We start from the raw sequence: 118851 nt of genomic DNA, 5'->3' as shown, positions 1-118851 counted from the left end.
AAAAAATCACGTTTGTAGATTTGTGTCTTTTACTCTGCAAGAACAGTTGCATTCATAGACAGTGACGATATTTGCCATGAAAATTTAACTACACGATCCACAGTACATGTCACGGAAAGCCCATGAAATTTGATCTGCAAAAATGCAAAGGAACCCTGAGAGGACTAGAAAAGACACCCATTCTTCTTTGTTCAAAAACCACACTTTTTTTTTCTCCTTTCTTTGCTCAAAAAGTGGCTGTTGGGCTTGACACATCCATACAGTATTACCCTGTATTTCATCACTAGTTAAGAAGCTCAGCCTCTTAGTTTCATCCAGTCCTCTCCTTCATAACCTAAGCATCACAGTATTTTAATCTTATTAGGCAAGATAGTTAAATCTATTTCAATTTACAGATCAGGAGTGCGACCCCACACCGCACAGCCTCTCCTTTACACTGCCTGTCACACCTGACAAAAAGGAGGTAGTTGTTTAAGGCACTTAAATGAAAAATGTGTCAACAAGAAAAGTTGTCACACTCAGTATGGTTTTCTAATTGGGAGAGACAGGTGCAGCTGAAACAAAGTGACACCAAAGGCTGTTAATTTAGCTTCCTCCAATCCTGTTTCCTTCAGGTGCCATTTTCCCCGCTCAAAATATAGAAACAGCTGTTCTTTGTTGTTCCAGCAAATCTATTACATGTTGTCTACGGATATAGATACTCATTTTTGAGGCGCTCACCTGCTTTCAGTGGCAACCCTGAAAGCTCACTTACAAATCTACATTTTGTTTAGTCAGCCTTGAAAAACGGTTGAACATCTCACTTAAACATTCGCGGTATTCTATTTCCCAGTGTAGGTGGAGACACACAAATATTCACCCTGGCTCAAAAACAAGTCTGATTAACTGTTTTCAGACACTTGTGTTAAGTCAAAGGGGTAAATCTTACTCATTTTCATTCTATTGGAGGAATGAATACAAGGCAATGAAAGTATCCTTGTACCTCTATCCGCTTTAAGTGTCTATATGCGCTTGTCTCAATGGGAATGTTGAAAGAAATTCAGATGCTCTGTGTGCACTTAGTGTAGGAGGTACATACAGCACCATACTCAATCTGACATTATTATTGAATGTAAATTGTGCTCCCATGAGCTCCTCATTAAAATGTCTCACAGGCGTGTGTCATAAGTTGTTATAGTCTCAGTTTAAGATGATCTCAACTTTTTAGCCACCGCTCATCGTAAGTGCTCTCAAAGTGATGTTGAAGTTAAATTAGCACCACTTATCTCTCTCAGAAATGAGGAAAGATGTGAAATTCCAGTCAGGCCATCAATCTACATTATAAGCGAGGCACTATGAAAGTAGCAAGATTATCCATAGTATTCCACACAAGGCTAATTTGAATATTAACAGGGTGTTTGATGTAAAAACAGGCGACGGGTGAATAAGGGGCAGACTGATTTCTATAGATGCAACTGCAGATAACAATCCTGACCTTAGAGAGTAAAGAAAATAGACCTCAGTGCTATAGCAAGTGCGCAGGAAAAAGTAGCCTACAAGAAAATACAGCACAATACACTGGAGTGAGCGAGAGAGAGAGACTGATTCAAGGTTGCAGTAAAGTAAAATATTCATTCAAATGAGGTAAAGAGTGGAGCAGCATAAGAATAACCTGTCTTTAAAGATTAACATAACCCTTGGAGGTGTTATTGTATCCCCGTAACCAAGTCAAGACTTCAACAGGAGCAGAACAGCTCTCCCTCTCTGTGAGTTACTGCATTAAGTCCCTCAAATTTAGTAGCACAATCATGAGCCTCCCGTTCACTCTCCGGAGTAGAAGAATCGCTTTGCATTTTAAAAAGGTCAAACACTCAGATCTCTGCCAGGAGGAACCGAGGGAAGAAATAATGTCTCTCTGCAGAAATACGCAGTCGCACATTACTGATCCTCTCAAATACCCAGTGTACAGTGGACGGATTAGAAATGTGTGTATGTGTATGTGTGTGTATCTGTGTGTGTTGACTGTCATCCTCTAACAACTCGGTGTACAAACAAAAGCAAATCATAATATCAAACGATAGTGTGGTGAATAATGTAATACTCCATGGTGCTGCATTGATTTTGTACAGCCAGATTGTTATGCTAATGGGCGGAAAAGTATAGTCAAAGTCCAGTGCATAAGTCATGGGCAGACTTCTTTGCAGACAAATAAAGCCTTTGCATAAATACTTTCTGTTGGTATGGAAAGCTGCTTTATTGTGTGGCCTACTGTAAATACTACAGAAGTTAAGCTTATAATTAGCAAACACAGCCTTTTGTCGGATTAAGCCTGGAAGAGTAATTCTGATTTCATTTGCGAAAATGACAACAAAATGAGGATGATAGATCATACATACATCATGTTGGACTAATGTATTTGGGGTACCACTGTTTCATCTTACATGTCACTTGACATCATCCTGTAAATAACGCATCATTACCTTGGTCGTTCATCATTACATCTTGGCATATTGGTTTGGCATTAGCTGAACACTGTATCTCTCCACAGCCGCTGTGTTACAGGTTGTATTGACCTGGCGAAACGGATGCCCTCATCTGGAGGTCTTGTCTTAGTGACACAAGCTCATGGCAGGAAGAGCAGCGACTAACACAGCTCTCTCTGCCAAAACTGCCCCTCTTCTCCCCCCTCCTACCCTTTCTTTCAAACCCCACTCCTGCCACCACTAACATATGCTTCAGTCAGTGTCCCCTGTTAGTTGGTGTTGGTTTTTAAAGTGTTTGGGTTTCTTCCCAGTCGTGCCATTGTGGTGCAGACAAAATTACCACAGGGAAAGGCACTCTCAGGACCGGGCCAAGGGCCTGAGGCCTGGGCCCACACACAGGGAGCACATGTTGGAGAGGCAAGCAAGACACAGAATGGAGGGGATGTGGATGCTTTGTCTGCTACACGCAGTGATTTTCTCTTCAGTCTCACTCTCCCTGTGCAAACTTGCATTCCAGGACTCAGGGACAAGTGTTTGGCAGAAACTATGCAGGGACTAAAGAGACCAGGAAATACAAAGATGCTCACAGCCATCTGCACTGTGTTACACAGCCCGGCCTCCTGTGTGAAAGAATGGCAGGTCCATAAGCATTCGAGTGCTGAGAATGGACCCGAAAAGGAAAGAAGATAGATTGCATGTTTTAAACATGACATCAAGTCACAGCTGCAGTGGCTGCTGTACAAGTGGCATGCAGGAGAAGAATGACTGGAGAAAAGCTGCAGCTGAGCAGTGAACACTTAACACACTATCTATCTATCTATCTATCTATCTATCTATCTATCTATTTTTTTTGTTGTACTCAAAAGTGAAGAGGTTGAGTATTCCAAGACTTTCCCTCATAGGTTAAATAAATAACAGAAAACGAAAATAAAACACAATAAAATAAAATATGGAGTCAAACAGAGAAACCCACTTCCTCGAAAATTCCCGCTGTCCCATCACTATCACCATCAACTGCACGAAGTGTTCTGTTCGGTGTGTGTGTGTGTGTGTGTGTGTGTGTGTGTGTGTGTGTGTGTGTGTGTGTGAGCGAGTGAGCGCGCGCGCGCGTGTGAAGTGGGCAAAAGGCTCCGCCTCATTCAAAAAGCGAGAGAAAAAAAGGGAAAGCAAACTGATACACACCTCTCAATTCTTGCAGGAGGAAAAGAATAGGAGTGTTTATGAAGCGTGTAAGTAAACAGTAGGATTACCGGGCACACCGAGAGCTAAGGCTACTTTCTCTGTAATAATCGAGACCAGGCAGCGTTTCTCTGCGGCGGAGATTGTCCCGTTGCGTTTAGGATTAAGTTTTATGCCATCTAAAGGTGGATCATTATCTAAATCCAAGATAACAAGCGAATTTGAAATGCGTAGCCTGCGATGCTATTTTTGGAGCCCCAAAAGCCGACGTTTGAACTCTCAATAAACAACCACTCGAGGTAGGATTCAAGATTATTGCAAAAGGTGGTGAAAAATGTTTGAGTGTGTGCTCCACTGGGGTAGTTTCGAGAGCTAGACTCGCATCGCTGCTGTCCATGTGTCCCTGCGCCATCAGCAAGGAGGGACAAGGGAGGGTGGGAGTAGTGTTTTGAAGACATTAGCCATCAGACATTATACTCCAATTCACAGTGGTGTGGGAATAGCCTTTATCAAGCCCAGCCAATGAACTGGACAATTATAGGACATAATTATAATAATGAACATATTTAATTCCCAGTTAAGAGAAGCTTCAATTATGTGTATTTTTTTTTTTTTTTTGTGATGATAGGCTTCTTTTAAAAATTGATATAATGAAGAAATCATGGAGAGCAGTAACATGCACTTAGGGATTTAAAGGTTGATCAAAAAGTTTGGCCAAAGTGTGTGTGTATGTGTGTGTGTGTGTGTGTGCGCGCGCGCGCGTGCGTGCGCGTGTTTGTAGGTGGGCATGTGCAGAAGCAAACAAATCCACAATGCATTTGAATTGGAGGCTAACTCATATAGCCCACTAATTAACGAGTGCTTAATTAGTGAGCCAATCAAATATCCATATTAAGTCCACACTGAGGAGCAGCAGGACGGCCCCTTCCATTTCACAATTCTGACAGGCAGAGAGGGGGGATTTAATAAAATGAAAAAAAAAAAAAAAAAAAGACAAATCTTTACACTCTTGCTCCCCATCCTCCCCCCTCCCCTCTCTTCGTTTGGAGGCTCAAGTGGAAGAAAGCTCCAAGTCGTGGAGGAGTGCTCCATTGTCTGGCCAGTGAAGGGGTGGGGACTGAGGCTGTATGCAGATGTGCTGCTGGCAACGGACATCTGCTCTCCCCCCGTGGGAATTGTCACAACAGGCTGGGGAACTTAGTGTGGAGCCAGCCCACAGAGAAAAGGCCTTTGTTAATGATCCGCTGGCCGTGGCTCGTACCCTTTTTTCCTGGGGCCGAGCGTTTGAGCTGAAACTCCTCTCTTCTTTATTTGTCATCTCATAAAGTCCGCTGTCGATCGGCTCGTCAGGTATGATCAATTACCCTGATTGAGAGGTGGTTTAATTACCGTAATGGAGAGAGGAGTTTCTGGACAGCTGGTGATGCAGCTACTTGAATGTGGTTTGTCATTTATGACGTCAGCAGCTTGCCTTCCTGTGCTTTTTATTGACTGACTTTCCAACCTTTTCCAAACAGAAGAGGGAATCTCATGCTGTCCTTTTCGTGTGTTTTGCCTCTCCTCTCCATCCTGTACCTCCCAACACCACCGCCGCCTCCCCATCCGTAGCTCTCTCCCCACTTGCTGCCTTCAACTCCGTCAGGGGGGTTGAACTTCCTCTCACGTCTCTGTGGCCTTTATGTATTCAGATATGAAAGCTTGGCATTGCCCTCCCAAGGCAAACACATCACATGCAGAATCACAATGTACATGGCAGCTCCTATCAGGCCTTTTGATTTATCACCGAGGAGGAAAATGCCAAGAAAATGCAAAACCGCTGCTTTAATATTTATGACATCATGCTCACAGCTTGTGCTTGATGGTAGCTATCAGTGTTGTTGTCTGTGTGTGTGTGTGTGTGTGTGTGTTGTCTGTGTTTGTATTGGAAATCAGGAGTCTCTTTTGCCTCACCAGCTATTCCCTGGTGACTGGCGGAGTCAGTGTACTGTGATTATGAACATGATTTGTGTTTGTAGAGAGCACTGTTGTACGTGGCTGATCTACTGTACTGTGCACTTGTACAGGGATTCATTTGTGTGTGTGTGTGTGTGTGTGTGTGTGTGTGTGTGTTGTGGTGTGGCGTAACACAGAGGATGGCTGAGGAGCAAGCTGGGAAGCAAGTGCACCGATGCAGGAAGAGATGATGGCTTTTGAAAGCACAGGTGCAGTCTCTTTACTTTGCTCACCACCCGCTCCTCTGGCATGTGGCTGTGCTTGTGCAGACAGTCAACATGATGTAATGCTGTTTTGAGGTGTAGGAACATGAATAAGAAAAGGCATTTCACAATATGTACTTGTATTGCTGCCATAGCTTACTTTTTTGACAGTGAAAAACCTCAAGGGGCAGTTCCCACAATGTTATTTATTTATTTATTCTTTTTTTTTTTTTTTTTTTTTTTGGCACATTGTCCCATGATCCGCCAGACCTGTGTTCTGACACCATGCAAATAAGCCTTGTCTGATCATACTTCATCGTCCTGCAGGGCTTAATAAAGTATCTATCGATCCATCCATCCATCTATCTACATGTTCTCCAGTAAATAAAATATAAAATGGTGTTAATGGACAAGCTGTTTTCAAAGATACTTTCTAATTTGAACACACTTGTATCGTACATTGTCGACAAACATGCTTTCAGATATTATTTCATGAACAGGTGCCATCAAATTATTTTTATTAATATACCAGAAGTGTGGACATTTTTCTTGTCTTTGTTGAGGGAACATAGGATTTTGAGGCAACAGGAAGTTGGAAAAAATAACAATGAGGAAACACAGGGCTCTGTGAGCAGAGGATGGACCCCCATGAAACATGTCAGACTGGTTTGTTGACATGATTTGTTTGCACAAATAAAGTACCTGGAAGCACAAGGACGAAAAAAAAAAAGAAAAGAAAAAATAGGTAATGTTTGAATTGTGCATCTCCCATCCATTTGAAATCACAGAAAGCAAAGCAATTACAATTGGTTAATCATATTTTCAGAGCCTAATACTCCATTTAACACAGTAATTTGGACGCTGCTGAAATAGCTCTTGTGAATTCTACTGAGAATCCCCGTAATGGGCGAGCCACTAACGGCTTCTAAAAGTTCCCATAGGAGCCGGTCTGAGAGGATTTTACTATCCTGTGATTGTGCTATGCATTGTGGAGAGGAGGTAATGGGTGTGAAATTACACTGTGCCATCTGCAGAGGCCTAAAATGTACAGCCTAATGTCACTCAATCATCCCGCTTTTCAAAAATTACAGAGCAAGGACCATTTAGAATTTATATTGCAGCTCCTCTGATACGGCCATAATCCAATTCCTTCTTTGGGTGATTCTTGGTTTACTGCTCTTCCTTATTTGAAAGTTTTGATGAAACTATGGACATTTACACCATCAAATCATCTCTTTTTTTTAAATTCCAGTGCAATGGACCAATCTAATTTGAGGGTGAAACACACTGATTTTATTAGGGATGGAATAATTTCGGCAAGTCATTGGTATCGGCCAATATCGGCTTTAAAATAAAATATTGGCATCAGCCTGAAATGAAAATATATGCCATTAAGAAACACTGATATGTGAAACAGGTCAAATTTGCCCTGTTTGTGGCTGTTGTCAGGATTTTCTCAGAGAGAATCATCCAAGAGAGAATCTGTTTGAAAGAAAATATTGTATAAAAAACATATATGACATGGGTTATATAACCCTAAGTTGACATATTTTTCTTATTTTGCCCAGTAAATGTGTACATTTTGAAGAGCATTGTATTTTATGTCTGCATCTGCCAGTGGGCTGTCACAATAAGAGTAGGCATAACAATATGGTAATTTCACTACAGGAGAGACTTTATGTTCTCTGCAATGAGGTGGAAAAAAAAATATGTGCATATATCATATATGAGCATCATCCAATACCATGCATTCCTACATTTTATACTTCCATCAAATGACCATTGATGTAATGCTTTTACTAAGATCATAAGACATTAAAAATTGATCTTCACTGTATATTTTAGCATTGATGTCAAAAAGATTATGTATAGTTTCTACAGATATTTTTTTTTCCCCTGCTTTATTAGACAGGCACAGTGGAGACAGTAGGACAGGGCAGAGAGGGGACAACACGCAGCAGAGGGTCCAGGTTGCTGCAGCCAAGTTACCCTCAGTGGTACCTGGCATGAACTGTACACAGTGAGCCACCGGGGCGCCCTGCCTGTGAAGTTTTTCAAATACAAAACTGTGTTTTAGAGTTAATAGGCTATATTGCTGAAAGAATGGTTGCACATTAAATGTTTTTTTCAAGTAAATGTTGGTAAATGCCTGGCTGGGGCTGTCTCCAACAAAGACATTTTAAGTTGTACTGTGTGTACTGCCTAATTGCAGCTCTCAGCACTATTTCAACACCTGTTTTCTGGCTTGTAATGACAGGTTGTGTAGTGTCTCATTTGCTTTTGAGGCTAAGGTTTTTTTTTTTTTTTTTTTTTTTTTTTTTTTGTTTTTTTTTTTGCTGTGATTGTGAAGGAAGATAGTTTTGGGAGAGTGGATGTGGACTGCAGCAGACAGGAGCAGGTGTCTGATTCTCTTTACTGATAAGGCCTGTTTGCCCAGCGAGCCCAAAAGATACTGGCTGATGACTGAGTCACTGTTTCTCTGTGTGTGTGTGTGTGTGTGTGTGTGTGTGTGTGTGCATGCGCGCACCCACTCTTGTGTCTGCCACTAATATGATATTCTGTATATAAAAAGAAATGGATGCAGGCTCTGTTGTTTGCTCCTAAAGTGCAGCCTGAAGTAAATTTTCATTACTAGCTCCACATCTCACTGCTGTTTCAGTTTTGTTTGCTCTTGCCACATCGGAGTCCGAAGAGACTGATTGTCAGCATCACCGGTCCAACATAATATATTAACACAAGAGTCGTTCCCAGTTCAGCTGGCTTGGTGCATGATTGAGGCGTGCCAGAAAACCAGTAATTTATAGTCCGCTGCTCTGTTTTAAAAGAGACAATGAAACATAAAACTGCAGGATCCAATTTACATCCTGTTGCCCAATAATAAAAAATGAAATCCAAGGTGATTAGCTCACTAAGTTGCACTCTCGCTGGCATCAGATTTATGTTGGCTTGTGTTGGGTCTGACCACTATACTGCAACGTTCCCTCACGTAGGGTATTTTTTATTTATTTATTCATTTTTTTAACACTTTGCTCGGTGACACATTTATGTGCCTGTATGTGTGTGTCCAGGCATTTTTCATGTTTGCGTGTGTTTTTAAATGGTGAATCTCAGAGCTCATAGACAAAATCAAGGTAAGCTTTGATTTTCTTCTTTTTTACAGCTTACAGTACTTTAAATGATACGATTGTTAGACATATAGACAATATATATATTATCAAGGTAAATGAATGTCATGGCCGCCTCAATATGACCTTCCCTTCTAATTAACTGGCTCTGAAATCATACTTGAAATTTAATGTTTTTCTCCTTTTTTAATATTCCTACCTTTTTATTGTCACTGCTGTTATCGTTACTAGTACTAATTATTTTTATTATTGCTTTTTTTTTGGTTGTGGTTCTGTGTGTGTGTGTCCTTGTGCCTTGTGCCTTGTTTGTGTGGCCCGGGGGCGATGATTGGTGTTGTATTATCTGTGTCTCATCTGTACAATAACACTTTAATACTTTAAGTACAAAGAGGAAGTTAAAAAAAGAAAAAAAAAAGTGCCACTTATTCCTGTTGAAAGCTTAGCTCATTAATACTGTGATACTGGCCTACATTTGTCAGAATGTATAATTCACAAAAGCGTCTGCTAAATGACAATAATGACATAATTTAACGTAATCCAGAGCGTGTGACACAGTAACAGCATCGAAGCAGCAAAATTACAACACAGGGAGTGTGCAGTTGCTGCATAATTAGTCAGTGTCACCCACAGTTAAGTCAGTGGTCTTACTTTACATGTTGTGAATTTACATATTCTTATTCTCAGGCATAGAAACTCTCTAAATTATTTACCTCGTTATGTGATTGGGAGAGGGCTGTAGGCGGTGGTGGGGGTAACGGTGGAGGATGTTTACTGTTCTCTGTATTTATGACAGTGGGAGTTTGCTCACACCGCTGGGCTGTCTAATAGCCTCCCACCTGGTGTAAAGCCTCACACTGTGGAATCCCATCCTCCTGCCTAATGACTGGCCGTTTTGCTGCAAAGAAGGTCTAATTGCTCTCCACTGCATGCATGGACTTTAGGCCTAAGATGACTGGTGGATGGATGAACACTGCAAAAAAAAAAATCCTCATCTTAAAAAGTCATTCAAAGCTACATTAAGCATTTTTTTTTTTCACAGTGAAATGATCCCTAGCAGTATGAGAGTCATCACTGGGGGTGTTTATTCCATCATACAATTTACAGCCGTCCTGTTGTTATTTCCTAGTTTGAGCTTTCTAAATTTCTGTATCTGCACTCCAGTTCACCCCCTCGCTGTTTCAACTTAATTCAAATCTCTGAACTCACACATTCTGCGGATAAATGCATCCAACTTTCAGTGGCACTTGCACGATTGTGTGAGTGCCTCTGTTGCTGCAATCAGCACTATGGCGACAGAAACATTTCATTCAAAGTGGTTAATTTACCTTGGAAGTGTGCGGTGTCACCATATTTTCAGAGGTCAGAGACAAAATAATCCAAGTAATCCAACAAGCGCCTTGTCAGGCTGCAATGAATCCCTCATTTCCATCACATTTGCATTAACTTTTGGTTTTGTGCAACCGATCTACCATGAGCACTCAACTTCCTCTAGTGATCAGAGAGCAGTTGATTTTCAGTGTTAAAGTCTTGTCAAAACAAGTGGGGAAAAAATCGGCCTGGGAAATGAGAAAATCCCATTTGTTTCTCATGATAGTCAACTTGTTTTCAGCATTTTCTTGTATCAAATGTGCTTTCTGCTTTATTCTGCCTTGTATGTGTAAAAATGTATCAGGAACAAAGTGGGATTATCTCATCCCACCGGCAGATTTTTTCACTTGTTTTAAGAAAAAAAAAAAAAACACTGATTGTGCAGCTACATGACTTGTTGAGACAGATTGAGACAGTGAGGGGAGTGGTGTGGAGATGTGCAGATGAAGTGAGCTGTCTAGCATGTGAGGTGTGTGTGTGTATGGTGTGTGTGTGTGTGCGTGTGCGTGCTTTGCCAACAGAGGACGGAGTTGATCTTCTCCCCCTCCCCTCATCTCCTCCCCCTCTCTTGGTACAGTCAGCACTTTCAATACCTGCCATTAACTCTCATGCAAACTGTGGAGAATTAGCACTGAATAGCAGCATCCGACCGTCTGTACATGTGTGCACGTTTGCCCGGGCACGAGCACAGGCACGTGTGTGTGCTCCTGTCTGTGTGCATTTCTTCATGTGTGTCATATTTTGAGGAACTTTGCAGACACAAAGCACCATCTGCACGCAGCATGCTGTCCTGCCTGCCCACTCCTCTCCCTGGGCCAGGGAAGAGGCTCTCTCTGAGCATTGTTATGAAACCGGCTCTGCTGCTGCTGCTGCCGTCGCCGCTACGCTGACTGTTACTGCTGACAGCTAATAATGTCCTCCTGGACGGCTGTGTCTTGCCTGAGCCAGAGAGAAAAGACAGAACAGTGACTAAGGAAGAGAAGCAGGAAGCGAAAGACAGAACAGAGAGGGAGCGAGAGATAAAGACACCGGTGGGGTGCGCAGCTGTCTCCCACCGGCCGCGCGTTCAACTTTTTCCCGAAGAGGCCTACATGCACGCTGAAAGTGCAGTCGCATGTATTGTGTTTTATTTCCGCCTGTTTTTGTCTCTTCCTTCCTGCCCACTCTCTCCTGTCTCAGCGTCTCAGGGGCGAGGTGGCACGAGGATGAGGGGGGGAGGGGGGGCTCCATTGTGCCTCGGCAGAGACCCTATTCCTGTCCAGCTGACATAGACTTGTGTCAGGAGGATCCATCCTGCTGATGTTAGGGAACCAGCAAACTGAAAAGAGATGTCTAAAATGCTGAAGTGGGCCCTGGCCAGCGGAGAGATGGCTCTGTTTGTTTGCCATTCTGCTGAGCACCACTTCACAGAGAAAACTTTTCCCCCCCCGAATTTGCTGACGGAGAGAAAAGGAAAAGAGTTGGAGTTGGTGTTTTGGGAGGCACTCGTGGGCACACACAGCTCTGGCCATTGTGGGACTGTGACATTGACATTTGGACATAGTGCGGAGGAGAAAAGAGTTAAAAACGCGCTTTTTTTTCCCAACTGTCTGTTACAACACAAACTGCTTTGCCCCTGCTCACAATTCTCCGAGACAGCAGACATTGAACCTTCCAACCACATGAATATGCATGATAAGTCCGCTTTTCTTCTCTGCCCTCTGAGCTGTATTTTTTTTTCCACCCGGAGGACCTGTCGTGTTGTGTTTGATTGGCCCTGACATTTGAAAAGGTCCTTGAATAAAAAAAAAAAGTTGTTTATGACAACTGGAGAACTCTCCTTGCAGCAGAGTAAAAATGGCATTTTGAAAGGAGCACGGCTCCTGCATATTTAAATGCTAATGGCTCTGTGAATGCGCAGGCTAATAGGATGTTTCAATCTGAAGTAGTGCAGTGTGTGTACACTTTGGGTACGCAGTGTCTTAGCCATACTTCTAATAGCCATGTGCTCTGTGCAAAGTGCATTAGTTCTTTTTATTAACCCAGTATGTTGATTTGGACGTTGTTATAAATGATCAGATTCTTTGTTTTTGACAACAAGGAGATGGCCTCACACACACACACACATTAGCAGAAGGAATAGGCCTGTATCCAAGAAAGTCCGGAGGGAAATCTATTTTTAAATTCCTGGCATCTGTGGTATATTATTGTGACGGTTATGGTGCAGATAAAGTTTAACAGCTTGTTTTACTAGCTTGCTGTTGCTGTGTGGCAAGAGGAGGGCTGCTGACTTACACGGGGCCCCTGGGGTTCTGGCAGGGCAGCCCTGTAGCAAGGCATCAAGTCCTCCGTTTATTATGGACTGTGTGGTAGCAGTAGCCAGCCAGCAGTGCCGTGAACCCCCTCCTGGACTTTGACCTGCTCGTGGAGTATTTGCCCACAAACTCCTGCTTGCACTCTGGTTGTTACACTGTGCAGACGCAAGGCAACTGATGATGCCATTAGATCGGCGTTGGATTCGGGCCTGCTCTCTCATTTTTAGTTAAAACCCACTTGAAAAATTCGAATGCGCAAACTGCAGCAAAATAGTAAATCTGATCTTTATTATTTCATGCTGTAAGTGCACGCTTGCATCGCCTTAAAGCATTCTACATAGTGTGCATTTTGTGCGTGTAACAGCCTCTTTCCACACATAAATATTGGCGGGAGTCCAAACGGGGAATCTGGCAGAGGTCCATGGAGCCAATTGACTCCTAAACCACACTGTTGAGTGAGAGCCTGCACTTCCCGGTGATTTAACTGAGCAGCATACATCAGCTTGGTCACTGCTACAGAATATGCTATCAGCAAACACACTCACGTCCTTAAACAACTTCACACAACAGCGGTTATCTGTATTACTTATATATATATATAGGACATGAAACCATCATCAGTGACAGCTCACCCTGCTTCTCATCGCTTGTCTGCAGGGAAAAATGACATATTATCTGCTCGGCGCTTGCTGTGATGGAAGTGTTGACAAAGTGAGTGACGGGAGCAGAATAGTGAAGTCTTATCGCCCTAGCTGTCTCCATTATGAATATGGATATTACCGATGTTTTGGCACGCCCAAGGCTAATTCTTTGATTCGCGGCTGCTGAGGAGCACAGTGGGATGGTTGGCGTTTCAACTCATCAGCTTGTTCGCGCACAGAGATGTTTGATTTTCACCCGCGTGGAGATGTTTGATTCCTGATCCTGAACAAAAAGGATTTACGGTGGGTTAATGTTTCACCGAGCTCGAGTGGAGCCACCGACTCTCGCAAGTCCCTCCCACTCAGCCCTCTGCCAGTCCAAACCCTGAGAGGTGATGTGAGGTTAGAGATAGGTGTCCCCGGGGTTCTCACACAGCTCGAGCAAATGCTATTTTGAGGCATTATGCCCATAAAAGCCGCATGTTTTTATTCTCTATACCATGCAACTGGCATGCAGTGTATAGCATTTCACTGCAAAAACTCCATCCTAGCAAGTCATTTAGTGTCGTATTCGGTCTTAAAAATGTTGTTTTCCTCAAAAGAAAAACAGAAAAGAGAAAAATCTGCCGGTGGGATGAGATAATCCCACCTGTTTCCAATGCGAATCAACTTGTTTTGCAGAATTTTCTTGAATCACTTGTCATTTTCTTGATACTGGTGGGCTGATTTGCCGTATTCTGCATACTTATTTATACCAGAAAATTTACTGCAGCAAGTGCATTGGAAACAAGTGAGATTATCCCATCCCACTGGCAGATTTATCTTCCATTTCTTTCAGGAAAAACAAAATTGCGACACTGAACACCAGACTGAGTGACTTACTCAAATAGAGATGTTTCGCAGTTTACATAACTTCAACTGAACTGGATTTTTTGCCAAACAAACAGCATTGTATGTGATGCTTTTACTGATGTAGGTTCAGCTCCTTCTGACCTGATTAATGAGCACTAAATGTAACAATTAGAAACATAACGAGGCTGCGGGACATCAGCATGGCCTTGCCAGGGGTTTTGCTGAGGCGGTCTGTATACTAAACACTGCTGTACTGTCTCACTGTGTAAAAAGCAGCATGAAGAAAGGGATCCTGGCCTAGTAGACAAAGCCCATAATTGCCAATATGACACACGGGAATGAAGCAGCTATTAGCCTTAAAATTGATTTTAACTTGGGAAATACTTGACACGTATGCTCCAGCCACTTTGAAGTGCTGCTGTTAATGTTGCATTGCAGTGTCTTGTCTTGCTGCCCTGTTTTTCGTTATTCTCTTCCCTGGAAAGTGCCGTGATCCCGAGGGGAGAAAAAAAAAAAGTTTTCCTTTCGCTACTAGACGGTGTAAGGTGGTTTGAATCAAAATGATCAGTTTTCTTTTTCTTTTTCTTTTCAACCTTAGAAGGGAAGTTCCAGACTTGTGAAGTGTTGCACAGACCTCACAGCACATGGCGCCTTTGTTCCATTTTTCGCTTTTTTTTTTTCTTTCTTTCTTTTTTTGTATTCACCCACTAGTGTGTGTCTCTTTTCTCTCTTGGTTTTACCTCGTCCGTGACCTTTCTCTTTCTTTCTTTTTTCCTTTTTTTTTTTTATTTTTTTTTTATTTTTTTCATCTGCCGCTGAGCTAGTTTTCACTTATTTCTCTGTAAATATCAGTCGTACCTCCTAATCCATCATGTGCCCTTGTCTCTTTTTACCTCAGTCTCTCTTCATCCCTGAGTGTGTTGTTGCTCACAGGCTCACAGGTGTCTGAGGGGTGTATGTGCTGCCGTCCTGTGTCTCTTCTGTTTGGTATCCACTGAATACCAGCTGCTGTCCTTGGTCAGGGAAGCATGCCAGTGTAATTAACCTGCCTGATCTAAACACACATATGTATGCATGGAAGTGAGCGAGCACACACACATACCAGCACGTGGGCGGGGATACACACACGTGCACACGTGGTCATAAAGGGGTGCACACACATACAGACGCACACGTGGTGATAAATCGGTCGTAGTATAAGCGAGCTATTAATACGCTGAGGCGCCTGAAAAGAGACTCGTACCAAAAGTAGCCACACACACACACACACAGACACACACACACAGGTGTGGTGAAGAGACAAAACCTCCTGTCTGTGAATAGAGCTTCTTTCAGTTGGGTTCAAATCATAATGCTTTCTAAAGCAACACTTGCATGACGCTTTGCTGTTAACCTCTGTGTGCCATCACGACCACAAACATCACTCGCTCCCCGTCTCTCTCTCTCTCTCTCTCTTTTTATCTCTCTCTCTTTTTTTTTCTCTCTCTCACTCTCTCTCTCTCGTGTTGCTCCCCAGCCTTGAGCCTTTCATGCAGGGCAGTGTTTCTCATACTTACCCCCCCTCCGCCTACCCTCCCTCCCTGGAGGCTGCATACAGCCAGACGCCCACCTTGGCCCCAGATCCCAGCCGACACGTCTGTGTTTTTTGGTGTCCGTCTGTGTGTGTGTGTATGTGTGTGTGTGTGTGTGTGTGTGTGTGTGTGTGGGCAGCAGCATTCAGCGGTGTTCTCACAGCCCAGCTGAGCCTGACAGATGGAATCATTTCACACACAGACAGAAAGGCAGGATACAGGAAACCGGGGTGTGTTGAATAGTTCTGGCGCTGCCGTGGTTGGTATTAATCCAGGTCAGTGGTGTTCAGCTCATGGCTGGTCGGCCTCAAGGGCGAGCTTGGCCTTTCCTTAACCCCACTAACTCGTCTAACTGATTGTCTCCTTTCAGTCTGGTTTGGCGTCGAAGGCACGGTCTTGAAATGTTCCTATTTATGTTTGTGCAGTGTAGTATTGGGCACATTACAGACACACATCTGTAATGTACACACTCCCCTCAGAGTCACCGACGGGGCTCACTGACAATTCAAGGTGAAAGTCCGAGTTGCTGAGTTTCACCCAGATCAGGTGATAGTACTTCTCTAGGCTGGGCTTAAATGGCTGCAAATATTTGTCAGTTAACTCATTATTATTTTTTTCAGTTTCTTACTTTGCCTATAAAGTGAAAAAAAATGACAATTGACCATCAAAATTCACCACAGTCCAAAGAGATGTCTCAAAATTTGCTTAAAAAATGCAAAATCCTATAAATCTTGCCTTTGCAGTAGAGGAATATTTCTGGACAGTGCAGACAAGCACGGAAAAATTACCGCGGCACTCCGTCTTCAGATGGGAGAGAAAATACATACTTTCATTCTTGGAGCACGGCAGCAAGACGGACCAACGCGCTATCGACATTCGGTCTTCGTCAAGGTCTTCAAATTGCTCACTTCGTCTGACCAGCAGCCAGCAGATTCCGAAGTATGCACGTGTTAAATGGCATGAGATGGAGAAAAACAAGCAAACCTTAGCATTTAGGAAGCTGGAACCACCAAGTGTTTGGTCTTTTTTTTTTGGAAGTGAAACTGTCTTTACATATTTAAAGTGACATTTCTCAAAATTAAGTGAACAATCCTAAACTTTTTTCCAGGAGAAGCACAAGCAAACGCATATCAAAAATACACAAAGGTGACAGAATATGCATAGCGTTGACTAAACCGTGTGTTTGGTGTACAAATTTGCTATCTCTGTTTCACAATGAAGTAAAGTGTCTAACCAAACGCTCTCGCAAACGTCACTCATTAAATGCATCGTGACAGATCTTCGCTTTTTATTATTTCGCTGCAGCTTTAGCAGAAAATAGAGCTGTTTGCTTGGCTTGCCGGCAAAGTTGTTCTGATAGCTAGCTTTAATTTGCCAAGAACGCAGTCGGAGCCTGACATAACAGTAGTAACCCCATAATAAGTGAAGAGCGTGAAACAACAGAGTGGGCTGAAAACACGACTCTGGAAGCTTTATTATCGTGACGAATAAATTTCCCTGGAATGATTCAGGTCTTCTCTAACCTTTTTCAGTTTTTTTTTTTTTTTTTTTTTTTTTTTTATCCCCCCCTCTTTTATTACAGCGTGCGCTCTCATCATGAATTGGTTCTACAGTTTAATTTGCACTGTAATTGCTTTTACAGTTGTTGCATATGCATCACGTCCTCACAATAAGTTCTCGGTAATTGGTTGGAAAGGAAAAAGGATGGAGTTCAACAGTGAAAATGTGCGGCAGCTAACCTCCAGGCACAAAGATGCACAAGTGGATGAAATTGGACTAAACTATTCTGAGAGCGATCCGTGGCTGTTCGGTGTTTGCAGGGGTAGATTATCGTCTGCACCGGCCCCAGCGCTGGTCAGATGGTGATTGTGACATGGAAAGCGGCGTTTGTGGTTATCTGTCTTCCCTCTCCTTCGTGTCGTACCCTCGCATACCCTCACTTTGCTCTTTCGTCCCAGCAGCAGTCGTTTTATAATCTCTCCTCGTTAGTCATGCTCAGTGTTTCTTTGAGAATCCTAAATTTACTCCTGAAATGGGACTCTGGCATCCTCAGTCTTCAATCAGCCATTGGTTGAAGGAGTTTTTAAGAGTTTGGCCTTATTCCAGCACTTTCATTTCTTCATTACATTTTTTTTTTTTTTTTTTTTTTTTTTTGAAGTAAGGATTTTGAAGTGCCATCTCCCCGATGCATAATTATGCCATAGCCCTAAAATATAATTGCATTTTTGTCAGTAGTCTTAGCTCTTTCCTTGGGGTTTCTATCATGCTAAGGCTAATTGGTTTGAAACATTTCATTCTTCAGAGGTGTAAGGAATCAATGAGGATGAGGCTCGATATTATTGGGTTTATGGGAATAAACTGTTGGGAGTGATGGCTTTGCTGAATGAGGAGGTGCCGGTGTTTTTGCACAGGCTTTGTGTTTTTGTAAGCTGTTTGCAGAGGAATGAAGAGGTGATAAAGAGCTGAGAAAGACAAGGTGAGATGGCAAAAAAAAACATTGGCTGACAACAGTTTCACTCGGGCTGGGGGCGATAATATATCACTGGAACGACTACGCATCCTCTTTTTTTATTTATTTATTTAGTAAAGCTGGTGCTCATGATTGCTAGCAAAATTGCCCTGTGCTGGCGGAGCTATTGTTTGTCCCATTGAGGGAGCGGCGCTGCCCACCTCGGAGGCAGTGCCACCTTTGATGGTGCACACCACTCAAAGTTTGCTGCATTGAAATAAAACAAACAAACAAAAACAAACAGTCACATTTAAATTTGACCCCCATTTCAAAACACCTTCGATCAAATGCCAACTTTTGGTGGCACACAGTACAGCATGTGTTGGAGTGCAAAGATGGATGAGGAATCATTTTGTGGGTGACTCAGCTTCTAGAACTATAAGGAAGATTAACATGATATTCGTTTTAAATGGAAGATGACATATCAGAGACAGCCTGTTTTTTTGAGGCAAGTAGAAGAAATGATCTGGTGTCATTTTATGTTTTTATTTCAGAAGTAAAAGCTAGTTTTGTGATGACAAGTTGACAATCTCACCTAGACCCTACTTATTTTTCTGCCCTACTTACTGACTTCTCTGCTTACTTAATTGAACAGCAATTACACTGTGGGCATCCTTAATTTGCCTTCATTTTCATGCATGGCACTCATCTCAGATCATCCTTTTGCCTGGTGTCAAATTTGACAAAGTGACTAGTGAACACTTCAGGTGCAAGTAAGTTGTAAGTTTCTGTTTCTGGTGGATTCCACCAGGGCCAGAGGACTGGATTTTTTTTTTTTTTTTTTTTTTTTGAAGAATCAGATTTAATTGGCTCCAGGGAGGAATAGAAGTTGTGTCTGTGGCTGAAAAGGCTTTAGATCCCCTCCACTACAGCTGTGCTGTAATGCTGAGGCAAGGGAGAAGTGAGTTTTTTGTTTTTTTTTTTTCCCTCCCTCTTGGTCCCACGGTGCCCTTGAAGAGATTTTGGCCCATATCTCACCAGAGCTCAGTGCTCTTCCAGGCTGCAAGGTTAGCCTGCCTGCAGGTTTTACACAGAGAGGAAGGTGTGAGGTGACTCTGCACCCCGGGAAGATGTTGAATGTCAACAGGAACACACAGATGAAAACATCACGCACATGCCTTTTACCTGGTTGAACATTTTTGGAAGTTTCATGAATTGAGTGTTTTTTTTTTTTTAACATTTGATACATAGAAGAACATTGAAGACACAGAACAATAAATTAATTTGAAGGCTCTAGCCCTAAAGTGTAAAGAGAGGCAGGGAGGCAGCACACACAATTGTTCTTGCCTACTATAACTTAGCCTGTATGGAATCAGTGCAACAATAGAGAGAACCCTGTATTACTGAAAAATAGACAGTATAGCAACACAGCCTACGTGTGTTCAATGAATCAAGTCATTATTTGATTATCATTAACATTAATCAGTCTGGTTTTTAATGGCCATTAATCAATCATCCATCTTATCATTAACAACCTTAGTCAGCACCGTAGTTTTTGTGTTAAAAGTGTGTATGCATTAGGAGTTGGGCAGTGTAGTCAAATAGTTGACTAAGCTTTGCCCCCCTGCTAAACCTCACATAATAACAGGCTGTAGTTTATTCATCTCCTCTTAGCCAAAGTTACCTAATCCACCACTTTATAAAGGTTGTGGAAAGCTGCTTTAAATATTCCCTAATAAATTATCAAAAATGTGTTACAGTGCTGACGTGTGACCAAGGCTGCAAGTCTTTCTTCAGCACTGAAAATGCAGAAAAATCTTTTACATTTATTTACGTAAAACAAAGAGGAAAAAGGAAAGGTTAAGTATTAAGATGCCACGTCTTCATTCTTGTGTCTACTCACGGTACCTGTTTAAATAGAGGCTTTTCTTGAGCCCAACTATCGACCTTGAAGATAATGGACTTTTGCACATACCTGCAGTTATGTGTGTGTGTGGTCTTGCATATATATATATATATATATATATATATATATATATATATATATGTATGTGTGTGTGTGTGTGTGTGTGTGTGTGTGTATGCGTGTGTGTGTGTGTGTGTGTGTGTGTGTGTGTGTGTGTGTGTGTGTGTGTGTGTGTATTCTTGCATATATACACACACACACACACACACACACACACACACACACACACGCATACACACACACACACACTAATAAGAGAAATGCCAGCATAAGTTTTGGAGATGTGTCTTCACAATGCTTGTTATTTAATTCAAATATAGCCTCTCTATTGTTCCTCTTCCCTGCTCCGTGTTGTGTGGGGGTTTTGTGAAAAATAAATTGCCCATTATTCCAGTGGAGATTTTATGCCAGACTTTGTTTTAGGTTATTAGATGTAAGGAGCTGGAGAGGAGGAATGCAGGCCATGTCCAAAGCCTCAATGGGTTAGTCGTGCACAATAATGCCACCATTATGCATTTCCTGGGTGACTTAAACAAATAGGCATTATTACAAAATTGTGCATTAGCCCAAGTCAGCAGTTAGTACTGCTGCAGTCCCATTTCGTCTCGAGTTGAGAGAAGAGGAGAGAAAGATGGAGATTGGAGGAGGCATGGAGAGGGGAGGGGGGAGGAGGGAGAAAGATGGTTCACAAAAAAAGGCGATGTAGAGGAGAAAAGAGGAATCAAAAGGAAGCTATCTGCCAGAGGCTGACGGAACAATGAAAGCCAGGAGGGAGAGGGATGGACGGAGAGACGCAGATGGACAGACAGAATCACAGGGAGGATGAGAGGATGAGGATGACGAAGAGAGGCAGTAAGAGGAGAGCTGTAATTGTCAGTAGCCAGTGTACTTAGACAGTGGAAATATGGGCATAGGAGAAAGAGAGAGGCAGGCGGGGAGGAGGAAGGTGTAAATCAGCGGTCTGAGTGACAGCTTTACGCGGCCCTCAGAGCCCCAACTATCCGATTAATGAGAGAAGAGAAACCTTAACCGCCCTCCTCACTTTTCCAGTTTTTTTCTGCTATCTTGCACTTTCAGGACATACATCAATGACTTTTAAGTAGGTAGCTGATAGATTCCTGCTGTATATTTCTCTCTCAGTTTTAAAACCGTGTGTGTCTTGTGACTTGTGTAAAAATGTTTCCTGATGTGCAGCATTAGTGACACTTCAGCTATAATGAATACTGCCCATTCCAACTTTGTGTCCCACAAATAGGCCCCATCCCTGCAAAGCCAAGCCACTATTATTCTTACTTGTCATTGTCTGTATGCGAGCGTGTGCACATGAGTCTAACATGTAGAAACAAGGCTTGGATTCAAACAAGGATATAACGAGAGCAGGAGGCAGAAAGGAAACGTAAACCGGCACAGATTTGGAAATTGTAGCCGAAAGGAAGGAATGGGATATTCCTAAAGCTGTCCAAGTAAAATGGATTATTTCCAGATAGTCACAAGGTCGTCGGGTTTCCCTCCAACTAGACTTTACATTTAGAAACTAAAGATAAGTCTACTTTTGTGTGTGTGTGTGTGTGTGTGTGTGTGTGTGTGTGTGTGTAGTCATCAGGTTCACACGGTTCACCAAGGTCAAGGACTAGAAACTTTATGATCTTAAAAAGAGACTTTGTTCTCTGTGCAGAAAACATGGAAATTCCTGTGTTCAGTGAATGCCTCCTCAGATGTGTCCATCTAAAATATGTTATGAGAAAGTAGCTGTACTTCATCCTGTGCTTCCTCATGTTTAGCCAAAACTCCCAGCCAGGTTCCTTACTCTGCGGAGGATCCCTTGAGAAATGGTTTTAGTCGATAAAAGGCATCTCTCCCTTTCTCTCTCTCTCTCTCTCTCTTTTCTTTCTGTCTCTGTCTGTCTTGCACTATTACCACACCAAGTGAGAGCTCCTGGATTGTCCCGCTCGCACGTATTTTTCTTCACAAACGCACGGGAGAAGAACAAGTGAGATGAGATGCAACATGAGCGCGGGATAGAGAAAGATGGTCTCTAAAGGGAAGAGCTTGCTCTCTATTAAACTTCAGGGGACCGAGCAGCATTCATAATTACATGGATCGATGCAGCAGCTGCGACAAAACGGCGTATTGCTCACCGACAGCAGTCAGACGTTGGTGTGTGGCGTCTTACAGCAAAGCGTCCGCCTGCTTGACTGTTTGAGTCCGAGTGGAAATTGAGAGGCAGGCGGAGGTAGACGCCGCAGAGAGAGCTGTGGGAGGAGGAGGATTCAGTGCCGGGGTGCCACATGGGCTCTGAACTCCTGCTTTACATCGGGAGCCTACATCTGTGTCTCATTTCACAAGTGTTACCGAGCTCTTAACTGTGAGCACCTCTCCACACCTCTTAACTCCATGCTGATCATCCATGAACAACGCTCAGCCACGGAGACACCCTTTTGTGCCGCTGTCGCTTGCAGTGTTCTAGCAATAGCAGTGAATTCGCTGTTTAATAAAAGTATCTGAAGAGCCCTGTTCTTAAATGAAAGGTCCACCATTTGGGAAAGTTGGCAGCCGCTGCTATAAAATGCAAATTCATGGTGCAGTATTAGTGAAATTGTTCCCCTTTTTAAAGCTGCATGTGGAAATGTAACATTTTGACAGAGCTGGGACACATTTGAGGTTTTTGGAAGTTTGAAGGGCTTCATTATAAATCAAACCACAGAAAACCACACACTATTATGTAAAGAGAAAAAAGCTGAAAAACAAATTAAAAACAAAAAATGACTTGACAAATAACATATTCCAGTATTACGTTATTGTCAGTTCTCAAAAACAACATACTTTTCAACATACTTCTGCTGTATTAGTATATAATGACATCAGAGCACTGATCCAAACATTTTTCTCATATATATATGTAGATGTGTTATAAAAAAATAAATAAATAATAATTAAAAAAAAAAAAAAAACAGGTTAAATTCAGAAAATCAGGAGAAGGAAGAACAAAATAATCTCCAGATATGCCCAGACCCTTGATCATACAGTCACAACTGTGCACAAAAAATATTAAGTTGATAAGCCCAGTAGTGCAATATTAGTTGCAGACACACACACACACACACACACACACACACACACAAACACAGAAAAAGTTTGGATTGGGAAATATTGGGGGAAAAAAATAATAAAAATTCATATGCAGTGCTCAAGCACAAAAATCTACCTAATAAAAATGTTTTGCCTACTTGTGGATCCTGTTTGTGGGCCCTTGCACAAATATGACTAATGAATTACCACAAGAGGCTCTTGATCATAAAATGATAACTGTGCATAAAAAATATTAGGCTGATAGGCCCTGTTTTATGGGAGATTAGCTGCAGATAGACACACACACTTGGACACACACACACACACGATCAAATGCATGATCCCCTCCAGGCTGCCAACTGGTGGAGAAAAAAAGAAACAAAGTCCCAACCATTACCCTGAAATCATGTAATGTGATGTGAGTGAACTTCACACTCGATAAACTTAAGTTTCTTCTTCCTTATGGCTAAGAGAGGTGGAGCTGGTGGGAAAAATCTTTTGGCAGCAACATCAGACATGAGTCAACTCCAACTTTCCCTTAATAGAGCGCTTGCTTGCTGGTTGCTTACAAGACAGTTTTGTATTTCTCTCTTAAGTTTTGTTTTGTTTCTTCCTGTGCGCCAGAAATATCCAAATGCCTTTGGGGGCATTGATATTCAGTGTGCGTACATTTTTTCCCCCTCTTTTAATAACTTGGGATTATGTCCTTCATCTGTACCCAACTTGGGTTTGTATGTGCATAACGTTTTGCATCCTCTGCACCAGAAAGTTCCCCCACCAGTGAGAGATGTACCTATCACTGCTGTGGCCATTGAGGATTGTGATTTCAGGCATTGTGGCAGTCAGCAAGTTGCAGTCACAGGTGAGAGACCAGCGGTGCATGAAATGCCTGCAAGTGGAAAGTTATGATATGCACTTATGATGTATTTTGAGGTTTGAGCATGGTGTGGTGGCACATGGACATCCAGCCAGAGACATTTAATGACAAAATAGTGACATTTGTTAGGCTGGAGTTCACTGAGCTGAAGAAACTGTGAGCACTGCATGTCAGGACTTTTGTAGTTTGAGTGCTGAAATGACATCCTACATGCCATTTTTGAGTGGCCTGTTTTTTTGAGTCATACGATTATTCATTGTTATGAATATTTTTTTTGTCAGATTTCATTGCCTGCTCAGCCCGCTGAGGCAGATCTCTGGTAGCAATCAGTTTAGCAATCAGATCAGAGAGCAGTTAGAGGGGTCACGATCTGACTCGGTGACATTCACAGGCACTCATCATACAAACTGATCAGCGACAAAGAGATGGCAGTGTGTGTGTGTGTGTGTGTTGAGGTGAGCACCTGCCTCCCGGTGAGTGAGCCACGGCTAGACAGTCCCTGAGGTTGTGTCAGTCTGGTGTGTGTATCTGTGTGTGTGTGTGTGTGTATGTGTCATTTTCCTCTCTCTCTCTCTCTCCTCCTGTAGCTCTGAGCCTGTATTTTCTCTCAGGTCAATCCCCTTATTGTTTAGTTACATAACAGCACTTAGTAACTGTACTTCCTATCTAGCACTCCTCTGGCTGAGAGCCCTGCTGAAAGTTGCTGTTGACTTTTCAACCCGCTCAGTGGAGTCAACTTTTTATCCTTCCATATGGAGTGGATCTCCTTGTCGTACGGGTCATGTCAAGCCTCTGGAATTACTTTATGGAAATCGAGTCATGTATACCACAGCTTTTGGGTTGCCGGTGGAATTTAGTTTCTTTACTGCTGAGCTATAACATTTTCAGGCCAGCGGGGTTTTGCTGTTTCATCAGAGCAGTAGTGAGGGTAGAAATGATTGGATGTAATGTTGTGAGCTAGATGGAAAGTATTGACACAGCATAGTGTGGACTGGCCTTGTTCTGATCAGTGTTGCGAGTGGGAGTGGAGGGACTCCTCTTTCCTCCAACTGTCAAGCTCCATTTATAAATAAATGATTAACTGCAATAGCACAGGCGCTGGTTTCAGCCGCTCGTGTATATTAGTAGATGTATTTTCAGCTAAGCAGTGGCCTACAACGTTGCTTTCATTAAAGGAACAGTTCACCTAAAAATTAAAAGTTTTGTCATTAATATCTGCTCACCTCTGTGCCATTTGAAAGACAGGGCAAGCATCTTTCGGTGCAAGTTTCGGTGCTGTTCAAAAATGGCAAAAATGATGACAAAATTACAAAATACAGCTCATGCACCATGATTCGAGTGTAAAAGATATATATTTACACTGTTGTTTAGCGTAAAGCTTCACCATTACATTTGATACAGCAGCAAAACAGTGGATACTAACATGCATCCAAGCCTTGTGTGTCCAAATTCTGCGAGAATTCAAACACACATTTAAACTATTTTCAAAATATTGGAATTTATGCTGCTTTTATATCATATGGTAGGCTATACCGTGAGTATACCATATTCAGACTTTTAGATAGCATTCATGGCAATATGCAACTTGTAATGACAACAAGGAATCTTTGATGTACATGAAGGCTACATCCCTTTTTGGTATATGGACAAAGAAGACACTTCACCTTGGTTTCACTCAGCATAGGGATGAGTAGATAATGACAAAACTTTCATTTTTGGGTGACCTGTTCCTTTTAATATGTTAAGTATGTTCATGTTCAGGTAAATTCATTGAATGATGAAGCTGCAGACGTGGAGTTATCGTATGATTCTTGTCATCATATTGTCAATCTTTTGTCATCACTGTTTTATATCCAATATAAGCTTGAAAAGGATGTCCTTTTTGTAGGCACCTCTACAATAAATAGGCTTTAATCACTATACTATAGTCCTCAGTGATTATAACAAGTGTAAAGTCAGATTCATAAATATGACGAAAAATGACAGTGTCTGTAATTCTTAAAAGGTTAATGCCATATTTTTGTTCAACCCCTTACATTAAAGCTCAAAGTCTATGATTACTCCATCTCAAATCCACTGTGGTGGTGTACAAGGGCAAAATTCTGAATATTGTGTCACCGTGCAAATACTTATGGGCCTAACTGTATGTCAGATTGAAAGGATGAACCATAGTTTATTTTTCAAACATACATCAAAGTGGTCACTATTAGTCATGACCTATCCTCTCAGCACAGAGGCAAACAAGCGCCATGCGTATCTCCCAAAGTCTATTCATAGCCAAAGTGGCACGACCTCCCTGACTACTGTTTCCTGCTTTCCTTCTTGCTCAATTACTTCTCCTCTGACTCCCACATGTGGGTCTTGTTCTTTGGCTGAAAGGTTTACCTTGTGGAGGAGGGAAGCTGAAGCGGAGCTGATGGCGAGGGAGGCCGTAACGTGTTTCGCTTATAGAAAAGACATGGCAAATCTCTCAGTGTCAGAGAAAGAGGAAAACAAGGGCCGACAACATGTTTGGTGAAGTACAAAATTAGCACTTAGCTTTTCCTTTGAATATGCTGCAGTGGACCCCCACGCCTATAGAAAACTGCCTCAGCAGGCTAAATTTAAATACATGTTAACTCATCATTTAGCCATAGGGCTCGGTTTTAACATTTTTAAAGTGTAGCGCCTACTGGAGCTACTCCTAGATTGGGCCTCAGGTTAAAGAAACACTAGCTCCCATCAACGGGGATTCAGTGAAAATTTTCGGAGGTCCAGTGATTAACTTCCTCCCTAACAAAGGTCCAAGCCGTCATATCTGACTTTTCTTGTGATTTGTAGTCCTATATGGATGTAGTGTTGAGGGTCTATTCGGGAAATCGATCTGTGTATGTATAAATGTGATTAAGTACAATGAGTTTCCCTTCAAAATAAAATGCAGCTCACTTCAGCTCCTCACCTGAGCGAGACTGGCTCTTTATCCTGAGCATTTATCAGAAATCTACCCGTAACATGAAGCGCCTGTTGCAAAACTGAGGTAACAATAGGCATGGCTGAAACACGGCAGGTTTACTGGATGAAAAACAAAGCGAGCATTTTGAACAAATCTATCTTTAACACATCTTTGGCATTTTTCTTTTTCTCCTACGCTTGCATCTCTCTCTCACACACACTGAATGCGAGCGCTTCCTGCCGTACAGCTGATTGATTGACTGTCCGCGATGGTTGACTGATTTAAATAACTCACAGGGTTGGAGAAGACATGGAGATACAGAAGCCACAACAGACCACAACATCATAAAATGTTTCACGGTCCAGGCGGAACCGTCACAGGTCCACTCTTTGGTGACGCCTGCATAATGATACGTCCCTGTTTATACAAAGATTGGTCTGGATATTGAATGGGTGCCTAGAGAGATGATGGTGAGATGACACTGGCTTTATCAAGTCATAAATAGCACATCAGTCATGCGTTGGGTTATAAATGCTCGCCCGAGTCCTGGAAGACAGGAAAGGGTAGGAGGAGGATTACATCAAGACACTGTACGCCATCCTGTTAGATGATGTTCTTCTAGTAGTTTCCTCTCCCTCTCATCCCCCCTTGCGTCTTTATTTTGCTGATACAACCTCCTCCCATCTGCTGACTAACTGACCCACATTCCTCTGTGCGACTTGCTGCCCTTAGGGTGTGTGCGTTTGTGTGTGCGTGTGTGTGTGTGTTTGGTGTATGCCTACAGCGTGTGTCTATGTATTTGCGTATGCCTGCTCTTCATCTGTTGTGTGTGTGTGTGTGTGTGTGTGTGTGTGTGTGTTTCTCCGCGGGTGTGTGTGTGTATGTGCGCATGATTTCTGTCTCTGTCTATCTCTGTCCGCCTGCCTTTCCCCAAGAAAAAAAAAAAAAAACTGTGTCATCTCCCTCTGGCTTCAGAAGGGACCAATTAGAGGATTGCTCTTTAGGAGAGCGCGAGGCACCGAGCAACAGAGACGATTGGTGAAATGCCTCATTTACTCATTTACTGTGTGTTTGTCTGCTGTTGCTACATCCCATTCACTTTGGGGGCTTCCAGAAGTGACATTCCCCAGCAGAGTTACACGGTGCTTTCTGAGGCGAGGCGCCCTCTAGTGGAAGACACAAAAGTCTCCTTCTGGGATCAGATTTTGCAAGGCAAGTTTTGTGGGAGTCTGGCACAGAGGAAAGTAAACAGGGCTGCTGTGAGAGGAGAGAACAACCTTCTATTTATGGCGGTCAGCTTTTCAGTAATTCAGGAAAAAATATCTTAACACCGTGCTTTTTTTTTTTTTTTTTTTTTTTTTTAAGATGTTTTGTGGGACCAAGGGTGATGCCACTTTTCGAGCCTGTAAATGATCATTTTTAGAAACAAAAAAAAACCAAAAAAAAACACAAATTCACATGACCAAGAATAACGGATACACTGTTGAAAATGACCTATGCGTTCATGCCAGTACTAACTATGAGAATAATCCTCGCCCCTGTGTCTCTGCTTTTCTGAATCGCTATTTCAGGTGTGAAGTGTCAAGGCGGGCCCTGTAGGGCTTTCTGGATCCGCTGGCTAACTTCTTGTGGATTGGAGAATTCGACAGCGAGAATTTGAGGAGGATAGAAAATCAAGAGAGGAGAGACAGCACCTGAAGCTGCAACAGGATGGCTCTGGCCGACAAACACAAAGTGAAGCGCCAGCGGCTGGACAGGATCTGCGAGGGTGAGACAGTCTTTTCACTTTGGTTTGCTCCATTTTTTTATACCTCTGATTTAGTTTATTTTTTTTTATTTTGAGATGCCGTTTGTACATTTTGCACATCTCGTCTGTCGCTCCTGTGAATTAAGGGATGTTGCATGTGTGTGTGTTTCTCTCTTGCTGTGTTTAAGTGTGTGTTTAAGTCCCAGAAGCTTCTGCTTTTCCCCTGACCAAACAAACAAACAAACAAAAAAGAAGCTGTGCAAAGATGATTATGCGCTACAATGTTAGTATGTGGCCCGCTGCCTTTCTCCTACAGTAAGTCCGACCTCACTGTTGTGACAGGCAGATAGGAGGGATAAATCGGTCACGATGACACACACATTCACTCGGTGACACACATGCAGACGCATACACCGTCATGAATTGTTCACTCACACACTGGCACACAGCCCACCCCCAACTCACCCACCACACACACACACACACACACACACACAATATGTAAGCTGATTAATCACACACTATCCAGCGCCTTGTGTCGTAAGAATTGACTCAGTTCTGGAGGTGCCTACTAACCCCGTGCAGTTTCCAGCAAGGCTGTAGCTGCTGCAACCTCAGTGAAAGCCAGTGGGATAGTGGCCGTGCGTTTGTGTGCGTGTAAGTGTGTGTGCGTGAGTGTGTGTGAGAAAGGGAGCCTTGGGACCAGCCAAGGCTCCAAACTGCTGCTTTGAAAAGAGAGAGAGAGAAGGAGAACAAAGCTTGCTAAGGAGGGAATGGGGGTGACAGAGGAGGTTGGGAGTGGGCTGATGGTTGTATGAGAGACTCCAGTTTGATGTTTCCAGATTGCAGGAGAGATGAAGTAGGGAGTTTGTAATAAAGAGAAGCACTCCTCAGAGCCCTGGGATTGATTATAGTGGGACTGATGTGTGTGTGTGTGTGTGTGTGTGTGAGTGTGAATGAGTGAGAGAGAGAAACAGAGAGACAAAGGAAAGATTTTCTTTTCATTCGTTTTCTCACTCACTTTTTTTTTTTACTTTAACAGGAGCCACAGAATCAATCACTAGATGTTTGTGTGTGCAGTTGTGTGTGTGTGTGTGTGTGTGTGCGTGTGTGTTCAAATGCTTGCTCATGCATTGCTCATATTCCTACAACACATACACATAATACAAGTGGCCTCTTTTGTATTCTCCTTTTGTATGATGGAAACAAGAGAAACCACAGGATTTTCTTTATAACCTGCCATTATTTCATACTACAGCTCTTCACAGTTTATTAGCATTTTTCTTTGTTCATCTCAAAGGATACTCCAGTGAGATTAGGGATGGAACAGCATGTCTTTTTGAGGCTGACACCTGATATCTGATGTCTTCCTACGAATAACAGCTGATACTGATGTGCAGGTGCAAAACAGGTTGGGATTTTCAGACAGGCCTGTGTTCATTTTTGTAGTTAGTTGTATTCTGTTGCTAAATCTACTGTTTTATTGTTAAGTTACACACTCCTAGAAAAAAAGGTCACACAAGTGCCAGTTTCACAATCAGGCGAATATCGTCAGTAAAAAAAAAAAAATGGACTGATATTGATATTGCTTTTTAAGGCTGATATCAGCTGATAGCGATGTATCAGTTCATTCCTAACTGAGATTACAGAGACCTGTAGCTGATTCCTAAATGAAGTAGTAACAGTGTTTTCTCGTCTCCTTTTGTCCTCTAACCTGAGACTGACAGCTAAATGTGGCATCCCAAACCTCTTCAAACCGCTCACCCTGCTTGTTGGGGGAAAATATATCCCATCTGTTCTCTTTACACAAGCAGAATGGCTGCGTTCCCTCCAAGAAGACAGCACACTAAACATTATAAAAATGGTTTCCTCTGATCTGCGATGGCCTCAGCAGCTTCCACGTCTCCTCCACTTACAAACAATCAAGTCATCCTGCCCAAAGATGATAGGGGATTTTTTTTCTGGTAGAGTTAGTCACCACTGCTGCTCTTAAAAATGTGTAGAAGTGGGTGATTCATATCGAGGAAGTTAAAAGATCAGAGGGCGGTGAATCACGCCGTTTTCACGGCAGCACTAAATCTGCTCAACCATGTAAAAAAAATGGCATTTCAAAACCAGAGGCATGGAGTGTTCTGCTACATAATGTTGAAGCCACCCACTATTATCTATAAACGGAGCGATGGGGCCGAGGCGTGAAATAGAAATCAAAGTTCATAACATTTTGTATTAACAAAAGCAAGAATGTAAGAGAATAATTGTGATTGCGATGTGGTTGTGTGGTGCACTTGACACGAGAGAGAGAGAGAGAGATAGAGAGGTCTTCCCAATCTCCATTTATCTTCGGAGGGGAACTGTGTCAATCCAATACTTGCTCCACAGCGGAGTGCATTGATTACATCTTTACTCATCGTGATGAGTAGCTGACTGAGCCGTGCCTGTGGCCTAAATTGAAGTCGAAATGGTTGTCATTTCGAGTGCGCCTTGTTTACTTCCATTGAACGTAGTCACAGCCCTGGAATGTCGATTTTTTTTTTCTTTCTTTTTTTTTTTTTTTTTTTGTTAACTGGAACAGTAGCAGCATTTACCATTGGGGACATCTGACGCTCTGTGATTCACTTTCCTTTGTTTTCAAGTTGTGTTTTTGTGGTTTCACAATGAGACTCGTGAGGTCAAAGCCTCAATGATGTGCTTACAGTTGAAATGGTTGTTTGTGCCGCTCAACTTGATGTAATTGCTCACCATTTTGAATAGTTGCGTACAAATCACTGCATGTATTCCTCTACTCCAGGATTGTTTGGGTTAGAGATCAGCTTTCAGAATGTATAAGGTGCAAATGGTCCTTCTGTTGTGTGTTTGATAAAGGGCCAAAAAGTGTGTAACCGCAATAAGGGAACTGTGGCAAACATCTGTTACAGCATCAGTTCCCTTCTCTCTCTCTCTCCTTCCCTCTCTCACTCCTTCTGTCTGCTCCATCTGTGTACCCAGCATGCATTGGCTTGGGCAGCAGCAGAAGTCGTTGCCGCCGTCATTTAACCAGAGCTAACTGACTGATCTGGGCAGAGCTGGGATGTGAGCGGCGCTGCACCGTGAACTAGTTTGCAGCGACAGCCTGCTCCAAAGTGTTGATTTACAAGCTGTGAATCTGTGCTTGGACGCAAACACCACAAGGTGGGGTAGTGGAATTTGCCATCGTGATTCAGAGTGTTTTTAAATTAATATGTTCATATTTTTCCCGGATGCATCTGTTTGTCGTGTGCGGTGTTCCTGCGAAGGAGCGGAACAGGAGGAAAGTGGCACCGTAAATAATGTGCCCAGTCAAGCCAAGATAGAGTAAAATTTTGAGTGTAAATAATTCATTTTGCCACATTTAACTGACCCGTATTCCGGCAAAAACACTTCATATTAAAAGGGAAGAGCAAGCAAGGAGAGGCTGTGGAGGAGAGGGAGCGCCGAACTGATGTCATCCTCCCCGGTGGGGGTGGTGGGGGGGGAGGGGGCATTCGTATCTTAACTTTTCAGCGCAGACCAGAGGCCATGATGCGTCCACCTCTCCGCTTCCATCCCTCCCTCCGCAGCTTTCCCTCAGCCCTCCTCAGGCTCTGGCATCCAGCTCCGGTATGAAGTCATCGGAGCGGTCTCTTGGTCTGCCCCCCTCCACCCACCCACATCGCCCCCACCACCACCACACCGCCCTCTCCCACCCCCAACCCCCTCGGGTGTGTTCCAGGCTCCTCGCCAAAACCCACGACCCCTTTATAGGCTTTGTGGAGAAGCAGGGAGGGGCAGAGAATTGGGATGGAGGGGGTGAGAAAGGAAAAGAGCGCATAGAAGAAGAAGAAGGAAAAAAAAACGAGTATGAAGTGTTGCATTTGGAGAGATGGGACCGTCGAGCCTCGTGTGAAACTGTAATGTGTGTGTTTGCATGTGTTACTGACAGTATGCGTCTGCCTTTTGTGCACACTTTGAATGAAAACATAATTTCCTTTCCCTTGTTTTTTTTTTTGTACAGTTTGTCTGTTGCCCTGCGTTTTGCTTCTTCTTCTTTTTTTTTTTTTTTGAGCTGGCATAAGAGCATGTAGCTTAAGCCACAGTGGTTGCTGAATCTTGGAAATGGGTTCCTGGAAAAAATCAAATTTCACATGCGAAATATCATAATGACCTGTGGTGCGTCTGAATCGGAAAAGAGGCTGGAAAAGGAGGGGCTGGAAATGGGGCTTTTGCTGCTATGTTTACATTATTTCATCGTACACTACAAAGTTGGGAGTCATTTTTGCATGTCAATTCATAATACGCCACGAGCTTACTAATAATGTCATTGAGGGTGCTTGCTTTCAGTGCTGTCAGCCTCCGTTTTGCAATTCATTTAGTCCCTACGGAGATCTGTTCAGAAAAGAATAATCCTGTTGGAATCACGCAACAGCCAGCAATGTACATTATGTTTGTTTAGTGTACTCCACAGTGCACCTGACAGCCTTATTGTTTACAGTGCACAGGCATTGTAATTCTGTTTCCAGTTATCGCCTCCCTCCCTAAGCTCATGCATAAGTCAGTGTGTTTTTTTAAACATTCAAATCATGCCTTGAATACGTGACGCCTTTGACTATGGGAGGCTGTTGTGTTTTATTTATTTATTTATTTATTTAGTTGTTTATTTGTTTTATTTCTTCATTGATTTAAGTTTTGTGGCACCGTTCATTTTGAGTTAGCATGTTTATTCATGGATGCGTATCAGGCCAAGGCTGTGGCTTTAGTGGCTGTTTGCGTGTCTGAAGGGAAAAAGGACATTAACAAAGCGCTGTAGCCTCCGCTGTCACCGTTGCATGTCAGAAGACGAGCAGAACAGGATCAGTAGGCTCAGTGCGGATCCAGGGTCATGCATCGTGTATGCGTGTGTGTGAGAGAGAGCGTATGTGAATGGGTGGGTAGAGTGTGAGTGTGGGCAAATTCCACATGGGCTTATTGCATGTAAATCCTCCACCTCGAACACACTCAGCATTTGTAAATGCAAACACACACATGTTACGCAGCTCAAACATGCATGCATGCATGCACACACACACACGCTTGTTTCCATAAAGTAAGGATACACCAACTGCATTTTTCTTGGCCGGTCCTGTCGATTTTTCTTGAAGAGTTTGAAAGTGCACACACATTTTTTCCTTTTTTTTTTTTTTTTTTTTGCACCAAGAAAGTGAGCATGCTCACTGGGGTGATGGCTTGGATCCAGACTGGCTTTTTTCACCACTGTCCCGAACTATCCCAAAAATTTTTTTAACCATCCTGAAGTCAGTGTAAACAGTTCAAAATTCAAAAAGCCTTTTCTTTTTTTTTTCTTTTTTTTTTTAACTTTGCTATTGTCAACTGTGATAAAATACATGATTTAAATGATTAGGAAATAAATTATCATATTTATGTAAATATTTGCTTTGATTATTTAATTTATAGTGTTAATTACTATAAGCTATAAGCTATTAGTTAAAATTGGTGTGTTAGTGAAGTTAAACAGGCCATAATTCCCTTTCTGATAACTATTTTATTTTGCTGTGAAACCAAATTTCTCCTTCAAACAAGAATATTTATTCAAATTTTACTCTAAAAACTAAATTTTACAAGATTACATTTGAACACATCATGATAACACAGTAATGTAATAAACATTTTTACTGAACAGAGCTTGAACGCATCATAATGTAACTTCATGCAACTTTTAACCACATCAAGCAGCCGACAGCAGCTGAGTCAGACCCGGGTCATGGGAAATTGTTACGCCGGTTGTTGTAATCAGTGTTCTGTCCTGACTCTGGGCTTGTGGGCCTACTCAAGTCCGAAGATGCAGCTCCCAAGTGTTGGTGGTGATTTGTGTGTAATTTGCAACGGTGCCTCAGTCAAAGAATTGGACAGCCAGTGATTACTAACAGCAACAGCACGAGGAGAGATGCTCTGGTGTAGTCAGTGCCTGTTAATGGGGAAATCACTGGTTGTAGCTCCCATCGATACACAGTCAATCCACTTTGTCATTTTCTGCGTGATGGCAAAAATGTTTAACTGTTAAAACACCGTTAGAACTGTTCAAACATTGTTCAAATTCAAATGGTTTCCAACCCACAAATTTTGAGCCTCAACCACCGTACCTGTCTGGCAGAGCTGGCGCCTGAGATTGGCTAATACAATTGGTCTGAAAGTCAGACAGAGCTGCTTGTTCCATTCTCAGCCAATCTGGTGGAAAATCATCCGGTTCTGATCTGGGGTGGACTGATGGGTGCACTTCTACCGTAAAGTGAGCCACACATCTCATGTGTGGTTCCCTAGCTGGCTTAGCTGCATTATAAATGTGGCGGCAGGAGCTGAGGGCCTGAGTGACAGGCAGTTCAGACATCAGCGTCTTTTGTGACAGATTAGCCGCATATCTGACTAACTGAGTCATACTTGTGTCCATCATGTTTGGGCTAAACACTGTTCACACTTCGATCGTCTCTCTGTACAGGGGTCTGCAGGGAGAGATTTGTAATCCTATTAATAGAGAAGGTGTTTTACCCCACCGATGATAAACAGTGGTGTGTCCTTTTAGTAGAGATATGAGAAAACATATGTTGCCACAGACTTCTGTTAGCGGTTGAAAGACTTCTTAGCAACATTATTGCATCTTTCTGTTTCTATAGGGCGCAGTCTTTTCAAATGTGAGTATCTTATTCAATGTAAGGTCTTTATAAGCTTCTGCTGGGGCGGTATTATATTTGTTCTGAAATCCCCAGCTTAATTCCTAAATCCCTCTGTTACAGTGAATCTGGCTTTGTGTGCATAGTCTGGCATGTGAGGCAAGTCGAGGAACATTACAATTTGAAAGTCAGAGTGTTTCATTTCAGACGTACTGAACTCCATGATTTCCTTCAGCGTTGGTTATTAAATCTGCGAAAACCTCAGTGCACACCTCTGCCCCTGTCTCTCTGTTTGAGGTTGCCGTTATGGGGATGTATGGTTTGGTATGGTCTTGAGACCCAGGCTAGAGGAAGCAATGAAAGGAGAGGATGAGGCTAGGAAAATAGAAGAGAGGCAATTACATATACAGGCTGTTGCCCTCCCTTGGCATGGAGGTGTATGTCTGTGCGTGTATATGTTGGCAGAAAGATCAGAACAATTTCTCGTCAAAATATCTAGGCAGCTACTTTCAAGTCTCACAAAGAGAGCCTGTTAAATCGAGGACAGTTCCCACTAACCTCGCTGCCACAGACTAATGGAAGCCTTCATATAAAAGAGTGATATAAGTCTGTTTCAAGTTTGCCAGAGAGTCATGTTTTCAGGTTTTCTTACCTAAGAATATGGTCTCAATGTCAGGTAAATTCATAATTAATGACGGGAGAGACTGTGTGCTTACAGGTTACCTTAGTACATTTGACTGCATAACGTGAAAAAGTCACTTGCAAATTCGGTTTTAAATAGTTAATAGTTATTTTTACCCCAAGCTCTCAGCTGTTTATTTAACAATTAATTAATAATGTTTTCAGACTTTACATCTCCATGATGGCTTATGCCTGCCTCCCTCCTTCTCTTCTTCCCATTTTCATTTCCTTCTGTCAAGCCTGATTATGCTTCTCTGACCTTACCAAAAAATTGCACAGTTATCTCCACATTTGATTTAGAGGCTCTGTCAGTCCCTCTTCTCCTGTCATCCCGTGCAAACAGCAGAGGTGATGCTTCAGTTCTCTGCTCCCTCTCTGATCTCTTCATACTCTAATTATCCAGCGTTGATTAAGCAAGATATTGCTGCCAACTGCTCATGGTCCTGCACAGTTTCCAAAGACCTGCTATAAGCAAAGAGGTAAAATTTCTCAGCATGCTGATGTGGGCACAATTTGGCGGTTTGTCACAACCTAACCCACATATTACTACCTCTTGCTGTGGATGGGTTGGATGGAGGTGGACATTTCCTCACTGTACATCCGTACTCATGAATTAGTAAACGGGGATCCTCTATGGTAAGGATTAGGTGTCAGCCTGAGACACGCAAGTAGGTAGGTACATCATCAGAGCCCTATATTTAACAGTGTCAGCTAGCGAATAAGGGTTGAGCCATTGTGATAGATGGCACATGGACAGACTGATGTTATTTATAATTTCAGGTCTAGCTCAGGGTGTAGACATTGCTGCAGAATTTGTAAAATGTGGGAGCATTACAGCAAAGGCCTTATTTTACTCTGACCCTGTGTTTGAATCAGGTGGAATAAGGTCCTGTTGTGGCACAGTGTTTGCGCAAGGTAAAGGTTGTAGGTGTTTGGGATTAACTGCTGTTAGAAAATGTGTGTTTTTTTCCCCCCAGTGTCTTACTCTTCTCTCCAAAAGGGTAAATCCAGATTATGGAGCCTCTTTGAGTGAAGGGGATCAGAGGAGCTTTGGGGGAATGGGGGGGAAGGTATTTTGCATGCAACAGGAAGCAAGAGACAATATGTGTGGTGATACAAATGACCAGGTAAAAGAATGCGGAAGTATTAACTTTATGGACAAACCATTGGTACATTTTTTTAAATTATAGATTTATCTCTGTGACCTTGTTCTGAACTACATAGTATTTCTAAATGTCTCTGATCATCCTCTCACAATAAACAACTTAGAGAGTCATCTAATACTTCAGTTGATCATGCACTCAATTATTTTTTTCTGCTTAAAATAACAGTGCTTTTCTGTTGGGGGTGAGGGGAGGCGTTGTATGTTTCTTTAATTGTGTATCTGATCCATCTCAATGCCATTTATTTTCTCTGATTGTGAGATGTCTGTCATTTAACTTGCAGTGATCTAGCATAGAGGAGAGTGGGGCAGTGACAGTCTGTGCCACAGCAGCATCAAGGACATTTCAGAGTAAATTGGGCAGCAGTTGCATGGTGGCTCTGCTGCTAGCATGAGGCCTGGAGGATTAGTGTCCAATCAGAGTGGATTTGATGTTTACTGACAGCACATGGGACTTAGCAGTGAGAACTGTATTCATTTGTATTCAATGGACCTGGCTGTCTTGCCTCGCCTCCCCTCCCTGTGGCCTCCCGCTGCTGCGAATGTGGGAAATGACTGAGCGCTGAAGCCCATTGGCAACTTTGCACTATCAGCCTCAGGTAAGTGATTCCTCGGTAAGGGGCGGGGGTGTGTGTGATCTTCATCATTGGCATCATCATCGCCATCATCATCATCATTGTCCACGTTACGCTTTTATCTGGTTCATATGACGTCACAGTGGGCAGTGGAATTAAACAGGCTTTATTTAGATGTAATCCCACATAGCAATCGGCAGAGCGAGTAAAATGTCCCAGAGAAGGGAGAGATAAACCCCGCTGGATTAGTACAAGCCCCTGCCCACACCAACCTCCAACCCAACCTATCCCCTTTTTCTGTTTTTTTTTTTTTTTGTTTTTTTTTTAAATGGGTGAATGGTGTGTGGCCATCTCAAGTATGCACCGTGTCACTGCGTCTTCCATGGAGTAGTTGCTCTACCTTTGCAGTGTATGTGTGTGGTGTGGTGCGTTTGTGTGTGGTGTACTCTTTCCTTGCGTGCAACGAGCCAGCATGGCCAGAGATTAATTATTCAAGGATTGCCAGCCGAAGGGGAGTAACCTGATAGCACGGACCTTAGCAGAGGCCAGAAAATAATACAACCTGATATCAGGTGAAATGATATACCTTGCTTGATCTTTTTTTCTGCATCTTCCTCCTCTCTCCATTCACTTTTTTGATGTTACTGTATCTGAAGACTTGAAAGAGAACACCTGCCAACACTGCAACAAGCGTAGCTTTTTTCTTTTCTTTTTTTTCCTCCTGTACACGGTGTCTTCGTTTTTGTCTTTTCGCCAATGCTCATCACTAGCAAGCAGCTGAGTCTCGGCCGCTCCCACAGTTGGGACACACTAGGTGGGAATGAGGGTCAGTGGGACAGGGCTGAGAGTGTCTACGAGCAGCAAGCAAGAGTAGCTGGTCGGCGGAGCTCTCTCTCATACGGAGAGGGAGGAGGGTGGTACGAGCAACCACCAGGGGTGCGTCCCCCTGACCTGGATTTGAAACGCGACCCATATTCCTACCAGGAGTCCCTGTACGGACAGGGTTATACCGAGCGACACGACCCACGGGGGCTGAGAAAGGGCTCTGTGCCGGAGCTCAACCACTACGAACGACTGCCCATGGCTCACCGAGGATCTATCCCACATCAGGACTATTATTCCCATGACCCAGCCATGACTCCTCGCCCGCCAGAGGGCTTTTACCGGGCAGAACACCAGCCCCCACCACCCCACCCTCAGCTCAGCAGGTCTGGCTCCCATTTTGGGTTGAGTCCCGGGGGTCGTGCTGCATGGGATCAAGGTCAGGGAGGAAGAGTAGGATCTCAAGCCCCTCCGTCCCCGCTCCCTCCTCCTCCCCCACCCCCAACCGCTCACGAGATCAACCGGGCTTATAGAGAACCTGGCGCTGTAGTCCCTGCCACTGCTGCCAAGATGATGCCAGATGGTCAACAACGCATCCCCACCCGAGACCCGTCTCCTGCTCACTATGGTGTGGAGCACGCATCTCCTCGGTATGCCAGTGAGCCTCCACCTTTGTCTGGTCAACCGATTTACACTGATGTTAATGGGCGCCCCTTGGACCCACAGCAACAAGCTGCTACCTGTCTAGTGGTAGACCCTGCAAGTCAGGGCGTTGTTATTAGGCAAGAGACAGCCTCACCTTACACCATCCAGCAACAGCAGCAAATACAACAGCAACAGCAAATGCAGCAACAGCAGCAAATACAACAGCAGCAACAAATGCAGCAACAATTACAGCAGCAGCAACTTCAGCAGCAGCAACTTCAGCAGCAGCAACTTCAGCAACAGCAACTACAGCAACAGCAGCTTCAGCAGCAGCAGCTACAGCAACAACAGCAACAGCAGTTGCAGCAGCAAGCGCAACTGCAACAGCAGCAGCCCCTGCCACCTCCACCCAGCATGCCTGTCTACGACTCGAACCTTACCACTCCACAACCTCTACCACAGCCTTCACTACCTCCTCTGCCTGCTGCAGTTCCAAGCCCAGCCCCAGCAGCAGCCCCTGTGCAGGCTGCCCCAGCTCCAGTGCTCCCTCCCCCTCCACTTCCTGCTCCTGTTCCCGCTGCTCCTCCCACTGCCCCTCAGACACCTGCACCTGTGGACCCCAAGAAGACAGCTGACCCTGAGTTCCTGGCTCTGCTGAGAAATGAGGGGCTGTCAGAGAGCACCATTTCTTCACTGATCCAACAGGGCTTTGACTCCACCAGCATGCTGGCTGTCATGGAAGAAAATGATGTGCGCACAGTAGCCCCCAACCTTGGCCAGGCTCGCGTCTTGTCCCGGTTGGCACTCAGTTGCAAACGGCCTGTAGAAGCGCCCTCTGTGCCCTCCCTGCCACAGACACCCATGAGGGGCCGTTCCAGTAGCTTTAGCCATCGCTCAGACATCTACCACCAGCAGCAGCAACAACATCCACCACCCACTCCACAGGCTTTGGCCATGGACCCCCAGCTGATGCCCCCACACAGCCCTGGGGCCTTGCAGACCATTCCCCCAAGGATGGGAGAAGTCATGGGCCGGAGGCCCAGCAGTGCCCCCTCTCAGCACCTCTTGGAAACCTCAGGAGGCTACCCTGGTCAAGCACCTCGCACCCCTGGGCCCTATGCTGGAGCAGTGTTGCCTGTTCAGTCACGACCCATGTCCGCCTACACCCAACATCCTGGGGTGGCCATGCCAGGGATGCCCATGCAGGGTATGCAGATAATGCCACAGCAGATGACTGGGTCAATGCCCGCCATGCCAGGATCTGTTCACCCACTGCCAGGTATGCCCCAGCAGATGCCTGTGTCTATGCCAGCTTTACCACAGCCAGCACAACAGGTACCAAAAGCATACTCTACCAATTACACAGTGCCCATGGAGCTGATGAAAAGGGACAGGAACTTGCCGTCACTGTCGCCCATGCACAGCCCTCATCCCAGTCCTCAGTTGGTGCGTAAGGCTGGGGTACCAGCACCAGACAATGCCCTAGTCCCTGTGGGTGCCCCCATTCAAGGCCAGAGCGCCCTGGCTGCTAACCAGAAACTCAGTCGACGCACTGGTCCACCTGTCATCGTGTCCACTATGGCTTCTCCAGATACAAGTAAATGCTTCTCTTCTCTTCCCTTCATTTCTTATCCCCTGCTGGCTTCCTGGTTTGTCGATCTAGTTTGGTTTGGCTTTCCTCTGAGCTGTTGTTTGTTTTTGATAAGAAAATAGCCTGGTACTGGAGCTCATCTTTTTCATATGATTTTGTTAGACTCTATTTTCCATTGCTCTCACTACATTCCATTGTTCCACAAAGCATTGTTGCGGCATTGGCAAGAGCAATAACATGATTTTGCAATTTGAAATCTGGCCATCATGTGCAAGGCCCATTCAGTGTATTGACAGCTTGGGCATTTAGCTGCATTTTTTTGCTGAAAAAGAGAGTGCGTTGTGAATTTATTTTTCATCCTTCCTTGTGATGTATGGCTAGTATATAAATACCATTTCTGTCAAATAAGCAAAGTGCTCTCTATTGTGTTTTGTGTCACCATTATTCAGTGAGGTGTTTTGTTTGCTGAGATCTGTTTAGCAGAGTATAGTTACGTGGCTGTGTATTTTATGGTTTTTAAACAGACCTCAAGAATGGCCATACACACAGAATGTTGTGAATTGATCAAGTTTTTGTAGTATTTCTTAATGGCCATTACCATCGATTTGTTTGCCACACTATGTATTTGTTCTCACTGCTTCAACACTAGATAAACGAGATCTTTTCTATTAAGGTGTATGCTACTGGAGTGGAATCTAAATGATGTTGCCTATATCTTTGCTGAAAAATGTTGTTAGGATTAGGATTTAATGCCCTAAAAGGATAACTTTTGCTACAGCATTCTGATAATCCATCCCGTGCCCTACTTTCTTCTGTTTCTCTATTTGCCATGATCCTAAAATGATCCTTACAGTATATTCCCACTTTGTTGCTTGCTTATCTTTGGAGAGATTGTCACAATTTCTTCTACTTTATGTCATCCATTTCTCATGCTAGTAATCTCTCGAGTTCTTTCGTCAGACTGACATGTCACACTATTAACTGCAACACAAATGGCATTGATGAGGCACAATACAGAGGATTTGGTTAGAGGAGGTGTCAGTATCCAGTCTTTGTGTTACAGGTAATCTGACAACGGATGTGTTCATGCAATGTTACTGTCACCAGTTTGCATTAAATCTGCTTTCTCTTGTTGGGAAAAATGAGACCCTGAGTGATGAATTGTTTGCCTCCTAGTTATATCTAACTAGAGTAAGATGTACAGGTGTTTGCATGGGCAGGCTTGAATTTGTGTCTATCTGAGCACAGCATGTATGGTTTTGTGTGCCCGTGTCTATTCGGATAAATACATGTTTGGATTCATATTGCGTTTTGTTCTTATCAGCTTGTTTGTGGTGCCATCACCGCTTGATAAGCAAATGGGAACAAGGGCAACAGGACAGGCTACTTGTTTAAACCATGTAATCTGCCACAACCACAGCATTCTGGGAGTTGTATAATGGTGATTGCAGCATTAGTCTTCTGTGGCTATAGCAGTGCTATCATTTTATCTGCACTGAATGCGGTGGAGACCCTTTGTGCTTTGCCATGCACCATCTCACCACAGCCCCCCAAGCCCCTGTTGTTGTAAACATGGATGTCTTATTGCATTATGGTAATAAGGGCGCATCAGAGTAGCCTGCAGAAGCTTTAGAGCGGATCAGGCTGCACAGCCTTCCTTCAGTCCTGCTGCTGTCAAGGTACACCGCTGACCTGTATGGAATAGCAATTAGCTGTATGTAGTTCTTCTTGCTCAGATTTGCCCACGGAGAGTGAACTCTAAATTTGAACCGGAGGAACAGAGTAAATTCAGCAAAACTAAATGAAAATGGAGTTAAAAGTTTCAATGAGTTTGCACTGTCTTTGGTTTTATTTTCAGCTGAATTTTCTCTTAAATTCATCAAATTGAATTTGTCTCGCAAATCCTGCCTCCTGGTTGGTTTCCAAATTAAATTACTTTTTTATTCAACTGATATTAACAGAATTCACAAATTCTCATATCGCCCCAACCTTTTGATACTTTGGATCATTTTGTGAACACTGAATCATTTGCCGTTTTGACAGCCACATCAGATGGAAGCAGTAATTCAGCATAAATAAAATAATTTGGTTTTTCACTGGTCTCCTAGAAGTATATCTTAAACATCTCAGGCAGTATGGCTAGATTTTTCATCTCTACTGGCTCACCAGGTGCTGACTAGCAGCATCACTGGACAGATGAAATCATATTACACAGCTGATGGCCGATGTGTGATTGTGTCATTTTCTGTGAGTGGGGTGTAATGAGAAGAGAGAGGAGTCTTTAATCCCTTAGATCCTCCTTTCCCAATTCTGTGCTAATCCTTGGATTCTTTCATTCTCTACAGACCAGCCTCCTGGCTTGATGTGAGCCTATGAAGACTATGTAGCCAGCAGGTTGCAATGGACTTTAATGGGGGCCGTGGCAGACGGGCACCAAATGACTTAAGTGAGGCAGTTTTGTTGTGTGTCTCTGTGATGTTTAAGCCCAGGAGAGCAGATATTAAAGGATCCCTACTGCTTGGATGTCAAAACAGCCTGCTGCCATTAGCACAGACAGAAACATGCTTTGGAAGGGATTTCTTTGAGTCACAAACGTACACGCGCATGTATATTTGCATGGTCAACTCACACACACACACACACACACACACACACACACACACACACACACACACAAATGTACACACACAATCAGCAGAATAGACCTCATTTGAATGTGGCTGACATTTGTTGCTTTGGAAATTTCATCTGTTAATGGACAGCGGTGCAAAGCTGCTCTGAAAGCATATTCCTTAATTGTATGTTGCTAGGCAACATGGGTTTCGGAGGTAATCACGGACATATTTTCTACCGGTTAAAGGGTTGGACCACTGGCAGAAATTTACATGCTTCTTTTTTTTTTTTTTTTTTGGTCGGGGGGGCTGGGGGATCTAAAGAAAATATTAATTAAATTGGATTTGCTCACATCCTTCTGCTGGTTCTGAGGTGGATAAATTAATAATTAGGAGGTTTTAGTCACCTTTTTTTTTTTTAAAGAGTGACAGTTATATTTTAGACCCAATTGCAATCCTACCCTTCCAGCAAAATTTTTATATGGATATTTTTTCAGGTAGAAAAAAAAATATTATGACAGCAACACTAATGCATGATGATTTTGCATTGCTCAAAATCCAATTAGTTGGGAGATTATGATACCTCCCGATATGCTAACAACCTCATTCATTAGTTCATTAGTTACACCCACAACAAGGCAGAATTTCTCTCTACATTAATAGCCTTGGTGTGAACCCAGTTGGCATGTCCCCTCAATATATGATGCTGCGTGGAACACCATCTAGCAAAAACCTCACCCATATATGGCCAACCAGGTTTCGCTCCCCACCCCCCACCCCCACATAATCACCATATATGGCAGCGTGGGACTTCCACTCCTTCAGTTCCACCCTGCTGAGTGCTTTGGCTCTCATCCATGGACTCTGGCCAGGCGCCCCTGATGCCAGCTCAGGTCAGTACGCTCTGCCTGACACACTAGCCGCTATTTCCTGTAGTTCAGGCATAGCATGACGACAGGGGGAAGGGTTTTGACATATTAGCTCTGGAGATGGCAGATTATGTGTTAATGGGGTTCAGGTCAGAGCCATGTACAGTTGTTACAGGGAGGGAGGGGCAGAGAGAGAGAGAGATCCTTGTGGTTAATGCTAATGGTTGGTTGGGTGAAGGTGGTGGGGGAGGGACAGTGTCAGCTGTCAATCAACAGCGGACTTACCGTGGTGATGAGGCTCGAGGTCAATATGCAATCCAGACCGTGAACATCAAGTTTGACCTTAATCTGGATTGACAGTCAAAGGTCATTTTGTTTATTATGCTGCTGGGCAGTGATTTTATTTGTTTTGTCGACTGTAGCGAGAGTTTGCATAAATCGATGTGTGTTTTCTTTCTGATACGAGAGGATGGCGTAGCAGCTCCGTGACCTTGGGCACCGTGGCCGCTGGATTAAATGGGCTTGTTGGCGGACATTATCTTAATGGTGTCGCAGAGCATGTAAAGCCTGTGTTGTTTCAGTCTGGGTTTTTGTAAAATTCCTTCTGCTTGGTCAGCTTGCATTCAAATGTGCATTTACATATACAGTAGTTGCAGGTTGGTGTGTGTGTGTGTGTGTGTGTGTTTGTGTGTGCATGCGTGCAGATGCAAGCATGTGTGAGCTCTTGTTGGCAGGTAGCAGTCTGCTAAGCCACACTGCAGAGTTCCTCTCCCCACCAGATGTTCCTCTTAATATCAGGAAGTGATTTTCCTCCTCACTAATGGCTGAGTACAGTCAATCTCTCTCTCTCTCTCTCTCTCTCTCTCTCTCTGTCTCTCTGTATCTCTCTCTCCCAGGATTAGATCTATACAAGCCATAAGTGCTCATTTTCTTTTAGTCCTTCTCTTTTGCTCCCTTGCTCTTTCTCTCTGTTCAGTTTGATCCCAATTTGTCGTTTTCCCTTTTGTGGTCTTTCTCCCTCTCTCAGTCACTCCCTTTCCCATCTCCCTTTGTAGAAGATGATTCTCCTGCGGCCGTCCCAACACTCCTCCAGCTTAAGACCGAGAGGGAGAAAAAGAAGTGAGAAGTAATGGGAGAAATATGTTTCTAAACAAACTTCTCACCCAGCTCAGCACATTCATTCATGGCTGTGGTTGTGGGTTAGAGTCTGTCTGCAGGGAGAGGGTGGAAAACGAGGAGCTGCAATCATGGGAGGTGATTGAACCCGACCAAAAAGACAGCGGAATAGCGGGGTGCAGAGAGAAGATTGAGTGGGAAACGGAGACGCTGAAACTGAAGGCTGTGTTAGATGAGAGAGAGAGAGAAAGATCAGCTGCTGTAGGGGTAATGACATTTGCAGAAACAGATATAGGTGGAGGAGTGCTGGATGAAATTGTGTGAGTAAAAAAAAAAAAAAAAAAAAAAGGGAGAGATTAAGCGAACCTAAACTCTCTGATGCCATCTGTGACGGAGGGGAGGGGAGGAAAGGGGAAAGAGGATATATCCAATCCATGCTCTGTGGACGTGTAATCCCATTGAAATGAATGAACGAATGATTATTGTGCCGCAAAGCCAAATTGTACATGCAGTGGAAATGAGCAGTGGTTACAGTCACTTTTTCCACTGGAAGAAACTATGATGCAGTCTTTCTTAACATGAATCATCACAATGTCAAGTGAAAAATATTCAATTTTTCTGCACACACACACACACACACACACACACACGCACATATAAATATAGTCACTGTAATGTGAATGGGTCCAACTCACAGCCAACCTTCCCCTCTCTGTTCTCTGCTTTTCTATAATACTGAATGAAAACTCTTAAGCACGCTGTACTAAAATCCCTCTAATTAAAATGAGACGAATTCAAATTTTAAAAATAATTATACAATATTTAGCACTGACACGGCCTCTGAGAGTGAATGGATGTACAGAGCAGCGGTGCCTGTCTGACATATCTCTCGGTGAATATTAGCAGATGCTGTAGCATATTGTGAGCGCAGGATAGCGGCGATAACATAGAGATCAAAAGAAACTCCTTCTCGAAAGGCAAACTCTGACCACTCAAGGTAAAGAAGCACTTTCTGCCCAGTGTGCAACATCTTTTCAAAGAGACTTGAAGTGATTAGCTGCTGGTTCTGAGAGCGGAAAGCGAAGGAAGGACAGATGAGGGTCACACTCTCAATTTTTATTTTTTTTTTTTCCAGCTCCAAAAAATATAAAAATAAGTAAAAAATAAACGGAAAAGGAAGGAGAGGGAAATGTGAAGTTGAAAGGCCTGACTCGCCCTCCCCTCACTGAACCTCCTCAACTCTGCCACTCTTCTCTTCTCTTCTCTTCTCTTCTCTTCTCTTCTCTTTTCCTCACTCCTCCTCTCTTCTCTACTCCTCTCTCCTCTCCTCTCCTCTCCTCTTCTCTCCTCTCCTCTCCAGTGCCAAGCTGGAACTCAACCCTGAATTATTAATTTTGAGAAAAAATCAAATCTTCATGGGCATTCATTTGCAGTGGAGAAGCGGCGGGGCGCAGTCTGGGAGTCGACATGAGCAAGCAGGCGCTGCAGGACAGAAGTTGGCGTGTCGCTGGCTGTGTTTCATCACAGGGAGCGGAGACATTTTTAGAGGTGCAGATGAATCTCATTTGCACCCAAGAGAAGTCTTAGACATTTCCCAGCAGGCACAACATAACAGTGGTGCTCAAGATCACATGGGCTGCATGGCGGCTGTTTGGTTGCGTAGCCATTCATTGCTTTTTTTTTTTCTTTTTCTTTTAAATTTCAAATTTCAAACTTAATTTTACAGTTGATTTTACGTTTCAGACATTCTTGCTTTTTGAGCAAGCCGCAAAACAGCTCCCTTAATACAAAAGCTCTGCAGGCTGAGTGAATATCAACCGTGTAACAGGCTTTGCATTCGACTTTTCAATTGGGATTAGTTAATTCAGGTACGCTAAATGTGTGTGAAGCTAATGGAGTAAGTGATATTTGTGTTTCACTGTGGTTAAATTCATTTCTGCCGGTTTGTGCTGACATTTGTGTGTGTGGAGAAGCATCCTTCGTTCAAGTTGGATATAGCGACTGGTGTGTGTGTGTGTGTGTGTGTGTGTGTGAGAGAGAGAGAGAGAGAGAGATGGAGAGTGAGAATTCATTCGTACACTGTGTTGGCATTTTTCATGCATTTCTGTTCTCACCATATTTGTCTAAGCCAGCAGCGTACATGAGGGGTCTAACAAGCAACACCTCCCCCCTCCTTTGCTATTCACACACACACACACACACACCCTTTTTCCTCGCTCACATTCTCTTTACATCTTGCTCCCTCACTGTAAAGGAGCCAGTTGGCTTCTGTCACAGAGGAACGTGGAGGAGAAGAGTGATGGTGATGGAGGGATGGACAGAGTGACTGCATGTGAATGGGAAAACAAGAATTTATGTGCCGAGATCGTCTCCCTAAGAAACCCCAACATCTGCTGTCCACCTGTAGCTGTGCCATCCCTCTTTCTCTTTCTCTTTCTCTCTCTTTCCCTCTTTCTTTTCCACTCTCTCACCCTCCCTCTCACCCATTTTCTCCCCAGAACGTTCTTCGTGTTTCAGTCGATTGGCAACAGCGGGCCATGTAGATCACAGGAGGCAGATGGGACGGTGGATTACAGAGGTCAAATTATACAGTAGGCCCTTCTCTCTGCTGTGCTCTCTTTCATGAATGAGGCTTTTTACTCCCAGCCTGGTTTGTAGGCTCCGGTTACGTGCTGTAACCAGACCTACTCAATGAAGCCGTTTAAATGCTCTCTGCACCTTTTGGGCTTCAAACATGTAAAAAAAAAAAAAAAAAAAGAAAAAAAAAAGTCTGCGTAAACTGCCATGATGAAGCAAATGCCTATTTGTTGCCTCTTTTTGACTGAGCAAATAAATTCAAAATAAAATAAATTAATAAAATAAATCAAATAAATTAAAATACAATTTTCAATAATTCATTTTGCAGGGCTGATTTAAGTGAGGACTTGATAGTTGAGTCTACATGATTCTTATCACCGGCCAAAATCCTTATTGCATTTTTTTGAATTTTATTTATTTTTTCTTCACTTTGGTCCTCGTTTCCACAATTTCAGTTATTACTTCAATTGCAAATGGGTTTCTATTGGAGCCCTTGCTGTTTGTAAATCTATCTAATTACGGTAGCAGAAATAATAAAGCATAATAAATCATAACTCATAAAAAAAAAAGAAAAACACATGGTTTCATTTAACTTTTGAATGCGGCATGGTGATGTTTGAAGCACATCTGCTCTTCATCAACACTAACTAGCTCACTAATTAGCACTTACTAACCACCGTGGTTATTTTTCTTTCTTTCCTTAACATTAACACCTTTGAACTAAATTATAATTACACACATTTGTTTCAAGTTAGGCTGCATTAGGGCCAGGTGATATGGAATAAATGAAATATTACATCATCGCCGACCAAATACCTTGATGTTGATTTTATGCTGATATTGTAGGGATGAGCGGTGATTTCATAAGAGTGCATAAAATTTACTGTGATTATTTATTTATTTTTTAATTTATTTTTATTGATATCGCACCTTTCCAAACCAAGGTTACAAGGTGCTTTCCAATAAAAAACAAATCACAAATAAACACACATAAAACAATGATAGAGTAAGCTACTAAAAGATCCCATACAACAATAAAACATAATACAAATACATAAAACAAGATAAAACAAGGTATTAAAAGATCTCACAGACAAGTTACATTAAAACCACTGGTTAGTAAAAGGCCATGCGATAAAAGTGAGTCTTAAGAAGAGAAACTGATTATGCAGCCTTTAAAACCTAGAGGAGACAACACTAACACCAGATTACAATATTATGGTATGGAAAATCCCAGCTGATATCTAGTCTTGTGTCACAGTATCAATATAATATCACTAACCCCCAGTGTTTTTCCTGGTTGGCAGTGCTGTGGTTACATGATGACCCGCAAGACAGGGCAAACACCTTAATCTGCATCCTGAAATCCTGTTAAAGGGTTTTTGAAAGAGGCCCCCTCCGCTAAAGTGGCTCGGCGTTAGACTTGTGCCGTAGTAAACACGGTAATCTGTTAGCCCTGGGTTTGGGGTTTAGACCTCAGACTCAATTCGACTCCTGGACGGATTTTCCAGGGTGTCACCGCGAGTTCACATGTGGGAGTCTGCAGTGTTTGTTGCTGCAAACACACACACACACACACACACACACACACTTGCTCTCTCTCTCACACACACACACACACATGAACCAGCCTGATGAAAGGGAAACCAAGTGAGCCCCACAGAGCTCAGTGGCAGGTCGGTGTGTCTGCTTGTCTGTAGATTATGTAGGGAAATTGTTTTTGCCACTGTCGGCTTTCCTGCCCCCAAAAATAAGCTTCTCTAAAAAAAAAAATATATATATATATATATATATATATATATATATATATATATATATATATATATATAATGATGTCAGGCCTGGAGATTGTGTAAGTCAATTCATAGTGTCTCTCCGGTGTGAGGAGGGAGAAAAAAAAAAAAGTGAGAATACCTATTTGTCCTTGTATGGTCAGTCATTACCTGTGTCTTTGTGTTTGTGCGCACGTGTCAGGCCTTTGTGCGGCCGTGGCAGGGATTGATTGTCAGCATTGAGTCACATTCTTGTGTTGAACCTTAGAAATGAGCCACATAATGGCTAGTTGAACAGGAAAATCAATAAATTTCTACTCATGTAAAAGAGAAGGGGGGCGGCAGTGAGAGGGTGTTGTTAGCGCAGAAGGGGGAGTGGGATGAAAACTGTAGAGGGAAATCATGAAAGGAGAGCTAGTGAGTGAGGGAGCGAGGGTGCGGGGCGGAGGGAGAAGGGGGCTGGCGCTCTTAAAGGACCGTGAAGGCCAGATCACAAATAATAAAACAGAAAGCCAGGCGGGAGGGAGGGATGGAAGAGGGGTGGGTGAAACCAAGGGAGGGGAGAGAAAAAAAAAAAGAGCAAAGGAAAATATGTTGAGAAAGAGAGGGGAGGACAGAGCGCAGGGAAGAGGGAGTCGTACGTGTGCCAGGAGCACTGCTGCACCTCTCCTTTTGACTGCTGCTCATCAGGGGATTTTTTTTTTCTTCCTTCCTCTCCGCCTCTCCTTCTCCTTTTTATTAGCCTCTTTTTCTCCTGCGTAACTGTGACACCCATTTGTTTTCTCTTTTTCGTCTTTTCCATTTTTCTCCCCCCCCCCCCCCCCCCCCCCCCCACCCTTCTCCTCTCTCTCTCCCTCTTTCTCTCTCGCGCGCTCTCTTTCGCTCTCTCTGACTTGCAACAAAGGCTGGCAGAGTGAGCCTGACGTCTGTATGAATAGCCCAAACCCGGCGTGAAGGCAGAGACGAGAGACAGAGCGAGGGGAAGAGAAGGCTGAGGAGGAGGAAGAGACACAAGTGATCTGGCTGGAGAGAGGAGGAAAAGAGGGATGGAGAGGAAGGCAGTGCGCTGAAGTGGCAAGCGGCAAGAAGTGATCACCGGCTGGAGACAAATAGGGAGCCAATTTTTTTTTTTTCACCCTCCGGAGATAAAAGGAGTTGAAGCCTCCGCTTCCCGACAGGGTGACGATCATAGCTCCTGCCCCCTCTCCCGCCCCTCCTCCTCCTCCCTCATCCCTACCACTTTGCCACCTTCCATTTTTTTTGCTTTCAAAGGTGCCAAAAAAATGGAGCTTCTGGGCGTAAGGTGACGAAGGAGGACAGATTTGGAAACAAGTAGCTGAGCAAGAGAAGAGAGAGGAAGACAGGAAAGAGGGCGAGAGAGAGAGGGAGGGAGGTTGGAGGAGGAGGTGGAGAGGATAACCCCAGGGCATCAACCACCCCTCGCCCCCCCCCACCCCCAACGCCCACTTTCTTTTTTTTATCTTCTTTTTTTTTTTTTCCTGCGTGTCTCCACCACTTTGCCTTTGCCATGTGCAGCTCCTAATTTGAAGAATGTGGAGACAGCATTTCCCAGGCAAGGAGCATGCTTCATGTTGTCTCTGAGAGTGTGTGTGTGTGTGTGTCTCAGTGTGCACGTGTGTGTGTTACATGCACATAACCACACGTGCATGCATGTACTAAGCCTCGGTAATAATAAAGGGTGCCCTGTGTGTGTGTGTGTATCCTGATGGAGGAGGGATTTGGCTAATGAGCCTCTTATGTTTTTGCAGTGAAGTGTGTCATGAAAACAGAGTGCATGCACCCTAGTGTGCGTGTGTGTGTGTGTGTGCGTGCGCGTTTGCATCATGGCAAGAACCCCTGTGAGCGTGTGCATGCCTCGGCGTGTTTCCTTGGAACTCCTCAGAACAACATTAGGGCTGAGATTAAACAGGTCTTTATACGGGAGGCTGGAGGTCACTGGAGAAGTGCCTCAGTGTGGGGGAGTTCATATTTTGGGAACATCAGTGTGAATGATATCGGTGTCATGGTGTGTTTTTAAGGATGCATTACTCGAACCACCAGTTCATTTGGTGCGATCCTACAATGTGCAGCTGTCAGTGCTCGCCTGCGTGTTGACGTCCCCGCTCTCGGTCTCGTCCCAGTCCGTGCGTGTTTGTGCACGTTCGCGCGCACACCGGCAGGCTCGTCCGTGCGAGCGTGAATTAAAGCTCAGTTGCGCTGTCTGTTCGTCTCCGGCGATGGCTGCTTTTGTCTCCGGGCCCCCGATTGTTTCGAGGAGTACGAGCCTCGCCGGTGAAGCACAAAGGACAACGTTTCGAGAGGAGAGAGACGGATGTCTGTCCTCTCTCTCTCTCACCCCGCTTCTTGTCTGTTTTGCATCGACAGCACATGTGATGATACTGTCCTTCTTGTGGGACACAGAGAGCTACTCATTTTTTTTTTTTTTTTGCCATCTTATCCTAATCATTGTCCCCTTTTTGTTCCTGTCTCTTTCGCTTTTTACTTCTTTTTCTCTCCTCTATCTCAGTCCTCTCCCTCCCGCGCCCTCGCCCCTCTTGGCTGGATTTTCAGGTGGTGATAAGTTTAGAGGAGGGAGGCAGAGCGAGGACAAGCAGGGTCTTTGTGCGGCCGCAGAGGGGAACAAGAGAGAGGCTGGGGGTGGTGGCGGCGGTTTCTGGAGGGTGTAACTGGGTGCTGATAGGGTCTAGTGGGGGCCTGGAAACAGCAAGTCTGCCAACAAAGAGAGATTACACCTCCTTTCTTACTCTCTGTACACACAGGCAAGGGGACCGAAACACACTCAAGAACACACACACACACACACACACACGTAGAGACACTGGATTCTTGTTCACATGCACATGTCGACCAGTTTTTTTTTTTTTCCAATGCTGATACTGAGCACGAAACTTAATGCATCAACTAATATGAGCACCAACCTGATCTATTCCCTCAGCTGCAGCTTTTGTCGTCAGTTTTGAGTCATTAGACAACATAATTGATATAAAATCCACCTTCCCCAGCATTTGAGAAATACAGGCCTCTGTGTGCCAGAAATTGAGAAAGCCAACACAGTTTGCTTTTTTATTTCTGTCATGTTGCTCGAGGCTTTTGGTATTGCATCTCAGTCTTAGGTGCAACATCGAGTGCTGACGCTCCATTTAAGCCCAGTGTGAGTACGTCTCTAGTTCAGACACAGACAGAGACACAGATTGACAAAACCTGGAGAACACAGCTCATGTTCTTTGTGTCCTTGCTGTTTTATGCTGTGCAACAGAATGCACATGGGTTTATGGTCCAGCGGTGATACTTAACTAGTCCAATGAAAACAGCGAGCAGAAGGACAATAGAAAAGAGCGCTGGCATTGAGAGGTTCAACAGTGTGCACAGTGAATTGTCGTCATTGATGTGTGATCGTTAATTTTTTTGCATCTGTAGGTGTGTGTGAAACCAAGTGCAGCCGCTCCGTGTGTGTTCTGAGCGGTGTTGGCCTGCAGTCGGGCAGTTTTGAGTTCCAGTGCCCCGGCTTTTTTCCCTGGAAAAGAAAAACCTCGCTGTCTGACTGACCGCACCGCTCAAACTTGGACGTCATTCTGGAGCCCTCTCGTTCCTGTTTGGGTTGCCAGGTTGGGTGGGATGTTACAAGTTGGCATCTCGCAGCGAGATCCGATGTCGTGAACTCTGCGATGACGACGATCCAGCGTTTGGTTCTCGCTCCCGCACTCGCCAAAAAAGAGATGCCGCGGGGTTATCTCCTCGGCCAGCGGAAGGAGTCTGCCCCCTTGCTCTCGACCTATCCCGTCGCCTGGGCCCTCCAGCTTGGGAGTTGCTAGGTAACTAGAACCAGCTGTTGGTCCTAAGCCCGTTGAGCCCGTTTTGGCCCTGCATCAGCTGCAGGGGAGCCAAGTAGTTTCCCTGAAAGCTCCCTGTGAACCCAGCGACCGCGGCGGTGGCCCTGACATCACCGTGCCATGGAAAATCCTCCTCACTTCCTTTGTTTTCCCAGTTTTATTGTTCCGCTGATGGAGGGACTGGCGAGGGAGCAACCGTGGCATGTATCACACCAGTTTGAGCAATTTGGAGCTGTAGCTGGCCTGCATTTCATCACCTCTCACACATAAGCAAAGGGGAAGGAGATGGGAAATGGAGCGAGAAAGAACAAGGGGGAAATGAAAAGAAGGGGAGGGATAGCTAGAGGATGTAAACTAACGTATAGTCAGTCAAAAAGTAGATCACGATAACAGTGTCTCTCCCCTTTGTGAGAGAGGATACTAAACTGTTTCAGAGCGCTATTCACGGAGAGTCGAGACAGCGGAGTACACAATGTAATTATTCAGGAAATAATAGTGTAGGTAAGTTAATACAAGTCCACAGTCCCCAAGCGGACAAATTCCCTTTCAAGGAGCTCCAGGCTTCTGTCTGCAAGGGCCTCACAAACAAGCCCAAAACTAAATCTGAGATGAGTGCTTTGACTTCCAAATGAAATCGTCTTCCCAACCCAAGCGAAACATGTTAGGAAGCCATGAAACCGCAAAAACACAGCGCGCAGTCGGCCAGAATGCATCTCTAGGAAATATAGCCCGAGTTTGCAGGGAAACAACGATAACTGATGCGATGTGGAATTATTAAAGACAAATTTAAAGATTGGCATTTAAACCCAAGGGGAGAAACACCGGTCTGAGTCAGGGTTTATTTAGTTTCCCTGATTGTTCGGGCTCTATTTAGGAAATGATCCCTCTTCCTTCTAAAAACTCTGACTCACAGTGTCTGGCAGCCGAGCTTCAGGGGCTGCTTTTCCAGATCAGCCCGTCTAAACGAGAGAATTAGACACCAGATCGTATTCACTGAGGAGAGACACTTTTTGTGGGAGTGCTGCTTTTTTTTCACATATGAAAAAGATCACTTCTATTTCTGTTGTCAGAATCCAAAAAACCTTTTAGTTGTGGAACATCTGTAATCCATTTGTGGTTGAGAATGCTCTTGCCAGTTCTGCCAGAAGTTTTCGTACTCTATGGAGAATCGGCCAGATTGTGATTAGCGCTGGCTTAAAGCACGGTATCGACGTTAGTCCCTGTAAGCTTCCCTTGGGGGATGTCAGAGCACATGACCTCTGTGGACCTCCGCCGGATGAAGCCGTCCGCTGCGCCGTGGCTATCGCACTCAGCAGGGTTCAGATTCACCAGTTAGCCAAGCTGCTGGCTTTGTTTCTTTATTACTTTCTGGCATGTGGACAATGCTGGCTGTTGTGCTATGATAAATACTTTGGGTACAATAACAGGAAATTGGCACAAGCAATTTTCGTTTCCATCTGAGAGACTATCAGCCAAAACATCCTACCGCCTAATGTAAACCATCTTTAGAGAGGTTGTTTCTGCCGCTCGCACAAGTGTATGTGAGAGCAAATGAGCATGTGAAAAATGCAACAAGCGCTGTGTAGTGCATTTGTCCATTTTACTCCCAAATTGAATGCTGCGTGTTCGCCGGCGGGGAGTGGGAGGCTGTGTTTGGACAGGGAAAGCTCTGCATGTGCTTTCATTTCCTATGGCCCAGGTTCTTGGCCGTGGCTGGGTGGGGCCGCACAGAGGCTGCCAAACTCCCCGTAGTGGTGCCGACCCAGACGGGGATATAGACAGGGAGGGATCAACACGACACAAATAAAGTGGAGAAATCAAATTAGGTAGGCAGACAGAGTGTGAAAGAAATGGAGACGGATGCTCGAGGAAGCAGACGGGCAGGAGCGGAGAGACACCGAGGCTGTGTCTCGTTTGTAACCTTGGTACCTCTTTGAGGACGCTCCTCATTAGAAACCCATTAAGTCCAAAAGGTTACAAACTAACAAGGGAATGTCACATTACGAGCAGGGCTGGGCAGTGTGTGCAAAATCAAACATCACAATAGCTTTGAGTGAATCCCTCTGTTGATACTGTGACAATACTTGAGGTATGACTATTGATGCTTTCATAAAATGTTTGCACACAGGAGATTTTTGATAAACAACCGTTAGTAATGTGGATATGATGACGAAGCAGGTTGAGGCAAATAGTGCTAGAATAGAACAGTCTAAAAAAAACTAAATCTAAAAACACCTACATTCCTTTACTGCAGCCTTTAACACCAGGAAATACAACACTTATGCCATATGACAATATTAATATGATACTGATATACTGATATAGCTCCCATGTGCAGTGCAGTGTTGCTGCTTTCTGTGATAATAAACTTGTAACTTGACGTAAGATTAGCTACCTTACATTACTGTTAGTAGCACCGATATTGCTACCCCAGGATCTGCAGTCTGATATGTAAAAGCAGTTTCAGTGGTTTTCCAGAAACAAGTGACTGGACTGAAATGAATTGATATGACATTATTAACAATTTTCACATAAAATGTATTAATGCGTTATTTTCCTCAACCTTATTTTCCTGTCTGGGAAAACTTTTTTACTTGAAATAGGAACTTTTGCCATCAAATTAAACAGAATTGGGGGGAATTTCATCTTTCTTCTAGTTATTAGTGAATATTGTCAGGCATTGTTAAAGGAGCCTTTGTGTGTCTTACCTGAATGAGACAGTCTTACAGGTCTGAATCTCTGTGAAGCCTTACTTACAATGGAGAAGGTTCCTCATCTTTACGGTTGGATATTGTTTGGGTTTGTGTATTTCAAATACAGATGATACGTTGTGTAAATACGACAGATTCTGAGTTGCTGTGAGGTGATGCTTCTTTTGCCTGTAATGTCCATTTTGGAGCACCAGGGGGCAAATGTTGCAATCGACAGCTCAGACATTTAATTGGCGCCGAAATCTGTGTTGTGATACGATCCGGTAGATACCGGTTGTATCGTAACCTGTGGTAACAGGTGGTGACCCACCTGTTAGAGACCAGGCACCCTGTGTGTCACTATTAGAGGCCAGGCTTTGCAGAGATTTGGGTTCGGGGTTTAGTTACTCTATAAATGCTGCCTTAATGGGATGCTTCATTGCATTCGAGCTCGAGTGTGAACAAGTCCCAGGACCAGCTGCAGCGCGGATCCTCCAGGAGGCTAAATCAGTTTTCTCATGCCTTGGTAGCTGGATGGGAGGTCTGCAAGCGCTGCCGTGAGACCAGCTGTGGTGTGATCAGTGGCGGTGGGGGGGGGTTGTACAGTCGCCCCCAAACTCATCAGCTCCGTCATGATAGAGGATCCCTTGAGGGGTGTGTGTGTGTCTGGTGGTGGTAACGGTGGGGCATTGGGGGGCATTAGAACAGCTGGCCAACAGGGCTTGGTCCGCTCCAGCACAGCCTGTCTGTGTGTGTGTGTGTGTGTGTGTGTGTGTGTGTGTGTGTGTGTGTGTGTGTGTGTGTGTGTCTGAAACAGATACATTAAGAAAGAAAGAGAGAGAGAGACAGCATCCCAGCTGTTTTGTTTGGGAATATATGGTTGGCAGATAGCAGATTTCATTTTTCTAGACGTACACACACTAAGGCTCTGTGCATCATGCTGCCGATGCGTAAATACATTTGCTCGTGAACAGTAAACACACTGTCACGGTTTATTTTGCTTGGCTGAGTGACTGAAAGAAAGATGCATGGCTTGATGTCGAAAACCAACGAGCTCCTCAGCGTCAGTGGCCAGGTACTGGAGTCATTAAGAGCCTCATTAAGGGCCTCGTTAGGAGTTAATTAGCCGCTGATTCATCATGTATTTAGTGCGGTGCCATGTTCTACCTTATTAGGCTGGAGAAAGGCTATTAGCCACCAGGAAATAATTCATCAACAGCATTTTGACCCAGTTCCTACAAGTGATGCTGCTTTTTCCGCCAACTGCTCCTTGTTTGCAGGGGCATTTGTGCGCTGTGTGTTTCTGCACGTGTGTGTCTTTCTCCCCGTTCTCTCAGAGCGTGTGCATCTGCGCTTTGAGTGAGTGGCAGTGTGTTTCCGTGTGTGTCACCGATAGACCTGAAAGTATTTTCTCCAGCACCCGGTCTGCACTGTGATAATGAACTCGGCGTGAAAGTCAGGAAGAGGGGGAGGGAGAGCCGTGGAGCCACAGGTGTGGTTGGCCCTGCTCGCCAGAACATCTTCAACACACACACACACACACACACACACACACACAAAATTGAGTCCCTTCAGTGTGAAGGATGCCTGATTTTAAGTTTGTATATTGGAAAGGAATATCAACATGGAGGTCATGTTACTACATTTTACTCCATTTTTCTTTCTTTATTCGCCAGCACTTAAGAAAGCCATTACAAAGCACTTCACAAAGTCGTAATAAAACCCCCCAAAAAAATATAAAATTGGCCCTAAAAACATAAAGAGCAGTGTAAGCAAAACAAGAAACATAAAAGCAAATGCAAGAACATAAAATCAACACATAAAATCGGGAGGTCTATAAACACTAATGGAACATCATCACATAAAAGCAGGACTGTAAAGTTTTTAAGAGATGAAAAGATGACATCGCCTCCGCCAGCCCAGGCGAGCCATCCCAAAATTCCAGGAGCCTCGATCACCTCTGGTTTTTATGCTCGACTCGGTTTGACTCTGCCAACAGGGACTTGAGGCTGGATTAAAGGTCTTTGATACAACTCAGCGCCAGAGCCGCGTGTGCTTTTAAAAGTGATCAGAAAAACTCTTGCAATCGATCGGAAAAAAAAAAAAGTGGGCATTCAGGCACCTCTGCTTTCTTCTCTCGTCTTCTCGTTTTCGCGGCTGTCATCCTCCTCGACTCTCCTCGATCTGTTTCTCACCGCTCCCCTCCTCGGTGTCACCTTTCTTCATCTGTAACTCCCCGACTGGTTAACCCGCCGCTGATGTGTCACCTCTGCTTGTTGAGATTTTGTACTACACATTTGTCTCCTCTGAGATGTCTGGCTGCACGGTTTGATAGACGCAGAGTGGGAGACTCCTCCTCCCGGTTGTCCGATGACAGGAAAAATGAAATAAGGCTGAAAAAATGCGAGTGTCTGTCAGTGTGGTGTTGTCGACACACTTGCCTGGCTGTCAGTGCTATTCACATATGTTTTTCCCTTTTATTCTCTCCTGGCCTAGGGCAGGTAGAGGTTATTTCTTTCTGCGTGTGTGTGTGTGTGTGTGTGTGTGTAAGCATCTCAAATCTGCATCATTTATAAGCTCTCTCAGCATCACTTTAGCACTCCATACCCACAGGTTTATTGTACTTCCAAAAGGCACAGATGTAAATGTACAGTTTGTGTAGCTCCTCTATTAGTAGGCCATAGTCCCCACACGCCCCACCCCAGCCCTAACCAACATATTGATCCACACTGATCGTGATCTATTATTGATCTATCTGCCTATCTACCTAGAGCTCATCACAAAAATGCCTTTTTGTGCATTTAATTTTGAGTATATATTGTGCAAAGACTGGTTTCATTTCTGCATAGGTGTACATGATATTGACAAAAATGTCAATTTTTAAAATTAAATATGGCAGTTATATAAATTACCTTGTGGCTGAAATCATAATCATTTTTTCAACACTTTAAAGAAAAGATTTTGGTTGAAAATGCTTATTTTTAAGAATTACTTTTTTTTTGCATTTAATGAAGGATTATCTCTAACATGAACTATACAGTAAATTGTAGGTCAAGGACACAAGGATAGAAGGATACAAGGAAGTTTATTGGTCATTATACAACAGGTTGAATAATGAAATTAAAGTGTGGTTCCCTCTTGATTGATTAATTGATTGTATAGAAAATAAAATTATTAAACATGGAGGAGTGCAGGTGGTCAGCAGCAGATATTGTCTTGATAGCAGCCTGGGCTATCTAAAATACGTTTCTCTCTTGCAGTTTGGATGTTGTATTTGTCGGGTCAGTATTTCCACTAGCAGCTTTTGTCTGATTAATTGCACACCGTGCAGCACAGAAAAATAAATCCGCTGGTATAGAATTTGCATTCGATACTCTTTCTGGATGTTGATCTCAGTAATGAAGCCAGTTGCTGACACAGCGGCGCGTTTAACATGCACCTTTTAGTTTTTTCCTACAGTGCTGCTGGAAGTTGTGTGAAGGTGTTTTGGTCGTTTTTCAACATGAAACTGAAGGAGTGAGAGAGGAAGAGAGATGGTGTGTGTGTGTGTGTGTGTGTGTGTGTGTGAGAGAGAGAGAGAGGGAGAGAGAGAGAAGGCTGTATGTCCTCTCCAGCAGCACAGATGCCACTAAATAAAATATTTCATAATCCTGCCCAAATCCTCTAATCACCATGACAACAGGCAGCAGGGAGCCAGGGAGTGGTGGTGTGCAGACCCCCCCCCTTCTCCTTTTTCTTCTTCTCTCCCTCCTTTTTTGTGGATTTTGGCTTCACCCTGCCTAGTTTTTCTCAATAACTACTCTAATAGTTTCTTTTTCTGTCTTCACATCGGTTGTCTGTCAGTTGATGAGTGAGCGAGTCAATTGATCAGCTGAATCAATCGAAACGTTCAGTCGGTTGAGCGTGGCATTAATCAATACACCGGTTGTTGTTTGGTTCAAATGGGATTTATTAACATGAGGGAAAATATGCTCACTGCCAAAACACATATACAGTATAAATACAAGTTAAAAAGACAGTGACAACACTAACAAATTAGAAAAAAAGAAAGAAGCGAGTTCTCAAAGGAGTAAACACATCTCATTACTAAATCATCAATCAAACAGTTGCTCCAGTGTTTGTACAAATAGGGACTGATGCTGGCTGCTGGCTTTTGCTATCAGAACGGTGCATCTTTTACAAAGTCTAGGCTTGACCTGCAGAGGCTGTAAAACACAGACAGACATACCCATAAAATTGGTTGACACACGCACACACACACACACACACACACACACACGTGATCCTACCGGCTTCTGTATGGTGATAGGACAATGGAGGCAATGACCTCATGGGGTGAAAGGACCTGTTGCCTGGTAACAGTGTGGGTAACAGCAAGAGAGCAGGCTAGTCATATCACCAATTTTGTGTGTGTGTGTGTGTGTGTGTGTGTGTGCATGTCGGCGTGTGATATTGACTGGTGTTGTCAGGTGGGGGAGATGATGACAATGGCTGAAAGTAGAAAGCAGGTCAATCTAGTTTCAGAGTATTGATTCTGTTGAGGTGTGTGTGTCTGTGTGTGTGTGTGTGTGTGTGTGTGTGTGTGTGTGTGTGCGGTTCGGACTCAGCCCATCATCACACAATCCAGGACTGTATACACACTTGCCGCTGCGGTCTGTGTTTCTTACCTACATATCGCTGCTTCTTGTATATTAACTCCCCCTCCTGTCTCCCTGCAGGTATCCGGCCCCAGATTATGAACGGGCCCATGCACCCGCGCCCCCTGGTGGCGCTGCTGGACGGGCGCGACTGCACCGTGGAGATGCCCATCCTCAAGGACCTGGCCACTGTGGCTTTCTGCGACGCCCAGTCCACGCAGGAGATCCACGAGAAGGTAGCAACTCCTTTCCACCTATCCAGCTCATGAAACTGTGTTATGCGGCAGTTAGGATTATGATTGGACAATAAAGATGACACATTTTAGTGTCTACTAGTGCGGTGCCCGTTCAAAGGCCGATTGCTTGGCCTCCGGTATTGCAGCTGCTTGCACTCGACACTGCACTTCCTCGGCCCCTCAGCAAAACATCTGCCAAGTGTGAAGTCGATCAGATGAGCGTTCGTCGAGATAATCGAAGGACAGACTCACATACAGGCAGAGGTTTCTTCCATCTTAGTTAGATTAGTTGGATTACATTAGTGTCTTGGTGTCTTCTCTTTTTTCTTGTCTTGCTTTTTCTATCTCTTACATTGTTTTTTGTCCTTTTTTTGGGCTGTCAGTTGAATGTTTTGCAGCTTAAAATGATCAAGAGCTCAGAGGCTGTTTGTCCCATAGCCGGCAAATTCGGAGCACAGGTTTGAAATCTCTGCCGCTACTAAAAAAAAAAACAACAAAAAAACAAAAAGCATTCAAAAGAAAAACAAAATCAAGGAGCCAGATGTTTGCGCAATAAAAAATTACTGCACATTTACCAATAGCCGTTGCATAAAGTCTTTTTTTTTTTTTTTTATCCCCTCAGATTCCTTCACTCAACACCAATCCATCGCTCATTCTGGATTCATTTCTGTCGTGATAGTTTTCTGTCACGGACGGCTGATAGTCCGAAGCAGTCCAAACAGGAAGTGATGCATCATTTTTATGTGCGCGAGGCAGAGCACCCTCTGCCTGTATGTGAGTCTGTCCTTCGATTATCTCGACGAACGCTCATCTGATCGACTTCACACTTGGCAGATGTTTTGCTGAGGGGCCGAGGAAGTGCAGTGTCGAGTGCAAGCAGCTGCAATACCGGAGGCCAAGCAATCGGCCTTTGAACGGGCACCGCACTAGTAGACACTAAAATGTGTCATCTTTATTGTCCAATCATAATCCTAACTGCCGCATAAATGTTTGAAACGGGCCCCCGGAATGCACCGGGCCACATTTCTTAAATGTTTTATTATTTATTTATTTTTTATGATGTCAGCACAGTTGACCCCATCTCCAGCAGTTTTTTCAAGAGCTAATCAGGCTGCAGACGCGGAGGGCCACCACAGGTTTTAGACCGAGCTGGAAAATGAGCCTGAAGTTGATCTGAAATTATGGACGTCTTGGTCTCTGTGATGTTAAATATTACACATACTGAAGCATATTTTGGCGGCCTATCATGGCTGTTGTAGACCGTCTTGACGCATAAAACCATTTACCCAAGACACCCAAATCAAGCCGCCGGCAAAGATGCACAAGAGAGAGCAGTCAAACTTCATGCACGTTTTTGTTAAAGTGCGTCACATCACATTTGGTTGTTTCGAGAACAAATTGGCATTTTATTATTATTATTGTTGTTGTTGTTGCTGCTGTTTTGGTTATATATGCACAGGCTTGTACAGATAGGCAGAAGCAGGAGCACACAGTTTGAGGCAGCATGGACTTTAATGAAAAAGAATTCCTGAAAACTGTTTCTACAATTGAGCTGAAACACCATTTCTCCCTCTCTCTCTGTGTGTGTGTGTGTCTCCTCCTGCGTCTCCTCTTTTAGGTGTTAATAATATTGCAGCCCATTGGCTTGTCCCGCTCTCCCAGTTCATGTATAATGGTTTCACTGCAAGCTGTAATTCCACTGGGTGCTGAAGTGCTGCTTTGTTAAATAAAGAGGAGGGGGGGCTGATAATGGAAATGCAATGTAATTGTGCTGAGCCGGAGTGCCGTGAAACATTCTTTTTAGTTTACCGCCGATACACTGGAGCTAGTCAGTAGCAATTTTACAATACACGATCACGCACAGGTTGGAGGGTTTGAATTGGTTTCTCTTACAGCCGAAGAGAGAATAGGAAGGGTTTGATTCCAGAATGCTTCAGGCTGTTTTCATTTTGAGAAAAATGTTAGCTTATGTTCTGGGCTCAGTAGTATGAAAATACAAACATGAATATCCATTCAAATATAACTATTTTTTTCAGTGCTCTGCATAAATAACAATTTTATTCACGTATTGTTAGTGTAATAGCTAACAGTATAGTGTTGTGCTGCATTGTGGATGTCATTCCGGAGTAGACCTTAACAATTAAAAAGGGAAAAGTCGGGTTAAAAGGAGGTTGACTTAAGCTGGAGGGCAAATGGAAAAAAAAACAAAAAAAAACAACGAGAGCTATTTTATTTTTGCTCTTCTTTTATATTGATCCAGTGTTGGCTGAAACATGACTTTCCCTGCTCATAAGCTCTCTCTCTCTCTCTCTCTCACACACACACACACACACACACACACACCAAGCCATCTCTGTCCAATACATTGCTCTCCTAGTGAATACATTACAAACTGGACCCATCTGGGAGCATGGATGTTGGCAGCATTCCCACAGCTATAACTGCACAGCAGAGGGTACAGAGGGGGCACACACACACACACACACACACACACACACACACACACTTACACTTGCACACAAAACCGCACTGGAACGTTGAGTTGTGAAACACACACGAGCGTATATACAATCTCACACACCAAGCAAGCCAACAAAGGCCATTCTGGAGTCTTTTTGGATGTGCTGCCACAGTGTGAACACACACACACACACACACACACAGGACTTACACTCAGCATGCATAAGCCCAGAAAAAAATCTAAATTCCATTCAAATTTTCACTGCATACCAAAATTACCAACTCTAGAAATCTGAGCAAAATATTGTAATATTCACTATCATCACAACATCATCCCAGCCTATTTACTGTTAATTCTTCATTTGAAGCCTCCTAAATTAAATGTTTTAGGCGGCCTCCATGAGCTGCACATTAATCAGAGCTGTAATGCTTGTGATCAGAGTTACCTATAAACACAGCCACTGTTTACTGTGCATTTGTTCAGCTCTTATATAAGTAACTTGCCACTAGCTGCAGTGCCAGATCTTGATCTTGAAAAATCAATTCTAAATCAAAGAGCACTTTCCTTCAAAGAGCGCAAAAATAACACAGTTATCCAGTTATTACCGGACATTTAAGAGTTGCACCCACTGATACAAATATTTACTTGAAATTTCCAACACTTTTAATAATAATTTAATAATGCATTAAAATAATTGCACTGATATTATGTTGTAACCTGGCTGTGGTCTTGCAACTTTGGGTAGTAGTTCAGGGAGGGTTAATTTCACATATTGCTGTAAATATCACAATATAATTGGATATTGGCTCAAGCCTGTTCTTTACTGAGACACCACAAATTGTGTCACGACAAATTTCCTGGCTTTAAAAAAAAATGTCACCTGTTTCTCAAAGCCCTCACGCTCATTATCCAGAACAGCAGTGCAATCAGATTTTCTGGTTGTGATTTAAATGAAATGTTTGGCAGCCTGTGTGTCTCCCCATTTGAGCGTAATCTTAGAGCTCATCTGACCTCTCGTCCCCACAGCATACAAATTGTGCCGCCGCACCAGTTGCCTCTCTTAAGGCCCGCGTTTCTGTGTGGCCTTGGGATATTCATTCCCTGCTGCTGGGAATATTTTTCGAACAGAACAAATGTGAAAACAAAGAAGGGGTCAGCTCATTTGATTTGCATAAGACAGAGGAGGGGAAAAAAAAAAAAAACACTTCTTTTTCCAATTTGATGTAAACTGACATACTGGTCTGCAAATATTCCTGTTGCTTCCCAGTCCGGCTCGCTTCCATGTCGTTTTCCATGTGCGGCGGCGTCTCCGGCCGAGCCCGCTACCGGCCAGCTCAGTGTGCATCCCAGGTAATGAGATGACTGCACAAGGAGGGCTTTAACCTTGAATGTAGCATCCAGAGCGGACTCCAAGCTAGCCCCAATAAAAATGTTATATGGAAATTCACGGCTATGATAATCCAGCTTGGTTAGGTTAATGCGTTTAGCGGGATGTGAATTTAAACCTGTTATTTACCCGCAGCGGCTTCCAGGGGCTACTTGCTATGCTTTCTGGGTATCTGAGCAGCTGTCACTCTGCTTTACCATCTTGCCTGCATACACTCTAACCTTGTTTGCACATAGTCAAAATGAATGGATTGGGACAGAAAGCAGCTTTGGGAAACACTCATTATACACACACACACACACACACACACACATACAGAGCCACTCATATTTTAGGGCACATATAAACAATCCATTTGCATTTAGATGAAGATTAGTGTATATAGTGTAGGTTTGACAACATCCATGTTTACCACCAGCTACGGAATATAATAACAGCGATCATGGTAAACAATAACAATAAAGTAATCAGAATATGAATCCTAATTATAGCCATATAATAAATAATAGGAGGGACTGAGCAGTATAAGGCCATTTGTCGCATTTGCATTTTTTGAGACGTGGTGGCGGGTTTCCAGTCCCTCCAGCTAAAACGAGCGCGACGGAAATGCTGACATAATTTGACAGGGATAATGACGCTCACGGTGCCGGCCCCGCAGGTGCTGAACGAGGCCGTGGGAGCCATGATGTACCACACCATCACCCTGACCAGAGAGGACCTGGAGAAGTTCAAAGCCCTCCGCATCATCATCCGCATCGGCAGCGGCTACGACAACATCGACATCAAGGCCGCCGGAGAGCTGGGTGAGAGAGAGAGGCAGAGATCGATGTGGACAAACGAGAGAGACAGACCTATAAGACAACAAGTTGAAGACGAAGAGACAAAAAAAATACACACACACACACACACACACACACACAAAAAAAACCAAAAAACAATAACAAATCATGCATTACACAGTAGGATAGAGCCATTGGACGGAGTGCAGCTTTGGAAGGCGGCCAAACCAAACTCTGCTGGCTATATTGACAGTACATAAACAACACATGTAACATGAATTATTACATAAACAACATATTTAATGCGAGTGATTACATATGCAGAGCAGATGCTCGAACTGATACGAAACTCGGATTCCCATTTGGCCCCTGCGGCATATGTTTGCTGTGACTGCAGGATTCATTATCATCATTTGTATTAATAAAATTCTGCGTGTTGACATGGATTTCTAGATAAATGTACTTTTCATGGTCATAATTAGCTGTTATTATCCTCTTAGCCTTCACAGCATTGTTCATCACACAATACACACATTTTTTGTAGAAAGTACAGGATTTCAGTGCAAAAATTCCAGCATAATTTCCTATATAATAAGGATAAATTCCACATTTCCTGACAAATATTCAGATAAATACATCCTTTAAAAAAAACCTTACTCTACTAACACGCAGTTGTTATAACTAAAAACTCATCAATAATTCATCAAGCATTTATACCAGCAGTCTTTTTGTAAGAAGTGGAGAATAAAACACATTTGACCTTTGTTTCTCTGCCTTCCTCTCCCTCCACATCCCTTCCAGGCATCGCGGTGTGCAATATCCCCTCAGCGGCTGTAGAAGAAACAGCAGACTCGACACTCTGTCACATCCTCAACCTGTACCGGCGAAACACCTGGCTCTACCAGGCTCTCCGAGAGGGCACGCGGGTCCAGAGCGTGGAGCAGATTCGTGAGGTGGCCTCGGGAGCAGCCAGGATCCGAGGGGAGACGCTCGGCCTCATCGGCTTCGGTGAGCTCTTGACTTTCCTCGGGGGTTGAACTGCAGGAAAAAATGATGCCACACTTAGTGATTTGAAACTTCAGCAATTCAGTCAAGTGGTATTCGGAAGTGCTTATAGAGCTCACGGGAGCAAATGTCATATGTGGGAGTATTTGTGCTTGAGGCAGAACTTCGAAATTGATGACCAAAGTTGACCTGAATATTTTTTTTAAACACTAAGGAGAGTGAGCACTTCTCCTTAAGCAATAGATTAGTTTCTGTGACACCAGACTGCACAATGTATACATGTGCAGACCAGCTCAAGCCTTTTAAACCTGCCAAACTAGATAATAATATCATTTATTCATTTTACCTAATTGATATATTGCAAAATGACTTAATTTAAGTATTCTAATATGTGGTCTAGTTTTCTTCATGTGGCATTTTGAAAATTTCTTGATTGGAGTTTGGTCTTTGCAAGGTAGCTCTTGGGTTGAGAAATAATATTATTAGTTAGGAATTCTAGCAAGCTTTGTTTCAGGTCGTCACAGTTTACCTCACACTTCAGTCGAAACGTGGTGGAGAGAGTACTAGAATATTATCCTCAAGCAGAAGTACTTGCTATTTTGCTGATATTTCTGTTTAATAGAGGAAAAAGTACTGCCTCAACAATCTGCAAAAGCCAAAATCCAAAAGTAGCGCATTTACGCTAAAATATATCCATAGTAAATATTACTGAATTACTTTTTGGTGAAGAAAATATTGATGTGATCTTTTCCATGCAAATCTAAAGACAAGAGTAATGTAATTATTTTAATCGGACAATGTGGAAATTTAAATAAATAAATAAATAATCAAGTGTACAACATACAACACAACATTTTTATTTCTGTTGTTGATGGAGAATTTTCATAATTTATAATCCTTAATGCATTTGATTGAAGAGGTAATGAAGTACAATACTAGCTGAAAACATACGAAAGTAAAATCTCAAAAAAGCACACAGAAAAGATTTGCAATTCGAGTGAGTCAACATAATTAGTTACTTCCACCCTTGATATTTATACACTGATGCTTTAAGTGTCTTGCTTCAGGGATGGAGGCATCTGCTGAAGATCAAATACTGCATAATGATACAAATGTTTGGTGAGGGGAAAAACTAAAAAACTTCATAATATGTCCGTCAGGTCGCTCGGGCCAGGCGGTGGCGGTGCGGGCCAAGGTGTTCGGCTTCAACGTGATCTTCTACGACCCCTACCTGCAGGACGGCCTGGAGCGCTCGCTGGGCGTCCAGCGTGTGTACACCCTGCAGGACCTGCTGTACCAGAGCGACTGCGTGTCCCTGCACTGCAACCTGAACGAACACAACCACCACCTCATCAACGACTTCACCATCAAACAGGTCAGCAGGCACACACACTCACACTGACACACGCAGGCGCAAGCTGAGGTTTTGAAAATTTGCTTGTGAAGCCTCAGAGTCTTGTGTTGGTCACTACTGCCACCCACAGTATGGTTAATGAACTGCATGCTGTATTGAACCCCCAGCATCGCTGTTTGAAAGACTTTGAACCATGTGCAGCTGCTGAAATGTGTTTAGTTAAAAATAAAAATGAATTTTATTACATAGATGCAACTGAGGAGAGACAGAAAACATCAGGTTTACATCGCTCATGTCCCAGACAGCTGATTTACCAGGGCATCCCTTTCCCTTTCTTTTTTTTTGGTAGTGCTTCCTTTGCCCTGAATAAGGGACTGAATAACAGCTTCTGTGAAGAGTAAAAGGATTACAGCCATCTAAATGCCCCCCTCTTCTTGTTCACTTCTTAAAAAAAATAAAAAAATAAAAAAATAAAAAGAATTGTCTCTCCCTTTGTTTTTTTTACATTTCTGGTCTATTTCTTTCCATGCAGCCTGGAACTGATGGCCGCTGATGATGGATACATTGAATGTTATGCCCTATATCAGAGCTCTTACTTGCCAAGGAAAAACTGAAAACTGATTGACCTCTGTGTCTGTGTAGATGCGTCAAGGTGCGTTCCTGGTGAACTCGGCGCGGGGCGGCCTGGTGGATGAGAAAGCCCTGGCCCAGGCCCTGAAGGAGGGCAGGATACGGGGGGCTGCCCTGGACGTGCACGAGTCCGAGCCTTTCAGGTGACTGTGATCACAGCTCTCTGGTCATAACTTTGCACTGAAATGGCATTTAGTCATTAGTGTTGATTCAGCGGTTTAACATAGTTTCACATGAGAAGAATCACAGCATGGACAAATAAAATGGCAATTATTAAAGGAACAGTTGATATAAAATACAGAAATAAAATATCTTCCCTGTCTCGCCTCACCTCAGTACAGTGGGGCAGGATGGGAATTCATTTGTGGAGCTAAAATAGTAAAAAAAAAGATTACATTTTGTGTTTCATCGGGAACTATTTTTTTTGCTGAAGAACACTGGCAAAGTGCTTCTGTCTGACCTCAAGGAGAACGAATTCACAGAACTCTCTGGATGGATAGATTGCTTTAGGTTTTTTCTTTTGGTTCAACTGCTCCTTCAATCCGCAAGTAGATAGGAGGCAAAATCCTAACATTACCTAGATGAAAACCTCATTTTCCTTTCTCCCGTTCCGTCATTCAGCGTCCCTCTCTCTCTCTCATTGCCTGTCCAACAGTTTTACCCAGGGTCCTCTGAAAGATGCCCCCAACTTGATCTGCACACCGCACACCGCCTGGTACAGCGAACAGGCTTCGCTGGAGATGAGAGAGGCGGCCGCCACCGAAATACGCCGAGCCATCACTGGTACACACACATGCACCCTGAACACACTCATACACGCTGTGCTGAGTCATCGTAAAGAAATGAATCCACCCGCGCTGACTAATCTCGTCTCCGATCGCAGGCCGCATCCCCGACAGTCTACGAAACTGCGTCAACAAAGAGTTCTTCGTCACCACGGCGCCCTGGGGGGTGATGGAGCAGCCGCAGCCACAAGTGCACCCCGAGCTCAACGGCGCCGCCTACAGGTAGACGGAGGACTTACATAAACCCAGCAGCTTACAGACATAGCGCCCAGCTCACCTATATCTGTCCATGCTGTTCACTGTCTACAGTAGATGCGGTTTAACATGTGGGGAAGAGGTATTCTACATGTTCATATGTATGTTTGTCACAATTGTCTTTTTTTAAACTATCCGGTGGGTTCTAGTGTCATTATCACGTATTACAAAGCCTTCATAGAACATGGCCCCGATGAAGTTTATCCCCTGTTGGTTTGAGCTGTTCATTTGGAGGTCTCTATATTGTCTCAACCAGACTGAACTGCTTCTCTCACACAGCCGAGTGAACCAAACCATGGTACAGGCCATAGCAACGGGGGGAATGCAAGACAAATTATATACCTAATTCTCAACCAGGTAAATAAATGCTACTACTGCTGGCCCACAGGCCAAGGCAAATATGTTTCGGTCAAAGTACATTGTTAAGAGAAACCACTTCACACCCTAACTCACCTGTGTATACCCAGCCTCTCATTGGATCCCCAAATCCCTCCCCAAGACAGAGAGAATGAAATAAAACACCAAACATCACTCCGACAGGGTGTAGTTTTTCATGGCAGGACTTTGTGAAAACCTTTTCAGTGAAATATCAGGCATTTAGCTGATCTTTTATCGAGACTGACGTAGACTGCAATTGCAGAATAACCTTCAGTTCTTATTTGCCAATATTGCAAGAAAATAATAATTACTGCTGTGTCCCTAGAATGATTATTTAAGATGAGGAAGTCATAGGTGAAGTTATTCAAAGCCATTTTAAATAAGGCTGGAGCATTTTCAGTGAAAGCAGAGGAGGATTGCATAAAGTGAATCTGCTTTGCTGACAGGGGCTGGAAGGTCCTTGGCAAGAGTTGAAGCCAGGTGAAACAACGGTCAGGTCACGGTGGGGAAGAAATTGCATCTTGTGGGGGATTTAATTGCATTCAGACATAGACAGATACGCAAACACGGAGGAATGAGGCAGCCTGAGGGGGTCGGATGAACCCATAGAAACTGAATTTTGACATTGTTTTGGTTGTAATAAAGGTTTTATTCCACCCTTTTCACCTCCCCGTCTGCAAGTCCTCTCCCATCCCTGATTACGACCCTTGACATTCTCATATATCGCCTCCATTGCTCCAGTGCTCCTCAACGTTTTCAGCATTGCACTATTTCTAACTACATCATTATAACAACGCCGATCATAAGTAGTCGCCATACCACACCAGCATAATTGTGCCTATATGTTAATCAGTTTTACATGCCAATTCCTGTAGTCATTTTGAATTTTCATGTCTTTTCATGTCACACTTATTAAATTTCACTTAATGTCACATTATCCCCTTGATAATTTGGTTAATACCAGTTTATCCCAGTAATGATCAGGAGGAGTGTTACAAGGGAAAACAATGCCAGTGTAATATTCCTGTTGGCAGGCGACCCTATTACTGAGCATCAACAACTTTTTTCCAGTAATATTATCTCTCATTTCATGCAAACCTCTCAGATAAACTGGGGGCTTGTATTTTTCCTTCCACGCCTGCTGATCTGCTCCTGTCTGTGTTGCAGGTACCCTCCCGGCGTGGTGGGCGTAGCTCCCGGTGGGATTCCCGGGCCGATGGAGGGGATGGTCCCCGGGGGAGTGCCCATCGCCCACACACTGCCCTCCGGTACCCATCCCTCACAGGCCCCCTCCCCCAACCAACCCTCCAAACATGGCGACCCCATGAGAGAGCACATGACCGAGCCATAGGACTGCTGAAGCCGAGCAGGGGGCTAATACCCATGTATACTTTACCCAACTCAACCATCTAACTGTATGCTTGACCTAGCCATCTGAAACTACCAGCAGACTGCCTGCCGGCCAACGTTTCACACTCGTGTTTTTTGTATGAAACAACCAAACCCAAGTGAGGACAGTGGATACTTGACGTGCGCTGCCACTCGAAGTTGGGGACTGACCGTCGAACTCATGCGCTGAAGATCTGATTTTTTTTTTCTTTCTCCTACCTGTTATCTTTTTTTTTTGTTTTTCTTAGGTTTACGTGATACTCTTGTTTTGTTCTTTGTTTTTGTTTTTTTTTCTCTCTCAAACATTTTACCAGGAGCTGTGGGACACGTTGATGATACCTCATGCAGGACTGAAGTCCCATCCGCCCTCTCTGGCTTCACTACCAAAAGGGGGAGAACTTTGGGAAGACAATGACTTCATATCTTACTGGACAAGCCTCCTTTCCCCTCTTTTCTCCATCCATTCCACCCATTTCAGCGCAAATGCGTCATTTTTTTCCTCATCTTTTTTTTTTTTTTTTTTTAACTTTCTTCTTTTTATCTTATATTCTGTGTCCCTGTTGCAAGTAAATGAGTTGTCTCTCTGTTCTTTGGTGTGAGAAAATGAATGGATTTACAAGTTACACATATATTTAGCAGACAGTTTGGAAAAGTGAGCTGATGTCTCCATAGAAATCTGAACCTTTTTTTTTTTTTTTTTTTTTTTTTAATTTTGCTCATCCTGTTCACCTCTGTTAACTGGTGGCCCCCTGAATGTAAAGATACGGGGCAGTCGGGTAATTTCCAGTTACAGGAGAATATTTTGACCTACGAGACTGATTTTCCCTCTTAAACCAAAAAAAAAAAAAGAAAGAAAAAACTAATTGAAGGACTTCATAGTTTGATTTATATTTTATGTCGAGTGATAGCCACCTAAAGTAATATTGCTGTTGTGATTTATCAAACTATTGGACTGAACTGACATACCGATGGTATTTGGTTATTATGAGAACTTCTCCCATCTAAAATATTGTCTGCATCTATAGGACATAAACTGCAGCACCAGCTAGCTAGCCAGTTAGGAAGAAAAGGGTTTGGAAAAGCAAAAGAGAAAAATCTCTTACTGACTCAGGAAAAAAAAAAAAAAAAAACGACTAACTAACTTTTGTCAGATGTATCTCCCCCCTCAAAATCTATTTGAATCAGAACAGAAACAGAAAAGTCTGGATTCCTGCATTTCACGTCTCCGCCTCTTTCTCCATTGTGGTATTTTTTATATATCAAACGTATGTTTTTTGATGTTCAAGGTTTTGCAGTCCTGTTAGATTTGTATTGCCTTGTTAAATGTTCTTATAATCATAGTCTTATGTGAACCGCCCTCTCCTTCATATAGTTTTTCTTCTTTGTTTTCCGCTCTGATGAAAGCCAGCTGTGGCTCTCGGAGGCACGGCGCCCTCTGCGAGCAGCAGCAACAACATCCATCCCTCTAGACCCGTGATGTTAGCAAGAGAAGGCTGCTAGCAGATTGTTTGGTTTTTAGTGTGAGTATTTGTATTTGTTTCTTGTACAAGGTGAACATATAGCATACAGTGCAGCTGAAAACAATAAATAAAAACATGCTGTTCTAATGCCGGGCTCTGTGGAGAGTTTGTGGGCTGTTGCAAATACCACTAACAATAACACATTTATTTTGTTAAATGTGTTAGTTTGTCTATTGATTACTAATCATTATCTCCATAAAATGCCCCAAACAATGACAAAAGTTACCCGAGTCTAAATAAGGTCTTAAAATTCTTCTTTATATCTGGCCATCGAAATCATCAATCAGCCATCCAGAAAACGTCTGGAACTGGAAAACTGATTTATGAGCTACCAGCAGCTGATATTGTGCCCCATGTATGTGAACTGTTTAATGGCTAATTTATGCCAAACAACTGAAACTGAGCCCAAAAAAAAAACATCAAAAATGCATTTAACTTGAAATATGTTTTTCCAGTACATTTAAATGTGATTTAAATTTACATGCTCCATATTTACAGTATGTATGAAGACTCCTGTCCAGCCGTAACTCCATGACCTTCAAATGACTCTTGAGAAATGCTATGAGTTTCTGTCCACTAGAGGGCACAAGAAACCCAGTCTGATTTTAGCTGATTGTGAATTGTGAGTATAACAGCCACACCAAAGGCCCATAGCAAAGGGATGGTTAGCCAGGTTTCACTCTGGCTTTCCGAAAACAGGTGCATGGTGTCCCAAGAGAAATCAAAACCAGAGACGAAACATTTTCATTGGACATTCAAAAAGGTTTTCCTTTATTTTTTTTTTTCCTTATTTCGCCTGTCCTTTGTGATACTTTGTATAGTGAGGTCAGGCCTAAATCCACAAACCATCATAGTCACAGCTGCAACTATTGCATAAATACAAAGCAACATACAGGTGATGCTCAAAACGTGTGTTGACTAGAATGAAACACGAAAAAGAGGTTACAGTACACAATGGCAAGGAGAAAAATGATGAAAACATCATTCACGGCAAAAAAAAAAAAAAAAAATGTATTGACAACTCATGGGTGTTTTTTTTTTTTTTCAACTTTGGTTTTATATGTTGCAGTCTCTCACAAGGACTGTAATCAAAACTTAAAGATGGCTTCACATAAGGACAAGAACCAGGCAATACAGAGGAGAACTGACACATGTACCATGTGGGTGACAACATAGAACTAGAGGAATAAAGAGACAAACAGGAAGCAGGAGATAAAGGCGAGACAAGTGTGACTCTGGGTTTATGCCGACAATAGATGTGTCTCACTCTCACACTCACCTGCAAAGAAAAGCACCAAATTTAAACATCCAAATGAGGTACTAAAAAAAAAAAAAAAAATCACACGCAACAAACAGAAGTAAACTTTTTCACTGATGGTCGTGGTTGTTTCTCTCCTCACAGCAAGAATGTTTTCTGTGCAACATAAAACGTCTTCATCGAGATTGGAAGAATAAATGACAAAAACCGCAAAAAGGAGAAAAAAAAAATACAGAGAATCAAAGCTCTTATTAGCTCAAATAAGTTCCCAAACAATAAATATGTAGAGTAGGTTTGGAGAAGAAAAACACACGCTCACACAACTTATTTCAACCAGTCTGGAAAAGGGTAAACTGAAGATCCAACATGAATGATCTGTGTGCTAAACCTTAGTGACTGTAGCTTAGACTTGAAGAGGGAATACCTCCCTTTTCAAGAGCTTCATATATGACCTTTATTCAAGCAATAATATTTATATAGAAATTTGTTTTTCTTTTTTTAATAAATGTGCAGTGCTTAGTAATAAGGATTAAAGACATATTTATTATTACACAATCTCTGGTTTTCCAAAGGGCCTCCTGACCCAAAGATATGATTATTGGCTTTGTCCCTGCCCGTCCAAAAACAAAACGCTAAACAAGCCAACTCTTTTACATCTGGAAAAAACATCAAAAAAAGAACAGTAATTTGGAAGTGTGCTTTTGTCAGTGCCCATAATAAACTGATATAAAGGGTTGATTTGAATCGATGCTGGTATATTTCCTTATACGTGTTTTTTTTTCTGTTTTTTTTTTTTTTTCTTTTTTGAACAACCACATGCATTTACATCTATGGATAAAGATTCCTTTTTTTTAAACATTTGAAAAACCAAAACAAATCAAAAGGTCATTAGCATTTGTAAACTATGATCCTTTTCTCCATCATCCCCAGATCCGTGTTTGCAGCAGTGGAGTTTCTCTGTCAGTCTCAGGTTTATCTGGGTGATGCGTTGAATGGGTTTCAGTGTTATGCAAGAGTGCATGTGTGTGTGAGTGCTAGAGGAGTAGCAATGTCCTCTGCCAGAAGTGGGAGGTGGGTGGGGGCCTGTGGTTCCCTGTCCTCTCCTGAAGGCGTTCACAGTTTGTCCGTGTCAGGAAAGGAAAAAAAAACAAACAAAAACAAAGAAAAAAAAAAAAAAGCTGGGAGAGGGGGAAGGGTCCTGCCCCCTCATGGACCGCCTCCCCCGCTCCAGTTTCGTCACTCGTCATCGTCGTCCTCCTCCTCCTCGCCGTCGGAGAGAGAGGCACAGGGGCGGATCTGCCGGTAGCCGTCCAACCACTTCTCCACCATCTGGGTGACCAGGGGGTGGTTACGGCGGCGGGAGCTCTTCTGGAGCGCCACCAGAACCCCGCCCTCTGTCACACAGCAGTCCAACCACTCCCTCAGCAGCTTCTCCTGTTGCTCCTCGTTCCCCATCTGAGACGGAGGGGAGGGGAGGAGAGGGGGTGAAAGGGGAAACAAATGGTGGAAGGGTGGTGTTACGTCACATTACATTACATATGACCATCAGAGGGAGCCATAACACTAGCCTTTATGTACGCCGTCAAAAACAGTGTTTATCATCATTAGCTGTGCTATAGTCTCATACTGGTGGGAAAGAGCTGAAGTTTATACCAACATACCTGTTTAGGATCTCTAACTGACAGTGTGTGATGCCTAACCATTGTCAGCTCTAAATTTAACATTTGGCCTACTCATCCTGAAGCAACTAATCTGTTGTTTGTATCCTGTGATCCGACACAGATGGTCTGGCAGAGCAAACTCAAAAAGTCCATGCAGGTATGAATCACCATAAATCCTCCTCTCTTCCCCTCAGTAACAAAAATACACTTGTCTGTCTAACCACAGGCAAAAAAAAAAAAAAAAAAAAAAAAAGATTTAAATAGTAGTGAAAAACGAGAGACAGACAATGTTCCTGGACACGGTGGGCGTGCTTACTTCCTGTGCGGAGAGGAAGTGGATGTGAAGCAGCTTCCTCTCGCTGTCCACCAGTGGCAGGAATGTGACGGTGACATCGTCGTCCGTGTTTAGGTTGGCGCCCGCGCCGCGATTGTCGAAGCCGTCGTTCTCCATGGCCACCAGCGCTGAGAAGTGGCCCCGTGTGTAGCCCAGGGCGATGGGGCTCTTCCAGCAGAAGCTCTGCTCCCACAAAAGGGGCAAGTACACACCTACAGGGAGACGGAGAGACAAAACGAAGTTCAACTTAATGCTTTTTAAGACCTTGTAAGACTAATTTTAATGACAATTAAAACTGACAAATCTTTTCTCCCATATTCAAATAAGCATTAAGTACTATACATTTGGTCCAGTGCAGTGGTCAGTTTTTAACTATGCTTAAAGAGGATTCAAGGAAATGCCATTTTAACAGTTTCCATTACATTTAATGAAAAGGTGCTACTGTAATAAATCAAACCATAACCATTTTCCCACAGATCTCAGGACAGGTAAGTACACAGATTTCCTTGGATTTCTCTCTACGGTACGATAACTGGCTAAGAAATAAGCATTAATCTAGAACAGGCATTTTTCCAACAGTGAAGTGTAGCAGGCAAGTATAAAGACCTTGGTATAAGATTTATCATGTTAAAGAGCTTTACTCATTCTCACAAAAATAGATGGATGGAGAGAAAATGCTTATATTGAAATGAAAACCTCCTAAATTCATATTTAAGACTTTTTAACGACTGACTTTTAAGACCTAGTATTTATAAAATGGAGCTGAAGACATTTTAAGACTTTTTAAGGAGCTGCAGACACCCTGGAATATTCAGAGTTTAGAGCAAAAGGGGTAATAAATGATATATTTAATTTGACAGGAGAGCAAAACACAGGAACTATTCATACTTTTTTTTTTTTTTTAACTGATACTCTATAGAAATTTGTTTTCCAAAAGGCTGCACAAAAACAAGTAGACATTAGTCATGTTAATTATACATGCTCTAGTCAACCATAATACATTTTTCAAAGTGGACCGACCATAAATAATATAATAACTTTCTATGACTATCCTAGAGAATAACACATTACAATGAACTGTAACTTACAAAGAATTCAGGCACTTGTGTATAGTTTATTTTCTATCTCAGAGACTGGATGATAAAGATAAATTTGCATTATAATAGTCATCATGTATCTCAACATGATGTTCATTAGTCATCTCGCGCTGAACTGGCCGACCCCTCTGAACTAACAGGCATTGTAACTGTATGCTAAAAAGGGACAAATTTCATACCACAGTGCGAGCCGACCTCAGGATGAGATAAACACTGGCTACGCTCCAAAGCAATTTTCAAACATAATATGGACTGTATTAGCGTCTCATTTTTCTTTAGTTCCATGATACAGGCGACTCAAGCAGAGGCAGGTCACACCTCACTACCGCTGTAACTGAAACCACAGCTGGGCGGTCTCTCAAACAGCTATTCTCCTCTCCGGTCTCTCTCATAACAGTCTGCTATTGTGTTTTTACTGGCTTCACCTTGCGACCACTTTAACCGAGCCTCCCCCTCCCCTCTCCATAGGCGCCCATATGCATGTCCTCCTCTCTGTCTTTCGTTCCAGCCCCTGGCAACAGTAAATCTTTCTTCCATCAGGCAGGCATTACCGCGAGCTGCTGGCCCTTACAGAGCTCTTTCATCATCCCCTACACAGGCTCATGTCAGGCAAATTAAAGCCAGACTGTTTTCACTGCAAGCCATAAAGGTGGACCCCGCTCTCACCGCTTATTGGACTGGATTGTTGGGGATGTGATGGTTTACATATGTTCGAATGTGTGTGTGGAATTGTGTGTGTGTGAGAACATTGCCCCACCTTGCAACACACTCCTGCAAATACTTCTACATACAATAGAAAGGTTGTGTATTTGCAGCCGTGTTCTCGCTTTAATAGCTTTAGTGCATGTATGTAATACTGAGTCATGCGGCACTAAAACACCCCTAAAATGAAAGCCAGTGGATTGATTTATGTTGTAATTACTGCCAGATCAGTTCTAACAGGAATGAGGGACTGTTATGCCAGCTATGTCAGCTATGCAGACACATGCGGGCTCCAACTACTTCACAATTAGAGTCAAGTATTTATACTCAACTACTGCACTTTACCCTGATGTAAGAACTAAAGTTTGTCAAACTGTCCCACTGCAAAACAACTATCCCAGTTCAAAACACATGCAAAAATGCTCACCTTGAAAACGGGTGTACCCGAGTGTTTCGCCACGGAAACTTTTGTAATACTTCACTCCATAGACGATGATTGGCCTACGAAGTATGTGTGCAAGAACAAAAATGTGGGTCTGCTCCAAGCTGGCCCCTGGCTGTAAGAGAAAATGCAACACAAAAGGAAAAGAAAAGAAAAAAAAAAAAAACAGCACAGTCAGAAACCTGGAGGTGGTGAAACTACAAAGCAAAGAATTAGGCAAGATTCTTGAATACCATGCATTCCCTGTGCAAAGTTCTGGTCAAAGCCAAATTATTACAAAAAAATAAAAACAACACAATTACTGTTCTTTCACACACCCTATGGGACGTAATGACAGCTCGCCCACATACTCTATGTGTGGAGCCACACAAGGCTTGAAATTAGTGCCCTGTCTTACCAGTTGGTGTGCTGAGTGAGAGCAATGGTTGAAACAGCAGTGAAGTGCTGATGACAGACAGGATGCTCTTTCAAAGTGCATTACAGGGTTTCCTACACATGCTAAGAGGGGTATAGCTTCTTACATAATTCATACATCCTTAGTGAGTCACATTTTAGCATTTTGCTTGGTTGCCGTCCTCGTGAGCACATACCTGACTAGCCAGTGAGAGGATGAAAGCCCAGTCTTCCTGCCACTGTTCCTCTCGGAGTGAAAAGTGCAGGCCAAAGCTCTGGGAATACCACGACTCCCACTCCTTCCAGCGCGTGTAAAACCTTCAGAGCAGACAATAAGCACACACACAAACACACACACACACACACTTGTCAGCGACACTGTTTGACCTCCTTGTGCAGACAGGCAAGTGACTTCTATTCAGCCCATTCCTCCATCTCTGTTGCGGCTTTAGGGTGGATGGCAATTACTCAGCATATCTAAGCAGTAATTTTCTCACTGAAAACCCCGATCTCTTAGGGCAAGACATGAGTCACACAAGGCTATTACTTACACATATAAGCCCTGAGACGGATTGTGTTGTGTCGGTGCTTCCAACTTTAAACTAGAGCAGGAGTTTTCATAAATCCCCTCAGAATTCTGTCTGCTCAAACCAGCCTAATGCTCTAGTCTAAGCCTCTCGATCCCGCACAACATTCTCAGTATAAACCTGCAATCCCAATCTTGGACTCCAGCGCTACATCCCGACCTCTAAACCGCATGTCGCAATCCCCAACATAGCCGTGTAATGCTGAACAAACGTAAAATGCAAATTGAGACCGCTGAAGTTTCTGAGCTCTGAGGTGGAAAAGGGAAGTGGCGTGGTGTACTGATCTGTAGGAGCGTCCCAGCACCAAAATCTTACATGTTCAACACCTGGTGTTGCAAAAGAGAAGGGTGACCCACCACCCCTAAATCTGACTCAGAGCATTCTCCCTATTTGTCTTCATTCATTTTTTGGTATTTTGTCACCGGTGAGAATTTTTTTTTTTTTTTTTTTTTGTGCACAGGAGGAGACGAGACAACAGCAAAACGCTGGTGTCAGACGCCATCTGACACCAAAAAGAAAAGTTTGAGGAAGGTTCAGTTTACTAATGTTATGTTAGATGATTTAACCCATTATGAAGTCCTGTAACTGAAGGCAGAATGAGTAGGATTTTCCCTAAAAAACAATGTATGGACTTAAACAAAATAATCCCTCTCAGTCATCACTTATAACCCAGTAGAAGTGTGTGTTGGAGTGTGTATCTGCAGAGACGCTGCCCTCTGCGTGGATTTTCTTGTTTTGCTGACCTCAGGACTCTTCTGGGCGTCGGCCTTTGGGCAGCAGGTGTGTTGCTCCCAGCCAATCACCGAGCAGCATGGTGCCAGATCGATAGCAGAGAAATGTGGACACGGATTGCGGAAAAAGGAAAATATATCGAGGTGAAACGCCAAGTGGACAGAGCGCCACAACAAGAGTGAATCTGGGGTTGGCTTTCACCCGCTCGTGAACACTGAGGGAGACGATGAGGATGAAGAGTGATGCAGTGTTGGCCTATTTTCTGTTGGACAGGTAGGTGCCGACAGGTGAAATTCTTTTTCTAGGACAGCGAGATTACATTTTGTGTAATTTCTTTCCATCATCATCATCCTAGGAAATGAAAACTTGTTGCCAGCATTTAGCTTAGCTAAGGAGGAGGGGCCAACCTTGAATGTGTTGATAAGCTGCAACTGACAAATCCTACTCATTCGGCCTTAAAAAAAAAAAAAAAAGTTAGCTCCTGTTGCCATTTGGGGCTGCTATAGGATGAAGTTTCCTAACACTGGGATGTTAAAAATTTGTCTTGTGTGTTTACTGCAGCTACCCTGAATTCACTGACTACAGCAAATCTAACACCGCTTTCATACTAACCTACTGAATGCCAGGGCAAACGAGTTAAACCAGGTAAGTTGATCCTTTAAAAACAACCCTGGTTTGAGCTATGAGAGATGGGATGTGAAAGTTCAGTGCTCATCCAATGTTGTTCTGTGTCTGCAGCATCATGTCGCATGCCACGCTAAACACAATGTAAACACGTGTGCTGCTGAACTGGATCCGCATGCCATGATGTAAAACACCTGTTCCCCAGACCCAGGGCCTCACCAATGAGAACAGTCGTGCAGGCTGTCATGGAGGGTCTTGCGGAGCACAGAGTCCTTGTCGTAGATGCCCCACGTGGCCTGCAGCACCGAGTCGAGCAGACAGTCGCCAGCCGTGCGGTTCCACAGGGCGTACAGTCGGCTGTCCAACCTCGTCCCCAGCTCCAGAGACCAGTTGATGATGGGAGACTCCTCTTCGAGTTCTGAACGAAAAGAAAGGTAAAGTTGTGTGGTGTTACTTGCTGCTTCAGCAGTGTTAACAGGAGAGAACAAACTGTACTGAAAGAAGCACAGGGGCAGTCGGTCACATGACGAGGCCACAAGACAGGTGGTGGCATTTGAAAGGACTGCCTCTGCAATAACTACTATATCCATACCTATCAAACTGCGCCATAACAGCGGGAGAACACTATAAAAGTTGACCTTATGTTGTCTTTCCACCTAAACAGCAATTGCCTACTATTGGCTGGCTGTACACACTGGGCTGGTTAAACAGATCATATAACTAAACAAGACACACAGGAAAGAGAAAGTTAAAGCACGTGTGGAATAATACTTCCTTTTATGTGTATGTTTGTCTTTGCCTGTGTGTGTGGGCTCGGAGGAAGTACGGCCATTCAGCAGGGGATCAGAGAAATCCCTTAAACTCAATTAGCCTGATTAGTGCAGACGCAAGTGGCACCCACGATAAGGATAGACTGACTGGCAAAGTGACAAGCAGGCAAGCAAAGCACCATGCTGGCAGTGGGGAAAAGACCTGTAATATAACACTGCCAGTATCGGGCACCCATCCCATTATAGTGTATGAGGGGGGGGGCTCTGTCCATGTGCCAAGCCACCAGACTGCCATTGTTATCTTCGATCTGGGTTCTTTCTGTCAGAGTCTTCATCATTTATGTGAAACCACACCAAAACAATAGTGATTGAAACATGGCACTGAAACAACTGAAATGCTGTGAAAAGTTATTGCAACACCAAATCATAATATTAATGTAGCAAATTTCCCACCTTTCTGTACATCTCGGTCGAGCACTTCATCAAACAGTTTTTCTTGAACTGTCGGGGGCAAGTCCTCGATGTCTGCAAACAAAACAAGCAGATTGATTCTAGAGATACAGGCTAAGAAAGGGTCCAATATTTATTTTATTTAATCATATACTTAAGTTAGCAGGGGTTCAAATGGGAAAATGAATCTGTCTTGGTAACTTGATGTCAGCATGCCACTGGTAGGTTCAACCGAGGCTGCAGTGATTACCTCTACAGATGCAATACTCTCTACATTTACTGGCTATAAGGCCTGTGCTGGAGCTGAAATGACTGAAAAGCCCAACGAGAAAATGTTTCTGCCATGGTCCATTTCAAGTCAAGCCATGTTTTGTTTTGTTCTTTCCACAATAGCCACTGGGTTTCTCTGTGTAGTCAGGGCCCTTGACAACAGTAGCTTATTCTTTAGCTAAAATAAATGAATGCATTGACTTTGTGGAACTGAACAGAACGGCTTTCTATAGTGGCCAGAAGCCAAGGTCCGCATTGTGCTGAACACTCTGCATAACAAAAATCCTTAGCTTAGCTACCAGCAATAGACTAAACCACAATGGCTATTCCACACAGTGAAATTCAACAGAAATAGCATTGTACACATGCAACCTCTCACATTTTATACAGAGGCACTGTCAAAAAAATGCTAGATATAATTTTGTTATGGACAAGCGACACGCACCGTTGGCGGGCTGGTAGCCTCAGTATGCAATGAACAATACCAAAACAGGGAGCCAGAGGTAGCCTCCAACTCCAGGCAGTTGGAAACAGACAACCATAGTATTATGTCTCTTCAACATCACAACAACAAGTAATTTCATATGCCAGAAGTAAACAGAACAAGCATTCTACCACACACTTGGCAAGGGAGTGGGGCTGGGTAGTCTAGATTCTTCAGCTGCAGAGCTGAAAAACAGATCCCCGTTGATAGAAAAGAGAAAAACTGGACAATGACACCTTTGCCTGCTACTGTGTTTTTTGTTGGGGTTTTTTGCATTAAGATTGTATTGTTTGTAATTTGCTCACTGAGTCGGCACTGTTGCACACCTGTCTGGCTGTGAGAGGGTCTCCTCTCTCTATGATTTGTTCCATTTTTTTTCTCCGTTTTTTTTTTATTTTGGGGGGAGTTTTTCTTCCTCAGTATGAGGATTAAATCAGGGGGTGTTGTCCTGTCTGTTGTAAACTTAAACACTTGAACACAGTGATGTTGGGCTTTAAATAAACTTGAGCTTGAACTTGAACTTTAGGAATTCATGGTATGCTGATAGTCCTGCAGGCCCTGGCATGGATAACAAGCCTGTTTGTTTTCAACCAGTAATGGTTATGACAAGAGACCCACTATCTAACCATCTGATGCATCACCATATTAGAGCTGTCAATCACTTCATCTGATTCAAACACGTGTTAGACTGGACTGTATTTAATGGTGAGTATTGATATATTAGGCCTAAAATCCAGATGTAACACCTTCCTCATTGAAGAAGGAGTCGAGGGGAGGCTGACCTGCAGGTAGGGTGAAGGTTACCAGGTCCGTGAGGAAATAGCAGGTAAAGTCTCCCTTGCGCTGGTGCAGAGAGGCTGCCACCTCACGGCGGATCTGCTCCGTTAGTTCGGGACACACCATGGCCGGGATGCACTTGGCTGCCTGTTGGGACACCTGTGGAGAGAGAGGGACAAGAAGGGGGAGAGAAGGGAAAGGACAAGTAAAGCTGGTGTTGTTGCAATGCACTCATTCTTCCTTACATGTAGGTCAGTGTTGAGCAGAGTAGAGAATAACAATAATAACAATAATAAATTATTTATACAGCATTTTTCTAAGCAAAGTTATAAAGTGCTTTATAGATTCAATAAAGGGCTTTATAGCATCATTAAGACAGAGGATCTAAAACCATTTTGCAGCAATAAAAGAACACACAAAAGGAGTTACACACTTGGAAAAATTATGATATGTATGCAATAATGAGAGGGGGCGAGCCCTCTGGGATCAGGAATTAAAGATGGGATACCATGCTCACAAAATAACAAATGAAACATAAAACAGAATAAAGTGTGTGAGCCTTGGTTTTAACAGGGATACGATATGCATCACAATGTATGTGTGATAATACAATACATGAATGGCTATTGGTTCATCTAAAGTATGACATGGCTCACTGTATTGTGATACCATAAAGTGTAATGATAAAGATCACATTGCCGATGATATCATATGTTTAAAATTTTTGTAATTCAATGCATTGTTGATACAATACAGTTACTTTTTTAGGTTAAAATATACTCTATGAAAATAAATACCTCGACTTGCCATAAAAAGAATAGAATCTGATAAAAAAAACAAAAAAAAAACAAAAGTAAGATAATAAACTATTGAGTTATTATACTGTATGTTTCCATAAGATTGTGCAAGTAGCAGTTGGTCGAGCAAAAGAGCACATGTGCATAGAATGCATATGTAATATTATCACATAAACCCGAAATCATCATCAAGAGGAAAATATCATATAATCAATTAAATGTACCTTTGCAACAAAAGAGAAATAAGAGAAATAAGCACAGTCAAATGCAAAAGTCTGCTTCAAGTAATAGCTACATTTGCCAAAATAAGAATTCATAGAAGATCAAGTCAGTTCAATTCAGTTTCCTAGCAATCAAGTGCAAAATCAAAAAAGGAAGTAAGCCAGCCAGTCACACTTAAATCAGACTCTTTGGAAGTTCAGCTTGACTTCAACTAAAAAGAATAAACGCTGCCAATGGTTACTTTGTAAAATAAAACTAACGACAGGAGTCACAGTTACCATGGTCACTCAAAGTCAGTCTTAGGAGTTGTGCACAGCCCATAGAGATGGAATATTATCCGCAATGTCGACCAGTAAAGGAATCGCAAGGCACAGTATATCTAACCACCAAATATGGGTTGCAGTTGAAGTATTGCCATGGCTTTGCCGTAAGTAGAAGTAGTGAATAAGGTCATGAGGTCTGTGCACTTTTGATTGGAGACCTCAAAGTTTTGACTCGAGTATGAGCCACGGACAGGACAGGAATCTTAAATGTCTTACAAATAAAATAAAACTGTAGAGTCATGACAGATATCTAAGAAATAAGAAATATGAAATCCTCCCAACCTTGACAGCCTCCTGATACTTTTCCATGAAATATGTTGAAAGATTCATTTGAACTTCATTGGCCTTTATTTGCATTCATTCCTTCTATTGTCTTTGTATTGTCCCTTTTGCTTCGTTATGAGTGCTGATTTGAATATTGTCTATGTGCAAAGGCTAAAAATGAAGTTATTGCTCTAGCATATTTGAATATTTAAAAAAATACATTATTCCTTGTGCCTGTAGGTAGCTGAGTGACTGGTATGCTCCGACAGTCAGGTCACAGCTAATTTTGCTTTTGCTAATCCAATCTAGGTTACCTCTTGGACAAGAGATGGGGAAGAATGTCTCTGAAAAGTTCATGCAGTTCTCAGCTATGTGCCATTTTTGGGGCACATAGTTCACTTGAGGACGCTCAGTGACCACACAGATAAGAGAGAGTGGGACAGTGATGAAACATGAGAGAGAGAGAGAGAGAGAGAGAGAGAGAGAGAGAGAGAGAGAGAGAGGGAGAGAAAATCTGAACGCGGATAATCTGGGATCATAGCTCTGGGATCACAGTGCTGACGGCAAACAGGCAACAGACCTCAAGCGCATGCACGCTGCAGACGATACACACAACATCTTGGTGAGTTTTCTTGCTCTTCCTCTGGCGTGTCAGTCAGACTGACAGACCACTGAGATGTAACATGTTGAGATAACAGTTGTAGGCCTAAATCAGTAATTACATAAAATAATCTGCCTGTCAATAGAGGAGGCTATCACACTGGCGACCAGGGCGTGAAATTATTACATAACCTAAGATACCCCAGTGCCACAGGTTAAACGTGGCCTCCCTGTGAGCAAGACAAAGAGAATGTGTGTAGATATGTGTGTGGCACAACTCTCACCTGGCCCTTTTCCCCAGTGACTCCTCTCTGCTGATGTCAAAGGATTTCTGAGTAAATGAGTTAACAACAAAAGCTGCATCATCTCTGACGCAAAGCAAATATTACTACAATCATGCCTTAATCTGACCTTTCAAACACAGTAATAGAGGGTTGGTTGAGGACTAAGACTTTGTTTGTGGTTTATGCAGTAAGCTGTGCCATCTGAGCCAAGTCAAACCTACACAGTCATCCGTCGCACAGTGAACAGTAAAGGAGGTATTCGGCACCCACTCGTGAATCGTCCATAGGCCACCGTTTCATGATGTGGAACTTTTTCATGCAACTCTCCGTTGCTATCTGAAAATCGTGAATACCTCGCCTAACATTGGTTGAGAAAAAAAAATCCAGTGGGATAAAAAATGCTTTGATTTTCAGAGCAAAGGAATTGTGAATCTATTGTGGCTGTGGAATAGGCCTTGTTAATTGATCCAAACAAGTGAGGGCAAATGGGGTCTGTCTGCTCAACAAACAAGATGACACTGAGCGGGTAGGCCTCCTAACCAGCCCAAATTCCATGTCAGTAGACACAAAGTGTAAAGTCAACCAAGACAGCCTGAATGGAAAAAAAAAATAGAAAAACAGCTGATCTTAGCTGTATCCTCATTCTCTAAATTGTGCGACCAGTTTCTGTTTATTTTCCAACCAAGTGGGCATACAAGGTGTGTGTTAGCAATGTGTATGAACATGTATGTGTGCACATGTGATAACAGTGCTTAATGTGTATATTGTGGCACAGTATGTAATGTTGGTGGATATACTGTTGCGTCTACCTATTTTCTGGGCACTTCCACGGCTCCCCAGAGTGTCTGGTCAGATGTCTGCAGAGCCCAGTGGTGAGCGCAGCAAATATCACATCCTATCTGAAAGCCTTTAGCTGTTAGCCTTACTGAAGCAGCAACCACACCACAGTGCCCGAACGAATTACTCAAGTTGAATATGGCAGCCGGTTATACAAAACAGAACATTGCAACGTGTACGGCGAACTACTAAGGGGAAAAAGAATACATTAAGCTGTATCGTTTGGCAAGCAGAAGCTGCCAACTCTCAGGCACTGAATGTGGGACTTGCGTAAATGACTCTTCTGACAGGCTCGCACACCACACATCCTATTTCTCACGCTGTGAAACCCCAAAATCATGTCCATATCCCTCCTCCAACCCTATATTTATTATAATCACATGTGCTCCATGGTTCCCACATGCATCAGAGTTTTGAGTGCATTACAGGCTGTTGTCTTTATCATATAGGACGTCAATCTCCCTGCAACTGATGCAGCTAATAGGGGCAGAACTATTGACATTAAATGGATAACAGAAAGATGGGATTTGCTCTTCTTGTCCTTTAAGAAGATTAATAGTCTATCAATTAATTAATATTATACCATTAATTAAGTCATATTATACCAAAGATGTAATTTAGCTTGACAGATACTCACTGGCAAAAACATACGTCCCTCCAGGCACTGCTGATGTAAGACACAGTGTGGCTGAAGTAGAGACTGCGGCCAGGGAAATGTCCAAAAACACGCCGCATCCAAAACACACACAATCTGGACGACTATGCAAGTGACATTTTGCCGCAACAAAACCACTGACAAACCACTGACAGTGTGATTGTGGGAGATATATACGACAGGCATGAGACGCACTGAATTGAGACATCTGATCAGAGATTAATTTCATTTGGATGTAACATTAAAACTACATCCAATGTCAGTACTAAGAGTTGCTGATAGAAGCAACTAAACCAAGATTAATGAGCTAAAACAGATTAAATACTCAAAGAAATCAACAAAACATATTTTTGCATAACCATTGTCTGAAAATAAACATTTTTTTTTCTTTCCCACTCCTTATTTAATTATATTTTTAACACAATGTCTTGCTGGTGGTGTGACAATCTGTGGTATTTTGTCAGAATTTCCATCTGTAGCACAAATTCATGGTTCTATCTGTCTATCTGGGTACATATAATACGAGAGCAGATTCTGATAAAGTAAATTAAACAATGAAATCATGCCAGCTATACTCTAATACTGGCAGCATCTTCTGACAAGGTCATTCAGACTATAAAATAGCTGCCTATTGTTTTCTTTTTTGGCAGCATTTTCGATCACGGCAATTTAGACTAGTAAAAATGTGTGTTTTGTACTTGGAGCTGTTCTGATAACATGTTACCTGTGGTAGGACAAGTTGATAGGTAGGATGAAAAAGTAGAACATCAGATAGGCTGTTGACACAAACTCTCTAAAACGTCATAATGTCATGTAATATGCAATGTTACTTGCAAACTTTGATGTTTAAAATGTTAAACAAACTGGAATCCTGTCGTCATGTGTCACATTATTAGGCAAATTTTAGGCGACTGCACATCTTGCCACTTCACTACGTTGTGCTCATGCGCCCCCGGCCTCTGAAGCACTTTCCTACTACGCCTAACTACTTTTCGTGGGGAAAACCTGGGTGCCCATCCAGTCGCCGCGCTGTGTCCACACCTGGATAAATTGGCTGCATATTGGCTCTGACACACATTATTTTGTTTTCATGCCTCACTGTGGTTCCGCAGATGCAGAAGGAACATAATGGCTTTTAAAACACACAAGTAAAAGAAGACAATGCATTACAAAATTTCCACACTGCATACTCATCTCTGTTGACATATAATTATGGGTATGCATTATTCAAGAGCGAGACCAGTCTGAGAAAACTGCAGGCAATTCAAAGATGAGGACATTCAAAATGCAGTCTTGAAAGCTGTAAAACTGCTTGGAGTTCAAAAGGTCGTGCTTCCATCACCCCATTACTGGCAGAGGTAATACCATACACTATTTGATGAGAGAAAGTGTTGGTTTAACCACCCACTAGTTGCTCCCACTGACCTCGGTGAGCAGCACAGCCAGCATGTCCTGCCTCTGGAAGCGGATGGCTAGGTGCACCAGCGTGAAGCCGTCATCAAATGCTGAGGGCCGATTCAGCAGGCGCACCTCATCTGATGTTAGCTGCCGTGCAATGTCACCTCCCGATGACTTGTAGGCCTCCACAGCTGCAAGGTCACCCTCCACCACACCTTACGGGGAGAGAGGGGGCGTAAGTCATATTAATAAATACAGCAGACAAATGGCTTATGCACCAACTGTTTAACTTTTTCCAGCACAAATTTATCAAAATAAAAATCAGGACAAACTACTACTGCTGCCAGGGTTGCACAGGTAAATTTTGCACTAATTAATCATTTTAAAAACTGCACATCCCCAATTATTGCCTTAAAATTCACAGCTTTAACATCACCAATCATTTACTAGTTTTGTGTCACGTAGCTCAACTTAATGCATTTTAACTCTGTGGACAAATCAGTTTAGAAGTTGGCAACCTCGTTGGTCATTTTTTACAACATCATGGCTATGCACACAAATACAAAATTAGTCATTTTGTCTAGAGGACAGCCTTGTCCAGAGGACTTTCTGTGCCCACCAAAGAATTTTATAAAGTCTGTAAAAGCGCTTTATCTCTGTTGGAGCCGTAACAGCTCCAAGACATCACTGACTTTGAAGTCAAGGGGAAAAGACAATTAGTGAGCCCCATGGTAATCTGTAATTTTTGGGCTGAGACAGATATTACATTTGGCTTGATGGATGCGGCAGCCTGGACAGATGCAGCTGGTTGCATTTATCATTATTATTATTTTTATTTTTTTCACTTTTTATGGGAGGAGAGCAAATACTGATTAACTGATCAAAACAATTTAGAGCTACCACCAGTATGGCAACAAAACAACTGAACAACAAACAAAGGGAATTCTTTATATTATGGGCCACAGAATAAAACAGATCAAAGTCTGTTTTCTTTTCAATTCTGAGTTTCACAGGCATCACTGGTAGCATCAGTTCCCCTTGAACCTAGACTGACCTAACCCAAGCTTAGAAACCATGACTTTCAACCATAACCTATCCTGAGTCGCTGAAAGATGGGGATTGTTTTAGTCCTATTCCTGAGCCAAAGCACTATAGTGATAAATGCTTCCTGAGGATTAGGCTGTGTAGATGGCATGACTTAACACAGACAAAAGTGCCTGTTTTCTAAGGTGTCAGCCTCAGTGCCTTCCTCCACCAAAGATGAACTTGATCAAATCAGTAAACTGTGAGAGAAAGCTGAAACTGTTACATACAAATAAACTCCCTTGCGGAAAATAATTTCAATGTTACCGCAGATTTCCCAGAATTTCTCAATCCATTTCTAGCATATACATGCCCATACAGTAGTCTCTCGACTCGTGCATTAGACGGCATTACACAGTGTTGAGCTTTTGTTCTCGTGTCAAAGGACCACACACAATGCTCAGCAGCATAATCTGTGTGAGTGTGAGTGTGTGTGAGAGATAGAGAGAGAGAGAGAGAGAGAGAGAGAGAGATGGAGTGGGTGGGAGGACTTGCTGTGCCATGTGGAGCTGGCTAGCACAGAGAGATGAAGAGAGAAACTACAAGATAGCAGCGTGACGGAGAGGGATCACAACCACTTTCCAGAAAGCACTCCATTAGTGTGGGTGTGCCTGCAGCCTGCAGTCAGTACTGTACTCACAGATCCTTTAGAGAATACAAAAGGCAAATATGCATACAGGCATACACTTATAGACAGGCAGATGAGAGGTAATAGATTAGGACAAGTAATGCACTGTTGGTCTTTTTCCTCTCGCTTTTTTTTTTTTTTTTTTAATTAAAAGCACACACACATCATAGAGTAACCTTTAAAAAAGGAACCAAACAAATGTAGTTCATTTTTGTCTGTGACTGCTATCTGCCCACACCACCAGACACATTTCCATTTGGAGGTCCTGGTTTACAACTCAAGTCTTGTTGGCTGATGAAATTATGAATATGGCCAGTAAAATGTACCAGCCATTGTGGCAGGTTGACAAAAACATTTCCTACAATGAAACTGTTTGGCTAACTCACAGGTCCTCCCTGGTTATAAATTAGACTTGGCCTGCAAAAACAAGAAATCAAACATGGCCAACTGTCTTTCTTCCAAAGAAAAAGTCCATAATCTTCTCCATTCAGTGAAAATCTGTGTTTGATAGACAGCTTGTAGAAGCTTTTATGAGGAAAACAATTGTGTGAACCCCTTCACAGGAACACAAATCATTGGAATAAGATGACAACAGAAGGCTGGATATGCGCCGGCCTGCCTGCTGGTGTTTATATAGGGGCTTGACTCTGATTGATCGCTGAACTAGGGGCAGGATAATAAGAGAAACTCCTGAACCGGTCCGTCAGTCGCAGAATGGGGAGCCGCACTCAGCCCAGATGAACAGTCAGCAGTGCTGCCTTCCTGACAACGCAAAATATGCGTTAATACTGAGGCTCCCACAGTCGATTTGACAGTCTTCCAACCTGTGAGGCTTGGCACCGTCTCAAAAATTACGTCAACAACAGAAGCAACATGTATGACAAGTGGAACGTGAGAGAAATACTTCAGAGAAGAGGAGAGGGCTGAATGCTGGTTGTACACAGACACTCATACAGTATATTTATGCGAGTGTTTGTATCTCTCAGGCTAGGCTGCGCCAACAAGGATTAATGTAATCTAAGATTAGTTCTAATCAGAGTAACACTCTTTAAAATGAGTAAGCCCAGGTTTAAAATCAAGCAGGGCTCAGGTGCACAATTAACAATGAATCCTGGTTTCATAAATCCAAGTTGAGTGAATTAAATAATTAAATAATTTAGAGTTAAATGCTTGTGAAAGGCTTGTGAAATTTTTCACAACCATGTAAACACAAACATGAGTCCCCAAGAGAGGGGACTAAATACACACACACACCCCAACATTGACATCATGTACAAATAACTATACTTTTCTTGTAATTTTCTAGAGATTGTTTACAAATTTTCTGGTGATTTTTTTCTGGTCTTGTGACTTTTTACTAATTTCTCGCTACATTTTGGGTCATTTCTTGCTAATCTGCAAATCGCCTTTTTCCCATGTTTCTGAAAGAAATCAAGGAAATTTGCTAATATCTGAAAGGGTTAAATGCTTGAGAGAGGAATCTGAATGCAGAATGTTTTTAAATTATTGTTTGTTCTGGTTATTTTATTTGTTTGTTTGTTTGTTTGTTTGTTTGTTTATACTTATCTTCCTTGTAATTTTTTGCTAATTTCCTAATCAGCCTCCCCAGGTTTAAAGTTAATACCACCATCATGGTTTATAAGGGAGTTTTGGCATTTTGGCACAACAGGATCCAATTTAATCTAGGTTTACAGTTAAAACTAAATTGAGGATTAAAGAAGGGCTTAAATTTAATCATTCAGGTTTTAAAGTTTGGTACAACAGAACTGAATGGTATACCAGGATTTAATCTGGTTTTAAAATGAGTCCTTGTTTCTGCAAGCCAGCGTCAGTCTCTCTGCTAAGCTGTCTTAAACCTGAGTGGAGAGATGTAGGCGGTAGGTGGCGAAGCAGCTCATCAATTAGTGCTTTCTCCTAACATCAAGCACAACCTGGATTGTTTCCTGGCACTTTCTGTGCGGAGCTGCGTGTCCTCCTTGCATTCACATGGGTTTCCTCAGACCGCGCTCTGGTTTCCTCCCACATTCCAAAGACATGCAAGTCAGGAAGACTGGAGACTCTAAATTGCCGATAGGTATAAACTTGGGTGTGAGTTATTGTCTCTCTGTGTTAGCACTGTGAAGAACTGGCAACATATGCTGAGCTAGCCTTCAGACACCCATGACCCTACCTAGACAGAAATAAGAAAATAAAGAAAATGAATTAATACATCAATTAATGAGATGTAGACAGGAAACACAACCCAGGCCAGGTTACGCCTCTTGTTCTAGAAAGGACAATAACAAATGGTTATGCTGACTAGGAAGAATATATATATTTTTTTTTATCCAAACACTAAATATGTCTTAATAATGTCTCCATTATAGGATCATTTTGTGTATTTTTCCTTGGTGAGGTTAGTGTAAGGGCAGGAAAGTAGGTTACATTAATTATTTTTTGCTGACACCCAGCCACAATCATTATTTGCTTACTTCACTCAAACAGTACCACATAAATCTGATGTAAACACAGTCTCTGTGTCTCTCTCTTTCTCATTTGTTCTGTATCTCTCTAGAAGGGCTGTTTTCAGCACACCTCACCCTGTCAATGAAAAATCTCTCCAACTAGTAAAAGAAGACAAACCGGGCCAATAAACCTGCACTGAGACAAGCAAGTTGCCTGCTAAAGAGAGTGAACGCCCTCTAAGTGAACCAAGTGTCAAAGGAGTGACTTCTGGTTTGCCAGCCTCAGGCTTCAGCAACAACCTGGACTAATACAGCCCATAATATAAAACTGTTCTCACATAATGTGGAAAGTTATGACAGATACTTTTGTTGCATGGGAGTCATAATTAAGCTATGCTATGTTAATTTTTGCCTCTCAAATCAACGTGATGAAAGCCCCTCCTTCGCAGAACAGTCACAAATCCACACATAGCTTACTGAACAGGAGTGGGGATGTGATGCTGTGGGTCACTCAGTTGAAAAGAGATTCCTGTTTCAACAAGTTAATGCTCACTCAAACAGCACACAGCATGTAAATGACACCAGTTGCATATACGTAAGTGGGCTATGGCCATCCACACTGCAGGGGCGAAGGTCAGTGCTGATGTGCAGACTTATTTATTTCTGATTTCTGCTGCACTAGTCATGCTATTTTTAGTGCAGCAGGTCCCTTAGGCAACTAGGCCAACCAACAGAGCGCCGGGGCCACTGTTTACAAGCCTGCATGTTTGTGTGTGTGAGTTTATCAGTATGTCAATGATAGGAAAACCACCCTGGCAACAGGACAGACTCACTTGCCTCTCCTCAACGCAATTAGTACTCCCTTGGAGATTACATCCTATGTGACTGGGTCTCCTTTGCTTCAAGGGACAAGTGGAAATTAGAGGGGTATTTCCAATCAGATAAGCCAAGATAAGGCTTGAATATAGTAAAGGGAATTCACCTCAATGGCATTCTGTCCAGACTAGCCTTGGCCTTGAGGGGACAAGCCACAGAGACAGAGGGGATTCCACTGGGTCACACACAGTATGAGACTCGGTTTAGGTCGGGCGGCTTACTAACTGCAGGGAGTGTTCCTCGACCTCCTGACCAAATGATTCCTCTGCTTTGAGGCATGCAGCAGCACGAAGAAAACACTATCCAACTCTTAGTCACCACAATGGCTACATCAAGCTGTCAAATATGTGTTGGGCGGTTGGCCTAGCACAGGAGACTATCTGTCAAAGAGAGAGAGATGGGGAAGGAGGACTGAAAGTTGAGTGGGTGTGTTGAGCAAACTCTATGCACAGCCAGTGAAGCAGTGAAGGTAGGAGAAAGAGCTAGCTGTACGTGGTAGGGAGAAAAGAAAAGCGATTGCCAGCTGTTCCCAAAATGCTCATGCTCCCTCCTACACCTTGTTCACCAGTCTAGAGTGTGGGTGGCCGGACACTTGGTGCTTGTGCAGGCAAGGTTTTCACTAGCTGGCTGCACAAGATTTTTAGGCATATATCAGCATAAGTAGGAGGCAAACCAGAATCATCTGGACTCGGCTACATAATAGGATTGCAACTAATAACCTCTAGGATGCTAAAGCCATAATATTCATTCACACAAGATTTGGGAAATCCCATTTCACAGTCACACTGTGTTGCCCTGTTTCTAGTCCATTGTGCCATCTGGGTGACTCTATACCCACCTTAACAACAGACAAAATATGAGGAGGACAGGCAGCATATTTTTTGTTATGATCATCAACTACTGAAACTCACCAGCACATGCATTGAGGAACAACCAATCAATCCTTCTCATCCTGTTCTTTATCTGCTTCAGTTTTTTGAAGTCCACCTCCAGCTCTTCTTTGCTCCCAATTCCAGCACCTGATGCCAGTTCAATCCTCTGAAAGTCCATGTTCACCTCTGACTCTCGTTTGGACGTTGGGGGAGACCTCCTTTGGCTACTGCTGCAACCACCTACCCCACCTACCACACCTCCAACTCCTACCCCACCCCCAAGCCCAACAACACCCCTCCTATTGTCCCTGTCCTGTTCATTGAGAATGGAGGGAGGTTGTTGGATCTCGGGCTCTGATGCTAGTTCGATGGGTTCAGCCAGCAGGCTGTTGGGCCTGGGGTGGTCGCACACCACGCACTTGAGTGCCTTGGGCCAGTTCTCGTAAGTGCAGGCAGTGCAGGTCCAGTGCTGTGCACGGGTGTTGAGCCTGTTACGGTCATTATATTCCTCACATGGGTCTGTAGGGGTGGTTGGGGGAGCGGAGCGGCATCCAGAGCCAGAGGTCTGGGGTGACTCTGTGGGGCTGCGTGGCTGCTGGGTATGATGTCCTTGATGATGTTGCCCATGCTGCTGCTGCTGCTGCTGCTGCTGCTGCTGCTGCTGCTGCTGAGCCTGTTGCCTCTGGCACAGGCACTGGGTGCAACGGATGGCACGAGGCCAGTTCAGGTAGGTGCACATGTGGCAGGACCATTTGCTACTTGTCTCAGGTACGTCAGCAATCCGGACGCGGGGTCGGGCACTGGAGTCTGGACAAATGAGTAGGCTGGATCCCCCCTGGGGTGAGCTGTGGCTGAGGCATGCAGGGTCCCACTGGTGTCGACTGGCATCCAGACCAGGGCTGCTCTTGAAGGGCTCCTCAGTGATGATGGCACCCCCACTGGGCCTCTGAGCGCGGCACATGGTGCACTTGATGGCTGAGGGCCAGTTCTCGTATGTGCAGTATTCACAGGCCCACTTGGCACCCAGCTCAGTCATCGTCACACCGCCGCCGTGAGAGGCTTCCTGCCGTTCAGAGGGGCTCTCAGCTCGGCAGCTCCACTCTCAAGGAGATCACACAGGCAAGCACAACACTAGGGTGGAAAGAGAAATTAACACATTACACCACACAACAAAATAGCAAAAGACAAATCAACAGACAAATCTCACAAACTGGAGGACTGGCACAATAAAGAAAGACTAACAATACTCTTAAAAGATGATTCTGCATTCAGACAAAAAAGAGGAGGGACTAAATCGTCTAAGTTTTCAGTGGTGAACCACTACTACAAAGTACAACAGCCAGAACAAAGTGTGCCTGCCTCCACCCACCTGTGCGGATCACCTTCTCCTCATTCACTGTCTGGAAAGCCTAGCAAGTGAAATGCATCAAGACCAATGTAGTAATGGCATTCATGTCAACCTTGCTTAAAAGGCTACAGTGCTATGTGGTCTTGACCCGGCACTAATTAATGGCAAAGTAAATTGAAGCCAGTGAGAGGTCCTTCACATGCAGCTGAGGCACACAAAAGCAAGGTGCCAAGTCGACCATGTCTCGCCTGCAACGCACTAAGTGGCACTGTCTTTAAACACATAAGTCTCTCTCTCACACACACACACACTACGCAACTGTGCCCTACAACCAAGCAGGGTAACAAGAGACAAGGACAGATGAAACCAGACACCCAACAGTGAGGCGCGTGACTGGTAAAGACCCTTACTGATGCATTGGGATTGAACTTGTGCCAAAGCTTAATAAGTGCATGTGACAACCCTGCACTAGCAATGCCGTGGCTACCAAATAAAGACTTTATTACAGAGCAAACAGTCACATATAAACGATTATCATTTGCTAACAACAGTGCTAACTCAACAAACTCAACTGTGTGTGCTATTTGCAAAGGAGCTATTTCTTCTGTGGAGGAAATTCACTGAACTAGCAAACAGTTAATGCTACCCTGCTACCCCAGCTCAGTCCTGTGCGAGTTGTTGACGGTGCAACTGTGTTTACACCACGCCTCTAAGTTTACCGACATACCGTGTGAAATTCAACACATTTGCGAGACACGATCCAGAGTTGCGCGTTTAGCTGCCACAAGGTTAGCTTCGACCGAATAATTCATGGCCACACAGAGATCTGACCCGTGTTTACATACACTTCGTTTCCTACTGAGCTAGCGAAGCGTTGTTTTGTTATGTAGCGAGCTGTTGCGTTAATTCATAACATTGGTACGAAAAACATGAATTTATGTGGCTAAAATAAACAACAACCCTGGCGTTTTTTTTTTTTTGACTGCTGGAGAATTATGATTCCTTTTATTTGTTCAATTACAGCTAACGTGACTTACCTAACAAACTACCATTAGCGTGTTACCAGACCCCAAGAGCGAGAGCTAGCTGACATGACAACTAACCGTGCGGTTTGCGGAATTAGAGCCAGCTAAGTTAGCTTGCTCGCTAGCGTTACAAGATTATGTTTTGCTTATCTGTCCCTTGGTAATCGGTGGAGAGGCCCGTGTCAACTGCACGAAAACCTGCAAAATGCTCCGCTAAAAGCGCTCCGTGGCCTTACCTTTGCTTCCCTGTGTTTACACTCCTGAGTTCCCGGCGCAACCACAACAAACCGAGCTGCTCCGTCTCCGAGCTCCCCCCAAAGAAACCCAATCCAATCCTCCTCCGTGGGTCCCGAACTCAGGCTTCTCTCACTTGGTCGATAGCCGCATATTTACGTTTTTCGGGGCTCCGTTTTGTCGGGAGTTAGAGGTCCACACAGCGGAGCGACAACCCCCCCTAGTCCCACAATCGCCTTCCTTTGAGCTTTAAATCATTTTTTTATCCCTATTCCCAAACGCCGAGCTGACAGTCTTTAATGGCGGCACAGGGGAAACAAGCGAGGCAGGCCAGGCAGGGCTAAAAAATACATTACGGAGCAGAGAGCCCTCGGCCCTGCTACAGTCAGGGGCAGGATTTACCACCTGAATATGCCGGTCACGCCGATTGGCTACTTTTTCTGTATCCCTTCGCACTGACCAATCAGATTCTACGTCTCTCCTTCCCAACTGTTAAAAGGCTTCATCAAAGCAGTGTCTCGCATGCCACGATATTAACTGTAATTCCGTCTCGGGGATCTTTTTGTTCTATTCAAGGAACCCGGACAGTTGCACATAAATCCTGATTTTTTTGTTTTTTTCCCCGTCTCTCGAGCATCGTGATTTGTTGTGGGTTTGGCAAGCAACCTCATGGTGTCTCCTCCAAAGGGATAAGGGATGATGTCATCGTAAAAATACTGCAGCAAGCAAGTCTGCAGTAATACATGACAGCTTGAGCAGCAGCTCGCAAGGTTGAAGTAATTATTCGATTGGCTTGCACCACAACACAAACTGTTACTGAAATCCCTCATATGAATAAATGGATACTTCATAATTTATTGAACGTGACCCGCAAAAAACAGCCAAATTCTGCATGGATGCAACTCTATTTGTTTACATGAAAGCCCGTCCCACTTCAACGTGACGTCATTTATACACGACAACACACTGCACACTTGTGCTCTTCCTAAGGGAAGATGCTGGAGATGCCACAAGGGCACTGTCATTTTTTGTTATGAACATACAGAGCACAAGTCTTGCTCCTTGGTTTTAAGTTTATGAAAACAAAGCCATGAAAATAAACCTATCATTCTAATTTTTATTATGTGCACAAATCACTTTCACACTTAAGAATACTAAGTTGACCTCAAAAGTGTGGAAATAAAGACACGGCATATCACATAAGCATGTCTCATTTATTATCCCCCCCCAGTTCTGGGTCCATGTTCTCGGCGTGCAACCAAGCAAACCAAGCAAACCCTTGGCTTACTCTTGTCCCATAGATACATATGCAGATATCTGCCCCAAAAAGATAAAGGCTCCACGATGGGACTTTGTGCTTCAGGAAAAGGTCGATGTTGCAACAGCCTCTTTGGGTAGGTTAATCCTACCTCCAGCAAGAGCAAATGAGTGTACGTCTATTTTGTGTTGGAACTTGGAAGGTAAAGGATCCTGAAAATGCTCATCTATAGCAGTGATTCTCAATCCTGGGCCTCAGGGCCAAAAAACTGCTGGTTTTCATGCAAACATCACATAAGGGCCTGATTCATACATTGGGGTAAATGTAATCGACTACCCGGGAGGCTAGCACACCAGCAGTACTCTGGACTTGGATGACCAGGGTGGAAAACCACTGATCTACATCTCCCCAACCCTCAGCTGAGACAAGCTTATAAGTGCTGTTTAAATGCTACCCACCCTCCCTTATCTACTATACATTCATTATTTATTTCCTCATTATTTATATATATATTCCAGTGCTCAAGGGGAACCATACTTGTGTAACTCATTGATTTTTTTGTCATTTATAAACATTTTGTGATTGTGTTACTCTGGGTGATTATTAAGTCAAGTAACATTTTGAGTGCCAGTTCCCGATCAGCGATGCATTGGCATTACACATCAGAGCAAATGAAATGACCCTAAGGCAAACACATGGCATTACAACCCGACAGTGAAAAATAAAGCGGAACTAGTTCACAAGGCAAAGCTTCTCCCTACAGGTCATCTCCACAAAATATTGTATTTGCTTCTAAATTGAGTGCAACCAGCACATCGCCATGTCAATCGCCCTCCGGCTGCAGTGCAAATGTCTGTCCATGTAGAATACCAACAGTAGTATCTAGGCTTGACCTGTTCATGCATGGAAGGTGTCCTACATTCAGCACCCAATCTGTCCACACCTCTCTTTAAAATCGCTGGCCCAGATGTAAATACCAAAAAAAAAAAAAAAAAAAAAAAAAAAAAAGGCAAGTCATTTTGCTGGTCTTTCTCTCTCTAAACAAACAATTACATCATACTCATCGGTCACTGAGCAGATTGCCTCGGACTGTACAGTTTATGAACATGTAATTCCAGTTTTAAATAATAAAGCAAATAAGAAATTTGAAAAGCCACAGTAGCAACAATGAAATGCAGGTCCGGTTAGAAACAGTCAGTGAAGGGTTTAAAGAAAAAAAAAAGAAGTAAAATCATGAGTGAAACCGGGTACTATTAGGAAGCAGTGAAGAGGGTTTCAGGCAGGCAAGATAACACATCAAAAATGGCAAGACATATTACTGCAGGACTAATAAAGTTGGTTTCAATTATTGCAAACACAACAGTTTTGGATAATCTTACCCATCAAGAGATCTTTGAGCATGTTCTCTGTGCAGATAGAAATCTGCAGCACTGTCCTGAGTGGAAGGCACTGTATATTGAATCGAGGTCAAGCTGTTTTCATCACATTGTCAAGGTCCAGACACATAACATTGGTACAACCAGGTCTGAATGCATGAAGTCTACTGTCAGCTAAGCCAAGACCGAAAGGTGACCTATGTCCCTCGGTTCCCAAGGTTACAATTCACACAATCCAGGGGGTGTTAGCCTTCCATCATGATTTTAATAGAGATCAAGCCATTGAGAAGTGAGCTGAGAACTGGTTATATGGTTACTGTCAATAGTATTGGAGACAACCAGCAATGCGACGTGGAAGTAGCAGCCAGGTTTTTATATGAAGAAGAACAGACAGATGCACAGTTTCTTGTTTTAGTGGTAGCTCTCTGTGTTGCAGCAGCGTAAGGGAACCTTAAGCATCTGGTTAGTAAAGCTACAGTACATTGTGTTTGCCCTGTGAACCCCCAAACAACGCGCAAAAAGCTGAGCCGAGTTCTGCTCGGGGTGGTCAAAGAGGACTACTCAAGTGGCACAACATGACAGCATTGGTATAGCACAATAATAAAGAAATCTTAAATTTTGTTAAGTGCAGCAAAGCGCATACAATTTCAGTGTTATCCAAGAAGAATGAGACATTGATATTGTCAGTCAAATGAGATTATTACCTGTTATTCTGACAAAAAATATATATATAAAGCACCGTTTATAGTAGTGGCAGAGTAAATTTTGTTTGGAATCTATTCTTCATCATCTAAATAGGCAACTGTATGATTTGTTAAAGACATACTGTGGATTGCTTACATGAAAATTAAAATCTAATAATGGACAGTCAAAAATCAAATGTCAGAACTGTGCAGGATAAGAACTTATTACATATATAACTCTTTTTTCAAATTAAAGTTTTTTTTTTTAAAGTTAACAACCACTTGCTGACTTCATGAAACAAAAAGAAAAGAAAAAAGAAAGAAAGCTTGAAGGCCGCGGAATATTTTCCCTTTGCTTTTTCTTAAATAAATTGTTTAAAAGAAGGCAAAAATAGTGCAAGAGGTAATGGTATACGTGGGTGCTCAGGATTGGTGATGCACATGTGACACAGAATGATGCAGAGAGAGTGGAGTGGGGTCTGTCTTGTATGGAGCAAGCCGGCCAACCAGTTGGCAACAAACTGTGTGGTAGCATCCACCTCCGACACATTCACAACACAGCGACCAGATCCCTCCCCACCCAAAAAAAAGAAACAAAAACAAACAAAAAAAAAGAACAGACAACCCTTTCCACCGGTGCGAAGCCTAGCAAGTTTTCCCCTTAAAATGGAGACCAAACTAAGACAAAAACAAATACACACAGCAGAACACCACCTGCACATGCCTTTCACTTTCAGGACTGGCACTTCCTTTGTCATATAAGAGATGTCTATCTTTGATTGCTTGAGATGCCCACCTCTCTGGGTGCGTCACTTATTTGTGTCTCTTGCACAGCCCACGGCATCTATGAGGTCTGTGAGCCACGAGCGTCTCCATCAGGACTGAGGGCAGCAGGGCGGCCTTGAGCTAAAACGCTGGCAGAAACCATCGGCAAATGAGCGGCTTCGCTCACTAAGTTCTCATACTCGCTACTATCCTCATCGTCATCGTCATCGTCATCATCATCATCGTCATCATCCTCCTGCCCTGCAGCTTGTCTGTCTAGGGAGTCGGAGCTTGATCCATCCCCGTTGCCAAGGTAAGCTGTGCTGGGAGTGGGGACAGGGTTAGAGCTGGCCCCGAGCCCCAGCCCGAGGCCGAGGCTCAGGCCAAGGCCCATTCCCAGCGGACCAGGGGTAGGGTGACCTGGAGAGCCCACGGCCTGGGGTCGGGGCAGCAGGGCCGCACTGGTGGGGGAGGAGGACGAGGAGAGCAGAGAGTCTTCTTGGGACAAGAGGTCAGAGTAAGAGGGGGGGTTAGGTGAGGTACCAGGCCGCTCCGGGGCAGAGGGGGCGTGGAAGGCTACCCTGGACAGGAGGGACGTCTCGGAAGGTTCGCTATTCTCCTCTGAGGTGGGATGAGACTCTGCATTCTGGGCCTCCCGGAGCCCTGCGCAGCAAAGAGAAAGGCATGGCAAGACTGGTAATTGCACTAAATATGAGCAATAAAGTCAGAGCACATTAAGTTTGACAGGTTGACTGATTAATTGTTAAAAAAAAAAAAAAAAAAAAAAACCTTCAAAAGTGGGGTGTCACCAAATCTGGATCACTCTAATACTCACTATTTTACTTATGACAGAAAGCATGCTAAGCTCAGTAAGACGGCAATAAAAAGGCTTTTTTTTTTTTTAATCTGAATTTTATCATAGCACCTGGAATTTAAATGTGAAATAAGGCCGCTATATGAAATCCCAAACAGCTACGTACTTCTCTCCTCTTCTGCTGTCTTCCGTTTCCTGAGAGCTATTTGTTGTTTGAGTTTGTTCACATCCTCTTGAATTTTCTCCTTAACGCGTTCACTTTGTTCCACCTCCCCACAAACAGCCTAAAAACAAGCAAAGCAAAAAGCACAAAATTCAACAGCCTTTAAATAAGTACTAATTCAAATAGTTACCCACAAAATCAAACTGGTTCACTCATGGTGTAACATCACTTAAGGACTCACCTGCACTTTGTCCTGTAGTGCACTGTAGACTTGGAATATCGTTCGGATATCCTTCATCACACCATCTTTGTCAAAGAATTCAGCCCTGGAGACATTTTCACCCGTAGATATTTCCATTAAAACATTCAATACATGCAAAAAAAAAAAAAAAAAAAAAAAAAAAAAAAACACGACGCAACTCAGAGTTGACAAAGTTCAGTTTGCTGCAAAGATCACAAAGTAAAAAGGCACTAAAGCAGCAGCTGCATGAAAATTCAGGTGTACAATTTTTTTAAGGTCCCAGAAATGTTCAAATGTTTCAAGAGTTAGACTTTTGAATCATTTTTTATGTGTGAAATAAATTTGCATTAATACATGTCTGTGTGAGTGTGTGTAAAAGATCTGATCAAACAGAATTCAAATGTTTATGTGCGTGCATGAAAAAAAATTCTCAAGCATTTGAGCAGCCACAAATAAGATCACACATTCATAAACTGAATTCTGTTTGATCAAATCTGTTATACACATTCATACAGACATTTATTAATGCAAATGGATTTCATACATTCAAAATGATACATTTCCTACAAACTTAAAATACTGTAGACTCAAAATTTACATCATGTCACCAGAATACACCTGCACTAGTTTCATGCCTTTTTAATACATGGTCCTTCTATATGAAGGCTTGCACACAAATCCCACCGACTGCCAAACAAAAATATCAGTTGCATTAGCTGGAGTGAAAATAGAGTGATCTTATCAGGACCTGGATACACAGGCCTAACTAAATCCCTTGCAGTCTAAGATGACATTGACATCACAGCTTTCAATCCAGCTGAGACGGAAAGAGTGGGGCTAAGTTTAGACACAAAGACAGGAATACAAGCATGTGCATGTGCAGGCTGTCAGACTCAACTTTCCCCATTGCCCAGAAGCATTAGAATTTGTCCACAAATCCATGCAAACATGACTCACAGCTGTGAATGTAAACTACAATTCTTCCATGTGTTGCCACACACACACAAACACATCTGTAGTCCCGACCTCACCCATGCTCTTTGATGACCTTGGCGTAGTTGAGTGAGGTGTTGGGCACTGAAGAGACTTTGTATTCCTGCTGGCTTGTGTTGCCTAGGTTGGGGATGGTGAGGGTGATCCTCTGGTTGTACCTGCTAAGTGGAAATGGGCAGTTAGCATGAGAGACAAATGCACCAATCAAAAATAATCTGTAAGTGTAAGTGAGAGTGTAGCTACTGGCAATTTGTGAAAGCAAAAAAGATGCTTGAGAATGTAGAAATGACATAGTGTAAGATGAATTACTTTCTTTAAGGTTAAGTCGGCTGATGTGTTAATATACAGCATAATGCCTTCTGTGTAGTCAAACAGTTCACCTTCTCAGTAATGTATGGATTGCTGCTGCAAGCACACAGTCAAAGCCTGGAAGGTCAAATAGCACACCAGCACGACCTTTACACAGACTGACATGCTGTACATGTTGAGCAACAGCGAGGAACCAAACAAACAAACCCCCAGGAAGTCAGGAGCACAAGAACAAGAACAAACACTGTTTATTAAAATGCTCATATGTTTTGCATGCATTATGATGAAATACTGAGCAATGCCGACTTGAAAATAACAGGTCTACAAAAGGGCTGGGCAACACGGACAAAGTCATATATCACAATATCTTTGACCAAACGCCTTGATATTGATATTGTTGATGATATTGTAGGGAAGACTACTGATGCTTTCATATGATAATTGGTCATCATCAGTAATGTGGATATGAAAGAGTCAGGAAATGTCATTCTTTTACTGTAATGCAGCCTTTAAAAGCTGCAAATGACATCAATTATGTCATATTATGATATCAAAAATACCAGACAATATCTAGTATCATATCATGATATCAAGATAATATCATTATATATAGCCTAGCTTCAGTGTATACTGTCTTGTTTGCTGTTGAACGTGTGTGTGTGTGTGTGTGTGTGTGTGTGTGTGTGTGTGTGTGTGTGTGCGTGTGCGTGTGCGTGTGCGTGTGCGTGTGCGTGACAAAGGGCCCACAGTCCTTACCTGCGATTCGGTCTGAAGAGGACATACTCCAGAGCGTGTGTGGAGCTGTTGGCCGTGGAGATGAAGCTGAAGAGGAGGAAGACGAGGTCAGGTACGCCGAGCAGCTGAGTCAGCTGTTTGTGGATGATCTGTTCCCTGAACGACATCTGCTGCTGCGTGTTCCTCCGAAACCGGTACCAACCAATGACACTCTGCACGACCAAGGACAAAGGACTCATTTGAATTCTACCTAAATTAATAACAGCCGCACTAATCCAAGCCCATTTTGGATTTGTGCAAACCCTTTCTGATTTCACTTTTGTCAAAGTTTGTCAAATCAGCGAAATTAGCAGACGAATACATTTGCAATATGAAGAGAAAACCTATTTAAACATATCACTTTGAAACATACTCAGCTTAATGTTCTTAAACACAATGCTACTTAAGTTTTCATTAACACTAAACCTGAAGGTAACAAGAGGACATGACTGAAGACATTTTCTGGACATTAGCCACAAAATGTGGGTAAAATGTACTCCCAGTCCACATAATGCTTGCCATGTTAAAAAGACAAACATGAAATGCACACAGGCCATCAACAGGAACAACAACAACAAAAATCATACTCACTTTCCGCCTATCTTTAAGAATTCTGTTAAGATTATCTTCGTTGACTTTGCCAGCATAGTCATAAAAGCTGGAGAGAGAAACCAACACAAAAACAAGTCAGCTGAGGATACTCCTCCTCCTACTCCTCTTTCTTGGCTTACTCGTGTCATTCAATATTGTCAGAGGGGGCCATCTACTGTCCAATGACAATTAATTCACTCCTTTGTTAAAATGGGTGTAAACTGACAGACGTAGCCATTTAAATTGGTAATACATTTTCATCCCAGATTAAGGATCTGCATTAATTATTGAATGAGAGAGAAAAAACTACAATGGAAGGTTGTATAATGTTTATATGAATGAATAAATGTTAAGCACTCAGACATGGATTAAAACATTGTTTTGCTCTGCTAGAGTACTTCACCGCCCAGCAAATACATTGTTATAGGAGATCAGGAGCAGTCAGGTCGAATATTAGTTGCTACAACTCTCAGGGCTATAACTCTTAATATCCACAACTAGCAGCAGGCACCAATACCACTTTAAAAGTATCACCAGGGGCACTGTCATTAACCCAGTCTATTACTAATATTACCTCCATTTGCCTTGCTTTGCTGTACAAATGTTACAGGAAGATTTTACATTAAGTACAGCATAAGTGTAAAAACTGCAGTTCCCCAAAGTGGCCAACAACAGAAAAAAAGTCAGTTTTTTAGGAGTACAGGTTCATATCTTACCTAAATAACTGTGCACAAGGATCATGGTTGTGGATTTCTGTTAGAAGAAAATGGTGACACGTTATACAACACAACGTGAGTAAATTTTATTACGATAACCAATAAGCCTTCAGTTACCCATGACATTACACTGGCTTATAGTTTACTACTGCAGAAGCACTTTCAAACCACTGTCTTACTCTAAACACTTTACAAAAGAGGTCATTATTATAAATCTGTACATTTCTGTGAAGGACTGAACTAAAGCTGAGGGATAAGTGCTCAACAAAAAGCTGCTTATTGACAGCATGGGTAATACCCATTTTCCTTCCAACTGTTAGATTGCACTTTCAAAACCAAATCAAAACAAGCTTCTTGTGATAGCACTGTAAGGGCAGCATAGGAAAAAAATCTAGAGGCAGGATCACAGTTACTACTGAAAAAAGAGACCCACAAGCTGTTGTTAGTGGCATGAATATTTTGTCCAACAATGATGATGTTGGACTGTGGTACAAACTGATGATCACTTAGTTTGGATGGTCATTTTAGCTTTTAAGTAATTCTGTTGTTGAAGCATTGCCCCTAATCAGATAATTAGGGTTGGTTATGTTTCCTGTGTTTGACTATACAACTGCATGAAAATGTGATTTCTATTTATAGTCTACATGTGCAACAAATTTGTCTAATAGAGTAGGTGCTTGTGCAGTGCAACACCTCCAAAAACGAATGTTAATCTCAGTTTACAGTCTATAGAATAGATGTGTATTTGCATTCTGTGTGTTACTCCATGGCAGCATTGTTACTGAATAATCCCGCTTTCAAAAAAGGCACAGAAGGATCTGGCTTGGACCAAACAGCACTAAAGCTTAAGATGGAATCAAGATTAAGCTGTGATCCTTTTTAATTTACTCTTAACGGGGTTAGATTTCACCGATGAGGCCAATGAGGCAAATCTCAGGAAGTAAGGGTTTTCATTCCTGCTGATATCCATCATCTCCTTATCTAACAAAATACAACTTCATAGCAAATAGCTACATGCATTGTTACATGAGTGTGACAGAATCATAGACATTAGCAAAGTTACATCTTCAGAGCTACTGCAAATAACTTGGTTCTGAACCTGTAGGTCCTGTTTCACAGAATTTCTACAGAAACATCACTGGGCTGTCACAGACTGCAATTAGTCAGTAGCCACTAATTGCTTGACAAGATAACTGAAAGTGTGTGTGTGTGTGTGTGTGTGTGTGTGTGTGTGTGTGTGTTGTGTGCAGTTCAAGCCTTACCTACTACCTGGAGCAACTCTGCAGTGCTGATCTGTGTGTCGCTGATGCTGACAGTCTCTTCTTGCCTCACTTCTCCTAACAGGAAGCCCTCCTGTACAAACATATTTTGCAGATGTGGGGGGAAAAAATCGATTCACTGAAGTAACACGATTCTTTTCTTTTTAAGATATTTAAATCTTTTTTTATAACTGAATGCATTCAAAGTAAAGCTACTGGTATCATATGAAAGTAGACGACCTAAGGAATCCGTTCATAGCAAGCATGTCATGTTAGGTTGCCAGCAAGGGGACTAAATATTGCTCCAAAGGCTAAATTTTGGTGAGGGAAAAACCAGCCTGGCTATTTTTTGTCCCTTGACCTCTGATCTCAAGATCTGAAGATCTGAATGAAAATGGGCTCTATAGGTATCCACGAGTCTTCCCTTTGCAGACAAGCCCACCTTGTGCTAATCCCATGCAGATTAGGGTGCAAACCATGCAGGTTTTTGCATGCGGTACAAATGTGTTATTTTGTCTTATTCTAAAATAGGCCAAAATAGCACAGCTTATAAGCCACAACTTCAAAACATATGGAATCGGCAGGCAAATAGCGTGACAGTACTGAATTAAGACACAAGTATACTGTCCCAGTCCTAATATTTTGACAAAAGATAGAAATTTGAGACACTGCAGGTGCAGAACACTTCAAGATTAATCAGTGTAACATAAGAAGAATATCAGTATCATAATCATACAGATTAAGTATGAGGTGACAACTATGCACCTGTCTGGCCCGACCTGTAAGCCTCTGAGTCACAAGAGGAAAAGTCCTGCCAACACACTTGGATTAACTAGCAAGGTAACCTCTAACATCTCGTATATACTGCCATTCCCACATGTTGGCTCACCAGGCCCTCCTCGTCGACAATCATAGCCTCTGACACCAGCTAGAGAGTGTAAATATTTTTTTAGGAACGTCACAGGCTGTATGACAGGGCTAACTTAGTGGGCAAGTTAGCAACTGGCGTTAGCTGGCTAACTAGCTAACCTGTTAGCTATGCGGAAACGACAACAACAGAGGAGATAAGGTTACAGTGTTAGTTATCTATCTGGGTCAGCCTCGACGTTTTACGACACAGTATCCGATAGCAGGTCGAGATGATTACAGATTTTATCAGCAGCGACACACGGAAGTCACTTGACTTGGTAGCTTTGCTAGCCTGCTAAGTAGCTAGCTACGGACTATTTCTTGGGATCCAAAGTTTCCAAACAAGCCTTTTAAACGTAGCTGATATGAAAAGTATCACTGATCTTACTCTGAATGTCGTGACTTAACACCGCACTCCACAAGTCTTCAAATCAACGAGACTGACTAAAGACCGCAGTTTAGTCTGAATGCTGTTGTACACTGTTTGATTAAACTATCCGATACCGGTAAATAGACGTGACCAGAGCCACCTAGCCAGCAACAGGATGATGACACTGGAAAACAACACAAACTAACGGCCCGTGGGAGCGAGCGAACACACCGCTTGACCGCGCACACAGCAGAAACCACCACACCTCGGTTTGTCAACAATATTTCACACACTTACGTGATCAGAATTGCTGTTGGCGCTGTGAAAACACACAGAACTAAAAGTATAACCCGAAATGGATGCCGCCATGATGGAAACATCCCCATCTATCCCACTGCCCCCTGCGGCTGCACACTCCTCAAACCGCAGCGTCTTGTGGGAAATGTAGGCGATGATCTGCCAGTCTCCAACATGGAAGATGCCACGGGGAGCACACATGGTTGTCAAAACACTTCAACGCCAGAGGAAGACATGGGATTAGACGATGATTTCGGCCCGTCGGAACTCGGAACGAAAAAATAGTAAGTGTTGGGGCCCGTCAGCCCCGTAAACTCACATGTACAGTGACTTTTTTTTTTTTTTTTTATTCCGGTCAGGTTCAAAACCGCTACCAACACCGGCTAGCACTCAGTGTAGCTTTCGTGCTGTATACTGTATGTCTGCAGAGTTTTCCCACGAATAATCAGGAGACACTTTCTAGTTTGCATCCATTACATCCACCAAGCAACGCCCCGAATCAATAAAATATCTGTCCCTAAAGACTGCTCACACGGCCATTGTTTTTGTTTTGTTTTTAAGGAAAAGGACAGAATAAAGTGTAAATTTCCTTAAATTCGGTGCTCTTAAATGGATGATATACATGCCGAAATGAAGAGTGGCTCTTTCCAATTCGGAAAAGAGGCTGAGATGTTTTTGTATCATCTTTAAAAAAAAAAAAAAAAAAAAAAAAAAAAACATTTTATAAGCAAGACCGTTTTAAATTCGGAGGTTTTCAATAGAGGTTTTTCCACTTTCTCTGTGGAAAAACTCAGTGTTGTTTTTTGTTTGTCTGTTTGTTTGTTTGTTTTGTTTCTCTCATTTACTGAAAGTCACCCTCTGTTCTTATTTGTTTACTCGACTATTTTCTGCAGTTGGGATGATGCATATCAAAGAGAACTGGAGGTATTCAAAGACATTGGAGACGTGGGCGAGATATGGTAACCACAATGAGCACACACACACACACACACACACACACACACACACACACACGTCATTTCAAAAATGTGGCCAGAGCCAAACCCTGGGACTGGGCAATATGGATTACACAGTAAATGTCACCATATAATAAGGATATTGAATGTGTTATCCCAATATTTCAGTATCATAGTTTTATTCACTATTATCCCCATTAAAAGATGGTACATGATCATTTTCCCAGCCCTAACCTCTATTTACCTCAGTGGACCTGGTATGGTCTCTTGTTATAGCTTGACAAGATAAACATGATGAGTTCTAGTGAGACAGTTAATTGAACAAATATTCCCAGTGTCTGTTAATAGAGTAACTTATCGTTAAAGTAAGCTTTTTCCATCTTCTTGTTAGGTTTGGAGAGGAAAGCATGGGCCGCATGCTCCAATGGATGGACAAAGCTAAGATTCCAGAAAATGCTGCCATTCTTGACATTGGCACCGGAAATGGAGCCTTTTTAGTTGAACTGGTGCGAATGGAGTAAAATTAAATCTGGGCACTATAATGATTTTATTTCTTGAGAACTTAAACTGAGTGTTCATAATGGGTAATTTAAAAAAAAAAAAAAGTACTTGTTTATTAACTCGTTAATCTATCTCCTCTCTTTTTGATTGTGTGTCTAGGCTAAACATGGATACACAAACCTTATGGGTATAGATTATTCTGCAGCTTCTGTAGAATTGGCCAGAGGTGTTCTGCAGGCGGAAGACTTGACTGATGTGACTGTAAAGGTTGGTTCATTTCGCACATCTCATTTTTTTTTTCATGAAGGATAGTATCACTATGTCATTACACCACTAGAAGCCTTTATTTCACAGTGTATCGAAACACAAAATATTGTACTTTGTATTTGTGGCTAGATTCTGTGCACGGTTGTCTGGTTATTGCAGTTCAGTAAATGCTATCAGCTTTCCTTTATTCCCCATTGGGATTTGAAAGCTTTTTATGTTGTGTGGATAATGAATATAAAATAATGGAAACTGGCAGAGCAGTTGACATGTGGTTGCCATTACAACAACATTTATATTATGACATATTATGAAATACATGGTATATGATTGGTATTGGTATTTAGCATACAGCTGCAAATGTGCCTGTCAGTGCATCATTCTAGGCACTGGTACCTTAATTTGATCAAGAAATATTTTTGGAATTCCTCATTAACTGGTTTACTGCAGTGCTGTGTGCACAACATCAAACAACATTTCTCACAGCGGTTATATTCACCCCACCTCAGTACTGTAATATTATATTTTAGTCACTAAAATATAATAAGCACTAAATTTTAGTGCTTTGCGTCTGCTGGAGCCCAGGCCATGGACAAGTCAGCCATTGATAGTTAGCCTTACATTACTTTCCTTCATCCCTGAATGCCAGTGATACAATATAGCTTTCAGCATACAGTGGGCCTACACCCTGGCCTGCAGCTGAGGTCGTTAGAGGAAACTGTGCTGTGTTTACCCTGTGGGATACTGGGTTAGCAGGAGGGCCCTGAAAGTGATGGAAGTCTGCCCGACATTTAGATTTAACCACCTCAAGCCCCAAATGACCTGGCAGGATTTAACACATCTTGCTAACATATATGTACAAGAAAAACAGATTCTAAATGCCATTTGGGCTGTAAGGAATGTGGCGATGAGAGAGTTTTCCTCCCCTGGGTGCATATGCAGTCGCATAGACAGTATGTTGCATGCAACACACACCTATGAAGGTGTGTGTTATGCTTGGGTAGAGAGCCTGCTGTTGAAGTCAATATTGACCCTAGTCTGCCAGGAGCTGAACTAGGGGCAGTGGTGTGTGTGTGTCAGTTGGTATGTTGGCATCTTGTCCATATCTCCAGTGCAGCAGAATACTAAATACTTTGTGTTGATGTGCGTGTGTGTGTGTGCGTGTGTGTGTGTGTGTGTGTGTGTGTGTGTACGCACGCATGCACATGTGTAGCCATGAATGGAATCTGGGGGTGTGTGAGTGAGGAGTTTTGACCACATGATAAAAGAGGTACCTTTCCAGCTTTTCCCCCAAAGGTCACTCTAGGTGGCACATCTCGGTCCCCCTCTGTCTCTGTTACCACTCGTTTTTAATACCACTGTTTTGACTCTTCACCTTCTCTCAGCTCTCAGTGTCTTTTAAATTTTCATTTTAAATAAATCCAAACTGAACTCAGTCAGTCACACCAACATATAGACATCTGCCATCCTTTTTTCATTTCTGCCTACAGTGCATCCCTGTTGGCCCTCCTCATAAATCTCAAATCACGCGACCCTTGGGTGGTGTTTCAGCGGGTCTTTGGCTCACCCCAGAGATGTAGTGTTCTGCTCTAAAGGGGTCCTTTCACTGGCAGTAGGTCCACAACCTCCACGGTAGTGAAATTAACCTCTGTCATGTGGGCAGCTGGAGTTTGGTTTTAAATCAAACCAGTGAGGTATGAGACATGTGAGCTTGGTTTAGGCTAAAAGATTTACCCATATAGCACACCTTGCTCCTAAACAGCCCAGCTAAACAATCTTCTCAGCATCACTTTGTGCAGAGACATGTTGTTGAATAGATCAGCAGAAAAATTGCAACCTATGTCACCTTTTTACTTTTTCTTCATTTCAGGAGGTGGACTTTTTGAACTGTTCTGAGGAGCTGAAAGGTTTTGATGTCTGTATCGACAAAGGAACATTTGATGCCATAAGCCTCAACCCAGACAACACAAGCGAGGTCAAAGCACGCTATGTCCAAGCACTAAGGAGTGCACTTAAGGAGGAAGGATTCTTTGCCATTACTTCCTGTAACTGGACAAAAGAGCAGCTGCTACATCGGTTCAGTGAAGGTGAGGGGAAGACTTGCAAGAAATAATTCGAGGTCCAGTAAGCTCTTTAAGTGACAAATGATATCACATGGTGCGTGTTACTAGTTTAAAGCTGTGTTAATCAAAATTGCCAAGGGTCGATTTAAGTGAGGACTCTTCAAATTCAAGTGATGACAAAATGTGTAATCACGCAATTTGCTGGTTGAATTTACTTGGTTTTCATTGTCAGATTGACTCATTGGAAATAATATTGCAGATTTTGACAGTAACCAAACCCATATCTATCTGAAGCCTGACATCTAATGGTGAAAAGTAGGGTACTGACCTGGTCATCTGCTAGTGGCTGGTCTTTGGCACCTACTGATTTCACCCTCCTATTAGTTATAAGAGATGGTGACATCACTTTGCACATAAAATGTTATTATTCTTTAAGACAGACCTGTGTTTTTGTAAAGCAAAGATTGGCCTGTATTATCAGTGACATCACTGTTTGCATATTGGCACATTTATATATTAAATTTTCAGTTTAGCCATGACTGCACAGTTTAAAATATCTTGCACTACTTTAAACAGTGGCACATGTAGCTGGCCAATAAAGATTATAAAAGGAAGTGCAACAGCAAAGGCCAAAATGGTATGAAAACAAGCTTACATAATTTTCATTTTTATCTTTGTAAAATGTCTTAGTGCAGAGTAAGGAGTCATTAAGTTGAAAAGACATGCTTTGGATGCTTTTGGGTTGATTTGTGGACAGTCCATTGGCCCAATTGGACCTCCTTGGCCAACTGTGCACTCTGGAAAGCAACACATAACTTTAAAATGAGTCAATTGACAAGATGTTTGTCAGTGATCGGCATGATCGAGAAAAGATGTAAAAATAGGGATCAGGTCAAAAATGACAGGAGTTCTGCATCAGCGTGGACTACAATTGTCTTGCTGGCATGTAACATCTTCATATTTAGGTGATTTACATTGTTGTCAGATCCGCAGTCAAAACACAGACACTGCCTCAACCAGACAGTCACCTGGCGGATTGTCAAGCTGCAGGCAACAACAAAAGCAGCCTTGTACAGCCAGTATTTAGGCAAGCTTCCATTAGCTGTCACTCCTCTCCCTGTGAGTCAGAGCTCCCAAGAGCCTGCAGGGGGCCAAGAGGCCATGAGATCTCATCTGTCACACTGACAGCCTGTCTTTACAAGGCCCAGGGATGCATCACAGATGGTTGACGGTTGGGTCTTTTCTTCAAAAACCTTTCCAAACCAGTCTGTAGCCAGGGTCAGCAAGATAATATTCTAGGCATCTTATGTTTAACGCCACACGTTTTTTCTCTACAGGCTTGGCTGTAGAACAGTGAAATCTTGTGTAACCTGCATCATGCTTATTAACCTTCACATTTTTTCTGTGTTGCCTCACAGGATTTGAGTTTGTACAGGAGTTACCAACGCCTTGTTTCCAGTTTGGTGGCAAAACAGGCAACACTGTGACAGCACTCATCTTCAAGCGGTTACATTGATTCACACAACATGTCATTTTTGTATATATAGATATTTTTTGTCAACCTTTATTTGTTCTATCACAATAAGTCATGCTATCTATTCACATTAAAGACACACTTTCATAAAAAATGTCTTTCTAGTCTCTTTGAATGAAATTTGTTCTCCCATTATCTGGATCTGTTTGTTTTTTAAAAGTTATGAGGTTCTTTTACAGTTGAATGGGTCATTTCTGTGGCTCGAGTCTCAACACCCAGCACTCCAGGTGCACGATTTGGATGATGAGCTGTAGATGGCTTCTAATGCTTTATGGTCTGTCAACAGATCAAAGTTTTTACCGTAGACATATGGGTGCAGTCTTTCGCAGGCCCACACTAAGGCCAGTGTCTCTCACTGGGTTTGGGAGTATCTCTGTTCACAGTCCATCAGATTTCTGCTGACATAGCATATTGGTACCATTTTTCCACGTTACTCCTGGACTAAGTCTGCTCCAATGCCAACCCGGCCTGAAGTCATTGGTGAGTCAATCTTTAACTCATGATGTTCAGTTCTAACAAACATTCATTAATTAAGCATTAATGAATGTATGTCAGTGCACCTGTATTGTAAAATGTTACCACATTTTCTGCATGTTTGTCCTCTTGCTGGACAAGCGGGATCCTTTGCAAAGTGATCTCCTGGAGGAGGGTTTTGGCCCTTGTGGGACTTAATCTGCAGTCTGCACTGGTCCTGCCTGTGTAGCTCATAGCCAAAATGCGTTAACGTGTCTCACAAAGAGTACATTTTTAAATATGTTGAGTTAATAAAGATGCGAGGAATGGAGCCCTGCAGTATTACTCACTTTTGGAGTGCCACCATTCTTTATTTGTGTGTACACAGATAATAAATAATTAATTAATGATTCTTCACTGTCCCCATAGATTTTCTGTGTTCCAAATTTCTTCATTAGAGAGGGTCAAAATTAACTACTCTTACATAATGGCATGTCAGTCATATAGTAAAGAGGTCTTGTATTATTTACATCACTTGACAAAGTATATACAGAATAGTGCTGAGGTTATTTCACCACATCATGTGACTTTTGCTTGTAAAGGAGCTTAAGCACAAGCACAGTAGCATCTCTCATTACACTGTCCTTTTTGTGGATAAAAAATTAAGCTACACTTCTGCTCACTGAAGAAAATTGATTTTACATTAGAAATATTAAAAAAATCTCTTCATAGGAAAAACTGTGAATCTATTGTATAAGCTTCAAATAACCCAAACTGCTGATGCAGAAATAACATAATTTAATTTCAGATAACATCAAATATTTTCACATGAAACCTTTTATCTCTGATTAGCATCCATTCCCTCTGGCCCTTGAAATAATGCTCCCATGACGTAGATTCCCTCGTCTTGTGGCATCAGGAGCCTTTAATGTTTGAACTGTTCACCCTTGTACACCCGCTTACACTTACTCACTTGGCTAGTCTTACACACCCACAGCTATTTGTGCAGATAGTAATTACATAAAGATAACTATTTATCTGTGTATGTATCTACACGTGCCATGTGCACAGACGACCCTCTGTCCATATGTCACTTAGGTTATTTCTGTCCCACCTCCACGCTTCCTTTTTAGTTTAACAGTGTAAGTCCTGGTCTTGAGACCTAAAGCAGTGCTGGTTTTCTATCCTATCAGGTAGTTAATTGCCTTCATCTGACATCCCCAGTGGAAATCAAGCTCAAGTTTATTTACAGGCCCGCAAGTATGCAGCAGACAAAACAGGGTGACACCCTGTGATTTAATCCTTATAGCGGCCAAGAAAATCCTCCCCAGAAAACCCAGAGGTGGAACAGAAAAATGGAAGAAATCTTGAGAAGGACCACAGAGAGAGATCCTTTCATGACCAGACATATGTGCAAATTACTAAACAACACAGTCATATTAGCAGACAAAATAAAGACAGCAAATGCAACAGGGAGCCTCGAGGTTGGCTGCACAGCCACAGCAGCACAGAGTTTGCCTCCCTGGTTTCTGTAGGTAGATAATTCCAGAGGAATGGAAAATGGTAGGAAAAGGCTCAGTGGCCAGCTGACTTCTTTTTTACCCTTGAAACTAATAGATCAGCACCTCAAGAGCACTGAGGGCAGGGGTGGGGTGTCATAGGGTGTAGTTAGGTCAGATAGTTAGGCCTGTGCAAACCCATGTACAATCTTATATGTCAATTAAAGGACTTTGAGATGTGCCCTGGCATGAATTGGGAGCCAATGAGGGGAAGACAGGACAGGTGTAATGCGGTCAAACTTCCTGGTCAGGATTCTGGCAGCAGCATTCTGCACCAGCTTAAGACCTTTTACACTAGAGGCAGGCAGACTAGAGTACAGAACATTACAGTAGTCGAGGTGAGGTGTGACAAATGCATGAAGAATAGATTCTGCATCAGCCGTACTTAGCATGGGCCTAATTTTACTGATGTTGCATAGGTAGGTCTTGGTAGTGTTTTTAATAGGAGTGACAAGCGAGAGACTAGAGTCAAAAATCACATCAAGATTTGTAGCTGTAGAGTTTTGACACATAATTTTGTTGCAGTTCAGGGTAAGATCACTACAAAGATGCTTGTGTATAGGGAGACCAATGATGAGCCTTTCAGTCTTGTCTGTGTACACAGACATTTTAAGACATCCAACCTTTAATATCATACAGACGCACCTCAAGGTTAGTCATTTCAGAACTTTCATTGTGCTTGACCTGAGTATCATCAGCATCAGGAACAGGAAGCTAATGTTATCACTACAAGTAATATCACCCAGTGGGAGCATTTAGCAAATAGGAGAGGGCTAAGGACTGACCCCCCGAGGAACACCATAGTTAAGCTCTCAATGCTCAGAGGTAATATAATATAGTACTTTTTAAAATTTGTAAGGCAAGTATTTTTATATTGTGTATTTCTTTCTATTTTCTTATAATTTAATTTAATTCTCCTCTGAAGAATTAAGCAACTGCAACTGACCCAATTTCCCCTCAGGGATCAATAAAGTATTTCTGATTCTGATTCTGGACACTTTGATTTCTCTCTGAGAGACAGGATTTTAACCAAGAGAGCATCAGGCCACAAATACCAATCAAATTTTCCATGCACTTAAACAATATGGTGTGATTGACCATGTCACCCAGATCATAAGTATAGAGATAAAAATCGGAGGGTAAAACGGCCAATTTAAGTGACAAATCTAGAAGACTGAGCATTGTTGGACTGAGACCAGGGAAGAGCTCTATGCAAAGTTTAGCAGGGAGGGGGTCAAGTAGGCAAGAGGCTGGTTTTGTAGAGTGCACTAATTTGAAAAGTGCATCTAAAGAGACAGTATCAAATAGAGTTACAGGGTGCAAATCCTGATTAATCTCTAAGGCAGTGATGGAGAACATGTGGGCAAACTAATTTGATAGGCTATTTTGACTATCCCCACAGACTCAGTCAGTTTTTAAAAACTCAGCAAAATTGTTTAGTGTAAAAGAGATAAAATGAGGGGAGTGAATCTGGGCTAGTTTAGATACAGAGTCAAAAAGGAACCTGAGACTATTTTTGTCAAGGTAAATCAGTTTCCAATCAGATTGCTAGAATGAAAACTCAGGACCAAGATCCCCACGATTGAGATGCACTGTCATAATGAATGCACAGAGGGCGTGGACTCTGTGCAAGGGAAGGTTGTCTGCCATTTCCTGTTTCAACACGCTGTCATTAATAACTGCCAACCTCTGGGTTTCTAATTGGAATCTGGGACAGTGGCCCAATGGGAGCAGTTGATGCTGAGGCATGCTGTTGAGTAAACACACACAAGCTTTACAAGAATTACTGCCTGGAAATTTACAAGGCTCTGGATATCCTGCCTGGATGTGCATATTATGCCCACATTTAAAACACTCACACAGACTTTCCCATGAAATGAGATATTGCCCCAGCTTCAATGAAATATCTATTCCTTCACTGTGATCAAAATCGCCTCTGTTCTCTCTTCCTCTCTCACTCTGAGGCAAGACATCTTGTTTTTGCTTCTTCAACCAGCTATTTTTCTCTACACGAACAATGTAACTGTTCTGCTTTGTTTGATTTTATGCATGCAAGTTCTGATTGCATTATGGACTGAAGTTCCTTTCTTGCATGCAGCCCACTCATTTCCCTTGCACAGGTGCTGTTGCTAAGAAACTGAGACACCACAATTCTGTTTGCCTAAGTCAGGTCATGAGTTCTAATGTCACTTTTTCCATGCAACATCATTCCTCACAGTGGATCCTGCAACTGAAAATCTCCTTTCAAAAGAACCACTGTTTTACTTCTCGGTGTACTTGCTAATGAATAGATCTCCCCTAACTAATCATGGTGTCATGCTAATCTCAGTATGCAAAATGTGCCCTGAGAATATGATCCTGACATGCATC

The 118851-nt window shown here is 42.9% G+C and overlaps 3 protein-coding genes across 8 annotated transcripts; 1 reads left to right on the top strand and 2 right to left on the bottom strand.

The window, feature by feature from the left end:
• The first annotated feature begins 3595 nt into the window (after window positions 1-3595).
• On the top strand, window positions 3596-72826 carry ctbp2a (C-terminal binding protein 2a). 3 transcript variants are annotated; one of them, XM_030070925.1, is made up of 11 exons: window positions 3596-3691; window positions 28552-28748; window positions 61065-61219; window positions 65726-65870; window positions 66648-66854; window positions 68012-68226; window positions 68848-68978; window positions 69491-69618; window positions 69719-69842; window positions 70155-70232; window positions 71421-72826. In XM_030070925.1, exons 2-10 carry the CDS (start codon window positions 28691-28693, stop codon window positions 70219-70221), a joined length of 1230 nt encoding a protein of 409 aa, XP_029926785.1. In that variant the 5' UTR covers window positions 3596-3691; window positions 28552-28690; the 3' UTR covers window positions 70222-70232; window positions 71421-72826. The 3 variants fall into 3 exon arrangements, with proteins under 3 accessions (XP_029926785.1, XP_029926784.1, XP_029926783.1); XM_030070924.1 differs by having other exon boundaries at window positions 3648-3940; XM_030070923.1 differs by lacking the exons at window positions 3596-3691; window positions 28552-28748 and adding an exon at window positions 38233-40865.
• Window positions 72827-73909: 1083 nt separating this feature from the next.
• Window positions 73910-98041, bottom strand: zranb1b (zinc finger, RAN-binding domain containing 1b). Of its 3 annotated transcripts, none has more exons than XM_030070401.1 (10): window positions 97636-98041; window positions 95066-96157; window positions 89151-89338; window positions 83749-83902; window positions 82216-82287; window positions 81212-81410; window positions 79247-79367; window positions 78642-78771; window positions 76398-76627; window positions 73910-75875 (listed from the first exon to the last, which is right to left on the bottom strand). In XM_030070401.1, the coding sequence occupies exons 2-10, from the start codon at window positions 96060-96062 to the stop codon at window positions 75657-75659; spliced, it is 2310 nt and encodes a 769-aa protein (XP_029926261.1). In that variant the 5' UTR covers window positions 96063-96157; window positions 97636-98041; the 3' UTR covers window positions 73910-75656. The 3 variants fall into 3 exon arrangements, with proteins under 3 accessions (XP_029926261.1, XP_029926264.1, XP_029926262.1); XM_030070404.1 differs by lacking the exon at window positions 97636-98041 and adding an exon at window positions 97102-97199; XM_030070402.1 differs by lacking the exon at window positions 97636-98041 and adding an exon at window positions 96396-96527.
• Window positions 98042-98833: 792 nt separating this feature from the next.
• On the bottom strand, window positions 98834-109284 carry abraxas2 (abraxas 2, BRISC complex subunit). 2 transcript variants are annotated; one of them, XM_030070546.1, is made up of 9 exons: window positions 109152-109284; window positions 107579-107669; window positions 106317-106353; window positions 105601-105667; window positions 104992-105182; window positions 103965-104087; window positions 102934-103018; window positions 102696-102813; window positions 98834-102378 (listed from the first exon to the last, which is right to left on the bottom strand). In XM_030070546.1, the coding sequence occupies exons 1-9, from the start codon at window positions 109221-109223 to the stop codon at window positions 101795-101797; spliced, it is 1368 nt and encodes a 455-aa protein (XP_029926406.1). In that variant the 5' UTR covers window positions 109224-109284; the 3' UTR covers window positions 98834-101794. The 2 variants fall into 2 exon arrangements, with proteins under 2 accessions (XP_029926406.1, XP_029926407.1); XM_030070547.1 differs by having other exon boundaries at window positions 103965-104084.
• Between the last annotated feature and the right edge of the window lie 9567 nt (window positions 109285-118851).

Source organism: Myripristis murdjan, chromosome 15 (genome assembly GCF_902150065.1).
Source record: "Myripristis murdjan chromosome 15, fMyrMur1.1, whole genome shotgun sequence".
In the NCBI taxonomy this organism is placed as follows: Eukaryota; Metazoa; Chordata; class Actinopteri; order Holocentriformes; family Holocentridae; genus Myripristis; species Myripristis murdjan.
This window is presented reverse-complemented; position numbering and strand designations above follow the sequence as displayed.

Excerpts from the sequence above, each read along its gene's own strand:
- abraxas2 (XM_030070546.1), bottom strand. The coding sequence starts at position 109,223 with ATGGCGGCATCCATTTCGGGTTATACTTTTAGTTCTGTGTGTTTTCAC. Across the intron at positions 105,668-106,316 it reads CCTTGTGCACAGTTATTTAG|CTTTTATGACTATGCTGGCA; the intron begins GTAAGATATGAA and ends TTCTCTCTCCAG. Across the intron at positions 102,814-102,933 it reads CACTACAGGACAAAGTGCAG|GCTGTTTGTGGGGAGGTGGA; the intron begins GTGAGTCCTTAA and ends GCTTGTTTTTAG.
- ctbp2a (XM_030070923.1), top strand. The coding sequence starts at position 38,558 with ATGCTCATCACTAGCAAGCAGCTGAGTCTCGGCCGCTCCCACAGTTGG. Across the intron at positions 68,227-68,847 it reads ACGACTTCACCATCAAACAG|ATGCGTCAAGGTGCGTTCCT; the intron begins GTCAGCAGGCAC and ends GTGTCTGTGTAG. Across the intron at positions 68,979-69,490 it reads CACGAGTCCGAGCCTTTCAG|TTTTACCCAGGGTCCTCTGA; the intron begins GTGACTGTGATC and ends CCTGTCCAACAG.
- zranb1b (XM_030070401.1), bottom strand. The coding sequence starts at position 96,062 with ATGACTGAGCTGGGTGCCAAGTGGGCCTGTGAATACTGCACATACGAG. Across the intron at positions 82,288-83,748 it reads AACCTTCACCCTACCTGCAG|ACATCGAGGACTTGCCCCCG; the intron begins GTCAGCCTCCCC and ends TTTTGTTTGCAG. Across the intron at positions 76,628-78,641 it reads CGGGTACACCCGTTTTCAAG|GTGTGTACTTGCCCCTTTTG; the intron begins GTGAGCATTTTT and ends GTCTCCCTGTAG.